At 37.2% G+C, this 144,179-nt stretch overlaps 1 protein-coding gene and 3 pseudogenes across 1 annotated transcript; 2 read left to right on the forward strand and 2 right to left on the reverse strand.

Moving 5' to 3' along the window:
• LOC107512621 overlaps positions 1 to 1,242 on the forward strand; it is a 2,476-nt pseudogene extending 1,234 nt beyond the window's left edge.
• Positions 1,243 to 6,640: 5,398 nt separating this feature from the next.
• On the reverse strand, positions 6,641 to 120,931 carry LGR5 (leucine rich repeat containing G protein-coupled receptor 5). Its single transcript, XM_016148380.2, has 18 exons — positions 120,436 to 120,931; positions 68,365 to 68,436; positions 55,580 to 55,651; positions 47,306 to 47,377; positions 34,764 to 34,979; positions 32,893 to 32,964; positions 30,031 to 30,099; positions 28,598 to 28,669; positions 25,310 to 25,381; positions 25,093 to 25,161; positions 24,877 to 24,948; positions 21,485 to 21,550; positions 20,457 to 20,528; positions 14,206 to 14,277; positions 13,273 to 13,398; positions 12,120 to 12,265; positions 10,336 to 10,419; positions 6,641 to 9,313 (listed from the first exon to the last, which is right to left on the reverse strand). Exons 1-18 carry the CDS (start codon positions 120,645 to 120,647, stop codon positions 8,226 to 8,228), a joined length of 2,724 nt encoding a protein of 907 aa, XP_016003866.2. The 5' UTR covers positions 120,648 to 120,931; the 3' UTR covers positions 6,641 to 8,225.
• Positions 54,398 to 54,516, forward strand: LOC118614616 (annotated as a pseudogene).
• Positions 120,932 to 143,068: 22,137 nt separating the features above from the next.
• LOC118614663 lies at positions 143,069 to 143,187 on the reverse strand (annotated as a pseudogene).
• Between the last annotated feature and the right edge of the window lie 992 nt (positions 143,188 to 144,179).

Below are 144,179 nucleotides of genomic sequence, written 5' to 3' on the forward strand. Positions count from 1 at the left end.
ACATGGAGCGACCAGAGGGTACTCCCGTCTGTGGCTCTTGGAAACGAGAAGATTAAGTCATACGCTTCCTCTGAGCTCCAAAGTGGTGTCCCTGGGAACACCTGTGCCATAGGATTTCCCAAAATGACCATCTCCACCCAGATGGCATTCACCAGATTTTATAACAAAAGTTGGCAGTAATGATATGTGCCATTTGCACAACACCAAAGAAAGGGCATTGTCATGACACCTCAAAGTAACTTGTAGTTGAAGTGGCTGAGCAGAGACCATGCCCTGCACTCAGTCACAGGATTATAGCTTGCACTAACCAAAGTCAGCCTAGTTTCACTCAATTTGATCTGAGGCTTCTCAATATAATCATTGTGGAACCCATAATCTTTGCTGACTCCTGAGTGCACACACCTCAGTGTAAATCATACCTTATCAGAAGCTAAATGAAAAAATTTAACATTTAAAAGTTATCACTCATCGTAGAACCATCTTTTATTTAAATTTGAAGCATCCTAGGCTTAGAATCTTGTGTTTCAAGATGGCAGTTTTCACAATGACTCTTTAATTATGCCCCAAAAGACCATCTAATTCAAGTCATGTACAATTTAAGATGCCTGGATTCTCTGCCCTTTTAACTCAGCCTACCCCGAGAATAAATTATTTCATAAAGTTAATCTCACAAGGTGTCCCAGTTGCCTAGAAAGGATCAAACAGAACATTTGACACATGTATTGAAAAAAACGGTAACTGAACAAATGGTTTAGACTCTCATCTCTACTAGATTTTTAGAAAATCAAATTTTGGATTGTTCCACACTGGAGATTCCACGTTAAGTTTATATAACTATACTTTTGAATAATGACTGTCTATGCATTAAAAAAACTGTCTAATATTAAGATGCTAATTTGTACGCACAGGCTTTCAGTATACTGAAAGTGTTTTTTCCCATTAAATTTATTTTCCAAAGGAAAAAAGGGAAGGGGGGAATTAATTAAGAGCATACAACAAGCAACATCATGGTTATCTAAAAGCAGGACAAAAAGCACGACCAGGCCATCTAGGAAATAGAACTTTCCAGAAAATCCTTCTTTCATGGTGTCACTGGCCACCTCTTCTATTCCTTTCTACTTGTTACACCAGTCTTTTGTTTCTCTGCAGAGTGGCTGTTTTCACTTCCCAAAACTTAAATGTACATGTAATCCTGGCTTCTCGTCGTGTGAGTGCTAGCCAAAATTCTGTTTGATCTTTCAGTTCAAGTACCCATCCCATCATCATTTGACTTAGTTAGACTTAGTGTCTGAATTCCAAATTCTTTGGGAAGAGTATCTGATTGATCTGGCTTGAGTTAAGGAGAATTTAATAGGGGTTGTGGCTGGGAAGCAATTGCAAATATGAGGCATGCCTAGGCTAGACAAGCACCTCCAATCTATCTTCTGTAGTAAGAAAAATCAAAATTAGTCACATGTATAGCACAGGACAATCAAGAGCTCCCCAAACCCCAAACTTTTCTATCCCTTGCCCATGGTTACCTGCACAGGGAGGTGATCCTGGCTGGTTCCTTAAGGTTTTGACCGTGTGATCCTGACTTCCTCCTATCACCACCATCACTAAGTAGAACAGAAGGGGTCATGAGACTTAGAGGTAGCCTATCCATTGTCTGGGCAGTGACTGCTGAGATGGCCAAACCCCTAAAGATCTGCCCTACAGGGACAATGATCAATCAAATCCTTTCCCTTATTGAGTAGGAGTGGAAGCTACAGAAAGAGGCAAGGCAATAGCAGTAAGTGAGGGTTCTAAAGTGAAACTTTGGGGGTAGGGGGGGTTCCGTTGTGGGCATAGTAGGCTGAAGTCATGGATAATACCAAGTTACAAATAAAACAAAGCTATGATTTAGAGAAGTGTTACAGAACACAGATGGTTAGTTGGTAGCAACAGAAGTGGTTGAAGAAAAAACAAATTAAAACTGGGTGACTCTAATTGTGAGAGATCCATACATTTAAAGAGTAACAAGAATGTTCTATTCTTAGAGACAGGTTGAAAATTTCTGGTTCTCCAACACCACACTAAGGTCCTGAAGCCTAGTTTTATTTCCCTTGTATTCCCATGAGGCTCCTATTTTTTTTTCTTTTTTCTTTTCTTTTTTTTATTGCCACCTGTGTCCTTCCACATACTCTTCACTCTCCATTATTTATGATCAGGGGAGCCTAAGGAACCACAGTTGTTGAGTATGTCTCCTCAATATTCTAATGTGTATAGCTTGGGATTGGAAAGAGGAGGAAGAAAGGCAAAAGACAAACACTGGAGTGAAAGACAGATTGAAAGGACTTGAAACAGCTAAGGAGAAAAATTGACAGATGGCATGTCAACTTGGCTATTCATGCTCTTTGGGCTGGTACATTCTATGACTTTGTGCTGTGACTCTTCAGCTTCCTCGGCCTGTCCATCTCACTACCTGGGGAGAGAAAGCAACAGAAAGAACAGATTTCGAACCTACTATAACTTTAGAGAATTGATATTGTTTCATTAGTGGCTTGAGGGAAGAATCAGAAAGAGTCGAGAGCTGGAGAAATTAAGGGACTTGTCTAGTATTCCACAGCAAGTCTCTAAGAAAAGGGGTTTAAGTCTCGAGTTTTTATTTTTCATCATCACTGAATGAACTGACTGAATGGCAATCACTCATGACACACAGCTAATCACTCTAGTTTTCGGATATTGAGTTAAGGTTCTATTGCCTTCCCCAGCAATTTGCTAAATCTCTAAAATTTCTTCTACAATTCTGAAATCAGTTCTGATGTATGGGTCCCCCCATCACCTCTTCAGATGTCAGTCTCAAGTCCCGGGTTTTTGCCGGTGCTTCTGACAAACTGGCCATAGACGGGATGTTCCAAAGAACTCCTCCTTGGGTTTAATTAATTTGCTAGAGTGGCTCGCAGAACTCAGAGAAACATTTTACTTACTAGATTAGTGGTTTACTATAAAAGGACATAATTCAGAAACAACCAGATGGAAGAGATGCATAAGGCAAGATATGGGGAAAGGGCATGAAGCTTCCATGCCCTACCCAGACATGTCATTGTCTTCAAATTTCCATATATTCACCAACCTGGAAGCTCTCTGAACTTGGTCTTTGGCTTTTCATGGAAGCTTCCTTATACAGGCATGAAAGACTAAATCATTGACCGTTGGCGATTGAACTCAATCTCCAGCTCCCCTCCCCTTCCCAGAGGTTGGGGGCAGGATTAAAAGTTCCAACCCTGTAATCACAGGGTTGTTTCCTCTGGCAACCAGCCTCCATCCATAGGTGACCTAAAGACCACTGAAAGTCACCTCATTACCATAACAAGAGACACCTTCATGGGTGTCATCACATAGGAAATTCCAAGTGTTTTAGGAGGAGCTCCATGCCATGAATGAGGACCCAGACCAAATATATATTTCTTATTATCAATCACAATATCATGCCTTCCAAGAAGACTACACAACAATTCTTCTGAAACATTGAGAACTGAGTAGTTAGCCATTATTTGGTCTAGTTTCTACTCACTATCATGGACTTTCTTTGGTTTCCAAGACATTTGATGAGTGAATCTTGCTTAGATTCATCATGGCCCTGTCTCCCTGAATCATTCACCAATTGGTTCTTACTGTCTGAAAGAGTAATTCAGCTTACTCTATGACTGCCTTTCGAGTGTTATTAAATAAAACCCAAGTTTTAATCCTAGTTCATCATCTTTGACCTAAGGAGTCACTTATCATTCTGACTCTCAGTTTCTTTATCTGTAAAATGGCAAGTCCTGCTTTGCTTGTGTCATAGGGTTGTTGAGAAAGGGGAAAAAACGGTAACTACTTATTAAATATTTACTATGTTACCATGCTGTAATGAGAACTTTATACTCACTGGTTATTAATATTCCCAGTCCCATGAGGCTGGTAGTATTAATCCTATATTACTGAAGAGAAAGTTGAGGCTGAGAAAAATTAAATATCTTGCCCAACTACTAGGCAGGTAGTAATAGAACTAAGACTTGAACTCAAGTCTGTCTGGCAGCAAACCTTTGGTTTAACCATTTGACTATTTGGCCAGCTATGCACTGGTACTTAAGAAAGCACTTAGTCAATTTCAATTATTTAAATATTTCAAATTTTTTCTTTCGACTTCTTATCTCCAGGTAAAACATTCTTAGTTTTTTCAATTATTCTTTGATGAGTTATCATTTCCCTATCTCATATCATTAGATTCGCTGTCCTCATGGAGTAGCATGTTTAAGGTCCCACTTAAACTGTAGTAACCAGAAAGGAAGTCATGGCCTAATGTGACTAGAGTTGGAAAACCCATTTTCCGCAATGCTTCTCTAGCTTATGATGTGTATTTTCTACCAGTTTCTGAATCCAGACAAGCTAAAGCTTTGTTATCATCTTACCCAAATGGCTTCATGGGGCAGACAGGCTGGAACTTGCGTTAGAGATGGATGAATCAGTGCAGAGTCAGAGTTCGACATCTTTAGAAATGTTCACAAAGGGGACATTGAAACGCGGGTGTGGTTACAGAGTCCATAAACACTTCACTTGCAAGGAAGCTCTACCATAACTTCACTGTATTTTGGGGCTTCTGTAGCCTGAGAGAGAAAATTGTCTCTCTCAGTGGCTCTCAGGGAAACAGCCTCTTTGACTGACATAATCGAACTATAAAATAAAATCTCCAAATTCTGAAGAGCATAGATAGAGCTTGCAGGATCACAGTGAGTCCCACCTAAGCTAATAGGCCCCCAAGCTAAATGTAATGATAAGATTAACAAAAAAAATGCAAGTCATTGTTAACTTTTTCAGATAGAGCTTTTCTGGTTCTAAATGAACAAGGTATTGCTAATTTTATCACCTTTTGCTACCTTACTTTTCTATTTTTGGCTGAAACAAAATGAAAAGATGTTTTCTTCAGTAACAGTTGTGAGAAAAAGTTATGTGTAATAACAGTCACCTAATATATTTTTATATTAAAATGTCATTCAAAACAGTTTGTTGTGACATATGAGTAGAGGAACTTAAAATGATGAGTTTTATTGATGAAACTGGTTGAATGCTAAAGCAAGGTAGCTCCTTTTCTAATAAGATCTTAATTTAGAAGGTGCCTTTCCAGAGAGATCTTTCCTGAGCTATGCATCTAAAGTAAAATGACCGTCACCCTGTCATGCTATTCAGTTTCATTTCCTTCATGCTTCTGTCAGGTATTTCCTTATTCATATTCGCTTATTGTTTACCTCTCCTTCACTGGAATGCAAATTTAAGACCTGGTCTTGTTCTGGTGCATAGGACACTGCATACAGTAGGCACACAAATTTGTTAAATGAACGAATCTATTTTTAAAAACATAAAATCATTAACCACTTTCTCTAGGCTAGCCCACCAGTTTATGTTCTTTTGATTTTTTTTTTCTGTTTCTTCGTCTGTCAACCGGTTATTATTATATCTTTTCTTCTCACTGTAGATTTATTTATTTGTGGATGTAATTTCAGTAATTCTGATTTACTATATTATAATAGAGAGCATTTAGTAAACACTTAATTATAGAACAGTGTTTGGTGTTAGGTGTATTATAACTAGGTTTTGCTAGTAAAGGAGTAGAATTTGGAGATTTTTAAAGAAGTAAATTTGAATGAATTTGTTTTCCTTCCTTTAAAAAATTACATCATTGACTTGGATTTTCTTGAGTGGGAGAGAAAGGGGTGGGCTTCCAGGACTCGTTCCTGACCTTGGGCACCCAAAAGCAAGTATATCGAGAAGGAAAACTGAGATTCATTCCTCTGGAGGCAGCTTCTGTATCTGCTGCCTGGGCCAAGAGGAGTGAGATTAAGAGGAGTGGGACTGTGTCACAGTCTTGTTTCAGCTGAAGACAAACCATGGTCTGTACAGTAGGATTCCATCAAATGCTTGTTAACTAGGTTAGGTTAGAGCACATGGTTATATCTGATGCCTTGGAGGGAATGGACGATACCTTGGATATGCTCAGTAAATACTGGTTGACCTTAGCAACAATGCTGGGCCTCTAACCAATACTTGATGGTTTCATTTTATAACCTTTATTGGGAGATCAGGAGTCACTACCGAGTGTCTGACCAAAGACACTTAGAAAAATCATTTCATTTCTTATGTTTTGGATGAAAGAAATTGAAGAGGGACAGTATATTTTTTTGTGCCCGGTCAATAACATGTTCTTATGTTTTGGCCTTGACACAGTTGTGAAATATGTTTTCTTTAAAAGGGAAATTAATAGAAAAGTCATGTTCATGTTAGATAATCTTAAGATTGGTACGTTAGTTATGCACTTACTTTTAATTGTTTTTTTCTCCTTCTTTTTACACTGCACAAGAAACAGGTGCTGGCTATGAAATCCAAACCATCACAGAGGACAATAAAGTTCGCCAAGTCATTGATCAAGACAAAGTGGCATACTACTCATAGTTAAAACAATTTAGGATTTGATAAAGATGTTTCGTTTTGTTCTTGTGAAAGTTTTACTTCTTTAAGTAAGTCCAAAATACCTAATAGATTGAAGTGTAAATACTTAGACAGCAAATGTACTTATACATCAAAAATCAAAAACATTTCAGAGATCATATATTTGCTTATGGGCTCAATAAAAGACTTGAAAATATTTTGTTTTATAGTCACACATTTTATTACAAATTTTTTTACTTTGTACTCAATAGAAAAGCAAGTTTGGTATCTATTTACAAGTACTATACATTTACATATATTATATACAGTTAATGAATTTCAAGAAAATGGGCAGAGAAACAATATATATGGAAGAATATGCCACTGTACAAGGTTTGTTATCATGGTCCTTTGTGTTATTGAATCTTTACTGTAGTAATAAATACAGTTCTCTATTTACACATCTTATAAAACATCTCATAAATGTATTTTTTTCAATTCCAAGTTAAAACATCTGATTAAAATAAACATGCTTATATAAAAATAAATCTACCTAACAGTTTTTTGGTTTGAATGTGTTGAAGCTAATGTAGTATAATAAAGTTACAAATTAATCCTTTGACCTTTAGTATTTGATCATTTTACCTCTTAAAATACCTAGCACATGTATTAAATATGGAATAGCGGAGAGGTCATGTTCCTGACATCAAGTGGGCTGATCCAAAGACAACACAAGCAAAACCAAGCTAAATAAACTGGATAATATGTTGCCAAGTCTCTGTTGAGTCCAAAGTGATTTTAGACATTGTTGTTAGAACTACTAGAGACACACCTGTGAGAAGTTATGGCAATGGATTTACGTTGTGTGCATTTGATCATTAACTTAAGATGCACATCAGTTTGAATCAACTGGTAAAACCTCTGGTAAAAAGTGTGCACTCGGTCAGGGGGAAAAAAAAATCCCAGGTGCCTACCATCTTTACTAGGTATGTCCATTGTCAACAATGGACTTTTCTTCTGAGTTCTGTGCACTAAGCAGTTAAAAAATGAATTAGACAAGGCAAACCTCACCTGGACAGGATTGCTTTCATAGCAATTTAAGAATTTAAGTTCGTTTTCCTTTCAAAATATTTGGAAACAGTTTTATTCCACTGAGAATGGAATCATCTAGTGCTGATATATAAAATCTGGTATCACTAAAAATGATGTGAATGTGAGTAAATTAATGCCTTACATTATCCATTCATGGGGGGATTTCTGACCTGGAAGGATCCTTTCTGAGGAAAGGCAAAGGAGTACTAAAATATCTCCACATGGTCATTAAAATCAAATCCTATTGGTAACAACCTTTACTTAGTGCTGTAGGCCATTTAAAACCCCTTTTTTCCTAATACTTCCAACCATCTTTTAAGGAGTTTGGGGGTTTAAGAGCCCTTTTTAAAGCAAGTAGAGCTCCCCCACCCCTCCAAGTCATTAGATTGGTGAGTTTAAAAAGAATACAACTGAAATCACGGAGAATCTTTTTTGAACATTTCAATCTGCTTTTTAAAAAAAAAAAAAATCTGGCCTTATTTACCTAGTGTGACTGATCTCTCTCTTAGCTGAATGAATTATACAAGCAGCATTTAGACCTATTTTTTTACTCTCCAGTATCAAAAGGTTTTCAGTTTTTCACTCTGAGAGATTAAAAAAAAAAAAATCAAGTTTCAACTCAGCTCTTTTTGTTACTGCTCTGAATTATTGTATTCAATCTCACATTTTTGGGTTTTCAATTTTTGAAAACTATTTCCCTCATGTATTAATTAGAGACATGGGACAAATGCCACAGATGAAAGATGACAGTTTTCAGTCATTGGATAAGCTGGCGGTGACCCGGGATTGGAAGGCAGGTCGTAGGCTATGCTGGCACTGGTGAATGTCACCAAGGCTTGGGTTGAGTCACAGGACTGCTTCTCGATATCATCAGAGTTAATAGACATCAGGCTTGGGTGTTTCGACCTTGTCCAGAAGTGGGCTTGCTTTCCCAGGCTTCCCAGATCCTCTTTAAAATGGGGATTGAAGAGGATGTAGAGAAGGGGATTGAGACATGCAGGAAGTGGGACAATCACCAGGAGGATAAACTTAATGACTTCAGGACTGACGAATGTGAGGTTCAGTAAAGAGGAGAAGGATAAGAAAGCCACAGGGCAGTAAAGAATACAGTTGGTGAAGAGCAGGAGAGCAATGTGCTTCACCATAGAACAGTCCCAAATGTTCTCCAGATCTCCCTTTTCCAGGTTGCAGTAGAGCTTAGTATAGGCAACGGTCATCACGAGGAAGCAAAGAGAGTTGAGCAAGACGAGAGCGACCATGTAGCCCGTGGTGCTGGGCTCTCCAAAGGGCAGCGGCAGGCAGAGCGGGGAGGCGCTGTACTCGCTGCCGCCCAGCAGGGGCACCGTGGCGATGGTCAGGGCCAGCACAGCGCAGAGGAAAATGATTGCTTTCAGACTGGAGAACGGAGTTTTCGTTTCAAATTTTGCAGAGCATTTCACCGAGAACCCACGCTCCAGCGCTGCCAGAGTCAGCAGGAAAACAGATGATTCCGAAGCAAAAATGGACAAAAACCCAACGACTTGGCAACCTACCCCCTGCTCCCACCACGCACCGTGCTGTGCAAAGCTCCCAAAAGTGAATGCGTCCACGCCAGCCAGCACAGCACTGGAGACCCCCATGAGCATGTTCGCCGCTGCTATTAAGCCAATTAGCAGTTTTATGGAGGAAATATATAGAGGGGCTCGGAACACTGTCGAAGTCACCAAGGCATTACAAGTAAGGGCCAAAACCGCTATTGTCCACACTCCAATTCTGATCAGCCAGCTGCCCAACAGGTATTCGCAGAGTTTGAAGGGACCTAGAAGTCCAAGGAAGGAAAAAACTGGGTATCAAATTAGGGTTTACAACTTTTGTGAAATTACCTTTTTGTTTCTCTTCTAAGGACACCAAGGAGGGGGGCCAATAACAGTCACAGAAACACACAGTTCCCTTGTGGCACACATCACTTTCTTAAAGCACTGTCATTACTGCCTCAGATTTTCTGCTGCACTGATAGGGTGAGTACACCAGATGCTCAAAGGTCTACACAAAGAAATGGAGATGGGGAATTTAAATCATTGGGTAAGGTTTCCCAAATACAGCAGTGTTGGGGCCAGGTAAAAAGCCAGATCTCTAGGGATTTTCATTATATATATATTTCAGAATGTCTCAGAAAGGTTCTGTAAGCAGGGGAGAATCTTAGGAAGTACTCCATAGCATTAGAAGAGGAAGTATGGGTAGTATGGAGATGCATTTCATGAAAATCCCATTAGATGTTTGGGAGCAAGGGACAATCTCGTTGTTGAAAATAAAATATCAGTCCTCCTAGCTGTCTTTTTATTAGCTGGCCCATCCTGTTTCTGGAAATGGGACAATTTTTGAAGTTGACATATATAGATTCTGTATAAACTATTATTTATTTTAATCAAATAGCCATTTAGGGATTAGCTTTAAAAAATCAGTGATTATACAAGACTGCTGCATACCAGTTTAGGCTAAATTGCTAATATCATTTAAAAAATTACATATGCTTCTAACTACATGATCGATTCTTTAGTTTCCATGAATCTGAATCAATAGTCTCCCACAAAAATCCTATTTATGAATGGAAACTAACATTTGTATTTATAAAATATATTTGTATTTTATATTATATTTTATATTACATTTATATATTTATATTATAAAATGCATTTGTATTTTAAAGGTTTCCGTGGGGAGAGATACCGATGAGCTACAAAGGTGGCACATATTTTGCTTTGATGGGTAGCCAAATGTCATCGATGGCCTCGGAATCAATGGTGGGGACTGCTGCTGAGGCAGTTCTGATGCCTTTCTCACCTGGGGCAGGTGAGCACTGCACAGAGTGAAGGGCTTTCAGGTCTTCCTCAAAGTCAAACAGGAAGTCTTCAAGATCACGCTCATCTGCAGGAGTGAGAAGTCCTGGAATGATTAATGCCGTTTCTCTTTCTGGGGGATCAGTCCCAGAGAGGAAGGTCCTGACTTGCCCTCGGGACACAAAGTGTCACAAATGGAACCAAAGGTGAGATGTCCCATTCCTTCTTGGCCTCAGGCTTTCTTGCAAGTCTATTATAAAGTTGTCTTTGGATGTTTTACTCAAGCTACTATATGACATCATATTCCAGTAGAATTGGGGGAAAGGGACAGTAACCCCCGACTCCTTGTCAGAATATCTAAGCTCTCTGATTCTGTTCTTGTTCCCTGGAGCTCATGATGGCCCCAAGTTGCACTGTCTATGCAATTAGAGAGAGGAGAGGCTGTGGGCCTCTCTATTCAATGGAAGAACCACTTTATCCAGTTTCCTAATACTTAGATAGCTATAGTGCAAATGTTCTGAGCTGTGTTCTCTGAGCACAAGAGGGAGAATCAGATAAAGTAAGTGTCAGTCTTTTCTGGGGAACTCAGCTTAACAGAGGGCGAATTGTGTAACTGCTTGGTGCTTGGTTTAGTTATTTATGAAATAGGAGTTTTGTGATCTAATACACTTTCTCAAAGATGCTGATTTTATTGGTCTGTTACGGAGCTTGGGCATTAGTATTTCTTAAATCCTTCTGTGTGATTCCAATATATGGCTCAGGGTTGAGAAGCACTGTCCTTGAAAATAAACTTCATGAAGAACCTTGTCTCTACTGTTCATGTTGTACCTCTAGGGGCTAGAACAGTGACTGGCACATAGTGGGCACTCTAACTGTTGTTCTGGAGCAAAAACTAAAGCAAGAACAAGAGCAAGACACATGCTATAGCCTGAAACAAAGAAGTCAAGGATCAAAATATGAGCTGCTTAAACTGATGTGTGTGCAGGAAGAAATTTGTTAAGGTAATGTGAAGACAGACTGACTGAATCATACTTGCTTGGGGATCAACAAATCATTAAGGCCCAAAGGAAGACAAGCCAGTCTGTTTAGACTCTGTGCGAACATGCAAGGTTGGCAGGGAAAGGAAAATAGGGACTGCCCAGAGCACCTCCTCATTACCACAGGTGTGGTTTGAAGTACATTGCTGTCCATTTAAGTAAGGCCTTACTTCACGAAAAGCCAAGTGCTTTGCAGACATTATCTCATTCCACCTTCCTGACATATAACCCTGTGGGGGGTAGGAGGGGAGAATATTTTGGAATTAGTTGGATAAGTGGTTAGATTCTTAAGCCCTCCTGGTGAAATATGGAGCCATCTAAAATGCCTATATCCTCCACATAAGAATAAAAAAGGACTTTTTATCTTCTGAAGAAAGAAGATAAGAACAAAAATGTATTTTGTCATCTGGAGAAAAGAGCTCAGAAACATGTTTGAAAAAAGTATGTACAGAGATGAGGCCCTTTAAAAATTTTATGGAAATATGGATATTAATATTACTAATTACTCCTAGAGACAATATATACTAATTATATATATAAGTATTAAAAATCCACTTACAGAAAAGATGAAGTTTTAGAATAAATCCCAAAGGAACTTTCTCTTTCACTGGAAATCCTTAAAAAGTGAGATAGATTCCCAGTTTTTGGGGATGGTTTAACAGGGGCTTGTCCAGAGTTCAGATGATTTGTTTGGTAACTTTTCGAGACTCTTCCAGATACAACTTCATCACTGTGACATAGCTGGTCTTACCTTGAACTTGAAATATTCCAGCATCTTTCTTATAAAGGTCATCTGTACTGCTGTTGTCCCCTTTATTCCATTGATTAGAAATTTTATACACATTCTCGCACACTCCAAACGCACAGCATTGGTAAGCGTAAGGCATTTCTATGACTCTTTAAATGAAGAAAACCAAAGAAAAAAATGTACACTTAAAGAAGTTGGCTGTTAAATAGAGTGTTCATCTTCTTTCAACCAATAATTCTGCCTTTGGAGTTTAGCCTTAATAAATAATTTGAAATATTAACTATGTACATAAAGATGTTCATTATAGTGCTATTTATAATAGCAGAGTTATTAAAATTATCGCTATGAAATGTTGACAATTGCTAAGTTTGAATGATGAGTGTATTATTTTCTCTACTTTTGTGTTTGAAAATTTCTATAATAAAAAGTTTTAAAAAATGACGGCCAGGAAAATTGTAGCACCATTCAAAAATGCTTATGGTATGACATAATGTTAAGTGACAAAAACATGATGAAAGTTTGTATACATACTATGAATCTGACAATTAAAAATTCATTGGAAACAAGGTATGAAAGGAAATAACATAATAAGTTGTTTAGGGGATATTTTTAGGTTTTTTTAAAATTCTCTGCTTTCCAAACTCTCGTTTGTGGTTACATTTTTAAAAGTATGTAAAAAGTACTTTGATTTAAAAAAATATATATGTACTCTTTCAAGGGACTTCTTTACTGATAATAAGCATAGCATGTTTTATAGAGCATTACTTCCTCAAACAAATATTAATTTAGTACATCTCATTAGAACATATACACAAGCTAGATTAATTTAAAAATGTAAACAGGACTACGATAATGTTATAATGTTATTTAATTACATGTTCTAGTTTACATCCCATGGATCAATGGTTTTCAAACTCTTTCCATGAACTCAATGATTCCGGGAGGCATCCTTGAGAAAGAAAGGAAGTGTGGTCAGGAAGACCCGTTCCCCCACTTCAGGGCTTGTCCTAACAGAGCCCCAAGGGTGGGAGACTTGAGGGTATGAAATGCAATTCAAAAGAGTCCCATGACCTCATAAATTTTGAAAACCACTCTAACACGTCTATTATTTCACATGACCACAAATGTATCTTATTAGTTTTAATGACAAACTCACTTGAGTTCTGGAAAGTTTTCAGATGATATCAAGCTCTGTAAGGCATGATTTCCTGTTAATTTTAAGTGAGTTAAACCATGTAACCCAGTTACAGGAAAAGACGACAGGCGGTTGGACGACAGGTCCCTGCAAAACATCAAACGACGATTGGCTTTTAGTCTGTGTTAGCATAAAACATTTATGTTAAAAAAGCAACCAAAAGATTATTAACTTTTCCATAAAAACTTCTAAGCAGGGTCCTCACTCTTAGTGATAAAAGTAACCATTTTGGTTTTAGTTCCTGATGCTTATTTCTATTTACAATCAAGATCGCAGGGGTAAAAATGTTTTAATTGAATCCAAGTTGTATTTTTTATAGTCAGCTTAATTTTTCCAGGTGGGGATATCTAAAATCAAGTGACAGGTGCTATGTCTAATTTGAAAAGTGACACTCACTGAATTAAATTGGGGGCTGAAGAGGAAACGTCGGGAGTTTATTCCTTCCCTTCTCCCCTTAACTACTGTCTGACCAATTCCTTCTTCATTAGACGAGGGAGATAGATGGGGAGAGAAAGGAGCAAAAGGCAGAAAGGAAGGAAATAAAAACAGATAGAAGGTTTTTTATTAATCAAGATGGCCAACTATAAAATGAAAGCTCTTTAGAACTGAATTGGCTTCTTATTCCAGTCCACCTGATTGCTCAGCAAAAATGGAAAATTTCACCTCAATAACAAGAACCAGCTGTCACCCAGCTTGTCAACTATCCACAAAGGGCCCTATGGCCTTGGAGGGACAGTGGGATTCCTTTCTGGTCTGATACAGCTCTAGGGTGGAGAACGCTGAGGGCTGGCCAATCTGTGCACTGAGCTTCTTCAGGAAAATCAACATTTTTGATTACTTAGATGGTCCCTAATTATTAAAAGACATGCCATAAATAACTAACAAAATACTCACAGCTTTTTCAGAGATGGCAAAGTAGAAAATGCTTTGGGATGTATAATGGCAATTTTGTTCCAAGCTAAATTCCTATTTAAAAAAAAAAGGCAAATGAGAGAATTATGTAAAAAAAGAAGACCATGTGAAGTTTTACCATATATATTCATTCTTCCAACAAAATTCAATTTCCATTCGGGAAAGGAACAATTAACTTATCAAATCATCCTTCATATAAAGATATTAATAGTATAAAATTATTATGGAGAGAACTTTAAAGTAACCATGTTTAAATCTACCAAGAAAAATTATTCAGGTGGATATTTTAGTTTTTACTCTCTTACTAAGAAGTTGACTTTAATTTGGTTGTAAAATTTTATTAAGACATTTCTAAGATAAGTGGAGAGAGACAGGAACTTCTGAGCCTCTTTCTCTGACAAACAAGTACTTTTTATGTTATAAAATGTCCTTGGATAAGTAATGAAATTCTGCAAGAATTTGTCTACATTACCCATGTATGTCAGGCCTTAAGAAAAACAAATATTTAAAAAAAAATTCCAGTAAAGAAGATAGACATTTAAATTCTTAACTGGGAAGTGAATAAAAGAAGGGCTAGCATATGTTGGAAATAAGATCCTTTGATAACAAAGGAAATCTATAATTTATGGAGAAATAAAATTTCCTCACCCCTCCCCTCCACAGACACACACACACACACACACACACACACACACAAATAATGAAGTGCAGATACTTTCACAGGAGTAGGAATTTCCACATTTTAAAAAAGGAGCAATGAACTTAAAATTTGTATTTTTCAAATGTCCAACTAATGAGGGTAACTAAAGTGTAGATGTCTGAGTAAATTGAAAATGATCGCAACCAACTTTTCTCTAGCACAGATAAGTGATTTATTTATGATATCTGCGTCCCTTGAGTTACCTTGGAAAAATGGTATTCACACGATATTTATTTTCTCATTTGAGAGGGTTCCTTAAAGTGGGGGAAACTAGAAGCCTTTTTATTTTGCCCTTTTCCATCCAGACCAGAAGAAAATTCCAGCTACAAAGGAGAAGAAATGGCATGGAAGGAGTGGGAAACTACAGATGGCAGTTGGAATGAGGTGAAGAGACTGTCTTCCACCAAGCTGCTCATACAAATGCATCCAGTGAGGGAGGCAAGTCATACCATCTGTCAAAGTCTCCCTGGCAGCTTTAAGTAGAACATTGGTGCCCTGGTGAGCTTCCCAGAGCAGAATATCAGGAACATAGGCCAAGTTCTGCCTTACAGAGATGTGACTGGGTTTTAATGTAAATATGGGAGAATATATGTGTTCAAAGGACTGTAATTCTATTCTTATTGGTGAGTCCATGTGCTGGATCCTCCCAGCGTGCCTGTAGGAGCTCCGCTCTCTGGCCCTGTTCTGTGCTTGGGGCTGGCCCTGTAGACTGCATCTGCAGCCTGCCTTGCTGTTTCCTGTTGGAGTCCCAGAGGAAGCCCCTGGGGAAGAGAGAATGTGGGAACTTGCGGTGTTCTCCCTCTCTGTTTTGGAATCTTGTCTCTGGCAGCACTGCACACTTTCTCAACCACGCAGCCCCTCTCCGTGCCTCAGCTCTTCATGGGTTTTGGAAAGGTCTTTTTTTTCTCTGTGTTTCTGCAACCCAGTCTTGGTCATGCTTTTGGGTTCCGCACACTCATCCCTTGCTTGCTCTCTGCCAATGCCTATGTAAGTGTCTCTTAATTTGAACTATCTGGGGTGAATTCTGTCTCCTGCCAGGACCTCATGGATATACTCTAAAAGGATATATACTCATTCTAATGAGAATAACAACAACAACAGCCACAGTAATAATACTGTTGCATATTTACTATGCATTGGGTATGGTTATTAGGTCTTTTATTTACATGTATTAAATCATAAATCTCAAAACAACCTTAAGAGGTAGGAATTATCATTAGTTCCATTTTATTGGTGAGGAACGAAGCACAGAGTATAAGTGACTTACTCAAAGTCACAGAGTAAACTCAGGAGCTGGGGTTCGAACCCAAGCAGACTGACTCGAGAGTCCTTGATCTTTTGCTCAGAACATGTTTGGAATTCTTAATAAGAGAGCCACTACACTAGATCCTGGGGATAAGAAGATGAAAAAGTTCTTGTTGTTTTCAAGTACAGCAGTGGCGTGTATTGAAACCTGCAGCAGAGAATGTGCAAAGCACCTCAGAGCCGAGTGGGCTCAAAGACAGGTGATCATGTTCTCATGGGATGGAGCAGGGCAAGTGTAGAGTGGGGAGGAATCCATGGGGCTGCAAGGCCAGGAGAAACAGCATCTGTGTATCAGGGACTGGGAACATATGGATGAGAGTGCGTTCCAGGAGATTGGGATCAGATTTTAAAGGGCAGCGCTAGGAAGTTTGGTCTTGATCTTGAAGACAATAGCAGAATAATAAGGCTTTTTTTTTTTTTTTTTAAGCAGAAAAGTAACATGATTTGATTTCTACTCAAGCAAGAATCCCTCGGGAGAAAAAAAAATGGCGTAGGTGATAGAGGCTCTGTTCCTCCCTCTGGTGACCAAATCAAAGTTGTGACAGAAACAAGTGGCAAGGAAAAATCGCCTGAGATCTAGAGGAACAAGCCATACACCTAGGGAAAAGTCCAAGAAAACACCCTGTAACAGCAGAAGGTGGGACAGGGTGAGGATGCGGGATGGTGGGTCTCAAGCGGCTGAGTGAGACGGAGACTGAGGCAGCGGTGGATGCCTCTTATAGGGACTGTGGATCTTCGTGGTGACAGACCTGCTCGCTCTGAGCGCCAGTGCTGATTTGGCTGCGTGCAAGGGGCACCAGGGATTTACAGGGAGACACTGTCACAGTGAGGGCTTAGGGAAGACTAACTGGGTACAGAAGTGCCGGCAGTATCTATTGTTCCCTGTTTAGTCCTCCCGTACTACCAGTGTGCTGGACACTGCATTGCCATAGCCGTGATGCCATCAAACTGGATAACAGAGGTTGGTCCACCCAGAGGATTCCCTAAAACCCCCTTCCCCCCCATTCAGACCTCACCCAAGCCACTTCCAGGTGTATCCTCAGCGAGTCTGATGCTCCTTGCTGAAACTCACACTGGTGGAGGCAGCTGGCCTCGGTTTCTGGTGTGGCCTTTTGAGGCAACTATAAGCACAATGTCTGTGGATCACTTGCTGAATCTTAACAGGTGGCCCCGGAGGGGCAGAGGCTTGGGCTAAGTTTGGCCTGGAGCTGAACCCCTCTCAGGATTGTGCCAATGGACAGACACCTACTTCATAAATCCACACTAATAGGACTGGGGGACTTAGGGATTTTGCTTAGTACATAGAAACAGACACAGAAAGGTAGCCAAAATGGGAAGACAAAGAAGCAGAAACCATACAAGAGAAGAGAACAGAGATCCAGAAATAAAGGAGTCAAGTAATCTAACAGATGCAGAGTTCAAAACATTGGTTATAAAGAAGCTCAATGAACTTTTGTAAAGTGTAGATAAATTCAGTGAGAACTTCAACGAAGAGATAAAAAACATAAAAATGGAAATGGAAATTATAAAAGAAAACCAGTCTGAAATGAAGAACACATTACCTGAGATAAGAAGTATATTAAATGGAATAAACAAAATAATAAACAAAGTGAATGAAGAAGAGGATCACATGCCCTATCTAGAGGACAGGAAAGCCAATCAGGGTACTCAATCAGAATGGCAAGAAAAAAGATGCCAAGACTATAAAAATAATTTAAGGAGGATATGGGACACTATTAAGGATCCAAATATTCATCTGATGGGCATAAGTGAAGAAAACATTGAAAAGCTGTTTGAAGAAATAATGATGGAAAACTTCCCTTACCTGGTGAAGGAAATGGATATAAAACCCAGGAAGCTAAGAGAACTCCAAAAATCAGGGATCCAAAGAGGCCCACACCAAGACACATCATAATTAAAATGCCAAAGTTTAAATACAAAGAAAGAATATTAAAAGCAGCAAGAGAAAAACAAATAATTACCTATAAGGGAATACTCATAAGACTGGCAGCTGATTTCTCAAAAGAAACAATGCAGGGCAGAAGGGCTTGGCAAAAAATATTCAACAGGATGAAGACCCAGGATATACAACCACAAGTAATTTATCCAGCAAACCTATCATTTAGAGTTGAAGGACGGATAAAGAGATTCCTAGACAAAAATAAGCTGAAAGAATTTATCACCACCAAGCCAGTATTACAGGAAATGTTGGAGGGACTTCTTTAAGAAGAAAAAGCATGTATCGAAAACAGGAATAAAGAATCGTAACAACTACATTCCTATTAATAAGTACCTTAAATGAAAAAGAATTAAGTGCTTCAACCAAGAGAGAGTAGCTGAAAGGATAAGAAAACAAGACTTTTAAATATGAAAAGGGAGGGGATGGAAAAAGATGTTTCTTTGATGGACCTAGAAGGTATTTAAGTCAGACAGATTTCACTTATATGCGGAATCTAAGGATTAAAAAGAACAAACTAATCAAAAACAGACTTACAAATATAGTGGACAATTTGGTGTCAGACAGACGGGAGGGGGATTTGAGGGGCTGGGAGAATAGTGTTAAGGGGTAAAGAAGTACAAATTAGTTGTTGATGGATGGTCAGGGGGATGGGGAGCACGGCATAGGGAATGCAGTTAGCATTAATATGTTGGCTAGGTGGAAGGTCAGGAGAGGGAGGGTGCAATTGGGGAGATTGTTTTATGAACTATGTAGATGTCTAACCAATGTACTGTATACTCGAAGCTAAATAAAAAAAAATAATTTAAAAAAAGAAAAAGAAAGAAAGAATCTCTTTAGAGAATGAGGCAATGGTTAGTGACTGATGGTGGAAAGACTGGCGAGGATGATATGGTAATCCACGGGAATGATTCCATGTGCCTGTGGAAGAAGAGTGGATGAAACAGAGTTCGCAGAGTTTGGTGAGTGACGGGCTGTGAGCTCTAAGGGGGAGGGGAATTCGGGGGACTCAGACCTGTAGTCTTCAGAATCTATGTAACATTCTTTTGGTATCTGTAAAGGTCAGTCTCTTGTTTCTTTTGTATTTGTGTATATAAATATATATATTTATTTATAAAAGTATATTTTTTTGTGAGAATATTTGAGTTCTACTCTTTTAGCAAATTTCGATGTTATAAAAAATATTATCAACTTATCTTTTTAAAAAGAACTGACTTTTGGAAACAGACAGAACTTCAGCCTGGCGAATAAGGTAGGTAATAAAAATAGGTAAGATATTTTTGTTTTACATTTATTTTAAAAAGTAAAAGAACTTCATAAGCTTATTTAGCCCAAAAGTATGGAAAGGGCAACACAATTAAATTCAGAACAATATGGTTTTCAAAGTAAATTTTTGGGAGAAGGTGATTCTTAAAGGTGAATTTAAAATGTTTTGAGAAATGGTATCAGTGAAGGTATAGTCTCTTAAGTATTAAGAAAAACTTTAGGAAAGAAAAGGTTTTTAATAATATACATTACATATTGTCATCATTTATCAAATTTACATTGCAATCCAGTTTCAGGATGGAAAAGTTTTAACTATTACTCACTTCCCAAAATCTGTTACTGTTTTTTTTTTTTTTTAATTTATGGTTAATATATATATGAATTTTTTTCGAACATAAAATGGAATTAAATGTTCACAAATCTTAGCCATCTGAGCAACAGAAGCATTTTTCAAAGACAATTATGCTCAAACCTTAATGTGCTTGTTAAAATGCAGATTCTCACACCCCACTCCAGAGATTCATACTCTTGAGGCAGGTTAAGGCCTGGAATCTGCATTTGTATAGTCACCCTTGCCCCACGCAGGTTCTTAAACACTTTTAGACACATGTTGAAAAACTGTCTAGCTGTGGGGGAGGAGGGCGGAAAACAAACAAACAAAAAAACCAGGCAGAAAGAATTGTGTGGTCATCTCATTTGTATGCAGAATGATCCCTGACAAGTCCAGGCAACTAACAGAAACACATTTTGTGGGCCAACAGTGTGGCCTCTTTCCTCTTTATCAAAGTTTCATGTCTGCTGACTGGCAGAGAGCAGATTACAAATTTACCACTTTTGAATTTATTTCTGGAAAGGATCACGAGCAAAATACTTGCCTTTTCATTACGAATATATTCACAAAGGCCCAACAATACACATACACAGTGAGAAGAAAATATCAGGTGAAAACCCAAAAGAGAAAGAAATTGCTCTGTGGTGGGGAAGGTGCTGGGAGGCAGTACTTACAGAGATCGGAGGCTGAGCAACTGCTGGAAAGTATCAACTTTAATTTCATAGATTTCATTGTGTCGCAGGTCTCTGAAATGACAGATTTCCAAAGATTTTTTATTTCAGTCACTGGTTTCAAAGATTAGTCTTCAGAGAATTTTTACAGAGGGATTACCTGCCCTCAATCAAAGGAACACATAAAGTGTGACTATCAAGTGATTGTTTAAAAAAATCTTTTTGTTTATAAAAGAACATTACAATGTATATGACTTAAGTATTGTCTCTCTTTCAAAGCAGCTAATTCCTTTGGGTGAATATAAAACTATATTCCAAATGCCATCATCATTCAAACACCTTGAGGATACCTCTCCTGTTTCTGCTACTGAGTCTTTCTTGTATTCTTTAAGGGTCTTCAGGACTTTCAAATCTTTAACTTTCAGAGATGGATTGTTTTCCTCCCTTGATTGCCCAATGGCATTCAGAGAAGAATTAAGTGGGAAAGGGTAGATGTTTAATATTGTTTTGACCCAAACCAAAGTATGACCATAGGGCAATTAAGGCTGATGTTTTATGGAGGAGGCAATTCTAGGAGAGGAATTCTAAAATGTTTCATGGGTAAGTAGCATCAGTGGCACCTCAAAAATGGCCAGTTCGGCACCTCTTCTAAAGACGACTATTGTGAAACAAACATACCAACAAATTCAAGTCCTCCATATGAAAAAATAACACGACTCACTAGATACGTAAGTTCAGAAAAATTCCAAAGCTCAAACAAATCTAGTTCATTATTATACCAAGTTTAGGAGGAAAAAACCCCAAGTATATAATAAATGCTTTACTTATAGTCCAATGCATGGTAAAATAATATTATGTGTATTTTCCCAAATTTATAGCTATTGTATACAGTCACATCTTGTGTATGTGAGAAGGGAATTCATCAAATTTGTCCCCAGTGAACCAGAGGGTGAGCAAACCAATGACCCTGGAAATGTGAATTGGGGCTCTTGGTTTTTGCTAAGGTGACTGAGAGAATCTTATAGACGTACATTTTCTGAAGCTTTTGGCAGACTGAAAAACTGGGTAAATCTTCTAGCAGGTTGTAAGATAGATCTCTGAAAAACAGAAGGTACAAAAGGGAAAATCTGTTACCTATTAATGGTTAGGAAACATGCTTTGCTCTCTTTTCTCCTCCAAGATGATATATCCCCCAAAGGCAGATCTGAATGTTTTCCCAGCCCTGACATGGAGCAGGTAGTCACTGGCATTATTCGATTAAGCGACAGATTCGAATGTTTACTGAAATGTAACTGTTATACTTCTTTAATTTATTTAAATAATTTACTTATGAATTTATTTATATTTTGTTAGTGATGAGCTACAGTCTTCTAGCTATTATCTTACTGAAATGAGTACAAATTAAATTAAATAATTGTGCCTCTGTTTCTAAGTGCTGCTGTATCTCTACAGCTAAAAGAATCATTGTTGGTTCTTTTCTAATCAACTAAAATAAAAGCTCAACGACAATTCAAAACATCTCACTAACTTTGAAATCGATTACTACAAGGGGGAAATATCTAAGAAAGTCTTCAGCCAAAACTCAACAAATTACAGAATAACAAAAACATCTGGATATATTTAGAGTATAATATAACTAATTTAAAATGAGCCAGGGTAATTTGCAGAAAGCTTAAAAAAAAGAAAGCTGGTAGATAATATAATATATATGTGTTTTAGAAGTTATCAGCTAATCAACCAACATTTTCATGCCTGAATCTAATTCTTAAAACTAGAACACCAGTATGCAACTGAAAAATCAATACTTTTTTCTAAGAGTGTTTTAAATTATTTTATTCTTATAATTGATCACCTTATCCTACTTGTATCGGATAAATGGAATTTATATAGAAGTACAGTTTATTTACTACACATAAATAGTTCAGAAGCTCTTTTTAAACACAAATTTATACTTTATACTAGATGTTTGAAAGACCAAACCAAACCAAAACCAAAAAAAAACAAAGCCATACTTCACACCTATATACAAATATACTTGGTTAACGATATGGTATATAGTTTTGAAAAGTAGTGAATGAAATAAAATGGACATATATTATCAAAGCTGATAATAATTAGGTTCACTTATCTCCACAGACTTCAAGGAGACAAATCCTTCCAATGTATCTCTTAGCAGAGGGTACATAAAACCTACATAAAAACACAATATAACCTTCTACCTAACTTCCACATAATAACTTTCATGGTTAATGTTGATCAAACACTTCTTATATATAGACACCATGTTTACAGCTTTACCTGAACTATTTCATTTAATCCTTATGGTCACCTTATAAAGGAGACACCTGTGATTATCTTTGTACAATGTGAAATGACTTGCCTAACATCACCAGCTGGTCACTGGCCACACACAGCCAAGTAATCTCCATGGAAGTGAAGCAACCTGGGATGCGAGGGGCAAAACCACTCACATACAGTGAAATTCCCTCATGTCACAAGTACCCAGTAGACGATTCAGCCTAAGAGGGGAGCCCTGAGACTTACATTTCTAGAATATAAAATAGATTGTAGTAGAAGTCCTTCTCTCAATTTTAACTAATTCTACTTGGTTGATATGCTGGCTAAAGCATTGATGTCTTTCTCAGTTCTCTCCTTAAATGAGAAAATATCTGCTTTGCTGATCTTACAGGTTCGTTGTGAAGAACAAATCAATATTATAGTTTTAAGTGCTTTGAAAATGGCAAGATATTGCCATTAATGTATTTGTGATTTTTCAGGACTTTCTAGTTTCAACTTGAGGAAAGAATAATGGTGTAAAGGAAGTGAGAAATAATATGTCAAGTGCTAACACTGCCTCAGAGTTGTCAATGTTTCAGGTGCACGTAGTAACTCATTTAATCCTCGTGATGATTTGCTGATGGAAGTGGCCACATTCCTATTTTATAATTGGGAAATGGAACCCAGAAAAGGATAAATAACTTGCTCAAGACACTGTATTGCTGTTTAGGGAGACTGGACATGAACCAGAAAAATAGACCCCAGAGCCTTTGCTCATAACCAATTTGCCAGTCAGTCGCCTCCATTTATGCAGTTCTAGACCTGGATGGTTTATTATTCACTCTATGATATAGTGGAGACAGATGTGATTTATTTATTTATTTTTTTCAGATATGATTTAAATACTGGCTCTCTACTTATTAATTACAGTATTGTGAAATCCTAGTCATGGAACTGAACCAGGTTCCTCAAGAAATGAGAATAATTATACCAATTCTGGGTGTGGTAGATAGAATTCTAAGATGGGCCCAAGATTTCCATCACCTGGTACATGTACATTTTTTCTGAGTTATTCGTTCACATGGCCTGTATTTGAATTTGGACTCTCCTACTTTCTTGCAGTGTGACTTTGAGAAATGTACTTGACTTCCCTAATTCTCAGTTTTCTTATCTGTGCCTACATCTGGGGCGATGTGGGGTGAAGAAGAGGAGACTTGCTCTGTATTCCATTCCTTCAAACATGAATGCCCTATTCCAAGGCTATCATGTGGTGTTATTGCACCTCCACATCACTGAGCAGCTGAGGTCTGAAGTGATGTAGCAGGCTGGGGACAGGGGAAGCAGACATCCCCATTCTTCCACTTAAAATTTGTAGTGCTGCTTGTAGCTCTGCTGCTAGGTAAAGCCTGTTGTGGAATTACAGGCATTTGACTGCCTGGATGTCTATTATGTGAGAACAAAGCCATGGGAAAAGATAAAGTGTCCGTTTGTTAAGTCCCAACAATGATTGAGAGGACAATAATAGGGTTAAGTGGGAGTTGAGGGAGAGGGCTGAAAATGGAAGGCCTGAACAAGGCTCTTCAAATTCCTGTAAACTGATTTTTGTCAAACATGGGAAAGGCAGAGAAATAAAGCTCCACGTCAACAGAAACAACATATGCAAACTGTTAAACCATTAGATGAAACATCAGAACATGGCACCCGCAACTACCCCGGAAGAATGTTTGGTCACCTTTATTAAGGTTTGTGTGGATCTGATAACTTAATTTTTTATTTTGGCATCCATATTGGGCTTTTAATCTATTATGTTACATTTTTTTTTCTGTCCTGTAAAGCCTTCAGAAGGGGAAATGAAGTTATTTTGGCTTGTTCATACCTACTTTCTGAAAGGAAACATGTACTAATTGAAATTCTAACGGGAGATCGTTTGGGATTCGGAAACAAAGGGTACACTGCCGGCATTACCAAGGTCGTGGCAGAGAGCCATTTTCCTGGCCCAGTGAGGGCAAAGGAGGCCTGACCTCCTGGAGACCTGCAGGGAAAAGACTTTCTCTTCTTTTAAAGCACTATCGAAATAATGTCTGCCACTTCACCCCAGAATGGAAGTTGCCTGTTTACACAACGTTATAGCCTTACTGATACGCACAGCACTTGGAGATTAGGTAACTGATCACACACGGCTTGAGGAAGAGATGAGATCTGTGCCCCAGTTAAGGTCCTGTTGAAACACAAACCAGACGTGATTCCTATATTCAGGCATCACACATATTTTGACATATTTTGATTCACTGACGTTAAGACTAGTTAGGCTTTCAGGCCGTGCCTGTTCGGGGCAAAGTCAAGAGCCTACTCATGTACTCACAGACTCTCCAGGCTCGCAGTTCCCGTTAAATCAGGAAATTCAGTTATTTGTGAGGCACCGTTCAAGGTCCTAGAAGGAAGGGTACATGAGTATTATTGGGGGAAGATTCTAGAAAGGGGAAACTTTTATGTTCATTTTCAAAGCACTTCAACTTATATTTATTTGGTTTTTACAGCAACCCTACAAGGGGAAAGTGATTTGTATGAGGAAAACTTACAATGTTCTTAGTTCAGGCAAATGTTGAAAAGTGGATCTTCCGACAAGCTGTATGGGGTTGTCATAGAAATGTCTGAAAAAATGCGAACACCAATGTCATTATAAGACTTGAATGGCAAATGAAGACCTGTTCAGAATTTCCATACTACATTAAAAGTATTTATGTAATTTTGCTGATACTGTATTACACAACATTCCTGATTACTTGGTTTCAGACAAATCTCAAAAGTGTTCTAACTCACGTTATAAGACTTATGGTAAGAAATTCATGCTACATAAAATTGAAAATTTCTGACAGCAATGGAGATATGAGTGATAGTTACTAAGGAGAAAAGTAAGTGAACTGATTGTAGTTATTACTTAAAAACCTTCTTCTGCCTCCAACAGCTGTGGGCTATTCATTTAGTGCCAAAAAGGTAATTCAAGGTGCTGGCAAATGTATCATTAAAGAAAGATGAAGCTCTACACATCTACATGAATATTATATCCCTTGGTCAAATCTTATCATAACACACACAAGGGACTCCTCAAATTATTTGAGAGGAAATGAATTATTTTGGGTGTTTTTGCAATGTTAGAATTGTTTTCAATTAACTATTGCTCTAAAAGGTGAGACAAAACTCAAAAATATTATGTTATACAGGTTTTTTTCAATGTGTTAGTATTTGCATTGCCTGGTCAATGGGGCCCCATAAATAGTTCTGAGCTGAGACATCTTTCTCATTCAATGGAATTCAACAAATACTTATTGGTGTCTCCTATGCAGGTATTGAGAGACTGATCCAGTAAGGAAGGTGCCATTGGGTTTCTAACATGTGCCTGGCATTCTGCTAGATGTTGGGGGTTTGAAGAATGACAAAATGTCCCTGTCCTACAGAAGCTTGGAATCAGTTGGGATAAGACAAATAAGATTCTATCACTTTCTAGTTGACAAAGCATTTTCATATAGATAGCTCAACTGACCCACCCAACAACTTAAAGATTCATAGCACAGATACTTAGATACTATTTTCTTATTTTTGGAGGAAGAAACTTAGGCTCAGATACTCTGGCAGGTTTATTACCTCCCAGATCTTCAAATTTCTAATTTGTTAAGTTGAGATAATATTACTTAGTTGTAGTGTTTGTGTATGCATTGAAAGAGCTAATGCATGTGCAACACCTGTCACAGTGCCTGGGATATAGTTGTCACCCAACAACTTAAGTCTGCTGCACTCCTATGTTCTGACCTCTTCTTTTTCCTTGGATTAAACAATTGGTAAGAGAAAGAGCTAGAGCTGGAATATAGTTTTTAAGATTTAAAAAATGAAATTTTCCTCATAATATTGCATTATTCCTGATCTACCTATATGCTTATATGTCCATATGTATGTATACTGGGTAGATATGATACATGTTTGCATCATAAGGTAGAAATATCACAAATACAAATATCATGAATACAAATATCACAAATATCAATTAGGAGCTATAGAGTTTTCAGAAGAGAGTTCTCTCGTGAGGTCAGGTTTCATGAAATGTCATTTGAAATGGATCCTGGAACACAGAATTTTAACAAGTATAGTGAGGGGATGAAATTATAGGAGCAAAGGAAATAAAGAGTTTTGCTCTATGAATTTAGCTTAGTCGGTCTGGATTATGACATAGGATAATTGAGGAGAGCTTTGGCGAACTGGTCAGATGATTGGCTTGGGCCACGGTGGAAGGCTGTGAATGTCAGGATAAAGAGTTCGCATTTAGTATACATAGACAAACCTGAATCTCTGTATGTTTCACAGCAATATGGATGCAATGCTTTAAGAGAGATGACTGGTGGTGGTGGAGGCAGGGAGAAGAGTCTTAGACTGGTAAAAATCTAGAGGCAATGGCTAACAGACAGGCTGGTGGCAGCGGGGATGAGAAGTTGTGCATAGGATGGGGACTACAGAGATAGAAATGAGGCCAGGGTAGCCAGTGGGACACAGGGCACATTCACAAAACCCGGGAACCAGGGGGCCATGGACGAGGGTGGCAGTGACAAAAGATGGACACGGAGGCAGAAGCCAGGAGGCGAGAATTGCAGGAAGAAAAGAGTCAATATCAAATAGTGGACAGAAGCTCCAATAAAGCTGTGGGGCTGTTACTTCTCCTTGAGCAGTATTAGCATATCAAAAGAGTGATGAAAAAAACCAGTCCTGTGGCTGCTAGGAAAAAGAAGCAAAGGCAATGCAATTTGCCAACCTCTTACTATGTAAATACTCTCTAATGAGGACTAATGTTTATTGGCAATAAACTTTAATACCCTTAGTTTGCCAACATACTGTCAGAACATTTCAGAAAAGATGAATGGTATTTTTTTTTTTTCAGTCGGCAGGGGTAATTAGGACTCCAGCTCATTTGTGACAAATGCTACACAGTTCTAGAAAGCCTCTCAATCAAGTTGGCACAGGACAAATATCTGCCAAGAAGTGCCCCTAAGGTCATGTTCAACAGTTGTCTTTACTCTCCTCCTCTATAATCCAGACCCCTCACCCATGACCTCAGGCCAATACTATGTCCCAAATGTGCCAGGTGTCTTTTAACTAAGAGCCAGTCTACTACTAATATATTTTTACCTTCCTATATATCTACATATGATCAATCTTATGTCTGTGCTAAATGTGAAACATAGAATTAATTAAACATTGTTGTTGTAAGTCTATTTTATGCTTTTGTGGTACTTAAATCCTCATATACACTTTTCTATAACATGAACATTTCTAGAATTATGACCTAGCTTGTAATTATATAAATGTGACTCAGTGCTTGGGCTTGACAATGAATGGAACTGGTTATAGAGACTTAGCGTAAAACAATATCCTCCCTTCCCATTCCCCACTGCTAATTTAGTCTGGAGTCTATTGCTGTAAAGGACTCCTATTTGTATATAATAATTTATATTTCTAGTATACCTGGATTCAAGTTCTGATGACTAGGCAACCTTGACATTGATGCTTTAAAAATCAGTTTTATTCTTTAGAAAATAGAAGCCAAAAATATTTCACAAGATTATTGTGAAGTGAGACAAAGCATCTGAAGATACGAAACATAATGCAATGCATATTGTAGGCCCTAGAAAAAAACTCTTAATATAATTTGAGCATGCAGCTAAAACCTGGCAGAACATCTTTCTATACACTTTTCAGGATAGAGTCTTACATCAACTAAGACAAAAAACATGAAATACAGAACGTTCATTGTATTATATTTAAAAGTGCAGTACATGCTACATTTCAGGATGAAGAAATCAAAAAGAACTATGGCCACTTACATTGTAATAAGAGACGGGTTGCCTACAAATGCTTTCTCAGGTATTGACTTGATATTGTTGCTATGAAATCCTCTAGAAAGAGAGGAAAAAATGCTTTATAGAAAATAATGTGTGGGATAAAATTATTTAATAGCCTTTCTCCCAACCCTCTGGACAATAACCAATATATTTAGTAACTAGAGGATAAGGATAAATTCCTGCATTTTGAAACTTTCGTGCCCTCACTCTCTAACAGAAAAAGAAATCACAATCTGTCACCTTGAATGAGGAATAAAAAATCTAAAAACAAGAATTGTGTTTTATAGAAACATACAATCCAAGGTTATAAAAAGAAAACCCATCTGTGAATATCCGATGGATGAGCACTGCTGTCTAACAACCTGAGACAGAGGGGACTGTCTTGGGAGAGAGGATTATGATCACTCCTCCTGACCCCATTTGAAGCCAGGAAAAGAGAATATTGACTCAAGTTGCAGTGAGACAGAGATTTAAGTAATCTCCTTATGAGGACAAAATTTCCTGAGCTGAAGGAAGGTGCTCAGTGAATCTGTCATATCGAATTGATTCTCATCTGTTGAAGCTAATGTCTACATGGCAGAGGGGCAGAGTCCAAGATTGTTGGGTCCTTGTGGGCCCGTGGATGGGTGAGATGAGTGGCAGTCTTTGGTTTGCCTGACTGCAGGCAACGATGACTTCCCAATGAGGACACAAGAGGGTTTTCCTTAGGCAGAACCTTCTTCTAAAGATTTTTTTCTTATAAATGAGCCCCGCCATCTTTCTCCTTTAGTTGGCTGTCTTATTTCTCTCTGCCAATAGAATAGGCTCTGTTTATTTTCCTTTCCCAGTATTAGAACATTCCTTACATAGTTTATTTTTAGGTACAATGAAAGGTTAATTAAATTATAGTATATAAAAGACAGTATATGCAACCTACTAGCTAAAAGTTACCTTTACTTTAGTAAAATTGTGTTTTATTTTTAATTATATAAGATTTTTGAAGCATTTAAAGAATATGAAATAGTGTATGTGAAAGCATCTAGCACTGCACTAGACACATACATTTTGTTCTACGTTGCATAGACTTTTGCAACCTAGAAAAGTTCGTTTTTCGAAATGCTCAGCAAATAACAAGTTTATTACAATTCTCTACAAATCTAAAAGGTCTATAAATATCGGGAGAACATGGCCTAGAGAAATATGTATATTTTTTCTACTCTACATATATTAGATAAATCCATTATAAATTTAAAAAAAGATTATCTGATGTTTGCTGATGATAGAATCAATGAAAACATTTTAAGTGTAATTAACTGTCATTTATATGAATTAAAAATTTTTTCTAGTAAGTTACATTATGCATAATAATCAAACATATTTTGAAATGAATTCACAAGGAACAGAGATCTCCCATTAAATTTGCCCTAAATACTTACAGTTCTTTAAGGTTGGAGAGTGTCCTGATTGCAGTGGGGAATTCATCAAGATTATTATAATTTAAATCTCTGAAAGTAAGTACAAAATATTTTTAGTTTTTCATTTAAAAATCCACATATACTACATTTACAAGGAAAGTTAACATGTTATTTCAATGGACGAGTATCATTGGTGAAAATTCTCTTTTCTTCTCTTTCTGGAGAAAGATTTGTTTGGCTTGCTGAACACCATCATTCCACAAATATCTGCACTAAAATGGTCATTAGAGTGATCATGACAAATTTCAAAAAGGCTCGATTGAACAGGGGAATGTAAAAAAAGGGAGGGAACATACAGTAGTGTTAATGTCCAAGTAGAAGGGACACGTGGCCAGATATCGGTGGCTTGCTAATATAGCTCTTCACCTAAACCTAGTGCACACACTAAGCTGCCAGCTTATACGTTCCTCCGTAAGCTCCTGAATCACATGCCCTTTCTTGTTCCCTCTGGCACCCTCTTTTTCTTCCGCATTTAGAGTCTGGCCTGAGAGGGCATCTTGGAGAGCTGCTTTGTCCTTGACTCCTGGAGAGAACTTGTATCCCTCAGAGCCTGAGGTCCAGGATAACAACCTGCTTCTGCAGAGGTTTATATGGCAGACGATACTCTCAGGAAGGACAGAACATTAGGTCTAGAATTTTCTCAGGGTCACAAATAATGATTCAGAAGTATGGTGTTTTGCTTGGTCTGTGAGGCAAAGTCCTCATGCACAGAGATGGAATAGCTAAACAACCTCGAATCAGTAATTTCTCTATTTGTTATGACACAAATGGCTTTTCAATTCCATTACTCATGAGAGCTTTATAGATTTACTCCACCTTATATCCACATCTTCATATGAAAAAGTAATTGCCTCCTGGTCTCTGGGAATGGCAGATTTCCCAGATGACACAGAAAAATCTTTTGGTCAGGCAATCAGATGTGGTTAGGTCTTCCTCTGTGGAGAAGGATTGCTATTTAATTTTAAGAGAGAGATAATTTGACTGAGTCAAACGTGAATCAAGATTCCTACTTGTCTGGAACAAACCATCCGTAAGCTATATTGCAGGCAGGAAACTCCTGTCTTTTGTGCACATAAATTTTTTTCCTGTTTGTAAATCTCTCCAGATGCTCTGTTTTGATTAAACAAAATCGAGCCCTTATAAATTACTTGAATTTTCAGCGAGGGAAAGGAAGAGGTTGGGAGTAACAAATTTACTGATCCTCTGTAGCTCTGGGCAAGGGGAGGGGAGGGGGGACGATAAGACTCATATGAATTTGTCCTCTGTGGTGTTTATATTTGATCCTGGGTCCTCATCTCAAATATGGGGGGAGGGGGTGGAAAGGCTGTTTATGGAAATAAAAGCCTGTCCTGTTTTTTGTTCCCGTTGAGTTGAAAAGGACTGGAAGGTGCTTTCCATTGCTAAGATCCCCAATCCAGCCCTGTGTAGATAAGGCAGAAGTTCTAATTTTTCATAGCAGCTGATGGGAACTACTTGCCTATGCCATTAAGTTGACATCAAAGTCCTGCCTGGACAAATTCATCTTTGGCATCTCTTCAGAAGAGATGATCCCTCCCTTCTAACAGGAAACAGAGTGACTTAAGTAACCCTGGAAAGAGGGCTGTTAGTGTCGGTTGGCCTCAAGGAGACCACCAACAATAGATGGTCCTGCAGGAAATTAGCGGACCCAGATCTGGTTAGAAGCTAAATTGACCACGTATACATTGCTAAGCTCTGCATGTAAATGAATAATGGGCTCCAAGGCCACAGGAGAGGTGGTCTTTGGTCATCTCATTCAGTAGTCCCAGTAGAGCCAGCATGGTAGAGTCAGTGGCCCTGTGTGATTTATTGCACTTGAATATTAAGAAAAATGAGGATTAGGCTGGGGCACAGCTGGAATCACCTTCTTCTTAAAGCACACTCAGAAGCCGCACTTCCTGTCACCCCACCCTCATTATGTCTCTCCCCTCGACAGGGTAATGAAGTGCTGCTCCTTGCCTGGGAAAAGGCTTAGCCTGGGTGTGGTCCATAAGAACCTTCTTGCAGTGGCTCTGGGAGACACTCTAAGATACTGTCAGCTGGCTGGGCTCTATTTTATTACAGGTAACAACTCAGAACTGAACTTTTGACCTAGTCTTGGAAGTAGACTATAGAAGTAAACATGGGTTTCAGAGGCAAAATAGAGAAGGAAGCAAATCCCAGTTATGCTCTTGACTAGCTATGTACTGTTGATAAAATAACAACTTTGCTAAACCTTATAGTGGGAGAGTAATGGCTTCTCTCATAGGATGGTTGCAGGAATAATTGGAACAAAATATGCTAAATACTCAGTGCAATATTTGACTATAGATATTCTCAATACATGGTAGCCACCATTACTTTTTAATCTTTAGAATTTCTTTAAGAATGAACCTTAGCTGTTTCCTAATGAGATACCTATTCATCTCAGTTTGGAGCCTCTGGCATTTGCTTGGTCTATATTCTCTCATTCAGTGAAGAAGACTAAACTCATGAATAGTGAGCCTGAGTGACAATATAGAATTGATCCTTGACAGGGAATACACATTCGTAAGTAGTCACTGCTTAGTGGAAAGCATCTCATTTACCTTATAATGATTCTAACTAATTTATCACTCTTGTTAGATTAAAATAAAATCTCCGTTTTATTGTTTAGCTTTGTGAGGTGTGTGTTTGTGTGTAAGATAAAGCCATTGTAAATATTTGTTTAAAGCTCAGGCAATTAACCAAATCAAACAGCAAGCTTGACTTTAAGGCCATTTTGATTCCTTCAGAATACTCATGAAAACACTGAAAAAAAGGGAAACAAATAAAAGGTCAACTCACAAAGTCTCTAGGCTGTGGAGCCCATCAAAGCATTTCTTTCCCAGGGAGTGGATTCTATTGTTATGGAGATGCCTGCAGGAGAACATTACAGACAGTCTTGAAGGCACACCGCACTTAGAAATTTAGGCACAACATTTTGATTGTTTAAATCCAAAGAACCTTATACTAAAGAACACACCGATTATATGTAAAAAAGGCTTTAACATGTTTTTAAAAAATGTTATATGCCCCATACACTCTTACTGACAGATGATTCTATATCATAGAATTTAACAGGCAGTCACAGTTTGACCTTTTGGGTTTGAGATATCCGGGAATGTTTCATAATATGAGCAACATGATTGATAAAGTAAATCCAAGTTGTTCTGTTTGGTTGTTTGGCATATTTTCCAGCATGGGTTATTTGGCATGGCTTTGGAATGTAGAGTGATAAGCAGAGACCCTGACCATCATTAATACAAATGGAAGATGGAGGAAGGGACCTAGGTTTACTAAACACTTTTATATTAAAGCTGATGGCTTATAATGGCTATAGTCCCATGGTGGCACCATAGGTTAACAGAAAACTACAATTTCAACAGAAGAAAACAGTGATCAGATTTTTTGGCTTCCCAAGGGTATTAGTTATCTTGACACAGTATTAATGTGTATAATTATCACCTTTGGCTCCATGGTAAGTTAGTTAGGTCAAAGCCAGTGAGAGCAGCTGTGTGCACAACCGAAAACTGGACCCAGTCCCAAAGGGATTTTTGGAAAATGGGCTTAAGGAAGACAGAGTAAAACAGAATGACTGGATCTCTGTAAATCCATTCCCTCTAGCTGAAGAAAACTTAAATCACCTGCCCAGCTTTTCTGGTGGGTCTGTAGCATCATCTTTGTATGAGAAATGAAGTATAGAAATTTGTTAATATCACCAAAGGTTTCTTATTCTTTCAGACTAGGGTTACTATTCATATAAATGTATTTTGGTTTCATGTGAGATCTATGTGACATTTATAGTGAATCTTCTTCATGTATTACATGGGAAAAGTGGGTTCGAAGGGAACCTAAAAAATTGGGTAAGATGCTTGCTGGCTCTCAAAGTAGTACATAGGACAGTGAGAGAGATAGACATTTAATCAAGTAAAGTGGAATGTTTTAAGGCAGCAGTGGACCGGTAGGCGGGCGTGCAGCAAAAGGACAAATAGTGTAGAAAGGCCTTTCTCAAAGTGACTTCATAAATTGACCCCACAGCCTTGCAAGCAGTTGCCATTTTCCTATATCAGCATTGATTGACCATTTTATTAACATGCATGAGACATATCGTTACACTCTTAAAGAAGACTGATTATTTTTCAAACTATTACTTGAGAATCATTCTAATTTACTGAAATAACGAAACCTAGACCTTGTATGGAAAAAAGCCATACACATACATAGCTCATTATTGGATTCGTTCTTGCTTCTCTTTCCTTGGGAGGAGTTCAAGAAGTACTTACTAAATAATAAGGTCATATTTCATTTTGACCTGAATTATACATTATTATCAGAAAGAAAGCATTTTTATTACTTTCAGCCACTGTACTAATTGTACAGTGTAGTGATTACTTCTGTAACATATAACGGGTTTCCCTAAGGAAGAGGTCAGATTTTATTATCTTTGAATACCCAGCAGTGCTTGGCACTTACCAGGTGTTTGAAAAATGCCGTTTTGTTTTTTTTTTTATACAATTAGAACACTTATGAGTTATTTTGGGGAAGAGTTAAGGAGGTTTCCCCACCCTTAAAATGTCCCAGTTCAAGGTTTGAAGGTCCAGCACTTTAAAGCCAAGGTCTTACAGTGAATTTAGAAACTGTTAAAAGGGAGAGAGAAAATAATCAATAGAACTTACAGAACTACCAAGCTGGAGAGGTTTCCAAAGGCGTAGTCTGGTATGTAGTGTATTTTGTTCAGGGCCAAGGTCATGGCCTGCAGTGCTGGTAAACTTCTAAAAGCCTGGACTGGGATTTCTGTCAAAGCGTTGTCATCCAGCCACAGGTGCCTCAGGGAATGCAGGCCACTGAAACAGCTTGGGGGGACATAGCTGATGTGGTTGGCATCCAGACGCCTGGGGGAACAAAGCAAGCAAGAATGAAAAAGAGGCAGAGCCCTGGCAGACGGTGGGCCCTGAAAGAAAACCTTCAATATGCTGATTAACAAGAGTGAAACAGGGCCTGGGCCTTCACAGTCCCCTGATGTCTGGAGCATTTTGCTCTCCTGGAAGGCCCTCCTTCTTATGTGAGTAGAACCATTGCTTCTTAGGTTTCCTTGGCTATAAAATTCCAGGCTTGTGGGTATCATGCTGTCATGTATGGAAGTGGCCTCCCCTGTGCGAGGATCTTTTAGCTTTGCTTTCTTATCCTTTCCCTTCCCTCTCATTCTAAGCCAGATACATGCCTTTGAGCTCCCTCGACTGTTTGAACACGCTAATCTACTAGTTTGTTCAGTAAGGCTCTGGAAAAAGATTATTTCAGTGTTTGAAAGATACTGAGAAAAATTTAAAGGCTGGTAGAGATACACCTCAGAGAGAAGAAAGGGGACCCTCTCCCTTTTTCTTAGTACAGTGCCAAAAAGCCTAAAAACTGCAGGCTTTCTTGCTCATCCTAACCACTTGCAATGGGCAGATGTTTGTTTTAATTGACATTTTAAATAAATAATAAAATTAAGTGTTCCCACCTTTTGCTTCTTTTTTCCACACACTATTTTTTCTTTTTTCTTTTTTTTTTAATGGGGACTGTAGTTCTGGTTAATGAGCTGTTGCAGGTTCAGAGCCAGCAGAGGGAGTGCAATACATTTATTTCTCCCTCATCCAAAACAAACAGTGGCTATAATTATGATGCCTTAACTTTTCTTAATGGAGTGACCAAACAGAAGCAAATTAAAATTGTCTGTAAGGTGCATGAACAGTAGAATCACCACCACTCTGCTATGCTTCCAACAGCCCTCATTCTTTCCAATCTGTTCTTAAAGCTTGCACATTTGTTTGCATTTTCCAAAGCTAGGATTAAAAAGAGAGGAAGAGTTGCATTTTAAGCAGTCCATGTATTAGGAAGGATTAAATAATCACGAGTGGATTTTGAAAAATATTTTGGGAAGCATTTAAGACTAAACAGATGTAGGAAGCACACCAGGATCATGAAATAATCCCCTGCACACCAAATTTAAACAACTTTGAATTCTCTGTGGTAGTGAGCTAATCTCTATGGAAAGCAGCTTCCTCACTTTTGGTCACAAATGTCCCTTCATTTGTTGTCTGGCTCCTACTTTCTACTGAGTGAATGGGAACAAGTGATGCCTGTAAGGCCGTAGGCCAAGTTTTGATAATAATAGAGATAAGATCACTTGGAACAAATTAAGAGTCTGGTGTCATAGCCCACTCACAATTAAATTTCCAGTACATCAACTACCATTGTAAGCGGCAGAAGCAGCTTCCAAACATATCAAGGTTCTGTCAACAAATGGAGCTGGAATTGTTTAGGAAAACTCAACACTGTCTCTTTCCCTTTCTCCGGCAACAACATGCTCAGCCCATGTTCAAATAAGGTGTAATTTCATCAGGGGATGAGGTGGTGATAGTTTTTGTTCGACTAGAGGTAAAGCACATATGTAAACTCTCCTTAATGATTGTACTTATGAAAGAATGAAGACTTTATTTCAATATGAACTTCCGTGTTTTAGTTGATTATTGCCAGTTGCTTATGCATTGAAACTCCAAGTGTCTTCTAAGCGTCCTGGAAATGACAACCCTTAAAGTTCAGAGCAAACATTGCGATACGTTTACAGAAAAGTCTCTTTCAGCATTAAGTCATGGGCTTGTTTTCTTTGATATTGAAGTTACTCTAAAAGTTTCTGCTGGATCTTGAAGTGACCCTTGAAGTTTCCAATGTTGATAAGTCCATTTCTCTGGATCAATGTCTTTTATGAATCACTTTTTTTCCTCCCAAGAAAATAGGATATAATCAAGCCTCTTCACTGTAATGTTAGAGCAATTTCCCACTTGAAATAAATGAGTAAGACAAGGCAATGCTTCACAGTGCTAATCCAAGTACTAATACTCCCAGGCCCAATACTCAAGTATTCTGAGTGCAAGACTAAAATGTTTCTCTGCCTGAACAGTTTCTTCATACAAGAATCTCTCCCCAAATGATACCCCTTCTAAATGCAGTGTTTTGAAGTCCATGTCCATCTGGCCTCAGTGGTCCAAACCCAATCCAGAGAGTGGCATATTGTTCACGCTCAGAGGCATTATCTGATATAATCTTAACAGATCTCCAGGTTAAACCGAAATATTGAATTAATTATCCTGCCACTTATACATACAGGTGGTTCTTACAGAGCAAGGTTAAGATCGAGGACAAAGCAGCTGGCAGGGCACAAGTTGTGCCTATTCAGTGAGTAAACAAAGAGCTCATGTTATATCAACCTGGTCTCTTTTGGGCAGCTGGACATTTTCTATTCATATGCTTGGAAAATGCAATATTTAAGCAGTAGGATATAAGGAAAACATCATTACACAGAATATGAGAACATATAAAAATGTGGTTCTATAATATCAAGAACAATAAAAATAACATTATATAGCTCTACTTTGTAAGCGTTTCTTTGTTATTTCTATTTCATAGAAGTCACAAAGGTTTATTTTTGTATGTGTGTGCGTATGTGTGTATGTGTGTGAGTCTGTGTGAAAGCAGTTCAGAATCTGTGAATTAGTGCAGAGATTTGGAATGAGAAAACTTGGGTTCAAGTCAGTATAGTAGCGTGTGTTACCATAGCCAAGTTAATAGACCTCAACTTTTATATCTATAAAATGGGGATGACACCTCTCTATTTAATAGGGTTGTTTTATGATTAAAGGAAATAATATAATGAAGCTTTGTAAACTATTAAACACCCGAATGATTTTAAATTATTATTACTTGAAGCTGGTTAATGGTTTGTGTTTTTATCTTTTGACCATCAAAACCATTCAGAAACAGAGATAAACTCAAATTTTGCCTTAGTCAAAAGTTAGTTAAAATTAATTTTAGTCTGTCAGTGAATTTCAGTTCTGAGAAATGCAGCCTACTTCTTTCAATCCTCCATAATGGAAATGGTTAAGAGGTGTCTGCAATTAGACTCAAGAGAAGTTCCCCCTATTTTTCAGCCTTTAGTATCATCATTATGTGTGTGTATCTCAATATTACGAAGGGCAAAAAGTTTTGTTCCTGCTGCATTAATGAACATGCCATCTTTTATCTAAAGGCTAGAGGTGGAGTCAAGGAAGCTATGGCAATTCAGTGTTCCATCCTGGGCAACTGGGCAGATGGAGACCTTGTAAGAGCAAGGATGAATGTTACCCAGTGTTGTGTAAACTAAGAATAAAACAGAGCCGAATGTCTACTGTGAATGCGGTTTTGTAATATCAATATGTCTCATGTGATGAAGAGCTAGATGGTAATAGTCAAAAAAATCAATCTTTTATGTCAGGCAATTGACAAAAAAGCAACTTTTTTTATTTTCTGTGTCAAGTTTTTTTTCCATAATATTTTCAGGTATAAAAGGTTAATTGTGTAAGTTTTTTTTTTTAAAAGAAATATTTTGTCAATCTGCTCCACATCTCTGAAAGGAATTTTTGATTTATAAACAGCTTTATTGTAGGGATTAGAGAATCTATGAAAGTATTCTAGCTATTGTTCCAGAAAATGGTCCTTTACATATATCTTTTATATGATAGCTTGCCAATGTATCACACAAATTTATATCTTTGTTTGAGAATGTCTTTGATGAGCCATTGACTACAAGGAAGAAGGCATTAATCAAAAGATAAGCTGTTGATCTTGGCTAATTTCATATCTGAGATGACTGTAATAATGTCAATTATTAACATGGCTAACTTGAGAAAAAAAAAAGCCAAAGGTGTGAAGAATGTTGCAGCTGCAGGTACAATAGCTTATCAGAGTTCTTTCAATAAAAAGAATTATGAAGCATTGCGTTTTCATGACTAATTGCTATTTTATATTTGGATGAGCATTTTGCTTCATAAATTTTACGGAAATGACCAACGTTTTTGTACATGCATTTGTACATTTTGTAAGATAAATTTGAATGAGTCATCATTAAAAGACCACAGTGATTTAGTTCACTTATAAAATCTTAAGAGATAAAAACCCTTTTAATTATTATCTTACCTTTGCTATGAAATGAAATCATATAATTCCAAGCTTATGTATAGTAAAATTTGACAAGGTGTCTTAAGTCTTTGTTATGGTGAAATTTTATTGCTTAGAAATTTGATTGCATTGGCACCAATGGATCATTAGAGTTTAATTTGTTAGGAGATCATTATAAGAATATTCTTAGGATAGAATCTTATCTATATGAACTCTTATAGATTGAATTCATGTTGATTTGTATGAGTTCTTCATAATAGAGTCACTTTTGTTGTTAGTATTTTTAAAAAAATATTTATGGAATAAATACACGTGAAATTGTAATAAAATTTCCCATCCTTTATCCTAGGAAGATATTAAGCATGTGAAAAAATATGTGTATATAAACATCATGATTATTTAATTGGGAATTTCTGCTTTTATTTTTCTAGTATTCTACATCTTATTTATTGGTAAACTTAATGTAAACCAAGAAGAAAAATTATTGCTTTAGACTTAGTCCTCTGAAAAAGTAAAGAAGTTTTTTTTCCATTTCTCTAGCTTCAGGAGAAAGTCTGCAGGTTCATTGAAGTGCAGTAGTAATTTTGAGGGTAGTCTGCCGGCTTGACTAGCAGCCAGATGAAGTGCCAACAGAACTGAACCTCTGTCTCTCTGACATCCGTGAGGAGCGTAAGACTTCAGTGAGAAATATATTGTAAAGTCAATTTACATTAAGTTGCTCCATTTCTCAGAGGTCACCACTGTTGTGAATTTTCTAACAGGAAGATAATCTACAGCCAAAGTAACTTGAGGATTCACTTGTTTGGTTTCATTTTTCTCCATAGAAAACAAAGACCTTCTTTTTGTCAGGGGCACCATTAGTCTCCCAGGTACCATCAGGCTTTGAAATCTGGGGGTTATTTTTGAATCTCCCATTGCCTTCCAGCCAATCACTCACCAAGTTCTCTCCATTTATCTTCATCTCTGAGACTCTCCATTTCCACTATCTAGTTCAGTCTCTTATCTCTTCACACCTGCATTACTGCAACAGCCTCTGAGCTGGTCCTTTTGTCTTTGATCTCTTATCTCTTCAATTAATCCTATAGGCTGCTGCCAGATTAATCTCCCTAAAATTGTGCTCTAGGTCATTGCCCAACTCTTCCACATTACCATTCCTTTCAAACCCAAATTTGCCATTCTGATATTCAAAGATCTCCAGCCTCCTTATCTAGCCAAACTTTCCTCTTATTTCTCTGTCCCACTCAAGTCCTTCCCACAATACTTCTAGGCACTGTATTCATGAACGTCCCCTCCCTCCTGCCTATCCAAATCTCATCAGGCTTCTAAGACTTAATATTATGGTTCTTCCCTGAACCCTACCTACTCTTGAAGTGGGAAGTCCTCAGCTAAGACAATGGGAAAGCTAATTCTTGTAGACAGATCAACTCCAAACTCTTTGAAGGAACCACTAGGGTCCAAACCTCAGCTCAGAAAGGGCAAGTAGGAAAAGCCAGGGTACAGAGACAAGAGTTTGGAGGCTGTGAATGCAAGCTTCAGTCAAACTGAGGGAGATTAGCTGACCCTGAGCAGCAGTTTAGAACATCACTTAGATGTTCAACAAGAATTTCTTGAGTGCTTTCTTTGCCCAGGTAGTACACCTAGCGCTGGAGATCAAGCAGTAAACCAGGCAAGCACAGTTCTGACCTTTATGAACGATGTTTTCAACAGGGTAGTCAGATAAATCGTTACAATGCAGTGGTAGGTGAAGGGAAATGCATGGTAGGAGGACTTAACTCAGATTTCATTTTTCTTTGAGATCCAGATCTGGATTTCAAGCTGTCTATGTGGCATCTCTACTCAAACACATGTGTTCAAGACCAGCTCATTTTCTCCCACCCCAACTCTTCCCAAATGTAGTCTTCTACAATGTTTCTAAACTTAGCAATGGGTTTCATTAAGCACATGGTTATATAAACCAGACACTTAGGAATCATTCTTGATACTCTTCTTCCTTTATTCTTTATAACTAACTCATTACCAAATACTGGTAATTTCATCTCAATATTTCTCAAATCTATCTCCTGTTTTACATCTCCACTGCCCCTGTCCTGACAAAGTTCTCTTTTCTCTCCTAGACAATTTCAATAACCCAGATCTGATCATGCCCTTTCCTGCCTAAAATCCTCCAGTGGATTCCCATTGCTTTTACAATAAATACTAAAATCCTCGACATGTTTTAAATGGATTTCAAGAGGTCTGGACCCCACCTGTCTCTCTAGGCTCTTTTTACACCTCTTGCCACCTCATTCTTCCTTCTTCAGCCACACTTTCCATGTGTTTCTCAATGTACCAGCTTTCCACATTCCCCTCCACCCCCGAACCCCAACCCCACTACAAAGTTTTGCACATGAAGTTCTCTCTGTGTAGCATGCGTGTCCCTCTTGTCTTTGCGATAGGAACAAGATACCCTTTTCTCATCTATAGTTTCCTCATCAGGAAACTGGAGATAAGTTCTGCTTCACAGATTATGAAGGATCGGACAACCAAATGCAAAGGGAAACACTAAAAAAGGACAATTGACCCACATTGTAATAAATATTGTTGCTTTTTCTTCTTCCATATATTTATTTGTCTTGCAGCATTACAAGCTTTCTTTCTTTTTGTAAACCTTCACAAACATATGTCTAAAGGGGTATGTGTTTCTGTCAAACTCCTTTTCCTGGCATTAGTGCATTCTGTTGCGTGCCCGTTCTCTGCCAGGGTTCTCTGAGGAAGGCAAGATAGCATGGTGGAAAAATGGGCAGATTTTGAAGCCAGGAAGATCAGAGTTCTTATCCCAGACTCACGTTTAGTATGTTAGTTAACCTCTTATCCCAGTTCTTATCCCAGACTCACATTTAGCATAGTCAGTTAACCTCTTCGAGCTATTTGCTTCCTCATCACTAAGGAAGGAGTAATCTCAGCTCCTACCTCGTGAGTTTGCTGCAGGACTGAAGTGGGACGATGCGGTAAAAGTACTTAATAAATACTGGTGGTTGCCGCTCTTATAACCATAGGTGTTTAATCAGTTCCACATTCTGGCTTTGTTCTTGCAATGTTCTACTGCTTCTTGATTTACCTTTTTACAGTTCATCACAGTCCTCTGAGAAGGGGGAAAACTTTGCCCCATTCACAATGTGCCTTCCCATAGCTGTCATCCCTTTAGCTTCTCCAAAGAATTTAACCTACTTTCCAAAGTAACTTTAATTTTTTATCACAAGGCTAAAAATGTTTATTTTACTCCTCATTCCACAACTTCCATGTTCTTTTATAGATATTTGTTTATCTGATGTAACTGTCATGTAGATGATTTATCACAGTGCTAGCAGATAACTTGATGTAAGGATCTTTTATGCATGAGGTCTTGCAAAAGCATTCACATTTCTTTTCATACATGATTCCTAGGACAGTGTTCTAATTGGAGCTCTCTTTTCTTATAAACATTGTGTAGAAAGGGCTTTGCCCCTGAAAATAATTTTCTTCTAATGTTCTAAATAGGGAGGGCAAGGCAAAACCTCTCATCATAACAATTCATTGGGTGCTGGTTTGTACATGGTTCCACAAAATGAACTTTCAGTATACAAGACAAAAACCCTTGGCCTCTAGAACTTCTAAGCCCACCTCCATCCCAAAACCTATCTAATATGCTGACATTTCTGTGAAAAAACAAACCAGACCAAAACTACAGTGTATTTTTATTATGTAGGCTTATAATTTCTCCTTCTGGAGACTGTCTTAGTGGAAGGAATAATGCCACTAATACAAAAACTATTGTTTTTTTTTTTTAACCCCTTTGATCTTTTAATCTTATCCTCTTGGCTGCCTCACCTTGCTTTCTTTTTGTCTGCTCACACCTCTTTGTCTTCTATTACTTCCTTCCCATTCTTTATCCTGAGTCTGAAATTCAATAGGCTCCTGGATATTAATAGGAGAAAACTGCTGTTGGTTCTAGGCCCCACCTTTTCTGCCTCACGTACTTCTCTTGCTTAGTCTCTTTTTGAACTATTATCCGCAAAACCCTACTATAAAGAGTCTGGGTGCAGTTATGACATTACCCAGGAACGGATAAGGTCTGTAGCCTTGAAGCTGATATCACAATAAGAGGCATGGGAAGATCATGGTCCAGGCAGAAATTATACATTCCTCTTAGATTTTAAAATATAGTTTGGTACTCTGAAGATGAATATTAGCTATTGGAGAAGAGAGACAATTCTTAAGATATGTCAAATTCACTTTTCATTTTCTATTTACCAACCGGTTATTTTTATGATTCCACAAATTCCACAATTAGCTTTGGTAGTATAGACTTGTAATAAAAACCAACATGTATTCAATAATACTGAACAAACATGAATATGTCATTCTCTTTGGTCATCTTGAACTTCACTAATGATAGTGAGATACTTGAATGTCATGAACAAATGGAGGTTTTCATAGATAGTTATTTTAACTGTTAATACAAAGGTGTGAGGGTATGGGAGGGTTAAGCTCTGAGCTTCCATCAAATCACTGTAATCTGACTCTAGCCCTGGGATGACTAGAATGCTAAAAGTTTCTTGGTGAAATACAACTCACTGTGAATTCTGATTACATTTCCTATTCCCTTCCAAAAAACAGAAAGGAAATTCAGTTATATTTGATTATGTTACAAAAAAATCCAGTTGGTGTCTGGGCAGTTATGACCATGTCAGAAGTCAAACGTGCACACTGTACAGGGGCTGGCTCTGGGCTGCTGTGCTCGGGCCCCTGGCTGCCCTCTTAAACTTTAGCCTTGCCCTCTTACTCCAAGTATCAGGAGTGAGTTAAAAGAAAGAACACAAATGTACCTCTGTGTGTTTTTATTACGAACAAAGCAAATATTTTGTTTATGTGGAATAGATGGAAAATTACATCCCTTGAAACATGAGCACAATTTGTTTCTTCCTCACAGCAGAGTAACCAGTTTTAGTATATCAAGTTTCTTAAAGTTTTCTCAATGAAACCAAGTCTATATGGGTGAAGCAAAGTATTCTAACGATCTATTTCAGTACTTCTCAACCAGTTTTGGTTTGTAGACCACTTTGTTAGTGTCAAAGAACACGAAAAATTTTGATTACTCAAATGCATTGGCCATACAAATCACCTAAGGATTTTGTTAAAACAAAGCTTCCAGTTAAGAGGGCCAGAGAAGAGGCTCAAGGTTCTGCACATCTCAGCTAGTGCTGATGCTGCTGATCTGTAGACAGGGTAACACCAAGTATGGCTTCCTAAAGAAATCTGTCCCAGGTCATCAGTAAAATTAATAGTTCGATGTGAGCTATTTTGACTAAACACAAATGAGGCAATCCCCGACTTTTATATCATATTCTAAGTGTATTATGGAATGCAAAGTATGGATTTTGTTGTTATTTCATGCTACAGAGTTCAGGGGAATATTTGGAGATTAGCTGAAAGAATGCTGCAGGACACTAGTTTTCCCAATCTTCATTTAAAAAGCACTCAACTGTGTAATTAAATCAGTTAGCGAGCACTGATGCTTGGCTTCCATCCTCAGATATTCTGATTTTAATAGGTCTGGGGCGTAGCCGAGGTTTTGGGACTCTCTAGATAATTCTTCTTTGGAGCCAGGGCTGAGAAGCCCCCCTTTAGAAGTTATAAGACCAGGCAAGTATATAGGGGTGATGTACTCACTGACCTGTGGAGGGTGGAGTGCTTCTTAGAGAGTATGTGTATAAAACAAGGAAAATAATAATGTGAAGAAAAATAGAGTGAATTCAAGAGAGAGAGAAAAGAGGACCCATTAGAAAAAGGGCTAAGCAAAGGTCTAGGTTTGCTGTAGTCTGAGAAGAGCTGGAGGCCTCCCAGGTGTTGGCAGCATGAATGAGACAGGTCTCACCCTCTTCCTTACTTATATTAATAAGGAAGTAGCATGAAGGCTTAAGCATAGCATGGAAAATGAATGGAGGATGGAGAAGGAATGCATGTTTGTAATGACCATTGGATTCAAAGCTAATGTTTTTTATTTTGGAACTGCTTAAAGGAAGCAGGAGAAATACTATTAAACACCTTGACTCTGGGAAAACAGTAAAACTTTAAAGGCGCTTACCATGACCCAAACATCTAAACGGGATTGGCAGCTCCTTCAGTTGGATGATATGGCGTCTGTGTGGTTGGTGGTTAAATCTACGTTTATAATGCTTTTTTTTTTTTTTTTTAAATCGAAGCTTAATTCTCATATCGAAACAGCATAACAAATGTAAGTGAGGAAAAGTGTCACAGTAGTACAGATTGCCAACATTCAATAACTCGCATGGGTCCATCTGTGTGCTGGGTAAAGGGACCCCTGACAAACATTACATAACCAGTTAATACAACCCAGCGTGCACTGGGGGACCGAATGTCTATCTAGATGCCTCAGTTTGGATGTGATGGGCATCATACTAGAAAGTTAACCCTTGGCTTTTTCACAGGGCACATGAACTTATAAAGTTTCAAATATAATTGTTTTTGTGAACCAGAAACCAAATGCAAGAGACACCTGGTGAATAGTAAATATCTAGACGGTAAGAAACTAAATCTGAACACCTTTATCAGAGAGGCACCACCCAGTTCGAGTGAACAAAAGATTCATGGTCTTCTTTTTCTCAAAGAGTTCACTTCTGTGTGTGTTCTGTTTGTGATCTTCTTTCAGCTGATAGTGGCTTTTGGTTACAAACTCTTATCCTTCTATCTTCTGCCTGCCTCACAGCTGTTTAAAGTTCCTATTGGCTACTGCTATTATCTTGCTTTCAATTCAGCCACTAGACCCCGTGCCCTTACACAGACAACCCCACTGGAGAGTGTATTGCTTCTCTGGCTGCTCCTTCCCTTTAGGAAAAGGCCTGTGCAACAAAGGAGTGATACTGTGATGTCATGAAGGAGCTCCTGAAAACGCCACAAACCTATCCCAGGCCACAAAGGGGCCCTTGTGGGCTTGTTTATCTATAGGCTGGTGAAAACCTAGGAAGTCACTTTGTTTGGCTGCAGTGAAAAGCTTAAAATGGTCTCAAGCACAGGTTTGCTTTCATTAAAAGAAAAAAAGATCAAAGGAGGAAAGTATCATCTTCGAATCTCATGTTTCTCCCGCTCTCATGTCACCTCAGTAAAAGGTATTCAGCAAACTATATGTGATTATTCACTGGTGGGTTTTTTACAGTGATTTTCGACTAGAGTCTGCAATATTTATTTGTCTTTTTTAATGAATTCATTACCATCATCATTTTAGACCAGAAGCCAGTGTTTTGTTTGACAGAAGACCTCCAATGTGAGTAAGATGAGAGCATGTATTACACACATGCATATTGGAAATCATGCAATATATTGTAAACACTTTCACATGCTGATTTGATGAAGGTTTATTGACCAGTACTCACGGCAGAGTCTTGCCAAATAATCACTGTAAACAATTGCTCACAACTCAAGCTTCCAAACAGCTGATTAACTAATTTTCATTTATTCAGAGGTTTTAAATCAGTGGAAGGTGGAAATTCCTGATAAAAAGTTGTGAATTCTGAGTAGGGAACACCAACATTGCTGCTGTGTATGTTTGTGTGCCTGTATGTGTCTATGTGTGGTGTGTGTGTTTGAGGTATGCTGTGTGTACCTGTAGGATTGTTTGCATGTCTGTGTGTGGTGATGGGGAAACTCTTGGTTTGTAGACCTGTACAGTAAAGCTCTAAGATATATGATTAGATCTTAGCTAATTGATTTGAGGACATCTGATCTACATACAGAACTTAAAAAATTAAGTCTTTACTTCACTCGACAAATTTTATCTCAAGGCAGCTCAGATGATCTAAAACCAGAATACATTGAAGATGCCAAGATGTCTAGGTTGTGACATCCTAGATAAAAGGAGTTTTTCTAGATAAAAGGAGAAAGTATTCAGGAGCTAAACATTACAAGGGCATGTAGGACAAGATCCTGAAAGTATGTGTTTTGTCTGGAGATATCAGCATGTAGAAGAGGCTTCGACTGCAGGTGTTATGATTAAGTGTCTGCCCTGAAATCCCAAACTTCAACACTGGTCCTTCCCACACATACTGTTTAAGGAGAATGCGAAGAACTCTTGCTCTAATGGAATCTCTCATTCACAACTTATTTAGGTAGGGCCCCCAACCAAGGAATTTACTAAAATGGTCATTTGGACATTTCAGTGCTTCTTCCCAAACTGATTCTGAGAACATTTTGCAACTTCAACAATACTTACAGAGACTGAAGACTTCGCAAATTCTGTAGAGCTTCCATGGGTACCTGCCTCAGGTGATTATTCTGCAGCATTCTGTACATTAAAACAAACAAAAACATTAAAGAAAGTTAACAATAATTAACAATAACTGGCCATCGTGGTGCCGGGCACTGCTACAGGTGTAAGGAAACAACAGAGCATCAGACAAAACCTTGGCCTTTGGGGAGTGACAGATAATTAAAATTAATGAATGAGTATATAATATGAGACAAGTGATAGGTACTACAAATGAAAAAACAAAACATGGATTTAGGATAGATGACGACAAGGAGAGAGATTTTTATTTTAGATGTGGTCATGGACGGTCTCTCTGGGGAGGTGATATTTGAGTAGACACCAGAATGGAATCAGGGAGCAAATCATGTGAGTATCCGGGAGGAGTTACTGAGGAAGTGGGAAGAGCAAGCACCAAGGCCCTGAGGCAGGAGCTTGCCTGACTTGTTAAAGGAGCAGCAAAGAATCAATTGTGACTGAGGAGGAATGAGTGAGAGCAAGAGGTAGGGAGAGGGAGCCTGAGGCCATCTCATGGAGGACTCGCATGCAGGTCACGGATAAGGCTTCCTTTTAAGTGTGATGAGAAACTCTTGTTGAAGGGTCGAAGGGGGAAATAATGGGATCTTATTTATGTTTTTAAAGGATCACTCTGGAGACTACATAGGTTAGACAAAATGGAAATAAGGATAACAATAGGAGGCTATTAAAGATTTTTTCTCTCTTTGTGCATGGTCATATTTTGATGTAAATTAAAGTCTTTTTGTGAGGTATTGCATTTTTGCTTGCCTAGGTTCCACTGTCCTTTTCAGAACATGGGAACTACAGAATGGAAACACCTGGCAACAATACAATAAATATAGATCATTGTTAGTGGGGAAATAGCATGGGAAAAATTCCCACTAGATTTCCTATATTTCGCTACCTTATTCATAAAATAACAATAATTTTACTGTTCTTCATCCCCCAATCCCAGTATTTCATGGTCCACATAAGCCAGAAGCAGAAGACAATTTTGGAAAAGCAGACATTTTAAAGAACTATTTCTACTTATTAGGTCACGAATTTATATTTGGATTTCAGAAACAATTTGACTTGTTCTCTCATATCCACAATTGAAGTTTCTTGTTGTTAGATGACTAGCTGAGATTCAACCCTAGATATGTCTAACTCCAAAGTTTGATGTACTTTCCATGTTATCTGGCAGATTCCCTCGAGGAATATTTGCTGAATCTACAAATTCTTAGATTGTATGATGTATTGTATGATTAAGATCTGGTGAAGGGCATGGGTTCTTGAATCTAAATACCTCTTCCCTGTAGCCTGAGGGAAATTACCCAATCTCCCCAAGTCTCAGTTACTAGTAATTTATGCCCTCCACTCCCCGCCCCAGGGCTTGTTGTGACTGTCTCATGAGTGAAAGTACATAGAATGCTACTTGTTGCATGGCAAGCATTCAATAAAATTTGGCCTTTTAAAAGATGAATTGATGAACCCCTTTTCAAAACTAGTGAGATCGTACTAGATGTGACATTTTAATTGAGAAATAAAATTAGCAGCAGCAGCGGCAGCCTCAGCAGCAACAAACCTATGCCAGTGGTCCTCAAATTTTAATGCTCATTAGAATCCACTGGAAGGATAGTTAAGTCACAGTTTGCTGGGCCCCACCCTCAAAGTTTCTAATTCAAGTCTGAGTAGGGGCCAGAGAATTTTTATTTCTACAAATCCCCAGGTGATGTTGGTTTTGCTGAGCAAGACATCACACACTGAGAACCACCCTATGCTGAGCTAAGTATCTCTAATAGAATATTTGAACCTGAACTAGAGGCTACACTGAGCTGAGAGATAAGTCCTGAGTTTTAAGCCTAGGTGAGCAAATCACTTAACCTCCTTGATCCTTGGTCTTTTATCTGTATAATGGGAATAGAATAGTATTATCTGATTGATAAGTTGTTTGAGAGTTAAAACTTAAGGGTGTTTATAATACTGTCATATGCGCAATTCCAGGCTCATATACAAATAGATGTGAAAAAAATTTTAGAGATCATAAAATTTATGTTTTTCTCACTATAGCTGAGATTCTGTTTTCCAAGAAATATAATTCTGTCACTTGTATTACAATGGTTTTACTCCAGTAATTTCATTATGTTAAACTTGAATTCAACTAACATTTCATAAATTAAGAATCTCAAAATGTGTTGATTCCTTATGAACAAAGTCAAGTATTAGGGAGATCTCACACTTCACTTATCAGTTAGGGAACTGAGAAAATTGTTGCTCAAATTCCATATTTTGCAAAATTTACATGAATATTGAGTACATTTCTATGTTATTTCAGGTAGTTTTAATATAGTAAATAATTTTAACTTTAAAGAAATGTTTTCTAAGTCATTCGTTGAATGATAAATTTAAATAAGATACAGGTAATGGATTTAATTGATGTATAAACTTCATAAGTAATATATTACTGTACAAAGCATATTGAATTGTCCTTTAGGCTTTGCTAATCAAACAGTGGAACTATTAAAATGTGGTCTTCCTAAAATATAGGAAAGGTGGAGTAGAAAATAAGAGATTTATAGATGGTTTTCCTTATATAGTTGCAAGTGTTCTCAGTAGCTTTATATATCTAGCCTCGGAAAATGGAACTTAAATGATTTTTGTTAATAACTTTTAAAGCTACTCCTGACCTATGTCCCAGCAGTTTAATTTTTCAGCTACTTTAAAAAAGTCACTAAGTCCTGATCTCTCCCTAAAGAACTTTTGTTTAATTACTTTCAAATGACAAAATAAGAGCAAATTGTCTCCATTATATTCTTACAAGTCTCCAGTGAGTTAATTAGAAAATTCTGTTTTTGTTTAAGATATTCCAGTGGGAGACAAAACAATTAAAGGGTTTATAGCACTGTGGAGTACAATTAAAACAGAAGCATTCCCAACATGGCTCTGATTTCTTTTGCAAAACTTTTTTATTCACTACATTGACTATAAACAGAATGTACATGAACTGAATATGAGTTTAGCCACTTTTAACTTCAACTTCATTTTTTTCATTCACGTATGGAGAAGAAATGAAAATGAAACACTTTCTAAAGAAAGATAAAAGATGACTTGATAGTGTTTTAATTTCTTTCCCCAAAGAATTTTAAAACATTCACTATTTCATACAGCATCCCTGTGCTACTCTAACAGTACAATTTTTTTTGTTGTTATCTTTTTTACCAGTAGGACTAAATAAGAGTATGTATAGTGAAGCAGAGGGAGATGAGATAATATGTCAAAAGGGGACTTTGTAACAACAGATAGCTTGATCATTAGATATTTCGTGTGCCTAATTGTCCTATGTTTATGTATCAAATAACTATCAAGGTTCTATCTAGAACCTGTGTGGGAATGTGAGAATTTTGGCTAATTGTGACCTTTCCTTTCTATGGTTAGCTCTACCCATCACCTCCATGCGGCTTTCTGGTAGCGGATGGCAGGAAGATAAGCCATTCCTTGACTGAATGCAAGAAAATGAAACTTTGTTGAGGACAGTGTGGTTCGGCATCTCCCTGGACTATGTATTTTGGAATTTATGATCTTCTAGAGAGCACAGTAATAAGCTTTCTGTTATAAAACAGTCCTAGCCAAGGATAGCTGTTGCTATCTTCATTTGTCCATCTTAATGGATTGTGCTACTATTATCTTTTTCTTCTGCTGCTGTATGCCCTCCTTACTCTCCTTATATTGGTCAGTGCCCCAGGCAAATATTACTTTTATATTATCTTTTTCACCATGCTAGAATATAATCAGTTATTTCTTTCTTCCAATGACTTCTGGACTTTATAATATATTTGAGAGTTTCCATGAGGGTAAGGACAAACCTGTCTTGTTCAGCATTTTACCTCTAGCACTGTGGTTTTCAATACTATTGGACTCAACTCTCCCTTTAATCATAAATATTTTGCAGTGCCTCATCTTTACACTTAGATATGATTCATAAAATATAGTCTATCTACATATATCATTTCAAAGAAAAAGTCAATATAATGTACTGCTCTGTGTTATATAGGAGAAATAAAAGTAGTTTTAAACAAAGTGATATATATATTATTTAATACATGATGCTCAGATACATGTGACTACCTTAGGAGACATTTTGATGAATTAGTCAGATGTTGCCTTAACTTTTAATGAATAAGGTAGGGCGTAACAGAAATAACATCATCAGAAGTTATTCTGTGCAAGACAAGGGAATGAGAGTAGTGGTCTGGATGGGTACTAGAACTAGAGTTAAAATATATAACAGAAGACACTTATTATGCATTAAAATAAAGATAATATGCCAAGACAAATTATAGATATTGTGATGGAGAAAATAAGAAAGCGTGACATTCTTACAAATGAACATGAATGCTCTTACAAATGAGTGTTTCTTATAGAAAAGAGTAATGTTAAAATAATTATCTATCTTTCAAGACAAGGGAAGGTTGAAATATCTCAGAGAATATTTATCCTATCTCAAAATTCCATCACATGCTGAGGCCAACACTTCCAGAGGACCGGAGAACACATCCCACCACAGGCAAGGGGGCATCAAGGCTGAATTGGAAAAAGAAATAGTCATGAAATCACCCTCACAGAGTTGGATACTAGAAGAGTAAGGCTAAAAAAGTGACAGGCTGCTCCCAAATAAGTAAATCATTATATAATCATCATAAAATACATTTTGCTCCAAAAATTTTAAAAGACCATAATATGAAAGATTTATAAAGCCACCTTTGTTAATAAAATTCAGTGAGAGCTCCTTATTTCCTGCTAACTTAATGATAATTATTTTAAAGAAGTTTTACATCTCCAAGGTTATATATCTTTAATTTGTTTTGTGGTATTTTGGGTATTTGTTCTACTGCACTAACACCATTTTCAACTACATACGAGGTTAGAAATCACAATACCTGGAAGAGACAAAATGCAAAGCTGAATTAAATATTCAACAATTTTGAGGAGATTTATTTATTCCATTTAATTTTTCCTCTATAAATTATTAGGCTTATGCATAATTTCTTGTAAAGCCTTTCAGTATTATTAAGTATGAAATATTTTGCGTGGTGGGACAGTCAGAAGTCAAGTACTAGGTGGTAGAATTCTTTATGCTGGGCTATACAGAACATCACAGGAAAGATTATTACATGTCAATCATCTGGAAAACCAAAGATGCTCTCGTAAATTTCCAATACTCTCTGTGGCAGGTAGAATCACCATGGTTAAGAACTATTGTTCTAAAACTGAAATACTTTCAAAATATTTGGTAATTGAATTTGCTCCTTGAATATTAATATTTAAGTCAGAAAAGTAAAGAGAAGAGTGAACACAGTTCCTGGCAGGGGTCTTGCTCCTCTTGAATCCTCCTCACATTGACAATGATTTAGCTAAACTACAAAGTCTGAACATGCCATTCCCTTGCTTAGATCTCTTCCTTGGCTCCTCATCACGCCTAGAACATAATAATGATTTTTTGACACGACAATACAGGATTCCTGCGACCAGGGCTCTTCTATTTCTCCAAGCTCTTCTCCAGATAATCTCCACTTTCTAAATGCTTGAGTACCAACCTGCTTGGAGCTGCCTGTTCATCCTGGGTACTTCCTGCCACTGTATCTATATGCACATTTGCTCCCTCAGTCTGTCACCTTATATGTCTGGCTAATTCCCAGTTGCGCTCCAAGATTCAGCTCTTATGTAATTTCTTTGGGAGAAATATCTCTCTTAGGAATCTGGATCTGAACTATCAGACTGGACTAAATGCTTCCCAACTTTTGTAGTTCCACAGTGCCTAGCACATATCTCTAGATACACTTCCTGGAAGAATTGGAGATAATCTATTTGTCTATTTTGGTCTCACTATTTTGATCCCACAGTCTACCACTAGATTATAAGCTCTTTAGGCTGTGAATGGTATTTATTGATCATAGTATTTCCAACAGTGATTTGTTCAATACCATTTTGAGTATCACACTCAACAAGCTTTGCTGAACCCCTGACTGTAGAAGACAAGAAATATTGATTAGTTAGAAGAGGATAACTAGATCTAACTGAATACCACACTTAATTCTTTTTTTTTTTTCTGGTGGAAAAGGTACATAGAAATGATAAGTTTGAGAAATAACCTATAATTTTCATTTTCGAATAAGATTAGTCTAATGCTCTCTGGATAGTTTGGGCAAAATGCACCCTAGGAAGAAGCAAAGTCTGTGCAGAAGCATTCTGGGAAAATAAATCCTGCCTGCAGGTAGAAGCCCACGTCAGATCTGGAGCAACAACTTATTCTTTAGAATACAACAGATAAACATATAACATTAGGTCTATATTACACAAAATGAAGAAAAAGTTGAAAAGCTTAGAATATCCTTATTCTCTCTGTATCATCAATCTGGATCATTCATTTGACAAATATATTAAGTGTCTACTATAATTCAGGCACTGTTCTAGGAGCTTGGGATAGACCAGTGGCCAAGACAGACAACATCTCTGATTTTATGGACCTTTAGTGTAATATGATACAATTAGAAATATATAATGGTATAATTAGAAAATTTAAAAATGTTACCATGGAAAAAATCCATCAAATTTGAGTAATTTAAATGTAAAGATGCAAAAATTCAAAATTATAATTTTACATAATTATAATAGCTAGCTGATATCTAATTAATAGACATCCATATAATATAATTTATATGTATTCATATATGTTCACAATTCATAAATAAGTATGATGGCTGGAAAGACATTTTACGTGCAGACATAGACACATATATATACTCTAGCTTAGTTTATCCAATTTACATTTTTTTGAGTGAATTAAAATAATAGATTCCAATATAATTAACAAGTATCCAAAATACTTAGTGGTACATGATTCGACACAGGAAAGACATTGTCTTAGTTGTCTTTTTAAAATGTGACTTATGTGATGAATTTTGAATAGTTCTAAATATTTTGCTGCATTTATGGAGACAAAAGTGTATTGGAGTTGGTGTTACAACTCAGAATTCTACCACATAATACATTAACATTGACCTCTATGGCCATGCCACCCTGAACATGCCTGATCCCTTCTGATCTTGGAAGCTAAGCAGGGTCAGGCCTGGTTAGTACTTGAATGGGAGACCACCTAGGAAGACCAGGTACTGTAGGCATTAAAAAACAAACAAAAAAATAAATTAACATTGGGATTTTGCAATATGACAACTTAGAGATATTTCTGCCTAATAGCAAAAATAATTCAAAGGTTGGGGGGGAGTGCCAAACCCAATCACTAAGCTGACCAAAAATGGTTCTGCTGTTGAATTTAACCTTTATCAAAATATTAAGTTTGAATAAAATGACTTTTTAATTAGCCTATGAATCTCTCAGGTCAATGAAATGTAATTTCCACTGTGCGGAAATATATCAAATGCTTTTTAGAGTTTACAACATTTATCTCGAAGAAAGGAAATAAAATCAGAATATTTTCTCTGAGATAAAATAGTGTGGTATGACTTTCAACTTGTGTTGTCTATTTTTTCTACCGACATACCTCTTTCTTCCTACAGAGAATAAACTGAAAGAAAATTAACCAATGCATACTAGAAGACGGAGGTAGTTCATAATAATGAATTTTCTGATAAACAAACTGGGAAGTTAGACGTTAAATAATAAGAACGCCTACTTTTACAAGTCTCAATCAATTAACATTTCTCAATTAAGCAACTACTCAGTGTATCTATGATCATTAGCTTTTCTACATCTTTTCTCAAGTGGAACGTAAACTTGGGATTTTTCAGCTGATCCTTATTTAGTGAATCGTAAGGAAATAAACTTCCCAAGTGGTTTGAAGATGTGATCTCATTATGTTAGCATCATAGTGATTTATTTACTTGGTGATCAAAATGATTCAAGAAACTCTCTCCAACTTCATAACACCAAAAGAAAGAGAAATTCTCTTTTAAAAGTTCGAATTGATAATTTGGCAATTAGAGGCAAAGAATTTTAGATATTAAAGTTAGAAAAGGAGCAATGAATTTTTTTCACACACACACACACACACACACACACTCAGGTATAATATGGCTCTTTGGTATCAATGAAAGTAGACTTGAATTTAGATAAATTATCCTATGGCTCCAAATATATTACTAGAGGAACTCAATCTTTACAAGTTAATTAGCATCCACTTGCCACTCTAGTCAGAAATATAGCAAATAACACCAGTTTACTTACAGAACTTTAAGACTGTAAAGGCCAGCAAATGCTCCCTTGGGAATGTACGTCAAAGCGTTTCCGGCAAGACGTCTGTGGGTTTCAAAGGAGAGGAGGGAGAGAGTGAGCATGGTTCTCTTCATGTGGAATTCATTTAGTTGTTAAAAAATACAATACAATTAAGTTCAAACCACAAATCCCCAAAACAACTGTAAAATACCTTCTTTTGTGAAAAATTTCTGTAAATTTCTAATCAAAAAGCTGGCAAAAAAAGTGCCTAAGAAGAAATAAAATAAATTATCTATTTTACAATAAATCCTCTAATAGCTTATACACTATATATATCACTCTCCTTTATTATTTTTTTAAATACAAAATCTGGGCAAGGGGATAGGGAGAAATGGGCAGTGGTCGTGAGGCTGATGCGCTATTGTTTCAGATAAGATGGTAAGAGAAACTTCTGCCGAGAAGGCATTTCAGCAAAGGTCTGAGCCAAGCAAGTATCAATGTGAAGGGAACAGTACTGCAAAGCCTTGAGGTGGGCATGTGCCTGGTGTGGTTCAGAAATTGCAGGGAGGCCAGTATGGCTGGAGTGGAATGACCAAGTGGGAGAAAGGCAGGAGGGGAGGTTGGTGGGGGGGCGGGGTGGGGAGGGGGGGCGGTGTCTGGGGCCATTCCACCCAGGGTTTTGGAGGCCACAATGAGGACTTTGGAAAAGGGAGTGATGTGATCAGATCTATGTTTCAAATAGGTTCTTCTGAGGGGACTTTTTAGAGGGGAGAATAGAGGCGAGAATGGAAGGATGCAAAAGACTAGGGCAGTTCAAATGGGAGAAGCTAGTGCAGTGCAGCCATGGTGGACGTGGTGAGAAGTGGTGGGATTTGGTGTAGAAGAAAGAAAAATCCAATCTGACAAATGACCAGGGTCACGGTTAAATGTAGGCTGCCAGGAAAGAGTAACATTTTATATTTATGGTTGTATTGTAGATAATCCACATGCTTTTGATTAGCTATCCAAAGTACTATACATAATACTGAAGTAAATGAATTGTGTATGACAATGATATGAGAGTTGCTTATTGAATTAAAACAGACTCAGGCTTGGTTGATGATCACAGATGGCTTAACTGATCAGACAAAACTGGCCAGTAACTGTTATTTCGGTCAAAATGTCCTTAACTGTTGTGTTCACAGGCACAACTTCAACACTACATTTTTGAGTTTTAGAACACAGCCTTGAAATGGGAACTTAACTCTTAAAGCTGCTATGGTATTGAGCAGCTTGATGGTTTCTGAGACATTGACTTTGGAAATGAAAAGGAGAGAGTAAAATTTATTTATTTATTTTATTAGTTTAAATTATTGTTAAGTATTGTTAAATACTTTTCTGTTACATTTCCTGAAATGTAACTCGCTTCACATGAATTGTTTTTCTTTTCTGACCCCTTGAGTTTGTATTCAGAACTAATCTGTGGAACCGTTGACCTGTGTTATCAGGAGAGTTTGTCTTAAAGCAAAGGGATTTATGATGTGTTCTTAGCTATTTGCTGGGCTGGTGGAAGATCTATCTATCTCATTGACAAAAACAGATTAAGGAAACCATTGCCTCCTTCCTTTCTTATTTCTTTACCATGAGGGATGGCTTTAGTAATTTTAAAATTAAATACATATAAACTATATGGAAAAAACTTTCAAATGAGTACACAATAGTGAGAACTGCACACAAATCCTTCCCATGTTGAACTGAACTAACAAATCTCGGGGCAACTTTGTTCCAACCCTAGAGAATACAGTTGGCTGAAAAGTATTACCTTTTTTTTTTCTCTTTCTAAAATTATTTCACAGGGATACCTATTTTATGATCATCTTTCCAAAATAAAATACATCAAAGGTAAACTTTTGTATCTTTTCATATGGTATAAAAAAGTTTTAATCCTTAAAGATACTACTCCATATTTAGAGCCCATATTGTCCCACCATTGTTAGTTTTACTGACTTAACTGCCATAAAAAGGAAAAAAAGTCATTAGGTTACAGTAGACACATTTCTCTTCAAATAAAGAAGTAGATGCTTTGGTGTTGTAACAACTAAAACATTTTTGAGAATGTATGCGTCTTTGAATCTTTATAATAATTTACTCCAAAGCAATCCGAAGGTTTTTTTTTTTTTTTTTTTTTTACTTCATTTTGTAAAATGGACAGACAAAATTGGACAATCTGATGTGGGCCCTGATTCCTCATTTCTGGACATTGGCTTGGAAAGAGAGAAGTGTATGGATAAAATGGGCCGAGCACTGAGAGAGGAAGGGGGTGCCTGACCTTGCTTGAGACCCTTGGGAAAATTACTGTATAAGGAACATGGTCCAACAAGGGTCCCCTCAGACAAATTCCAAAGGCAGAGTAGCATTTTCAGAGCTAAGTGAGAGGGTCTGGCAAATTCTATCAGCCCTCCCAGGTCAGTTCTTGTGAGAACTCCTTTGACTTCAAACTCTTCATTTTTTTTTTCTTCCCCTTTTTGGTTTTCTTTCTTCTCACCATTAATTTGCTGTGAGATTTAACACAAGTCACATTACCTCCCTGGACCTCATTTCACTTACTTAAAAAAAAAATGATTGTTTTTTTCCACTAAGGTCTTTTTCTTCTCTAAAATTGTTTTTATATTACCTGTGCATTTCCTGCTTACCCTCATTCTTTTCTCTCTTTCTCCCTCTACCTCCCTTTTCCTTCTTGTTTATTGTAAGATTTCTTTACTGCATATCACTAACATTTAAAAAGCACTTTCCCATGTTATATAGGAGGTAGAGCAGAGATTATTATTTGTAATTTTAAAGATAAAGATACCAAAGCTCAAAAGATTTTATGTAAAACAAAAAACACTGTTACTTTCCGATTTCATTTCAATGTAATCTGGTCTATTATGGAGCATGGAAGCTATGTAACAAGAGTGCTACTCAAATAATCAGAGCAGAATGAATTTGAATATGATAATCTTTATGATTTTTTAAAAGAAGACATTTCAGATGACTTAGCAGATTCATGCTGGCTCCTAGGACTTACTGCTTTATTTTCCAACTTTTACAAGGTACATGAGATCTACAGGGCACACATTCTAAATATGCTAACTTAATTTGTTCTAGAAATTTAGTGAGGGCTAACATTAGGGTTAATAGTAGTAGTTTTCTCCCTTTTCCCATTCTGATGATCTGGATGATATTTGCTTATTTTCAGTTTTCTAGTACATTTTCCTGCTCTGTGATTTTCCAATATTAATTTCAGTGGTTCCGTTACTATTTCTGAATTTCATTTCACTCTTAGTTATAATTCACCAAATAATTGTAAACTATTGCTTAAACATAAATTTTCTGAAGTCTCTTGTTCTCTTCTGGTGTCAAAATATTCTCACTTGAAAAAAATTATCCTAAAATAAAGTTAGCACAACCCGTAATAATATTGTAATTTGTGACTTTCAAAAGACAACAACATGAAAAAGATGAATATAGTAGTAAATTAAGATTGACTATTCATGATTCTAAGTGGTCTTGTTGCTTTTGGGGCTATCACATTTACAGGTTTGGCTTTGAGTTCATTTATATAGGAGTCAAGTGTCGGAGTCATCAAAGAGTTAGACACAAGTAGGATGAAACTCAAAGTCAGATGTAATCTATTAATCTTGACTCTGATGACAGTGATACATTATCGTTGTAATTGAAGGAGCTTGCCATGGTAGGTTTTCTTTTATAAGATGCCCATGCTGGCTGGAAGGGCCCAGATGACTTAGAGTTTGATCCCCTGGAGTTCATCTTTGGTAAGGTTTGCTGAAGCCTACTTGGCAGCCTCAGATACAAGATTTAACATTCCATCAACTATTTTCCTTCTCATTGGAGAAAAAAGTGTCTTTCCTTATATGCTTCAAGAAATTATAGTTTTCAAAAACTGGTATCTACTCCCCTCCCCAAGTAAATTAAGCATATTTAGCTGATCAAATCCAGCCAAAAATCTTCCTTTTTTAAACAGTGCATTTCTGAGCTATCATTTTGTTTGCATTATTAGATAGGACATAAAACAATTCAAATTTCAAGATTCAAGGTCTAAGGGAGATCCTTTAGTGGGCATATAGCCTTATAGTGTCTTTAACCACAGACTAATGAAGTTCAGTTTTCAACTCCTTTGTGAAGTCTTCCCTAATTAACAGTCAGCCTTCCTATCTGAGACATTCTATACAATGCTGTCTATAAAGGTTAATTTTCTACTCTTTTGTATGTAGTCTAACTGATTCGATTGTAGGTTCCTAAGGTCAAGAAAATTACTGCCTGCCCAGAGCAAGAAGCCAAATCAATATTTATTGATTGATTATTTGATGTCGTTTCCAAAGACATTTGGTCATAGTGCTACAGTTGCTTCAGGTCTGGCATAAGGATTCCAAGATGGTTCCCAGTTCATTACATAATTAGATCAGAAATAGGAGAAGAATATTCCTTTTTCATTATGTATTGATTTTAAATTTACAATTTCTTTCAGCACTTTCAATATGTCAGGTACAGTGCTTTTTGGAATATAAATAGTACCTACTATATATATATATTTAATTTTATGGTGACATTGGTTAATGAAATCTGATAAGTTTCAGCTGTACATTTTAACAGTAAGGCATATATATACCTACATCATGTGTTCACCTCCCATAGTTAGATTTCTTTCTGTCACCACGTATTTGACCCCTATTACCCTTGTAACTCCCTGTTCCCCCTCCCCGCTCTCTTCTGGTAATGACTAGTCTATTGTCCATGTCCATGAAGTACTTACTTTTTGTTAAACAATTTATAAGTGCTAGGCACAATGTTAATACATTGTGATATTTAATTATTGTAAAAATCATATTAAACAAGTGACACAATTATTCCCCTTTTACAAATGGGAAAGTGAGCCTAAAGGCAGTTATTTGCTCATGCTTAGATAGAAAAGTTTACACAAGAGAATTTGGTTCAGCATAGCATTTTGGCTTCCAATTTTGGATTTGTAACCATTACTTTAGTCAAATTAAAACTTTGGTTTAAGCATAATTTTGGTTAAAATTAGAGTGGTCTGGAACTTAAGTTGGTCTAAAACAGGAAAAGCACAAGGATAGAAATGGTTGCATCACTGAAGTTATCAGCAATAACATAGCCGTTGTCCACTGATTCTTATTCAAAGCCCTCCCATTGCCTTCCAGATCCCACACAATCTTTCTGCTCTCTCCACTATGACTGGTCTTCTGTCTTTCTTCTTCTTAGCCTCTTTTTTAATTCAAATCTTCCAAACATGAATGTTCCTCAAGTTTCTGTCCTCACGCCTTTTCTCTTTTTCCTCTAGTGATGCTCAAACTTCAGCGTGCATTGCTATGGCATAGGAGCCATACAGAATTCAGGACCCCAGGCCCCAACCCAAATTTAGTGAATTAGAGTTTCTTGGGGGAAGGACTGAGGAAATTGCATTTTTAATAAGCAGCCCGGGTGATTTTAATACAGATAGAGAACCATGCTGGGAGACACAGAGCCTATACCATCTCTCAAGGTCCTTATTTGTCCCAGTACCTTCCACAATCACCTATTTGTAAAAAACCCTCCATCATTCTCTCTAGAACAGGCTCATCATGCTCCAGGACTGACATTCTGACTGTGTTACTGACATTTCCAGTTGGAGGTCTTACAGGCTCCTGATGTTCCGTACACTCAGAATCAGACATCCTCTTGCCTTCAAGAGATCAGTTAATCCCCTTGAATTTTTCCTTTCTATTGACTGTGCCTCATTGGTCACCTGGTATCTAATTTCAAAACCTTACTCAGAGTCATCTCTCACTTTCAGACCTCCCGTTCAGTGTCTACAGTCAATCAATTGATGAGTCCCTGACTGTCTTCCTCTGCTGTGATTTCTCATATATTCCAGTGGATCTCAGACCTGGTGAAGAGCTGAAAAAAATAATAAGTCTGAGTCCCCACTGAGACCCGTTAAATCAGAATCTCTGGGAATAAGCCCTGGTAATTAGTAGTTTTAAAATTGCTCCAGGCGATTCTAATGCATATTCAAGGTGGGAAACTCTGAAATAGTTCTCACAGTCTAATATCACCTAGAGACCTTCACGGTCTTCATCCCCAGAGACAATGCTTCATTCATTAATTGTTGTGAGAATTAGGAGAGGTGATTAGTTAATGGATTTTAACAGTTATCCACAAGAGATGATAAGAACCTGAACTAGGTAGTGATAAAATAGAGTGAACAACTGGGAAAGGACTTGGAAATTAGCTGACACAGAGGGTGAGAAAGAATGACAGACACAGAAAGGAGCGATAGACACAGTAATTACAAATTTGGATAATCAGAATGGCGATGACAAGCGGGAAAGGCAGGAGAAAAAAATTTGAGGGGAAGGCATCAATGAATTTGGTTTTGCTTTAAAGTATTGGTGGGTTAGGTGGAATTGTCGCTTAGATAGCTGATGATTGCTAGAATGTGGTCCTTAGACTAGGAGAATCAGCATCGCTTGAGAATTAGTTACAAAAGCAAACTCTTGACATCCTTTGCTTCCATCCCCAGCCTGCCAAAAAACCCTCTGGTGGGGCCCAGCAACGTGTGGTTAATAAGCCCTCCAGGTAAGTCTGAGAACCACTTAGAATTCAAGAACTACTGTCTAAGAGTAGTGTTCCTTAAATTTTATCATGAATCAAAATCATTAAAGACAGTCTCCTGGGCCCGATCCCCAGGTTTTTTGATTCACTAGATTAGGGTGGGGCACAGAATTTGCATTTCTAATAAACTCACAGGTAGTGCCAAGGCTGCTGGCCCAGGGGCCACACTTTGAGAAACACTAGTCTAGCAATCAAAGGCAAAAGAGATCTGAACTAGAAATGTTGATTTGGGGGTAAGCTATATAACAAAAGTAGTTCAAATCTTGGGTTTCTAGCCCAGACAACTGCAGTAGTCTCCTAACTGGTCTATAGCCTACTAATGGTTTTCTCTGCTTCCATAATTCCCCAACCTATTTAGCATGTACATAAATCAGAGAAATCTTTTAAAATCACAAATCCTATTGTTTCAATAAGCTGCATACAACCATCCAATGGCTTCTCATTGCTCTTATTTAAATTCTGTACATTGCCTGATGGGTCTGGATTAATCTGCCTTCTTCTCCAACCCATCCCCACCCCTGACTCTGCTCCAGTTACAAACAGTCACATTCCTTCTTATCTCAGGGACTCTGCTCACTTTATTCCTCGCCAGAATCACTCCACCCAGCTCTTGGGACCACCGGCTCCTCATCCTTCTGATATTAGTTTAAATGGCATCTTCTTAGAGAGACTTTCTTTTCTTGTTATTCCTCGTTAATTATTTTCTACCTAACTGTGTTTGTGTTCCTCATCACTCTTATCGCAATCATCAAATATCATAAATGTTTGTTTCCTTGCTTATTATCTATCTCCCCCACTAGACTGTAAGCTCCCTTAGGGTGGGGATTTGTTGAATGAATGAACGAACCTTAGAAAGTCCTATTCACTCTTATTAAATACATGTTGAATGAATGAATCAAAAAGAACTGAGAAAAAAGACAATAAAATAAATGGCAGAAATTTGGGGGAGTATCTACATTGTACAGGAGTTGGGGGTGGAGAAGAAAGACATGTTAAAAGGAAAAAAAACATGAGGGAGAAACGTAGGGCAGTTTTAAAATAGTACCCTAATTGTCATGACAAAAGATGTATATATATTAAAAAAACATATGTACATACACACATATACATATATACACACATTCATGTGCACACATACAAATACACACACACACAAACACACACACACATATATATATACACACACACACATGCATACATAAGAACAGATATCTAAATGTTTATAGCTAGCTGTATGGATAGATATATGGAAGAGAAGCATAATAACCTCCACAAAATGACACTAGAGTAAGTTTCAAAGAGGCAGCATTTATCATCATTTGTCAAATCTATGAAGATGAGATTGAGCACTGTGAAAGGCCAAGAGGCAGAAAGATTATTCATGGACATGAAGGTGTTCTCCTTTTACTAACTCAACTCAATATTTTAATTTTAATTTACCAAAATCATCATCATTTTATTTGATCCTCAGGAAAAAAAATTCAAAAGACAGGCAGGACAGCTCTCACCATTTTCAGGAACATGATGAGGAAGTAGAAGTAACAAGCATAGATTGGGCTTTCAGGAAGTTTGGTGTATCTCTCATTACACATTTTATCTGCAGTAATAGATTTCTACTATTTGTACAGAGATTTTTTAAGGCCAAACATAATATGAGTAAACAGGGCCAGGGAACAATAGTAACTTAAAACAGACCTCCCTAGAGCTTCTCATGTTCTCTTTCTAAATTGAGTACTTGATTCCAATAGCATTAGAATCTGGGAAGATTTTAAATTTACTTGGAAGTAAAGAATTTAGATTGTTTAAAATGGTAACAATTCATTTTCCCCTTGTTTAATCAGGCTATCAATCTAAGTTTAATGGCATTTGGAGATATCAGCATTAGGCGCTATCTACCAATAGCTCCTAACATCTGAACCAAACTTCGATGGACCAAGCGTAGGATTTTTTATGTGTCCAAATAGTAAACATTAACATGAAGTCCCCAGTAGAATGAATAATGAGAACTAGAGGAAATACTGTAGAACAGAAATGCAATTATTGCTGAGGATGTTAAAATTTGGTAAAGAACTATCTACATTGGTTATCTATATCTATTAAAACTTATAGCTGGAAACAGCTTGTCTTTCGCAAGTCCTGGATACCTGGAATTACTGCAAAATCAAGCTTATGAAATAAGAAAGAAGGGATTTAGAAGTTTTTTGAAAGTGTTTTCATTTTACTAATACAGCTTGATATGTAAATTATAGTTTACCAAAGTTCCTTCATCATTATTTCATTTGAATAACTGAAACATCTCAAAACACAGGCAAGACAGCTCTCCATTATCTTCTGAGGCCCAGAGAGGTCAAGAGAAGGATTGACTAGTAAGTGGCAGTGCCAGGACAGGAGCCATGGCCATCTGCATCTAGGTACTAGATACTGCTCTCTTCTCTCTGCACAGTACAGCCTTACCACACTCAGGTCAGATACAGTTTGGTTTTGTTTTGCCTTTTTTTTTTTCTTTTTTCTTTTTTTGAGAAAGAAAAAAAAGATATTCTGTGCTGTCGCATTGTAACAGAAGGATATTTGGCTTGTCTGGTCACCTTGTAGATTTATAAAAAATAAGTAAATAACAAAAGAGATCTGAATATACGAAAACAGTGACCCAGGTAGTTAGTGTTCCAGAATGTCAGGAGAGGGAAAAAGAGACCATTAACTTCTATTCTTCTTCTTAGATATTTGCTCCAGATAGTCACTTTCTCCAGGGTTACAATATATATTTTTTAAGCATTAAGTCAGTGAATACTTTTAGGGCTTTATTGATTCTTAGAGGGTTTTGAACTATGGCACTATTGTTAAACTTGGGTGATGAATGAGAGATGAACTATGGCTGTCCACAGGCTTTACAACATAGTTAAATGGATTAAACTAGAGAAATGATATAGTGGGTAATTAGAGCTAAGGGGAAGAGTGGTAACTTGGATTTATTAATAGTGATTTTTAAAAATTGAGTTTTGTGATGAGAGTTTGGTTAGAATTACTAACTATTGGTAGTAGTTTCCTACTTAATAGATAAAGAGGTAAAACAGGCATGAGCTGAATAAATCGAATGAAAGAATACTTGCAGAACAATGCCTTAATTGTCATAAAAAAAGACACATACACAATGACAAATATTGAAATATCTATATCTAGCTGTGTGGTTGATCATTTGTTAGTTCAGGCAGAATGCTATATAAAACATGTTGCTTAAGTATCTGTATGTATACAGAAAAACATTAAAGTTTTATACTCATTAAGTAATGCTAAATTGGTGAAATTCTGCACTTAAGAACTCTGAAGATACTTTTTTCTTAGCCAATAGATGATGACAATGAACGAATAATCTGGTATGCAGTCACTTCCTGCTGGGGAGACAGTTTTCTTGCTTTCTTTCTCATTCCCTCTTTTTCATTCCCTCACATGTACATATACACAGATGAACATATACACACATCATTATGAAATTCAGTTCAAACAATGCTTTAAGTGTTCACCTTTGTAAACCACTTTACGAGGTACTGTTGGGGAAAAGAAATGCATAGATGAATCACAAAAAATTCCTGGCCCTTTCTCTACTTGCTGAGTCTGGCTTTGAAAGCGAGTTTGAATCTTAGCTCTGACACTTTTTGACTCCATTATCTGGATAAGTTTCTTATTTTCTCCGTACTTGGGTTTTCTTTTCTTTTTTATTTTTTACATCTGTGTACTGGAAATAATAATATCTATTTTTATGGGGTTGTTAAGAGGATTCAGTAGGATAATATGAGTAAGCTATTGTTGTTATTATAATTATATTATTTCAAAGGTCTTACACTCTAGAAGAGATTATTGACTTAAATATAGTTAAGTCTAATAGAAATAATTAGCAACATAATAAAGGCATAATCAAAATGCTGCTTAAATGAGTTTTAAGAAACAAAACAAAACATTACCCTATAAATTTACCTTAGGAAACAAAGGAATAAACCAAGAGAGCCGATCATTTTTCCAGGTTCTATAAATACTATCCCCTTTTGCCACTAAATGAATAACGATGTCTTCAAAACATCAGTTAAGATGCCACACAGAGTTACATATGGGAAAGTGGTCTCACTTTTAAATTCAGCAAGTCAGCGGCTCAGCAGAGGGAATTCAAGAACAGAATGAGAAAACAGAATGAATAGTCTTTAAAAGGTGTTTTCTATTTCTGAAATTCTGTGATTCCATGGTCAACATACTTGATGGAATTTCCAGAAATATAAAAATAAGACAACTCAGAAAAATAGCATTTTCAAATGGTAGTTCCTTTTCTGTTTCTTTTTTTTTCCTGAATTTTTCTCAATTATCCTTTGAAAAACTGGCCTTAGAACAGAATTAACATTCACCTCATGAAGAAAAGGGAGTTTTTTGAATAAGTTGGGGTCACTAAGGAGGAACTCTATTTAAAAAAAGGCCTTGGGGAAAGTGAATTATTTATTGATTTAGTTTGTAGTATAAAGTTGAGGTGTGTGTTGAGGGAGAATGAAAAAGCCTTTTGCCATCACATCTTATAAGGAAATAAAAGAGAAAAAAATAGGAAATGCAAGCTTTAGAAATATGGGGGTAAACAGGACTAAGTATTACATGTTAATTATGGTGTGGGAGAGAGGCTGAGAAGGATATAAATGAGAACATAACCTTGATGTCTGAAATTTACTAAAAATAACCTTTAAAAATATTGGCTAATGTCAATTAAATCTGTTATTTTTTTTCTAAGGTAGCTGACTTGTGTCTTTTACACATGCTGCTTTCTCATTAGTTCATTCATTCATCAAAAATTTATTATGTATTATGTACCAGCCATGACGAAGACAGACATATTCCCAACCCTAACGAAGGTTAAATTCTAGTCACAAAAATGACCAGAGAGAAAAGAGAAGAAAGAAAAAAAAAAAAAAGGCTCCTGGATAACCCAGAGTGAAAATCTGTTCCTTGAATAATAAAATCTCGATGTATAGTCTAGTAATCTAAGCTTCCCCAGCGTAACTGTGATAACAATCTGGGCATATTTAGCTGATTTCAGTATTAAAATAATAGCATTTGTTAATGATATAGTGCCATCAAAAATAAATACAGATAAAACTCTAAAGGGGAGGAATTTGAGAATACTATCCTCTTGAAAAAAAAGATCGACGTAGTGTAATTTGGTTGCGATGGAATGTTCTTTCCACCTCCCATGGTGGATTGTGTGGTGCATCAACAATTTAAATTATTCCTCAAATTGGACCCTGACTTTAGGACTTATAAAGGAAATATTTTCAAAAGAGGTCATTGCTTAAACAATTCCTTTAATCAACAGTCAGAGGATTTACTCAACTAATGGTGCCAAACTTTCTTCATGAAGACTATGATGGTGCATAATTTCCTTAGTCCCCATCACTCAAAAGGGTAAGAGGATCAAACAAACTTTTAAATGTAGTTTTTTGGCTTATACAGATCTTTTTCATCTTCTGGAAAGTGATTACTAGACTTAATTAAGATTCCTCTGTGTATCATTAACTAATTTTAGTTTCCTCCTTTTTAATTTTATTATTTTTTTTACAGTGAGTTTGGGAGGGCCCAGTTTTAAGTCTTCTGTGGATCTTATTTTTTTCTGTGCAAGCCTTGAGGGAAGCTCAATTTAAAAGTAGGAAAAGAGTAATTAAAAGTGGACAGGACAAGAAGCTTTGGTGCTATGAAATGTGGACTCGATTCTCCCTGTCACAGCCGAACCAAGTAGCAGTTTTTGGTTTTGATTATAGCTTCACTTGCTATTTTAATAAACATGAACCAGTATTCGAACTTTTAATATCCTGCTGTTTAACTATTTCCAAAGAGCCATCTAGCTCTTTTAAACAAGGTTTGTTTTAAAATTTTAATTTATTTGGCTCAGTCTCACCTTAGAATGCTGTAGCTTCATGGTAAACTCTATTATAACTTGATTTCCAGAATCATAAGCAATTTCCCCCCCCCGCTCCCCCAGTAAGTGCTTCCTCATGTGCCAAATTGTTGGTGCTGACAGCTTTTCTGCCTCGTTTTATCTGGTTCCCACAGTAAGTATGAGAAACAAACACAAGAATGTGTCCAGTGCTAACTGGACGCATCATGACTGCAGTGATACTTACAGCTCCTCTAGGAAGCGGAGGCTGTACAGAGGACTCGGGGACAGTTGACTGATGTTGTTCATACTGAGGTCTCTGGAGAGGAGGAAAACAGACAGTGAGTGAGAAGCGGCGTATGCCGCCACAAGGAAATCCAGCTGTTCAATTCACACATTTTTAAGCAATAGAGCCAAACGAACCCATTCTTTTGCTTGACAGATGAATCACTATTTTGTGTCTTAAATATATTCATTTTCTTCTACCCCTCCCTTCCAGCCATCATGGGCTCTCTATCCAATTTGGGACCCTAGAAGGAGCTTATAAGAATTCAAAATGATTTAGACCATTCATGGTCATGGTTGTAATTCTTCACGTTTAAAATTATGTGAGCAGGACAACGAAGGAAAGACATAACTCAACTTTGTGTCTTGCTTTAAATTTTGTGACAAAGAAAAATGCCTTCACCAGGCAACTCTGGAAGTCCTGTTCCTCTGGGACTATAAGCACCTTGTAAAAACAAATGTTTTGATTCAAAGAAACTTAAAACAAAACAAAACAAAACAAAACAAGACAAAAAGCCTATTCCCTCTTTCTAACATGTTCCTTTTGCAGGTTCTCGGATTGCATTAAATAAGTGAAATGAACCATTAAACAAGGGTGTAATGGGATCCTGCTCTGTAGCACACTTCCTGCCGGGCCTGCACAGTAGTTCCTGGCACGGGAAACAACGAGCCACTTTGGGCAGAACTCAATCAATTTTTGTTTTAAGCGAAACTCCGTGTAATTAGATTTTATTCTGTTTTTACTTTTCTGTTTCTTTATTGTCTCCCACATAATCTTACAGCATCATTGGTATATGCCATCTGTATCTCAGAGCCCAAAAACCAACTGCTAGACAGATTCTAATCAACACCAACTAAGACTTTACATAACCATCGCTGAAGACTGACTTAAAAAAGATTTGTTGCTGAAACCTGGAGATTCAGAACTAATGCCATTATAGTCTGAGACGGGGTCTACATACTTCAAATTTATCTGGAGATAACACAATGAGCTTCTTATTTATTTTTTATTGATTTAAGTAACATATAACACTGTATTTGTTTTAGATTTACAACATAATTATTTGATATATGTATATATTTTGAAATAATTACCGCAATAAATTTAGTTAGCATCCATCATGACACATAGTTTCAAAAAGTTTTCTTCTTGTGATGAGAACTCGTAAGATGTTCTCATAGCAACTTTTAAATACACAATACAGAATAATTAGCTATAGCCCATACTGTACATTCCATCCTCAGAACTTATTTATCTTACAACTGGAAGTTTGTACCTTTCGACCACCTTCATGCATTTCATGCATGAGCTTTGTAAAACATCTAGGTTATTCCTGTTATTGACATGGCCACTTTCGTTGCATCTAACCAGCTGATTTCAGTATCAAAACTTGGTTCCTTTATCAAACATTGACTTTTGATCAGTGATGCTAAGACTTGTGGAATAGTTCACTTTCTGCCTTTAGAAAATCATTACATGTACAAGGAGGTAAAGTATTTTACTAAATGTTTTAGAGTATGGTAGAAAAGCAGTGTTATTAACTTTAATGTTAGTGTACAATGGTATAGCTGAGTTAAATGCTACATTCTCAAGCTAAAACTAAACAATGCCAAAATTACAGACATAAAAAATATAGAAAATATTTTTAAATCTAGATTTCTCTTATTTATTTATTTATTTATAGTTTAAAAATTAAATTTATTGGGGTAGCATTGGTTAATAAAATTATATGTTTCAAGTGTATAATTCAATAATACATCATTTGTATATTGCCTTATACGTTCGCCACTCAAAGTCAAAACTCCTTCTGTCACCATATAAATTTGGATTTTTTCTGGCATTGTCTAGATAAGAGAGCCAAATAATTGATTAGCAATTTCAATTTTTGTGTGTGTGCAGATAATTCTCTGAAGTAGAAAAGTTGTTTAGTTCACTGAATGAACATATATTTAACTAATATATGCAATTTCTGGATTCTTCACAGGGACTATATAATCTCTGCAAAGGCTTGATATTTCTCAGGGATATTTTTTAAATTGATATCCTACTTATTTCCTGAAAGAATCAAGTTGGTTTGCTTTTGGAGTATGTTTATTGGTAACCTACATCAAACAGTCTCAACATTATGACAGCTAGTGCGAAGAGCACTGACTTTCCTCTCCTCTGATAGTTTTCTGTGTGTGATGTGCAAATCAGTTCTGGACAAACAGTAATCTTGTCTATGTGCAGAAATCTCTAAATAGAGCACGGAAATTTACATATTAAGGAGAGTCACAAGCACTCCACTTTATTTTAATATTTATCAACCTTTTTCAGGCACCTAGAAGTGATGCTTATATAACTATCCATTCTCAGGATTCCCACTGGAGCACTTTTTATGGTGGAGCAGCAGAGAGAGGGCAGGTGTTGTTAGGGTATGGCGTCTCAGGTTTGAATTCAGGCCTCCCCATTCACTAGCTGCATGATCTTGGAAAATTAACCTCTCCGTGCAGGCTTTCTCATATTTAAACAAGGGTGTCTCTACTTTAATAGCTTGAAACTGTGTGATTAGTTGTTTCAAATCAGAAGGGAGCAACTTAATTTTCTTCTTAAAAAGGAGAGTACCTCTCTTACCCAATAGGAATTAGTAACTTCTCCATGTTACCTGACATTGCGGTTCATCTTAGAAAATGATCTAGTCCTGGTAAGCCAAAGCTTTATCACCTGTTTTCTAGTAGAGGCTATTTTCTTTTAAAGAGCTTCCAGTTATACATATAAGCCTATAGCTGAAAATAAGTTTTAGTAACAGTAATCTAAGCTAAAATAAAATAGGCTGCTAAAATATAAATTCAAAGTGGATAAGGTAAAAATTAACTTGTTTGCATTCACTTTTTTCTTTCTGTGTGCACCTTTTGCATTGATGCTCAAACGTGGTAGAGGTCCTCCAGCTCAGTGCTTCCCAAAGTATCCATGGTGAAAGACCAATTTTAAAAAATGCCTAATTTGCTATGGGCTTATATTTTTGTAAAACATAACTATAATTATAGAAAAGTGAAATAAAAAGACAAAGATATGCAAAATAGAAACCTCAGCATTTTATGTGATTCAACGGAGATTATTCAATTACTACAAAAGTTTCTAAACCTTTACTCTCAAATTCTTAACTGCTGTGGATCAGTAAAAAAACAGCCATGGCTGGGATTGGTCCTCGGACCACTCTTTGGTTAGCAATGTTTTTCTTGCCTTCATGTCAAGAAGGGCGAAGCTTAAATTACCTGAGTAATTTAACTCAACTTTGATTTTAAAATGATAGAAAGAGAAGAATCTTCTTAATCTGTACAAACGTATTCTCATTCTGACTCTTAAATTATTTTTAAACTTTTTCTTTAATTTTTCTATAGTATTTGATGTTTCTGACACCTGCAACACATATAACTTTAGCAGCAAATGAGGGCATCTTAAAATAATTTCTAAGCCTGTACGTTACTTTTTAAGCTGTTATTTTTCAAAATAGCCCTATTTTATACCACATTTTGTTCATGATTCGGTTTTCTAAAAGTCAGTAAAAAGATGTGGTGGATCTCTTAAATATTTTATCTTTTGCCAACATGTTAGAATTAATTATGAAGAACTGGTCACTAGGTAAAAATACCTCATAAAAAATGGATGATTCATTGTGCCAAGGTGGTCAAAAATGTGAAACCATTCTGCCTTGTCTCACCCTGCTCTTGTCTATGCTGCATTAATGACTATCCAGTAATCTAGAACAGGGGTAGCAAAGCTCCACGGGAAATGTTGAGTATATATTGGAATCACCTCAGGAGCTTTAAATAAAGTAATGCCCAGGTACCACCCCCAGAATTTCCGAGTTAATTTGTCCAGCAGGGGCCCTGGGATTTTAACAAGATTCTTAGGTAATCTGAATGTTTAGCCGAGCCTGAGAACCCTGTGCAGGAGCAAATCTAAATTTCTAGATGAGTGCTTTGAGTGCTACAACTCACTCAAAATTTAGGAGGCTTAAGATAATTGAAGGTACTGTTTTCTGTGAGTAGAGAGTTCCATCTAAGCAGACAGTATCTTTCTTTTCTTGAAAATGTTTTTGTTGCTTGCAGCTCTTACTTTTTCTTCACTTGACAACAATTAATTAAGCATTCACTGTGGGCAGGTCTGGGAACACAGTGGAGAATGAATTCAAGTCATCTTCAACTTTTCCCTTTCCCACCATCCCTATGGCCATAAGATACCCAGTGTCAATTATAGTACAGAACTTGCTTCTGGATCTGGCCTCTCTTCTTTCTTCTTGGCTGCTACCTTTGGTCAGGTCCTTCTTTTGTAGTTAACTGTTCTGCTCTCCGTGCTTACTGTGTCTCATTCTAGGTCACCTTCTTCACCATAGCCAAAGAGATTGGTTGCTCTGAAAAGTCCATCTGATCATCACTCCACCCAGAATTACTGCTAGCCAATAGGAAAGGGGTTGAGGGGTGGTCAATTGCAGAAAGGATCTTTTTTCTCCCATTGAAGCAGCCACAGAGTAGGCATTAGATTCACATAGGAGCACCGGTCCCTGGTACCAAAAAGGTCGGGGAATGCTGTCTTAGAGGAACTACTACCCAAACATCTTAGGTTCTTCACAATATGGCCTAAAGTATGTTTCCACCTTGATTTTATGCCATTTTTCTCTATGCAATGTGTGCTCCAGTTCTACTGAAATTCTTGCTGTTTCCCTCTGCTTCTGTCTTTACACATGAGTCCCTTTTTTTATCTAGTCTTTTTTAGCCTATTTCTAAATTACTGCTGTATTCTCCTCTCCCCATTCAAGATCTAGCTTAACAGACCCTTGTGTTTCTGACACAACCTCTTATCTCTCCAGCTTAGTCATTCTCTATTTCAAAGTCTAGCCCTTTGATACTTCTAGTATCAAAGCCTTGTTTTAGCCTAAGAACCTGGCTTAGATCATGTATCGATTAACTGGATCAATATCTCACCAACCCTTTCAACTCCCCAGCCTCCTTTCTTCCATGTCACTCTCTTGGCAAGAACTTGGCTCTGGGAAAACACCATAATTCATCTTTTCTATTACTATCCCAGGGTACTGAGTGATACTTGAAAATAAAAACTCAGAAATGTGCAGATTAGTCACTATAAATTCATGGTCTTTGTGGGTTCTCAACACTGCTGTACAATCCTATTATTTGTTATTGCTCAATTTACTCCCACAGGGACTGTAGCCAACCTTTACCACTTGCCTCAAACCTCTTAATCAACAACTGCTCCCATTATGGGGCACCCTCCCCCTTACTTCATGGGAATAGCTGGAATTCTTTAGACCACCAGACATGAAATAGGCCAAATTCTTGTTCTCTTTTGTTCTCTGCTTACTATACCCATACTGTTCTCCTCGCTCAGTCTTGTTACTTGTGTCTCATCCCCTCTAGGATGCTACAGCTCATTATTCCAAATAATTCCTTCTATTTCTTGTATTTTTAAAAATCTTCTCTTTTTCCCTTTCATTGTATAAACATAGTCAATTTTTTTCCACTACTAAAACAAAAGGAAAACAAGATCTTTCGGTCTCATGTCTTCCTTCACCTGCTACCCAGTCTCTCTCATTCCCTGTGGTTGTTTATAGCCTACAATTGTAGTCTCCACCCTCTATTCCCTTTCCAGCCACAATACACAGGCTTTCGTCTCTACACTCCAATGAAACTGCTCTTGCTAAAGAAACAACGACCACCATACTGTCAAATCTAATGAACGCATGGCTCACTGGACTTCTCTCCTGCATTAGACATGCTCTTTCTAGAAACTCCATATTGTTTCCAAGTCATTATTCTCTTAGGATTCTTTCCATACTTTTTTTCAACCTTTCTACTTTATAGACTCCTTTGTGGATTTTTCTTCTATTCACCCCTTAAATGTCAGTGTTCTCTGGAGTTAGACTCTTGGCCTAGTGTTCTTCCATCTTTACCCTTTCCTCTTGAAGGCTATTATTTACTCTCATGGATTTAAGTATTAGTTGGATGCTTGCAACCATCCAAATCTCTCTCCTAAATTTCAAAATCATATATCTAATTTCCTTCTGGATATGTCCACTTAGCAATCTTACAGGAATGCACCATGTCTAAAATGGAAATAATTGTTTCTATTCCAACCTGTTTCTTTTTCTGTAGAGCCAGTTTCTAGTTAATGCCACAACCATCTTCCTGTCAAATACTATCTAAGCCTTCTTTGCTTTTTTCATCACCTTAACCTATCCCCTTTTCTTTCTTCTTACTCTGCCATGTGGCAGGCCCTCACCACCTTTGACCTGGTCACCTGAAATTACCTCCCAACTCGGTGGCTGCATGCTACCAGTCTTATCCTTTCAGGCTGACTAGGCTTCAGAAATGAAGAATCAGCCAAATCACTACCCTACTTAACACCTTTCAATTACTCTCCAAATGAAATCTACATTTGTTAGTATTACACATAATCTCCATTGTGTAGCATACCAGCCCTTTACCACACTGGGATATTGATTCTAATTCATCTTTCAAGACTCAGATAGGGTGTCATGTTCTCCATACTCCAAGGTTAGTGTAAATGATTTGTCCTATGTCCTCTTGTATCACCCTATACATTGAATTTAAAACATCATATTGAAATGACATGTTTATGTCTCTGTCTCCCACAGTAGGCTGTAACTTCTCATGATCAGTGGCCATTTTTTTCATCATAGTACTTGTAGTGTCTAGCCGAGTCTTGCCATATGTAGAAGATACTCAGTGAATGTGAAATTGAACACCCTTTTACTGCCTCCTTCCTATGAGTGACTAGCAGATGATTTTACTCAATCCAAAAAAAAAAAAAAAAAAATCATGTGTCTCATGAAATGGCTACACTGCTCCTAAGTGTGAGGTATATAACCCTTCTGGTATAAAACAGTTTTGGGAACAAAACCTGCTTTGTGTTGTGCCCACCTTCCACAATGATTTTTACTCATAATTAGGGTTGTGGTTTCTCTTTTCAGTCGATCCTATTTATTTTCTGTTCTAGGGAATCCTCAAAGATTCCTGTCCATTGAAAGTTCCCCTTCTACTCCTTTTCTCAAGCACCTCCACACTGCTGAGGCTGCTTCTCTTCCCTTCCCTCTCCTCTGTGCCTCCCTTTTCTCTTCCTCATCCTTCTTTTACTTCTTCCTCCTCTACTCTTCCACTTTTTCTTTCTTCCTCCTTTTCCTGCTAAAATACCTTTCTCATGATTGCTACAGATTTGTTGTGGGGGGGATGAGGGCAGTAGAGATTTAGTCTGTCATCTTAAAATCCAGCTATATTCGAGGCTTTGTTAATCAGTGAACAAAGAGACCATTTTTTATAGCGTGACTATTAAATAAATGAAGAAAACAACTACAACAAAAATGGTTCTTTAATCTCTGCCACAGTTGAAGACAAATATTTTCTTCTTTAGCAGCACAGTGCAATTCCTGTTTCTTCTAAGTACAATCTTTTAAAATTTGTCTTGGGAAATCCAGTAGCATTTAGCTTTCTGCCAGATAACTTTGTTCACAATGGATCCAAGCTGGAGCCATTCCGGTATTTTTGAATTGATCACTTTTCAAATATACTTCTAGAGATAAGTTATGAACTTCAAAAGGAAAAGCGTAGGCTTGAGTAGCATTTTATGACAGTATGAATAATGTTATTTCTAGGTACATTTCTAATATTATTGTTTTTAACTCCAAAACAATGTATCTTTGAAAAATAGTTTTTTACTGAAGTATAACTATGTGGGGAAATAAATAAATCCTAATTGTCCAGCCTAATGAATTATTTCTCAGTGTGAACACATCCTCATAAATCACCACAAATCAAGAAATATCGTCATCACCTCAGAAACTCCATGTTCCCTTCCACTCACTATTTCCTGCAAAAAGAACCAGTCTGCTCACTTCTAATACTTTCTTTACATTAGTTTCACTTGGTTTTGTTCTTTCCATAAATGAAATCATTTAATGCAACTTTTTTTTTTAAGATTTTATTTTTTGAGTAGTTTTAGGTTCACAGCAAAATTGAGAGGAAGCTGCAGATTTCCCATATGCTCCCTTCCCCCACACATATGTCTCCTCCCCCATTATCAACATTGCCCTTCCAGAGTAATTTGTTGCAACTGATGAACCTATTAACACATCATAACCACCCGAAGTCTGTAGTTTACATTAAGGTTCACTCTTGGTGTTGTACATTCTGTAGGTTTGTAAAAATGTATAATGACATGTATCCACTTTTACAGTATCATACAGAGTATTTGCACTACCCTAAAAATCCTCTGTGCTCTACCTAGTCATCCACTACCCTCTCTTTATCCTTTCCCAGAGAATAACTGAACTTTTTACTATCTCCAGAGTTTTGCCTTTTTTAGAATGTCATATATTTGGAATCATACAGTATGTAGCCTTTTCAGATTGGCTTCTTTCACTTAGTAATACAGAGCACAGTTTTTTTTATTTTATTTTTTTGTAACTCGTTTTGTTTATGAGATTTATTCATTTGTTACACATAGCAATAGTTTTTTTCCACTTAATACAATATAGTATTTCATTTTATTATTATAACACAATTTATTTATCCAATCAGCTATTGGGTTGAACATTTAGGTTCTTTTCCGTTTGTGGCTATTATGAATAGTGCTACTATAAATATTCTTAAATATGTTTTGTTGAACATATATATGTATAAATTTCTGTTGGGTATATATCTAGGTTGGATATATATCTAGATTGCTGGGTCTTGGTGCATATAGGTTAAGCTTTACTATTAGAATTCTGTCAAATAGTTTTCTAAGCTGCTTATATTGATTTATACTCCCACTGGCAGTATATGAGAATTCCAATCGTTTCAAATCCAATTGTTTCCATTTGTTCTCTCAAAAATTGGTATTATTTTTCTTTTAAATTTTAGTCATTTTGATTAAATGTACAATGGTATCTCATTGTGGTTTTAATTTGCATTTCCCTCATGGCAAAGAGAATTGTGTATCTTTTTATATGGCTTTTGGACATTAGAATGCCCTTTCTTACAAAGTGCCAGAGGAATATTTTATCTTATTTGATGACCTTCTAATTTACAGCAAAATTTACCTGTTGTAACAAGTGAAACTATACATCGACATATAATGAACAAGCTAATAATCTCATTCTTCTCATATTATTTTTCTTGAGGTTTCAAAGGTATTCTCCAAAACAGCTAATAGGGTAAGAGTTAAGACCATGTAGTCTGGAGCTGTTCAGCCTTATTTTGAGTACTGGCTTGGTTATTTCTGAATTGAAAACTCTCAGCAAGTTATTTAACATCTCTATTCCACAGTTGCCTAAACTGTGAAATGATGATGACAATAATAGTGTCTGCTTTATAGAATTGTTGCAAGAAATAATTTAACATATGTATTATATATTATATATGTCATATGTAATATACAATATGTATATATTATATATAATATATATATAATACTTAAAATAGTACCTGGCACACTATAAGCAAGCCCTACATTTTTTGCTACCATCAGTATTATAATAGACTCTTCTAATGTTTTTACAAATTAAAACTCTTACCTGTACAGACACAGTAATATTAGCTTATTGATTTTTTATGGTTATTTAGAAAATTACAGAATAATTAAAACAATCTTTAGAGACAGTTGGACTATGTTCTATTGGTCCCTTTGCTTTACTAATATGAATTTTTGAATGGAAGTTTGAAAAGACAGAGCCTCAGAGCAAAGCTCATTTGAAAAAATGTACATTGTCATTGTAATCTCCTAGATGGAAATAGTTAATGTGACTGGTCATTCATCTGGCTTATTTATATTATGTCGATAACAAGAGAAGAGATATTTGTGGGGAGATCGCATACCTAAAAACCTCATGTACTTAGAACACATCCCAAAGCAGTAAACAAAACAAAACAAAACAAAAACAAACACAAAGAAAAAACTTACTACAGCAAACCCAAACCCTTTGAACAATCAGAATCAGAAGCCCACAGAGTCACGAATGTTTATACACTTTTCTCAGAGGAATAGGTCCCAATCGGAAGGGAAGTATTCTTTACTTGGGCAATCTTGGTGGGTTTTTTGTTTTGTTTTGTTTTCAAATCTATAGCAGCAAGTTACCAGTGGGAGGCAGACTCAACAAGGCTGGCAAAGATGTAGAAAAGCAGATTTAAAAGTAATAATAATAATAATAATAATAATAATAATAATAATAATATTTTTTAGCCTTGAATTTGCACCTGTACTACAGATCTGTATTTCTAGCAGCTTTTTGTTTTTAAACTTCTTCATGTGGTTAATTGACCAGTCACTTAAAATGCAACGCATTTCAAATTGTACTCATCGTTTTCTCTTTTCCTCAAACCAGCTTTTCCTTTTGTGCTTCCTCATCTTAACTAATACACCAGCATTTCCTTAGGCAGCTAAGCTAGAAACTTCAGGTTTACTTTATTATTATTATTATTATTATTATTATTATTATTATTATTATTCATTTCCACACTCCTCTAAATGGTCATTAGCCTGATTGATTATATCTCTATAATGTTCTGGAGTAATAATAACTAACATTTATCTGATACACATATGCACATACACACATAATCTAATGAATCTTCAAATAATAACCTATTTTATAGATGGAGAAAGAAAGGCATGTAGAATTTCAGCTTTTCCAGGGTGACACTAGCAGTAAGTCACAAAGACAGGGTCTGAAGCAGGTCCATCTGACTTTAAAGTTTATGGGATCGGTCTCTTTGCTGCCATACTGCATACTGGAATCCATGTTCTAATTGCCTTTTTTTTTTTTTTTTTTGCTGCCATAGCTTAAATTTAGGTCTTAATATTTGCTTGAACTTTTTCACTCCTGAGAAATGCCATGCATATAAGGAGGTGCTGAGGGCAAATCTTTCTACTTTTTAAAACCCGTTCACACCTTTGTGGCATTTCTGGCTGCTCTCATCTCTTGGAGTGACCCTATTCAGACAACCTCTCTGGACCATTGACTCTACTTCCTTTGTACGTCATCCTTTGGGTCTTGCTTGGCTCCATGGTCTGCAACTGCAGGCCCATCTCTCCCCAGGCCCATGTTCCAGAATTCTAGTAGAAATCCTGGGCTTCCCACTTATTTGGGAGGGGAGGTCAACTAGTTGCAATGGAGTCTTAATGGTCCTCTCCGCCTCATTCTTTCCCTCTTCCTGGTCCAACTGGAGTTATCTTAATTTTTGTTTTCCTAAATGATAAAAGAGCTAATATTTTATATTGTGCTTTTTTTTCTTCTTATAACAATAACTTATGTTTTTTGGTCTAGAACTTTACAGTTTATAATACAGGCCCACAAATTCTTTCTAATATGTCTTAGGGGTACAGAAATAAGAATATAATTTGCATTATATTTCCCGAAAGTTGCTTTGAAACTTAGTGAAAGACAATTTTTTCTTTGTGTGAGATATCTGAACATAGATATTTACACAGTCTTAACTAAGACTTTGCTATAATTCACAATACTAATGTTCACTTGAGTAATAAATTCCGTTTTCATTATTTATTTTTTTAAAAAAGCAAACAACTGGCTTTGGAACCAGATCAGGGTTTCTCAACCTTGAACCTATTGGCATTTTGGGCTTGATGATCTTTTGTTGTTGGGGGCTGTACTGTGCATTGCAGAGTATTGAGCAGCATTCCTAGTCTTTCCCAGTGTATGACAGTAGCATCTTCCCCCAACTAGCTGTGACAACCAAGAACTTCCCGACATTGTTATGAGCCAAATTATATCCCCACTCCCACTGACAAAAAAAGTTTTATGTTGAAGTCCTAGCCCTCAGTAATTCAGAATGTGATTATATTTGGAGATAGGGTCTTTAAGATGTAGTTAAGTTAAAATGAGTTGATTAGGGTGGGCCCTATTCTGATATGATGGGTGTGCTTATAAGAAGAGGAAATTTGCACATAGAGAGGGACAGAGGGAAGAAGGCAACCATCTACACACCTAGGAGAGAGGCTTCAAAAAACCCCAGCCCTGGTGAAACCTTGGTCTTGGATGGCTAGCTTGCAGAACAGTGATAAATTGCTGTTATTTAAGCTACCCAATCTGTGGTGCTTTGTTATGGCAGCCCTAGGAAAATAATGCACAGACATTGCCAAATAAATGTCCCTTAGGGTCAAATTGCCCCTGGTTGAGAATCACTGAACTAATAGTACTCATGGATTAGACAAAGGAAACTATTAATTTTGTCTTTTGCAATGTCAGAGAACTTATTCCAATGATTTCTTTTTTTTCAAAAGAGGGAATTTAAAAAGACCTTTCCTTCCCACTCCTCCTTCACACTGTAAATACCTTTTAGCAGATAATTTCATTACTTTATTATTGGACAATGAAAATATAAAAATAGAAAGCAGAGCAAAAGATTGTAAGTTATGCTTATATAACCCAGGGAGTGACTCTGGGGCTGTGTCATTGAGTCTCTTAAAAAATTTCGGGCCTGTGGTTGCAATCGGTGGTTCCATAATAATTACACAGAAAAGACCTCCGAGGCAATATTTAAAAAAAAAAAAATCTTCCAAAAGCTTTCATTAAAGAAAGAAAACCTATTTTATTTCACCTGGCAGAAATTCCTATTGTTTTTCCTGCCCTATAAGATAAACGAGATGCTGAAATATCTTGCAGTTAACGTAGTGTGACTGTGCGATCCTTTCATGCCAACAGGACGAAATCTTTCTCTCCCATGTTCCATCTAATATTCCAAAGCACACACAAAGGCTCTGAGATATTATTAAAAAAAAGTGGATCTAATCCATCACCTTACCCTATTCCATGGGCTCAAAAGGCCTTTGCTGCTTGCCCATTATCTGCAGAATGGAGACTAGGTATTGTAATCTAGCTGGGCATGAGGAAAAGAAAATGGGTTATAGGTTTAGAAAAGAGGCCAGAATCTCAAATGATGGTTCTGTCACCATGCCTCTGTTAGACTTTTTCACTTTTATGCTTTTGAGGCCTTAACTTCCTAAGGTTCTATTGTAACATCTATGTCATGGTGCCATGTGAAGATTAAATGAGATAATGTAGGTGCACATCCTTAGCTCCGTGTCTGGCACTGACAAGGGCTTCGCTGGTTGTTAGCTGAAGTCTCATCATCTGGTCTCAATCCGCTGCATTAGGTTTACCTCCCTTTAAACTTTTCCAAATAGGTTATATTCCAATCACATCAAACTGCCTTTTATTTTCCCAGCGTATCCTGAGGTTTTGCCTTTTCGATTGACATGAGAAGTATATTTCTAGTGAACTTTCTCTTCAAGGGAAGGGATTTGGAGGAAGCTTGTCCTGTGGTTTCCTGCTCCCAGGCTTTGTAAGAGCTATGCAGACTAGAGAAACTGCATGTCAAGTGCCTGGCACAAGGCCTTGTCTAGAGGAAGCAGTCGTCATCTCCTCTTAGTCACATCTGCCTGCCTAGATCCCACTCATTCCTCATTTCTAAGTGCTCTCCCATTTCCTGCTTTCACTCCTGGCCCCCTCCATAGAAGCTCCACATGGCAGCCAAACTTAGCTTTTCAAAACAAAACTAGATAATTCTCTAGCACTACCTGAAATCCTCCAATGGATTCCCGTTTGCTTTAAGATTAAATCCAAATGCCTTGGCGTGGCTGACAAGGCCTCGAATGATCTGGCTCCTGCCTGAATCTCCATCCTTATCCTTATTCACTCCCCTGGCTCATTCCACTTAGGTGATACCTGCTGCCACGCAGTTCCTCCTACACCCCAAGTGCTTTTCCTTCTCAGGCCTTTCCGTGCTTTTACCTATGCCCACAAGGCCCCTTGGCACTTTGCCCTCCCTTCCAAGGGCTGGCTCCTCTTCGTTCTTAAATATCACTTTTTCACATAAGTTCTCTTGAACTTCCAATCCAGAATAGGTTCTTTCCCACCTTTCCCTGCTCTTCTTCTCACCTCCCCCACCCGCTTCCTCCCACACTTTCCTCCCAAACCTCCCACCACCATTCTTTTCCCTTAGAATATTTTGTGGTCACATTTTTATTTACTTCCCTGTCTTCCTGTCTTGAATGCCACGAGGGCAGGGATGTGTTAAATCACCAGCTTTCAGCACAGATTCTGGCACATGGTTGACAATCAATAAACACTGTTGTTGAGTGACTGACCAGCTGAATGAATACCGCATTCTCTGGCATTATTCCTTTCCTTTCTTATTTCTAGGAGGATTATTTTTACTCGGTATGTTTCTGTGGGTCTCGGAGGATAGTATAGCAAATGGATTAAGGAATACTGTGTCTTCCTTGTATTTCCTTTAAACAGTTGGCTAAAATGTACTTTTTAAAATAACTCTACTATAAGTGCTAATTTATCAAAAAGATATTCATGAACAATGGACAGGAAAAAATTCAAAGAACCCAATAAATCTCACTGACTCATTTTTGATTTAGTTTCTAGTTGAATAAAGGAAGATATAGAAACATGATTATATTTCAAACTCAAATGGGGCATAAATTCTATTCCTATTTTGCTTTTGAATAACATGTGAACCTGCATAGTTACATAATTTTCTCCCTAAATCGACTTTTTTTCTCCCATTAAATAGAAGACTCTTTTCTGTTCTTACCCCCGCAATCTGGGAAATATAAATGCACTATTTATAAAACATATTCTGAAATCCTTTGAAGTGCCTACAGTATACATACTTAATGAGCTCTTGTTATTTTTACAATGATTTTAAGCCTTCTAAACTCAAAAAAAATAATAGAAACAGAAATGTAATTATCCTAAAGAACGAAGTGTAATTATCCAAGTGAACGAAGTGAATTCAACTACCCAAGAGTTTAATTTAAATACTTTTTTCTTTAAATTAAAATAATCCTATGGCTTGCATTAGGAAGATGAGAGACAAAAAATTTCTCCATGTTGCAGTGGCACTTTTCAATTATTCTATGGAAATAATTTTCCAGCATAATGTTTGTGTTCATTTCAGTCTAGAGCTGATAGACCACCTCCAAAGAGACACTATTCAGTTTCAGATAGTTTTTCCATTCAATTTAACCAATATTCCAGTAGAGGGAGCAGAGTCAACAATTAAAGAGAGATTTAAAAAAACTTAGACACTCAACAGCAAAAAGACCAAATGTTAAATTAATTTGAGAAATACATAATTTTAGCCACCAATAATATGGTTTATCTATTTATATTCCCAGGTATTGATATCATAAAGGCAATTGTCTGCCTTTCCTTAACATCTGCTATGAAACATTCATTTATATGATTATAAGTGCCTCAAGAGTCAATAAGTCACTGATGAACTTTCAAAAACAACTAAAGGAGTAATCACTCATTGTTATTGGTTAATGAGTTACAAAGTTTAAGAAAATGTAGAAATAAGTATAACATCTAGAGTCTTTTAGATGAAGTCTGACTACATATATATATATATTTTTTTGAATTTCAGATTTTATATATATATGTATATATATAAAGTCTGAAATTCAAAATGTCAGTGAAGCTACATCAAATGTCAGTGTAAGCTACATCAAATGCATAATCATTAACTGAGAAAAAATGGAAGAGTAAAAACTGTGCAAACCTTAAAAAAGGGAAAACCCGTGCTTATATCTTTACAATAAATCTTGTTAAAGGAACTGAATCACATGTGGGAACTCAACAAGTCCTTATTGATGATTAAGCTAAAAGAGTAACAAAGGCAAGGAATTGTACCAGCCGGGAGGAAGTGAGTTTACAAATCTTACTACAAATTAAACAGTAAGAAATAGAGCTCTAACACTCATGGAAACTTACCATTAGTTGTCACATTGCCAATTCCAGCTGCCCTGGAATGGCTTATGCCCAGCTCGTATGGTTGTGTGTGGCAGTCCTATTTACTATGTCCTTGAAGTTCAGTGACATGAATGGAGGCCATTATAAAAAAAAAAAAAAAATCCCAGGGCAGCTCGTGGTATAAATTATCAGTGACAAGTTAAGGATTTTATCCATTAATACGCTACTGCATAGTTTTAAATGTGTTTTCATAAATATGAAACTTTATTATTTGAATTTACTTTCTACAATTAAAAATAAATTTTATTTTAGGTCAAAGTGATTATATGTATGTGTGTGTATACATATACACAGATATTTGTACCTATATACCTATATATTATAATATAATACAATATCTAATATGACTTAAACAACTATAAACTTTATAATGAAGAAACAAATACAAAAACAAAAACTAAGCCACCAGGCCCCTCTCCCACTCCTTCCATCCCTGATTCATACTTCCCAGTGACAACCATTTGTACCTCATGTCCAGAGTCTCTCAAGGGTCATTCTCCTTAGACTGTAACTTTCTAGCCTTCTATGAGGGTGTTTGTGGTGGGAGTTTGGGTGGTGAGAAGATGGTCGTCTGGCTGTGTAAGCTAACGAGATGTTTCACTGCTTATTACTAAGACTTTCAATAATGCTTAAACCTTCAAAAATACCCTTTTCTAGGATTTTGCATAAGAATCGCCTTGCTTCTTGACATATCCTATACTGTATCTTTGCTAAGTCATTTCACAAATTTGTTAACAAATCCTGTCCATTATAATTGTCTCTTCTGTTCTTTTTGTCTTTGTAGGTTTCTGCTTTTTAAATGATTTTTTCTGCCACTTGAGATAAACATGTGTTTAATCTGCTATGTGTTTCTGACATTTTTCTTAAGCCAAAACCACATACCAATTATTCAGAATATCTACTTGTTTTAGGTATGAGGTTTTATTTTTCTGATTCATACCAGTCTGATTAAAAATAGCCACAATATATTATTTATATGGCTTTGTTCCTAGTTACACTTTGGGACTTTAGTTCTCAATAAATTTTTCTCCTAAATTATTCTGGAAGCTGGGACGACTCATCTGTATGCCAAGAACTTGTTCTTTTGGCCACACTATGTATCTACTGTTGACCCCTCCTCCTTCTGCCCTGCCTTGCTGTGGTGATGCTATTAGTGATCAGCCAATGGTGCCCTAGATGATCAACCTAGGCATTTTCCACCTGAGGCTAAAATGTATCCAGGGCTCTATTGGTACCGCCATCACCAGTGCTACCACCATTGCCAATGCCGCTGCTCTCGATCCCAATTTTTACGGCTGGGCACAATTTCTTTTAGATAATTCCTAGGAGGATTCTGGGTCCTCTGTGTAAATAAACCCTTTCTGCTTGAATCCCAGAATAGAGACAGCAGACAGCCTGGCACAAGTTAAGTAATTTACCCGGAGTGATCCTGCTTGTAAGTCTGTATGCTTCCAAAGAACATGTCTTTAAATGCTACATGTCCAGAAAGATGTCAACACATTTCCCATTAGTTGGGGAGGGCATCTTGAAGGAGATGAGATTCTAATAGCTTTTTTTTTATTGTCAAAAGAAAAACAGTAAGGTAAGCTGGGTATTCAGAGGAAGTGTTTGGTGTTCCATCTGCTGGGTTGGGTAACTTTTTGTTGTCCACCTACTTATCTGGCTGACTGGAGTGCCCTATCCTTCTCATGTTAATAATGAGTCCCCTCTGACCTTCTGCTCAAAAAGAACAACCTTTCTAAATAGAAGAATCCTGTGTTTCAATGACATATTGATGATTTTTCGATCTTATTAGCATCTCCACACTAACTCTCAAGGTCCCAAGGTGGGAGTAAAATGACCAAGGAGAAAATGAGATGTACAGAATACTAGAAGTTTCTTAGTCCTATGATATCTAATATAAGTCCAATCTCCCCTTAAAATCCATCCTAGATCTTAGCTGGTTAGGAATTAATTTCTTCTTCCACCAAACTCTCAAAGAACATTCTTTTTACTTACAATAAACAGTTAGTCATAATGTTCTTACTATTACTGTGTTCTAAGAGGCAGCTAACACTTAAACTGAGTCTTAGAGGGATGTGTCAGTTTAGATAAAGGGAGGGTTGAGAGAAGGAAGAGCATTTCTGGTAGAAGAACAGCATGCACCAAAGTGTCAGGGCATAAGAGAGCAGGCTGTTCTCCAGAAACTACAAATAGGTTGGCTTAATTGAATGGGAAGTGCTTCTGTTGCAACTAGACCCAACATAAGGCCGGAAGAACATCAAGGGCCAGAACCAGACCAAGCTGGCCTCATATGTCGTGTTGAGAAGCTAAGACTATCCGGGAGCCTCTGAGAACCACTGCAGGATTTTAAGCAGAGATATGACATCATCTTTGGGTTTAGTAGATCTCTTGGGTGTTAGTTCTTTTTCTTTTATTTAAAGACTTAAAGAGGGAGTGATGTATTAGTTTTGGATATTGCATGGTATATATTAGTTTATTTTCTCTCTTTCTTGATAGCGAGCATTAAATTTTGGTCATTTTTGTGCATATTCCATATCAATTTTGAATTAGACACACTAAGAGGCTTAAATTAGAACAATTCTTCACACGTTCTTTCTTTTGTGGTCAAGCAATCTTCCTAGATGCATTCTTAGGAGACTTATACGTCTGCTAGCCTCAGACCGGCTGTAAGAAACTTCTTGAACCCTTCTTGCAATTCCAATTAGTCATAGATCAAAACAATAATGTGGACAGATTAAAGCAGAAGCCCTCATGCTTTATTTCTTAATATCATCTGTCTTTGCTTTGAAAAGCACACCAACGGAATCTTCTGCATCTGTACACCCCAAAGGCAATTTAATCTCCCTTGGCCAACATTAAAGCTTTAAAGTAACTCTATGCTATGATGTATTTTTCCTCCTTTTCCAAGTTCAAGCATTATATAATTCAGTTTTTATCAGCCTTATTTGTGTAGATGGTCAGTTGCCACATTGTTTAGTTTTTAACATCATGTAAAAGAAACCTTAGATGCTTAAAGTTAAGTAAAATGATTTTTCCACAAAATGTCATTTGAAACTGGATATAAACAAGGACATAATCTAGAGTCTTGTAACATATGTTGCTTTGTAATATTTTTACAAATCTAGTATTTTGAAAGATTTTGGAAGTAAATCTCTCATTTGCAAATCTTAAATGCAAAAAACAACTTCTCAGCACTTACTGGATCAATTTTAGAATGAATATCCCATAAATGTGATTTTCCGCCTAAATTCAGTCTTATCTTTAAAATGCCTACTATTATACTAAATCGCAAATATTAATTTATAAGCAAAAAAGAGTAGAATTGCTTTTGTTTGTTGAATAGTAACTGTTTAATTCTTTAAGTATACATAAGAAACACTTGTAAGCAAATAGATTATTAATTTTAATGATTAAACCATTTGCATTGCCAGTAAAAAAATAAAATGCCTAAATTTTTTCAATGTTAAAATTTCATACAGAAGTCTTTAAATATTTGTATTCTATACTTTAATACCTTCTTAAAAAGAATTTAAAATGTTCTTGGTTGTTCGTGGTTGCCATTATAAAAACATCAGTACCTGTGCTGGATGACCTTTTGAAACTATTGAGTGAGGTCTGGTAGGGTTCCTTATCTGCACATCAAATGAAAGCAGATAGATTTGTTTTATTTTGGGGGTCTAATTTGGGAATTCTTTCTCCTTTACAATGATTGGATTATTAGTTCATAAATCCTGCAGTCATCAATGAAAAGCGAAAGACTTCTTGGTGAGTAGCTTTTATATAATTGTAACATAATCAATATGCACTCAGAAGCTAAATAATCAAGTTTATCAAGATTATATGTAAAAAAAAACAACAACAAATAGAATGTGAAAGAGAGTCAAAGCCTTCTTTTTAAAGAGGCTTTAGTGTGTGGGATTTGTACCGTAATATTTGACACTGAGAGTCCTATTACATTTCTTGGCTCTGTTTTAAGAGGCTGAAGTTTAGAAGACTGACTCTGGCGAAAGTGAGTTACTCATCTCCAGGTATGACACAGACTCTTTAATGGTTGCAAAGGAACACAAGTTATATCACTTTAGGGTCTGAAGATATATGTAACTGTTTTAGAATTTCATTGGTTTCATATAATAGAATAACATGAGTAATCTGTTAAATTGGATAATCATATTCTGAAAATTAAGAATGACTCAGGTTATCACCCCCAATTTACCCTTCTTTTTAAATTAAATCTTAAAAACATTTTTAAACAAATTAAACAGATATGACAGTGGAAACTAATAAAAACTTTATTTTTCAGTCTCCCTTTGGAAACTCAGCTTGTCATATTAATTCATTTAAAATCAATTCATTCATCATTCAAAAATTAATAATGAACATTTGTAAAAGTGTTGAATAAATGTTAATTTACAAACATGTTATGTAATTTCCCTTCAAGTCATAATTCACTCACTGATATACTCATTTATTGATGTGACCAACATTTATTGAGAATCATCTATGTGCCAGACCCATGAAAAATGCCGGGAATGCAAAATCCAATAAGACATGGACACTGTTGAAATCGTTCAGACTAGATTGTAACCTCTTTGATGGCAGAGATTTAGCGAGAATTAAAAACAAATATCATTATGCTCATATATGAATTATTTATAATATAGTACATGAAGCTTCAACCAATAGATTCATTGAATACTCTCGGAGAGAAAGAATTTAACCTAAATCATGATGTTTGCTCTCAAATGTTCCAAGTGAATTCTGCTAGCCCCTTAGGATTAGTTTTGCATTGTCCTTTTTGATCATAGGATGTGCCTTGTACAATCAACTTGTGCTGTGGTATGTGTATGCCATGTGTAACACATTTTTTGCTACTGACTACAATGATTAAAGTCAGATGTTATAAACACTCGTTTAGCCAGTTATTCTTGATAGTGTCATAATGCTGGTGTTGAGAGACGAGGATCTCACCCTTGTGGCACGGACCCCCCAGGTCTATACTTTCTCAGGTTGTATTTGTTTAACAGCATTCTTGAGACCTAGGCTGTGCCTAGTTTTCCACTTCAAAAGAATATTTCTTATTGTAAAATCTCAGACAAGACAGGAGGGCCTGTTGTGAAAGTCTGATGTAGGAGATGTGTTTAAATAAGGAAAGCAATGTGGAGCCCATCATGTCCATTCAGGCAGATCTCTTTCTGGGCTATCACCTTATTTGCTGGGTATGTATATATGGGCACAGTTGCACATGGAGAGCCTGGTGTACTGGCAAGGCACTGACCTGGGGGTCAGATGCCTTCCATTCTGCCACTTTTAAGGCATGGCATCTTGACCGAGTTACCCTTTCTGTGTATCTTTTTCTTTGTCTATAAACTGGAGATAATAGTAGTAATCTCATAGGGCTGTTCTGAGGATTAAATTGCAACATGATGTGTGTATGCATGAATTTTATTATAAATTTCCTATAGTATAAAGAGGATGGCATATTAACCAAGATTAGATATGTGAAAGAACTTAGATAGTTAATATTATAAGTATACTAAATGTCATTTTTTTCCTCATGATTCAGAATACATAGTCTTTTAGCAATAATGATAGCTAATATTTTTGGAGTGTTATGTCACAGGCATTGTGCTAGGCATATTCAGTCTTCGTGATGGTCTCTTGTGGTGTGCACTGCTATTACGCCTGTTTTACAGAAGAGAAACTGAGTCATAGAGGAGCTAAATATACTGTCCATGATCACTTGCTGGCAAATTGTGGATGATTCAAAGCCAGGTAATCTGACTTAGAGCCTTCTCTCTTAAAAAAAAAAGTTATTGAAATATAATTCACATACCATACAATTCACCCATTTAAAGTATACAATTCAAAATTTTTGATATAGTGACAGAATTGTGCGACAATCACCAAAATCTAATTTTAAAACATTTCATCACCGGAAAAAGAAACCCTATGCCCACTAGTCACTAACTAACAGCCTCCAACCACCTTAACCTTAGGTAACTACTGATCTACTTTCCGTCTCTATAGATTTGACTATTCTGGACCTTTCATATACTAGGTTTATTTGTGTTGTATTATGTATCAGCACTCCATTCCATTTCATTACTAAATAACATTTCATTGTGTGGATATATCACATTGTATTTATTCATCCATCAGTTTATAGCCATTTGTGTTGTTTTCATATTTTGATAGAGCCCTCAGTCTTACCAATTAAGCTAGACTGCATTATTTCTATATAATATACTGCACTATTATTAAGGTTTTGGTTATTAATTATCCTGCCTTGTTTGCCTTCCAGATAAAAAGAATGTGCTAATTCATTAAATATTTATTGAGCAAATACTATATTCCACACAGGTATGTCAGAGATCTAAACAAAAACCCCATCTTCATGGGGTTTACAGAAGAGGAAGAGATATATAATTTAAGAGGTACAGAAGAGGTAAGTACTCTCATAAAGATATAACCAAGATATCGTGAAAACTCAATGGTGGGGGAACCCTAATTCAGCCAAGGAGAGTATGGAAAGATGGGTAAAATAATGGGATAGAAAGGTTTCCTTGAGGGGTGGCCTAGTGCTGAAACTTGAGGGATAAATCAGAATGCTAGAGATGGAGAAGACTGAGGAAGACAACCTAGGCAGTAGAAACAAAACATGCTCTGCAAGGGAGCCCAGCTTGTACTATGCATGGCTCGTTATGATTTGCCATGAGGTGTACATGAAATAGTGGAGGAAGCTGAACCTGCCTGGAGATAGGAGTGGGAGAAAGATTATAGTGGGATTTATAGGCCAGGCAAGGAGTTTGGATTTTATTTCAAAACTCTGTTTCCCAAATCATTCACTCATTATTTTGCCATAGAAGGGCAGTAACTGAACTATTCTTTTATATTCTTTTGTATATTTGTATATATGCTTATGTGTACCTATATAGATGTACCTAGAGATTTATAATAATTGGTTCAGATTACCTATGTAAGTTCAATAAAAATGAAAAAGTTCTATAACTACCTATAAGTTGAAAACCAGTACCACCAGTCATAAATAGAAGGAAACTGCTAAAGCATTCTAGCTGGATTCCAAGTCAAACTGAGCCTGAGGCTTGTCTTCCTTTTGATGGGAAGACAGTTCAGTGGTGAGAAGAGGAGTATTAAAGGAAAACTAGCCCTAACTGGGACTTTCTCATTGATGAAGCCAGAAGGTTGAAAGGGGCTTGAAAAGGGAGTAACTTGCCCACTATGTGATGAGATGTTTCAGATTATGTAACCAAGTACCGATGCTCAGCTACTGCTGGTGGTATGGGTCCCCCAGGAGTCACTGAAGGGTTTTTAGCAGAAACATGTGTGGGATTAGGATGATATTTATAGACAGATCACCCTGGTGGTAACCTGTGGGATGAACTGGAGGACAGAGTGGAGAGGAGACCGTTCCGATAATCCAGGTGAGAAAAGAGGAACAGAAGTGGGTCATCTTTGCTGGTACGTGTGTCGTGCAATGTTAATGTGGTTATAGGCGAGCCTTCGTTAGGCTCTAACTTTTAAAAGAAAGAGCAGGAAAATGACTACTAGGCTTTTGAGCTGCTGCTGAGAGGGATTTGATGCTCATGTGTCCAAACCCTTCCTTCATGGCGCTGGGCCTTTAATTGTTATCAAGGCAGTTAAGTGGCAGCATTTCTTCCTTGGTTTGGAGGAGGTGTGGCTGACTGAAGTGAGCCAAGAAACCAGCTCTAAGCCTTCATGTGTTTATCCTCTCAGCTTCCACTTCACTGGATTTTCTCAGTTTCTCCGCTCTGACCTCACCCACATCTCCTGCCCCTCTCAGCTGCTTTGTGTCAGTGTCGCTTTCTGTCAGATCACTGTCAGCAACCCAGGGAAATGGGCAAACAAGGCCAGAGCAGGCGGCTCCTGAGCCCGCCGGCACCCAGGGCAGCAACAGGGCAACTAGGGTCTGACAGGCCTCGCCCAGCACAGAGTGACTCATCCAGCTCCCTGGGGATCAGTCAAGAAGACAGGAGGAGTCATCCCGTTTATGAAATCACCTCAAGATTTCACTGAAGTGAGTAGAAGAAGGATGAGAAAGTATAAAGTGGAGCCAATTCTAATCCCCATTGCGACTGGGTAATATTTTAAAATTGTGTTCAGATTTTTACCCTATGAAGAAATGTTTTGAATATAATCTTTTTGGAAACGTGTTGCTCTTCGAGCTGAATAAAATTTACCTGGGCCAAAAACCCATGGCATAGTGCACAGAAAAATGAATGTGGAAGGAAAATGATGCCCATATTCATGAAAATCTGATTTAGAAGGTATACGTAGCTGTGACCCTCTAGTAGTCTAACATAGTCTATACATTGACATAAAAACTAAAACAAAAAATACACCTTTAAAAATACACCTTTAAAAATACACCTTTAAAAAGCATTAATTGCATATTTGAATGATGCTACACCAAACTTTCAATATTGGGGGATTATTTATAGCTCCTATATAAATAGAAAGGTAATTGAGAAAGATGCTCTATATGCAGAATTGTCTGGCAAAGAGCTGGTTTAATTCTCATTGACAAAAGTATGGGTACCTTCTGAACATAGACATCTATTGGAGGAAGGCTTATGGTGTTTTCCTGATCCACATGTTTTAGGAATTCAGTGAAGATATGGGGGGGGAGGGGAGGCAGAAAAAGGTAGGAAAGAGAAAACTCAACAACATGTCTATACACCTAAAAACCAGAGGCTACCACAGCGATCCTTCAAAATCACCTTCTTTAGAGGGAAGATTTCCTTTCAGTCCTTTTCAAAAGCATATGGCTGGCTTTGAAAGCTTAAGTGGCATTTGTCGACCATCAGTAAATCTTTAAAATTGTTTCTGCAAATAGGCCAACTCAGTTTCAGCTTCTCCCATTAATCTTTAGGGAGGACCACTGAAGACTTTCAGAGCCTAGAGAATGCCTTGATTAAAAGGCTCATTCAAGAGCAAAGGCTTTAGCATTCACCTTGGGTACATAGTCATTTCTCCAGGGTATTCACAGGCTGTTATTTCAACTCTGCAATTGTGCCCCAAACAAGACGTTTTTGCCACAAAGCTTTGAGTAGAGACATTCTTTAGTGAATTACTGAAATCTTGCCCTTCTATTTGTCACAGCTTGTTATTTTTTATCAAGTGTAATCAGTTCAAATAGGAGCCTTCGACTGACAACTTCATAATTGTTACTATTTAAAACAGACATTTTATTTTATTTTTCCAAGTGTACCAGTAGTCCTGCTCAAACTACATGTACCTGTCTTAGGTACTGTCTTGCTTCCCAGTTCGTCATTTACAGCATAGCTTCTGGCAATTAAACATAGAAGCCAATTAAAATAGATGAAGGCTAAAGCATTAAAAATATATGATTGCCATTTTTAACTTTCACAGTGTGTAATGAAATTAATCTACTTATCTCACATTAATATTATATAATTAATGTTCCTTGGTCTATATAATATTTTTAAAAGCATTTATTTCACCTTTATAGAAATACTGTGAGAATTCATAAGAACTCAGATAAGGCTCTGGAAAATCTTTGGAAGTAGCGATGCTATACAAATTTAAACAATAAAATACTTCTTTGGATTTTCATGAGGTTAAAGTCGACCTACTTAGGGATTTTACCTGAGGTTCATCAAATGACAACCAGACCTAGATACCCAAGAATGCCTTTAAAAATTTTAGCATTTTCATGGAAATGACATGAACAAGATAAGTAGTTTCCAGGCACAATATTCAGAATTATAGCAACAAAAATTACGGTCCGTGGTGTTCTCATGCAACATACCAAATTCGTGTCAATTATTCTAGTCTTTCAGGTTCAATGGAAAATCTCAGCTTTGATCTCTACCATCATCCCAAGATATTTTTTGTTGTTACTAATTATCACTGAAGTTACACGCAAATTTCTCTCTCCTTAGGAAGGAACATTATTAACTGGCAAACAATCAAAAAAGCAAAACCGCTTGATTACCCCAAGAGAGATCATGGTAATCAGAGACACAGTTAAAATGACAGCCAGCTTTTCCGGATGCAGATGTTAAAAATGACAGTAAATGAGGACTGTCCAATATCTTCAGCACTGAGTCCCTTGACATTTATTGTGCCCCCAGTTCTTTAGGCCACATTCACGACAAAGGTACTTCCACATCAGATAAGTTTTGAACAATTCTTTCTCAGTTATACAATTACTTTCACCACCTTTTAAAGTAACTTTTTATTAATTAAAGCTTCATCTTTCTGAAAGCAAGTTAAAATAGTCACCACAGCTGATATTAAGGCAAAGTTCACATTTGGAAATTCTTCTTAAAGTGCTGGGGAAAACATAGGCTTTGGAATCAGGCAGACTTCTTTTCAGATCCCTTCTCTCTATTTTTATTAGGTTTATGACCTTGGACAATCCCTTAACTTCTCTGATGTTCTTTATTTATAGAATAGAAATAACAAATCTCACTGGTTTGATATCAGGAGTAAATAAGATAACATACGGGAAATCTGGCACATCATAAATGGGGGCTATTTTTGTTAAAAAAAAAAAAAGACAACAACAAAATCTGGTCTCCATTATTTTCCTTTTTGCCTTCCTCATTCTCCAAGTATTCATACCCTGCCCCAAATAACTATTTTGGTAACTCTCATTATCACTCCAGGTTCACTGCAATGTTAGAATCGATTCATTCTCCTTATTTTCAAGGAGGACGTGTTGCCAATTTCACTAAATAATAGCTCCCCAAAGAGCCACAGTTATGTTCCTATCTCCTCAGTTTCCTTAAATTTGGAAAATCTGAAAATGACAACCAGACCTAGATACCCAAGAAAGCCTTTAAAAATTTCAATTCCATATAACTTGCCAGATCTTCCTTAGATCCTATTAGTAAAAGGCCAGAGCAGAGAGGAAATTATTAATCACATGTAGCATCCATTTTGGGATTTTTGGCAGGTAACCCAAATGCAAAATAGTATCATTGTGAATCATAGATATAGAACATTTTTTGTATTATTCTCCTTTTATCCCCAAAATAAATAGATTATTTTTATTTAATCCACTACATTCACTTTCTATTTCTTCATTACCTTTTCATTCAGTTTAAAGGAGTCAACGCAAGATGATTTCTCTCTTCATGATATCCTCATTTTCATACCATCTAATATTTTACTAAGTAAGAAGTCTTGAATTACTGGAAGCTTAGTAAGAGCACCTCAATTTTTTTAAAAAAATTATTTAATAAAATAAAATCTTTGCTAAAATGAAATGAAGGAATGTTAAGTCCTTTCAGGGTTGATGATACAGAAGTAACATAATTTCATAATCCTCCTTGCTCCTTCAATTCTCCTCTTGATTCATAAAGAAGGATTAAACCAGTATATTTTGTCTTCATTAAAAAAATACAAACAAAACACTGTTCTATTCAATGGATAATCCGTATAGCAGTCTGTCTAGATGCTTTAATTCATGACTTTCTACTTCTACATAAAGGCACAGGAATCACTCAAGTACACCAGCCATCTAGTTGGTGGCAGCCTGCCAGTCTTCCCAGGTGCAGGGTTGGATAAAAAATTATCTCATTCTATTGAGTTCTAACAGTGTGCTAGACATTGTGCAATGGAAAGGAGCACAGAACAGGTGCAGTTACTGCCTTTCAGGAGTTCATAGCTGAAGACCAACAAAACATCTTTGCTGCTGTTGTTTCACTGAATTATTTTTATTTAGATTTTTTGAATGGTTAGGAAGTGGCCATTTGATAACCTCTGTGCTGTGGATTACCAGAGACTGCTTGTTTTCTTATTTCCAGTTAATCAGTTTATGTTACCTGAAAAGGGAGTTTTGAGGTAAGTTTCTAACAGAGGAACTGAGAAACATACTTCTGCCAGGTGTTCAATGGCAGGAGATTTACCCAACGGATACAGAAGAGAGGAAGTTTATGCAGCTGGTTAGGAGATGAACTTGAGCTAGTATGGTAGTATTCTGAGGTTCTTCTGTAACTCCTTAAGAAATCCTAGGAGACAGAGTTTTATTTAAAAGACAGAGGAGGAAAGCCAAAGAGCATAAACATTTTTGAGGATAGTCGAAATGCACAACATATATACGTATGACTAAGACGGGAAAGGAACTGGCTAGAAAGTTAGGAACCTATGGAACAGAAGATAAAGAAAATGGAGGAGGAGAAGGATTCAAGTCGGAAATAATTTTCAATATCCTATCGAGGGCTGGTCATCCTCAGAGCAGCACTGCCTCATTGTGGTAAGTCAACTCTGATGACTTTTCTAAGAAACGTGGAGTCTTCCCAGTTCTTCCCTCTTCCAGACTAAATTGTAAAGGATATTATGGTATGCTGCCATGACGCCCTAGTTCAGCACTGAATCGCTCATTCCCACAGTTAGTTAGGGCTCTATATGAGTTGCCTTGCCGAACAATTAAATTGAGCCTCCCTGCTCAGGTCACACTGTTGGGGGAGGGGGTGAGGTGGAAAGGAAGACCTACGTCCAATAACTGGTCAGCGTGAGGTATGAAGGGCCATCTTCTCCCCTTGCACAGTCCTGTGTCCTTTACTTCTCTTTCTCTACAGGTATGATCTGGAGGGCACACGCTACGAAACTTTCTGTACAGTAGCGCCCTCTTATTTGTGGTTTCATTTTCTGTGGTCTCGGTTACCCGTGTCAGTTATGGTTCAAAACTATTAAATGGAAAATGCCAGAAATGAAAATTTCATAAGTTTTAAATTGTGCATCGTTCTGAATAGTCTGATGAAATCTCTCACCGTCCTGCATCATCCCATCCGGGATGCGAATCATCCCATTGTCTAACATCTCCACTCTGTATATGCTCCCCATCCTTAGTCACTTACTAGCCATCTCTTATCATATCCACTGTTGTGGTATTGCAGTGCTCGTGTTTAAGTAACTTTTACTTTACTTAATAATGGTTCCAGCGCCCAAGAGTAATGGTCCTGGCAATTTGGATATGCCAAAGAAGACGTAAGATGCTTCCTTTAGTGAAAAAGTGAAAGTTCTTGACTTACGGAAAGAAAAATTGTATGCTGAGATTACTACGATCTATGGTAAAAACAAATCTTCTATCTTCAAAATTGCCTAATTTATAAATTCGACTTTATCATAAGTATGTATGTATAGGAAAAAGGTTTTCTGGGAAAAAGGCTCGGAGTTGGAGATTTGAGTACAGTTTCCCTTACCCACAGAGGATACATTCCAAGACCCCCAGTGAATGCCTGAAACCGTGGATATTACCGAACTCTATAGATAAAAAGGCCTCCAAACACTTTTGACATACAAGCAAGACATGGTCAAGACATTTTATATGGTCACTTGATGTACTGAAGATCACACACACATACACACATGCACATATATACACGTATATTACACATACAAAATATTATAACTCGTATATGCTAAAATTTATTCTAATAACCTATAGTGAAATAAGAAATGCAAGAGAAATGTTAATCTTTACAAGTAGAGTGAACACTTAACTTGTGTTACCATTTCCTTCCATATTATATAAATTGGTCTTGAAGCTACTTGGTCGATTAGAGATTTGAAGAGAGGAATTTATTGACATTTATTGATTACTTGCTATGTGTTAAGTGCCATCTTGAGTACTTTATAGACTCAATCAAATTCATTCTTCTATTTTACAGATGTGTAAACTAAGGTTTAGAGAGAGAAAGTAATTTGCTCAAAGTCACACATCTACTAAGTGACAAAGCCAAGGTCCTTACCCAAATGTTTGTGATACTCAATTCTAGGTAAAACTCTTGCTCGAGGCTAAGAGAGTATGCAATCGAAATCAGACTTAAGTGGCTGTCTACACCTATGCAACTGTGCACGACACAATTCTTAGAGTTATCTGATCTGGCAGTCCCTATCACCTGTGGCATTGTTCAAAAACAGATGCCCAGGTTTATTTCCAGATCTACCAAATCAGCATCTCTGGGATGATATCTAGGAATGTGAACTTTAAAAAAATCTCTGTGAGTGATTCTGATTTTTGCTCCAGTTATGAACTATTAGAGTATAAATGCATCCAAATATTTATGGAATTTTAATCTTTGGAATTTTAATCTAATCTATTGTTAAGTGCCTAAATGTGCTACAACCATAACACCGTAACCAGTGTTTTGGTTTTAATAAAATACATAACAGTTGAAATTTTTTAAAGTATGATTTTGCTTATTTGATGATTTTATACTAACTTGTAAATGCGCTACCCTAGTCCATGACATAATCAATATTAAAATTCAAGCCAAAAAAAAAAAAAATTGAGGCCCTTACAGCCTCCATGTATGATATGACCTCAACTACATTAGCTTAAGTTTGCCTTGAGGAGTGGTTTACAGGTGAGAGAACTAAAGTTATCCGAAACTATTTTAGTGACGTGTTTTCAAGCCCCGGGTAAAGATGTCGTATTTGAGGCGTGGGACAATGTTAAGGCACGATGGATCTTTAAGAAAAGGGTGGCACAGCCAAAGCTGGCAAGAGGAAGACAGACTTGGCCAAAGTACAAGGTAAGCCAGTGGGGCAGGGGAAAGGGTGAGGAGAAAATTTCAGTGATCTAAATGAGACTTACACAACTTGGATACATCATAAAAGAGGATGGTTGGTATCCACTGGGTGGAACAATTACTCCTGGCAATGGAAGAGGAGATGGTAATTGAGAAGAGCCTGAGGAAGGATTTGTGCACATGGAGATGGGAAAGTGGGACTGGTAAGAGTAGAGGTACAGAGGTAGGAGAGCAAGGAGCCAGTTTCGGAAATGGGATCTAGTCAAATTCGCTTGAATAGGAAACGCGAAGGGAAAGTGTGAACAAATAAGGCCAAAGATAAAATCACAGAATTTTAGAGCCTAGAGGAGCTTTAGCTTTAAAGTAATCTAATCTTATCAGTTTGCTCGTGATGACACTAAAGGTAAAGGAATATTAAATGACAACTGGTCAGAGGCCTGCTGACACCAGGGAAGGAACGCGCTGCAGATTCTCAGGCCTGCAGGCTTCCTCACGCGATTGCGGCAAAGCTGCGCAGGATCTGAGCTGAGCGTGGAGACCTCACGTGCAGGGCAACAGATCTGGAGCTTCCCAGTCCCTGGGTGTTGCCGCAGCTTTCTGAACCGGGAGATGACGCGATCGTTATGAAGTTTAGACAGATTAATTTGGCAGCGATGCGTGCGAGATGAGAGCAAAGTAAGGAGGGCAATTAGAAGATTGACCGTGTTTGTGCCAGACGTAGATAATAGGCTTTATTAGCCCCATTTCATAGATAAGGAAACTGAGCTTTGGACTGCGGCCAAACCCAGGGCTGGCGGATTCCAAACGTGCGGTTTGAGGCTGGAACTCTGGAGCACTCACTCGATTAGAGTGGAAGGAGGGGTGGCCTGCCGAGTCTCATGCTGCAAAGTGGTCAGGGGTGACTGAGGGCTGAGAAAAGGCCATTTGGATTTGGCAGCAGGAGGTCATTGGTGGTGTTTGAGTGAGAGTGATTTCAGTTGAATGGTGGGGGTGGCAGGCTGATTTCAAAAGGAATGAAGGAGTGTGAATGCGTGGTAATGAAATGGTGGCAATGAACACAGCCTCCTCTTTCAAGAATTTTGGCAGTGAGAGGAAGGAGAAAAAAGGGAAAAGAGTTTGAGGAAATTGCAGAACAGAGAGCGGAATCCCTTGTTCTATCCATAGAAAACATTTATACAACACTTGCATTTGCCAGGTACTGTGCTAGGTAGCGGGGAACATAATGATAAATAGACTAAACAGGGAAAAATCGAGGATGCTGTGGGAAGAATTATCTTTAATTGGAAATCTTTTAGCCAGGTAATGTGCCACATTCCAAATTTAATATAGTATGGAATGATACCAACCTTTTAAATTTCAAACTTCTCAAAGAAAATGATCTATTGTCTTCATCTTTGTGTCTTCCCATATTACCTTGCATAGCACACTCTCACTAAAAGTTTGCTCAATGAATAAACCATGGGTCCTGAGAGATAAAAGGGAAATCCCAGCTGGGGATAGCTTTGGAAAAGAGGCAGGACATGTCCCTTCTGAGAAGTGAGGAAAAAGTTTGGGTGGGGAGGACTCACAAGTCATCAGAAGCCTGGTGGCCTAGATAAAGCTAAAGTGTGGATTGCAGCTGCAGTGCTTACGACCAGAAAAAGTGCAAGAGTTGAGATTATGGGAGAGGCTCTGGCAATGAGAATGGATTAAGAGCAATTCTTGGGCAAGATCTGTCATAATTTCAGCAGAGACAGTGATTGCTGAAGGTCCTCAGAGGTGGGATTGAGTTACAAGATACAGCAGAAACCATCCAGAAACTATTTATTCATTTATTACTCTTTTGGGGGATGAGAAAGGACGTGGAGAAAGAAGAAAATTAACCCTGTTTTACTACTGGAAATGGAAGTGGCGTCTAAGCCAGGTTGAAATGGAAGCCACTATGTAAGAGAGGAGGAAGAATGAGAGCTGGACGACTCCTAAGAAAAGAAGCTGGTTATGGAGGAAGCCCCTAGTCTGATTCCACTTCCACTTTCTCACTGGTCTACGGACATGCAATGCCTCTGCATTAAACACTGCTGGGGGCATTAACTTGAAAGTATAGCATTCCTTGCCTTATACAAAGTAATCCAGGGTGATATTTGCACTAAATTGAACATTGGTTAAAATATTTAATTTAGCAGATTACAAAACAGATCAGAAAGGGTAAATGGTGTCCTGGAGTGATGAAGTTAATCAATTGCCAGGCAAGATTAAAACCCTGGGCCCCAGAGGCATGGTCCATTGTGGAGGGCCCAGTCATTGGAAGGAAAATCTGAATAAAGCTCCGAGATTTGGCAGGCATCAGTCATGATTCGAATTGCATTTTAGCAAGTTTCTCCACACCAAACTCAGTCTTTTTTCATGAGTTATTGTGGCCATTTGGATGCTTTCTGTATTCTCTTCCTTTATAGCTCTCTCATTTTGTCACTGTTGCCCCATGTTCACCAAATCTGAACATTTCCTTCCCCGTCCTTTCACATTCCCTTGTCTCTGCTGATGTGGTGGGTGGTTCCTACATTCTGAAGCATGTGCTTCAACCGTGTGGAGAAATCCTTCCCATCCCTTAAGAGCAGGGCAAACATGACCCTCTCTGAGAAGTACTTTCAACTCCACCTGAAGAGAATGGTTACATTCTCTATACTTCCATAAAATTTTATGCCCACATCTATTAATAGGAACTAACCTTACCTGCCAGGCACTATTCTAAGTGCCCTGCAAATAATAATCCTCATGAACAACCTTGTGAGGAATGTTCTGTTTTACAGATGAGGAAACTAAAGCCATAGAGGAGATAAATTATTTGCTCTAGGTAATAAGTTGCAGTGACAGGATTCCAACAGAGTGTCTGACCCTAGAATGAGGCTCTTAATTTGGTTTACTTGCTGTTCTCTTCCTCAATTAAATTGTGAACATCAGAAACCAGTGGCTATTCCTTGATTCATCTTTGTTTTTTGAGCTTAGTCTAGAACTTGTCTCACAGTAAGTGCTGAGTAAATGTTAGGTGAATAATGGAAAGGATGAATAAATACGCACCCTTAGGTCTGACCAGCTCACCCTTCTGAACAGAAATTGGATGAGTTTACTGTGAACGAGAGGAAGGAGGGAAAATCTTAGCTCCCTGTGTAATCCAGGGAAAATATACAGGTCCATTTAACACAGTTACCACCTCCTCTTTTTAGGTTATTACTAGAGGTGCAAATAAATAGTTCATAATTATGTTTCAGAAGGACCGAAAATGAATTTGGTATGCCCAGTAAAACTAAAAGCTAGTAAAGCAGAAGATACACTTATAAGACCAGAACACAATTGCAAAGCCATACAGAGATCTTGGAGAGGGTTTCTAGTAATGACAGGTCAGATCTCAAAGGAGGATCCTGCCCCCTGAGGGTAACCATGTGAAGATCCCCTGTAGAACAGGTACTTAAGGGTCCTCAGAATCATGCTGTGTGTTACAGTCGTAGAATGCATATGGGAGAATTCAACCAGAGCTCAGACTTAAGTGGGAAATTCCATCTAGAATCCTCTTTCCTTCTCCTTCTGGCCAATTCCAGCTGTCCCCCAAGTTTCAGATTAAGTGTCACTTCCTAAAGGAAGTATTCTCTGATCGCCAAGACCAGGCAGGTTTTCTTTTAGCGCACTCCCATTCTCAATTGGAGCCCTTTGATTATCTTAATAACATAAAAAAGGCATTTGCTTAATGTCTGCAAAGGCAGGGATTGTGTCCTTTCTGAACACTGTTACACTTTCGGGATCTAGCACAAAGTAGGCCATCGATAAACATTAATTGTGTAAATGAATGAATGAATATGCAGGAATATGATGTTGACACTATTAAAGATCTCCTCTATAGCAATAGACTGATTTCTTATTCCTAATAGCTGCCATCATTTCTAGACCTTATGATAGTTAGCAACAAAGTAAAAACAGCTTATTTACATTTTTAAACACTGCTATTACCAAGAACTTTTCAAACAATGACGAGAGTTAAAATATTTGTTGACTGCAGTTTTCCAAAAAGAGAAGAAAAACATGTGGAAGGTAAATAAAATTATTTTACATAATTTTAAAATTCAGGTAGAATACTGGTCTTAAACTCTTATTTTCTAGTTTCCTTTGAAATTATTCTAACAATAATAATTTCTATATAATCTTGAAACTCAGTGAGCTCCAAGCTCACAGAGAGATCCTTTCAAAAGATCCACTTGTTTTATAAGGCACATTGAGTCTGACATGAAATGTACACTTTGGTATCGAAGAACCCTAGCAAAGGAGATTAGTAGCCAAAAAAGCAATTAAGTTTACAGAAGGTTACAGATACCATATCTAGTACAACAGCTTGGAAAAGAAAGTAACGCAAAGGTCATATCAACAAGAAAAAAAGTTAACACTAAATAGTAGATTTTTTTGAAGAAACAAAATCCTATATTCCCAATCTTTCCTTCTCATCTAATAACTACATGTGTTTGACCGTTTAGAAAAAAAGCAAGAGAGAAGGACGTGGTGTTATTGAAGTTGGTGACTGGCACAAAAGCCAGTGAACCAGGCTGTCAAATCTAAGCATCTGTGGAGTCAGGTTCCTGATTCGTTTTTTCAGTTTGATCTCACATCCCACTGTAGTAGATCCAGGGTTGTAGAATTCCAAGACGGCTGTGTCTGTGTGAGTCAGGGGAGCAGTGGCTGAGGGTTCCAGTAAACACTGAGGGTTCCAGTAAACACATCCGACTACTCCAACTACTTAAATATAATAACTGACGTGCTTCTGGAAAAACCAAGTGTTCTAGAACTGGGCAGTAATCGTACCTTTTCACATGAAAGTAAAGGTGTCCCCATAAAAAAACAGGTCTATGTGACAGACACCGATTATAAATCACCCTCTGGTAATTTTGTTTAGGTACATGGCATTGCGGACCTTAGGACTGACAATGATTGTGCAGCCCATGAAACTATCTTTAACCAGAGTTCCTCGTCTGTGTCAGTATCCTATTTTGAACTAACAATGCTCTCAGATGAGCCGAAAAGATGTATTTAACTCTCACCATTACGATTTCTGATCCTCTTTACTTTAACTCTTTTGAAATAACATGAAAGCTTTGGCTTGCTAATTACTTTTATCCAGCCCATAGAAAAATTAGTTTATCTTCTGATCAAAGCAAATTAGGCAGATCATGGCTGATTAGAATGCAACAGTAAAATCGCCATACTTTCTCCTCCGTCCCCTTTCTCTCAGAAATAGGGCCTGTGTCAAATATGTAGGTATTTCCCACGGCCAGGCCAGACTCTCTGTTTCCAACAGGGACTGTGGCTTGGACAATGGTTCTTACACAGACACTAAAGTTCTTTAGTTCAGTCATTGTGTTCGAAAAGAACTAGTAACCCCTTAGCTAGCATTTGATGAAACATCTAGATTTACATATTTCCTTAATTGCATTTTTGAATGTGAGTGAGATTTATCTGACCAGAGTTAAATGCCTCCTTTATTCCCCTACCCAAGGCAAAATTCAACTCCATGCTCTTAAAAAAAAAAAGCGAGGTAGGAGTGTATGGAATCTTACTCAATTCCCATCTGAACAAATTTTAGGGTTTCAATAAAGTGGGATGAGGGAGTCCCATTACCAAAGACAGGAAAGATATACCTTTACTTTTCAAAGTGGAAATGTCCATTTCTAAAGCGTTGGCTTACTCAGGTTTTTCAAAAAGGCTATTTTGATTTTAATAATGAATGCGATTCCTTATTGCCAAATTCCCCATTTCAGCTGCTTGAAGAGCTCTAAAATTATTGTCCCTAATAATTTCTCGCTAAAATTTCTGTTACGTGACTGTAAAACCTTAAGAGTTAAGTTTTATTTTCTTCATATATTTACTATAAATTAACAGTAAATCTTGTATTTAGCTCCATTTAAACCTCCCTCTGCAGCTGCCCATTTGAAAAATAAAATGGTTGCCTTCTTTCACTTCAGTGGGCACAATACAAAACACCCATTGAGCGTTCCCTTTATTGCAGCTGCCAGTGCCCAGCCGACTTTTAACAAACCAACCAAGCGGAATCACAACGCAGCTGCAACATTTTATGGTATTTCTGTTGGTTCTCTTTTGAGACTGAAGGTGTTAATTAGGAATCAAAGAACACAACCCTGCCAGCTTTCTTTCACAAACCATACCCTGGTCACTGCAGTTTTCAGAAGAAAAATAAATCTAATAAAGGGATAAAAATGTTGTTTGTCACACCAGTAAAGTGTACTTAAGACCCTTTGATCAAAAGCTTTTTATGTAGTCTTGTCAGATGGGCTGGAAATATTGTATTTTTTCCTTTTCTCTCTCTTCTTCATGCAGACTTCGCTGAATTTTGAATTTAATTTAAGACTGTCTGGAAGAAAAAAGTACAAGCATAGTCATATGTAGAATTCTTTATAGGTGATAACTGGTCTCATAGAGCAGAATCATTTTCCTTCCCAGAAAATTATTCCTATCCAACGGTCCATCACGTTCCAGTTTCACACAAAATTGGGCCTTCTATTAGCATATGTACCACAGATTCTCATGCTTACACTTTACATAGGCATCTGTCAATACTCTATTTAGTGTAATGACTATTACATATGTCTTTCAGTGTTTTAGAGGATCCCTTTTTTATGTATACATGGAACTGAGTATTTTCATAAGTGTAAAATCACATATATATACATACACGAACATGTATAATGTTAATTTATCAAATTGTCGTTTTTATAAAGTTTTTTTTATACATCTTGAGTACGATGCATTCAATTGTAACAGCATGAAGTTATTACCTTTAATCTTCAGTCAAAGTTAAAAGCTTAAAGTAAGTTTATGAAGTTACCACTGCTGGGAATTAGTCAAGCCTGCTAACTTTCTCAGCACGACTTTTTGCTGCTAGATGCACAAATCATGCCAAAATCCATTAATCCTGGTCGAAAGAGGCAGAGAGAAGTTCTGCTTGTTGATTTAATGTTAATGAAATGAATGGGCTCCTGAGGCTACCTACAGAGGCCCTCTAAACTGTAAAACAAATAAAGTCATTTTAAGTAATGCTCACTGCAGGAGAGTAAACAATGCTCCCAGATTTGCTGCACAAAATGCTGTGGGTGTGTAGAAACCTCCTTTTCTATAATCCTGCTACACCTGCCCTGTTAAAGTACTCACAAATGTCAAGCTGATAGATTCGTAGAACGAATGAATTAGAAGAGACCTCTGAGCATGTGTTTACCTTTTATTTTACAGATGTGAAAATTGAGGCAGGGAGGTTATGCATCTAGCCAGAGATTCTACGGTGGATTAGTGGAGTAGCTAGATCTAGCTCAGTAGTCCTCAAAACTTACTTGCACATTGAATTTCCTTAGAAAGTGAAAAATTATTTGGATGCCTACCTTATTCCGCCAGATTATGATTTAGTTGGTTCGGTGTGTGATCAGGCCTTGAGATGGTTAACATTAGGTCTCAGTTGGTGTTAATGTGCAGATGAGTTTGAGAATCATGGATAAAGAAGCACCTCTCCTCTGAATGTGTGATTTTTGTTTGTTTGTTTGTTTTCTTGCACCCTGGTGTTCATTATTTCCCAGTTCCTAGGAGTGTCAGTTGCCTTAACATCCCATGGGTAGAGTAAGTAGCGTGCGTGCATGTGTGTGCATGCGTGTGCATGCGTGTGTGTGTGTGTGTGTGTGTGTGTGTGTGTGTAGACTCCCTGAAGATGTGAATTCTACCTACTGGATGAGCCAAATCGACAGCAGAGAAGTAGCCAAGGGCTTGTCCTCTTGCCTCACTCTTCCTTCTCTCTATCCTGCAGTTCACCTCATCTGTGAATCTCTCTTGACACTTTCTAATTCTTTTCTTATTTGCCGTAGTCTCTTCTGCATTGTTGCTTTCCCGTTACCCCCTCTCCACCTGGAGAATTCACTTTGCCTGAGAAGAGACCTTTCTGACCCTTCATTTGAAATTGTTCAGCTTTTGCTGCCTCCTGATCCTTCTTGGTATAGTGATTGTTTAAACTGCTTAATAAAGCCGGGCTGACAGATCCCACTTCTCCAATCTGTGCTGCTGGATAACACATAATAAATGTCTGCCTGACAGTTCCTTCAGTTTTGGCTTTAGGGCTGTAAAATAAATTAGCTTCCTACTTTAGAAATTCAGTAGGCACTTGAGAATTCCAGGATCATCTTTTCACATCTAGTAAGACATAAAAGTGTTGCTCCAGGGGAGCATTCCCTTGTTCTTTTCAGACCTGCTTTCTCGATTCCATTGGTGATGGGTGATGCAGATGGCCTCTGCTATAGAGGGGTGTAAAGAATCTGTGGCAATGGTGACACAGGGCTCATCCAGCAGGGTTAAAAGACTGTATGATCTCAGAACCGTCCATCCATCTCTCCTCTCTGCTGGGGATCACTGGGCCTAATTCCAGAGGCTCCTGCTCAAATACAAGACCAAGCAGTACTTTGACCTCCTATGTAACTTTGAATCCCAGCACCCTCACAGGTTTAAGTTACTGGTACCGATCATCCCCCAGGAAATAAGTTTAGCCTTGTTGTCATCAGTGACTGGCAAGATTCTTCCTATAATTGCATTGAACCAACTGCTTCTTTATCAAAGAAAGCTACAAAGAAATCCTTCGTGAAAATTCAACTCTTTTGAATGTATTTTTGATAAACATAAGCTTATTCTTTAAATGTTTTTCCCCTCTGGGAGAATTATTTTTTCAGTTGTTAATATAAGAAAATAAGCAAACACATCGTGTGTGTGTGTGTATGTGTGTGTGTGTATACGCGTGCACGCTGAAAACTTGTTTTTTCTTGAGTGCATCTTTGGCTCTGAGGAAAGGTTAGATTCCCTGTCTCCTCTCAGTCCCCCTAAACAATCTTGCTTGCTGCTGTAGCAAGTCAGCTGCTGAGACCGGAGCTTCAAGGGGCCCAAAAATTAGCAACCTGAATTTTCCTTTCATACTCAGGAAAAACCATGGGGATGGATGAGATAAAAAAATGAGAGGATAAAAACAGTTCAAGCCCAGGACCACAAATTGTGGGCCATTCATTAAATTGTGTTTAAAGAGTGGACCCCTAACGCTGGGCCACTGGCCCACAATCTGTGACAAAGCGTTCACTCAGGAGTCAGCCACCCTGGAGATTTGTGTAGTATCTACACAATGCTCTGCACACAGATGAAAATATAAAACTTCATTTAAGATATAGAATATTTTATCTATTTGATACTAAGAAGCAGAGATGAGAGAGTATTTTTACTTAGACAGATGTTGGGTGATACCCTACTCATTTGGGGCTACCTCTTTTTGCTTCCCCTATATTTTACCCGGTAGGCACCTCTCTGCTGTCCTCTACCTGTTTTTAATGTTAAAAGAAATCTTGTTTAATGAAAATTATGTTTTTACACTTGTAAAATTTCAGGGCAATTAAATAGATATTTTGGGGACTAACGATAAGAGGCAACGCTGTTTATTTGAAAAGTATGGGTTTAGTGTAAAAGTAACTGAACGTCAGGACCAACAAACAATAGTGCCTAACGTTTAACACAAGCTCCACATGTGAGGTCTTGTATAAAGTGCTTTACCTGCATTATCTTACCAACTTTCACAACAACCAGTGAGCTACATGTCATTATTATTGCCATTTTACAGGTGAGAAAAAAGGGGGCACCAGAATATCTGCCAAGGTCACTCAAGATAAGGCTGTGATCTTTGTCAAGAAATGTTCTCATTCCCAAAGTCGGGATGGTAATAACTATTTTACTATTTATTATGAAGGTCAAAGGAGAAACTGGGGGGTAGAAGTGTTAAAAGCACTGCTTGAATTTTTTTTCTTTCTGTCATGGGAATTTACAAACAATACAGTCTGCCAAGTTTAGAGGGAAGAACCTCTTTATCACCATATTATAAGATTATAACAGAGATTATATCAGCTCATCTTCTCTGTTACACATTTGGTGGCCAAAAAATTGGCACCTTACATGTTAGGTGTGGACAGAGTGAGAATCTTATGTAGAGTTTAAGGAATCAGAAAAGTGCCTCTTAAAGAAAGAAAATGGTTCTCATTCTCCTTCAAGTGTGCCCTGGTCATATCCTCTTCTCAAATTGCCCAAGCTCAGGTATGCATAGGCACAGAGTACTTTATTTAAAATGTTGGTTTTAAAATTATTCAGGTATGGTATGGCAAATAAATCAGGAGGCAATTGCTATTGAAAAGATAGTTACAGTTCTCAAGAGTATAAGAGGCATGTCATGTCAATATGGGGAAGCATCTGGGTCAATCGGGAGACAGAAAACGGGGAGGAAAGCATGGGCCTTTACTGTGGTCTCCATGGGAAGAAATGGACAGGGTAAGCAGGCTTGGAATTGGTTAGTTAGAATAATTTCTGCAGTCTGTAGAGTGAAGGGGTTGTCCTGAGTTGTCTGTTACCTGGCTCTAACGGGATTAGGACAGAGAATATTTACATAGAGTGTAAGAGCCCTGCCATAGGCTGATAAAAAAGGTGGTTGGAGGTGTGGACTTTGGTTGGTTGGTTTGCTCGAGAAAGGCATGGTTCCAGAGGAGTTGTTGCTGTCTCTAAAAATTAGCTGGCTCCGGGAGGGGCATTCTCTCCTAGGTCAGCAAGACCCCAAGATAGCAAAAGCATTATAAAGTACAAAAAAATGAAAAACATGATTAATACACAGAGATTCTGTGTTATGACCCAAAACCCAAGGGGACTCCTTTCTTCTTTGGTCCAAGAAAATCTACAATTCAAGGGATATATAGACAAGTAGTAAAAACAGAGGAGTAGATCAAGTTTGGTGACCCAGCATGGTGAGTGCTTTGACAGGGAAGTTCAACATCATGTAAGACCATCAAAGACAGGTTTCTAAAATAGTGGGTCACAGAAAGCTCTCCAGAGGAGGTGATGTTTGAACTGAGTATAGGAAAACTCACCAAGGTTAGCAAGATGAAAAAGAAGAAAGGCATTTCAAGCAGAGACCAACACATGTGAATACCTTGAGGTATGAAACATGGAAATTATAGGGGATAGTTTGATGTAGTTTGAGAGAAGAAAACGTGGGGTACTAGGAAGGAGGAACTGGCCACAGGGTATGTAGGTAAGAGATGAGGCAAGAGACGTTGGCTTTGTGGGTTAAACTGAGGAGTTAAACTGTATCATGAAAGCCACAGGAAACTATTGAAGGATTGAAGAGAGATATGACCAGAGTTGTATTTTGAACAGACTAGTGGGGTGGTAGGGAGTGTGTGTGTCTTGGGGGTCATGCAGACTGAGGCAGAAGACTGCCACTGTTATCCAGGTGAAAGGTGAGAGCCTGAACTAATACAATTTCAGTGCTAGAGGAGTAAGGGAACAGATACAACAGACATTAATGTGACCTGAAGCTTGCCAAATTAAGGTCACAAAAAAAATCTAAATTACGATATGGTGTGTTTAACTACAATGAACAAAAACTTGGGAAATTATTTATTCTTCAAACTTAATTCGATTGTTCCTTTCTATCCTACAGCTTTTTAGGCGATTCGGAATATACTTTATCTGTATCTATGATGGGTCAAAAAAGATGATGAGGTTAAAATTCAGGCACATACTTAGATATGAATATATATACAAAGGAAACAAGATACTTAGAAACATCTAGAAAAGTAACTGGGAGTTTTGGAATTCATTTACATATCTGACATTGGAGTAAAAAGTTGACAGGAAGGAGCACTCGACAGGAGTTTTTGGGACACCTGGGTTCCAATTCCATTTTTGCCAGCTATGTGATTTTGGGAATGCCATTTACCTCTTATGAGCATGATTTCCATCACCTGTGAAGGTGTTGGATTGGGTGACTTCCAAGATCCTTTCCACTATAAATCCCATGTGTAGACATAGCTTTGACTTATCAAAAACCTTTGCAACGCATCTAAGTGATTTTAATTCTGTTTATTTGGGCAATTAGGGCAATTCTCTAGCAATCATGATTAAATTTCCGTCTTACATTGTGTAATGTGACCTTAGGTATACAGCTTAGTCATTCTGGTAATTTGTGGATAAAAGATTATCCTTTGAGTTCTTTATAGTAAAACTTACTCTAAATGTAGTTGTCTATTAGCTCAAGCTCTGAATTGATTTTACTATAATTAACATAAATCTACCAAAATTAGTCTTTCCATCCCAATATATAATTAACTATGTTGTGAGGAGTTTCTACAGCTAAGGCGAAGGGAGCTTCAAATTACCATGTAATAGTTATTTGGGACTGGACCACATCCACCCGACACTTTTTACAATTATAAGAGCCTGGGGAAGTAGACCTTATGCTGGAAGGCTGGCAGCTGTAAGGTGGAAGGTGGATACTTGCTTTCAGCTAATCATGTTGCTAAAACTTTTGAGATCTTCAAATGAGATAAGCTTACACCCTGGGAGAATCTGGTTTAACTGGGATTTCCTTTTGCTACCCGAGCTTGAAGACTCAATGAAAAAAGATCTTGAACTTCCTTCTCTACTCTGTTGCACTGAGCCCCAGAGAACAACAGCTGCTGGGGAAGTGGGGGCTGTGGTGAGGTAAGGCTTCCCACCGCAAGGATAGTAATGTGGCTTCCCCAAGTTAAAATAAAAAACCCCAATTTCAGTGCACTTAGAGTTGATACTTTAATCCTAAAGACTCTTCTTTCTAAACTTCCCTTCGCCTTGTCCTTTGCAGGCCAAGGAGAAAGTGTCTGAGATAAGGAAAATGCATGCTTCCAGTTCTCCTCTGATTCTATCCAGAAGGGAGAGATGAAGAAGGATAAAGAGAGACACAAGAGAAGTGAACCATCTGGGGTCCGGGTGTCTATCGGAAGTCTCACAGTCTCTCCATGCTGCCTGCATTGTTCCTGCTGTAGCGGATTCCTTCTGCCTTATCACCTCTCTTGCCATTTCTTCCTCTAGGTTTTACTCTATTGGGCAGTGGACAGTAAAACAATAATAAAGTAGATCTACTCTATGCAGGTACGTCTGTCTGTCCCATCAGAACAGGAAGAATGAAGAGAAAATAAAGAGGAAGATTTCTTATTCAGCCTTTTCTAGAAGACTCCAAACTCATTCTGTAGATTCATTCAAAATACATTGTGAAATCAATGTTTATTGTAGAAGTCTCAATCTATACCTAAAATAGATGGTTAAAGAATGTAATTCCTTCCATGGAAATTTTTATTTGGTTTTTATAAAGAAGTAATTCTCACTGTACATGCATACAAAAAGTGAAAGCTTATTTTCGTGCTGACAGATTTACAGACCAATTGATTATGTAACAGAGTTCCTTCAAGTAAGTGCTTCACAAGAAAATTTATAACCTAAAAACTTCAAGTGCCATGTAGTGTTTTGTGTGTTGAATCTATAAACTCATTAAAATAACACTGGGTAAAACCAAACACAACACAATGAAAGTTCTAACACAGCCCACATTAACCAAACAAGATTAAAATAATATCTTTGTTATGTACTAGGTTAAAAATTCAGCAAATTCTTTATATTTTTTCCACTTGAGATCATGTGTGGTTTTCCACTTTCCTGAGAACTACACTTTTGTGGCTTTTTTGATCAAAGGAAGGTTATTTTTGCAAATAGACATCTTTTGTAGAGGTCCTTGTTCTACTTAATCAAGGTTTCAAGAAAAAAAAGAAGCACAAAAATATTTACTAGTTTTTCAGTAAAACATAAAAATTCTTAGGGTCTTAGTGTGGACTTTGGGAAGGAAGGTATGCACGTAAGGTCAGCCATCACAGTTTGTGTGTGTGTGTGTGTGTGTGTGTGTGTGTGTGTGTGTATGTGTGTGTGTGTGTGTGAGAGAGAGAGAGACAGAGAGAGAGAGATAGAGAGACAGAGAGACAGAAAGAGAGAAGGAGGTGGAAGGAGGAAATAAAGGAATTTGGCTGCAAAATTGAGTAACAGTTTGAAACACTTGGCTTCCAGTTGTGAAAGATGAGCAACACTGGGGAAAAGGCTGTGCTAACAAGGGACCACTTGAGGGAAGCTTAATCTCAGCTGGCAGGCTGACTAGGAAGGTCAGCTCAGTGCACACGTTCTCAGCTGGAGTTGGGCTCCCTTTGCCAGGACAATTGTCTTCTGCATTTCAGCTTCTGAACCAAACTGAAGGTGCCTTCACACGGCCAGCTCAATCTCTCCCCTCAAAAGGGTCGGCTCTCCACTGTCAAGCCATGTCAATGTTATGTATCATTTCCACTGAGCAAATGGCACAAAGAAAATTGTTTCTTACTGGGGTGTTGGTGTGTGTATTAGTACATGCATGAGATCGCTTTCTTCCTCCTTGACCACCACAGTCCTTATTAGAAGATGAAACAAAACTCCTTCTGAAAGCAAGAAGGATAAAATGAATATGAAAATAATGTGCATATATTAAAAAATGAGACACTTGAAAATTAGGGGTTGCTGAACAATTTTGAATTATTAATGTTAATAGAAAACAAAGTCGAGAGTACTGTTTTAAGAAATTTTAGCGATGATATTTCAATGTCTCCTAAATTTTCTAAACATCAGTTCTAAATTGATGAGGGGCTCTTTACACTGAATATTATTTATAATTAAATGGTAACTTTCTCATATAATAAATAATTATCATGTTAGGTTTACAGAGCAAATGAATTGAAAGACTAAAGAAATTAAATGAATAGTTCGAAAAAGTTTCTTCTCTGACTTATCTAGATTTCTAATTTACAAGGAAATCTGTATCACTGCCATAAATGTTAAACTATGCATTATGTGTGTGTTTCTGTGTGTGTATGTATAAAATTTTCAAGTAATTCTCCATTCTGAATCAAATAAATTACAGTATGAATACCTTTATGACATCATTTCATCTTGTCAGTTATAAAAGTGAATAAAAACTCAAATAACATTGGTCTGTTAAGAAAGTTCATGTCTCTCTGAATTGAGAAATAATTCCAAAGAATGCATCTACTTTACTTGACACATAGATCTGGTCATAGAATAAAAGTAGTTTTATTCTTGACTTGGAAGTTATCAGTTAATTGATTGCTCTTTATAATACTCAGGGCAGCTACCACAATTTATCTTTGATATAGAGATTAAAAAAAATGTTTCTGTAGCATTAAGAAAATAGATATACAAAAGGTATTATTAAACTTAGAATCTTGGCCCTAAGCTATATATTTTTCATTTTATTGAAAATTAAAAACTTGATTTCCCAGGATTCCCTGAGGAAATATTTCTGGTATTAGAGCTTTATAAATTGTGTTCCTGAAAATAAAAATGTCTTGAAATATTTTAGCACCAATTACAATTACGTTGAGGCATAACTATACTGCAGAAGGGTGTATTGGTTTTCTTGTATTTCTGGTCAATTTCTGGCCCTGAAGATAACTTCAAAGAGGCCTGAAAATATTTTGAGCAATGGATACATCATTGGAATAAGTTCATGGGCCCACAAGTTAGGAAAGATAATAGTACCTGTGTCACAGGTTATTGTGGGACATGTGATTGAGTGACGTACTTAGCATAATTAATGCCTGGCGTTCAAGAAGTACAATATGTTAGCTGTTGTTGTTATTAAAATAATAAAGTAATTTACATATGCAAATTCTGCTGTATTTATTAAAATAAACAACTCATTGCATCATTTAAGCTGAACACATTTTAATTGTATTTCAAATGGGACCGGGCCATAATTGCAGGATACCAGTAGCCCTGTGTTGTTCTGTTACTTTCAGATAAATAGTTTTCAATCTATCTTTCTCTGACCTCTTTTAGTCACTGGGATTTCAGCAGCTGGTTCAGCCAGTTCTATTCAATTCCTCATTACAAATATTTACTAAACATTCTTTAAGTGTCAGGCACTGGCGTGGGCACTGGGATATAAAGTGGAAATTTCCTACACTGGAAGAGCTAGTGAGGAAGATAAACCATGAAGGAAGAGATATCATGACATCTTGGAGTGTTATTCCATCTGACTTTAAGGAAGATGATTTCATGGACATGGGTTGGTTTCTTTGCATACTCTCAAAGTAAATTTTAGCTTCTCTAAGCCCAGACTTAAGCACTGAGAATAGGGGTAATAGATGAGGGTATGAGAAAGGACTCCTGCTCACAAAACATCTTTTAAACAGTTCCCCTACTAATGCTAACATCTTGTCAACAGGATGTTAGCATTGCCACTAAATAACATAATTCCATTTCTTGAAATTAAATGGCAAATGGTCTTCTACCACTTTCAAATAAGGCATATCCATAGGGTTCAATCAACATAACAAAAAATTAACTGGAAGAGGTGAGAGAAAATGCCAGGGATTTTAAGAAAGGGCCTGTTTCTTACCATGTAACCTATGCAGAACAAAAACAATTTTGAATTATGAAAATTTTAATTAAAAAATTCCACCCTATAGCCTGTGAAATGTCTCCTTTCCCCATAGATAAGTTCCACTGGTGATATTTAACATGTAGTTGAGATCTATAGTGATTGAATGAAAATGTGGGTTGAAGCTGACAGATCAGGGAATAAAAAAGTTGTAGTAGGTTTGAATTCAAGAGTAGGTCTAACAAATAAAATTTTACTAAGATATAGTTAGAATAGCAACAGTACTAGAATATCAGGTTGATTTCTTTGGTATGTAATATATCAGTGTGCTCTAAAGTCAGTCGGATTCATCTCTCTACTACAAAATGAGACTCTATAGGGGAAAACATTGCAACAGGAGTGAAGAGGTTGAATCGCTAAGGAAGGAATTTGTCTCTCATGAAGAAGTCAATTTACCAGAAATATCGACTTGTGGGGGTGTTTACAAAGAAATGTACTATTTAGCATTACTCCAAATTTATATAAATAGCTGAACCAAACCAAAAACGTTACTTCACAAAACTATTCAATGCAGAATTCACTACTGGTTTTCATTTCTATCTTATGGCATATGATTTGGATTAATTGGAAACATAGTTAAGTTTATAGCCAAAATGACTTAAATGCATGAATTTAATGGAAGAAATATAAAAATGTTTTACCAAGATAGGTAGATATTAGGTCTCAGTTAGAAAACTATAAATGTTCTGCAACGTCTTTAATTTTAAATGATAGCTTTATTGAATTTATTGCTTACTTAGATAACATTCCTATGCCTTTGACAGTTACATGTTTTGGAAATTCAAAACAATCAAATGGTTCACATAAAAAAATGTGAGAAATCATAGATAGATCAGTTTTGTGATTCGAAACTTTTTAAGTACATCCAAGAGGGAATGGTTCCATTATCAAAAAATAATTTTATTTAACTTAAAAGGTTATTTTGTGATTCCAATCTTCTAACTCATTTGTGATTGCTACCTTTTCTTTCTTATCAGAACTCCTTTACTTTGAAGAAAACACGTAAGGAGGAAAAAGATTGAAGATCTGATTGAAGATCATGTTTATTGTATGTGAAAATTCATTCTTGTCACACAAACTCTGCCATGAGTATGTTGAACATATTCAGTAAAATATTTGCTCTAAATATATGCCAAAAAATTGCTTGAATCAGAACCTCTCCTTAAAAAAAAATCACTTAGACTAATTTAGTCAATTGGTTTCAATAATTACCCCCATAACAACAATACTACTAAAAAAACCCCTGAGAGTTTTGGAGAAAAAGAAAGAACTTGATTAAAATGCAGAAAAGTCATTGGCATTATTACATTTTAAACAAATTTTAAAAGTAGATTGGTTGTAGGGCAAACTGTATAATTTTGTAATTGATCTAGAATTTAAGACTGTTATAACAGTTAAGGCTTTTGTAACCACTGCTAAAGTACAAACACTTTCCTTTATTTGAAATACTTTGCTCGAAAGAAAGCAGAAATATATGAAACCAATTTCAGAGAAGATTTAAAAAATGTTTTTAAATTTTGAAACTACATTTTAAATGCTTAAAACACATGTACAACACCATACTTACTTTAACTGAGATTTTTGATCAGTTCTAATTAATATCAAGTTTACTAATTTTGTGTAAAAGTAATTTTGTTCCAAAGTTACTTAATGAAAAGTAATCAAACTACAGTAAATTAAAAAAAAGTTTCTCCTAGTTCTTTTGGTTCACATGATATAAATTTGCTTGTGGATGAAATGTCCATGTCTTAAGCAATAGCAAGAAAAAACTCTCCGTTTTCATTTGAAAATAAAATGGCTGTCTAGATCAAAAAGAAAGTATGTTTATTATATTACGATGCTGATTTTAGTTTAGAATTTAGTTTTCTATATGAATGTCACATTAACTGTATGAAAGTCACATCAAGGTAGCACAGGGGAGCTTACTTTCAAGACTCTATTAGCAAAAAAGTTCACATTTGGTGCATTAAAATAATTTACTTATAATAAAATTAGATGCTAGAGCTACTTTATTTCTGACAGATTACTGGTAAATTGAGAAGTATTAAACATTGTCAACAATTATTGCCTGCTTTTATGTTTCAACGTTGGTGTTTTCCTTATTTTATTCTGAGTGAGCTTTATTAGTTCCTTTTGTAAAATCACAGCCCATAACTACTGGGGGAGAGAGTGAGAGGGAGAGAGGGAGGGAGAGAGAAAGAGAAAGGGAGAGAGGGAGGGACGAAGAGAGGGAGAGAGCAAAGATTAAGATTGGGATTTTTCCAGTGTTCCTACCATGTTCCATGGTCCAATTACAGAGCTACTGGGGAATGTAGTTCAGTAAGCAAAGAGAGTTAATATTAATGTTTGGACTGGCTTAGGATTTAGCTTTTCTGGGGAAGAAAGATTATAAAACTGCACATAAATAGCTCTAGCCTTCTATGAAGAGAGGAAACTTTCTTTACCTAAGAGTCTGACTAGCTGGCTCTCTGATTGTGGCAAATCTATTTGCCAAATGTCTACAGCTGGAACTTGCCATCATCAATCTGTTTGAAGAAAATAAAATGCTTGTTCTTTTGTGAGGAAGGGAGTAAGATTAAGAGATAACATTTTGACTCTAATAAATGGTGATAACCTACTACAAACAAAAAAAGATAGTTGTCTGGCCTTTACCCACATTAGTCTTTGCACACGGCAACTTTCTCATCAAAGCTTAATTACCACTGGGTCCCAGTGGAGTTGGATTGTAATTTAGTGTTTCCTTTCAAGAGAAAAGGGAAGTTATTTCTTAAAATAAGAAAACCAGAAAGATACATGCGTATTTATTTGAATATGGGTAAATAAAAATTCTTGTAGGTTATGAGTACACAAGTGAAGGTAGAAAAGGACAGATAATTTTAGGTGTAACCAAAAGAGGGCACCATCTACCCTTAATGTCTGCACAGACTTCCTGTGGTTGTAAAAACAAACAAACAAACAAAAAACCCCCAAAACTCCCAACCCCTCAACCCATAAGGGAAAGGCGTCCATCCCATGGTCCCTGGTATTTTGTACTCTATAAGAAGACCAAATTCTGAAATCACATCTTCCAAAGAACATCAGTTCGGTTGTTTACTTCAGGACTGATTTCTACAGGTTGCACTTATACTCCTTGAAATGTTAACCACTAGAAGCAAGTATTTAACGTTCACTGTGATACTTTTCACAGACATGCCGAGGTTAATATTTTATAGGGCACTGAGAAAATGTCTCTTTAGGCTAGTGTACAGTCATCAAATAGCATGAGAAAAAGATGACAATTAATTTCCTAATGGCATTTTAACTCCAAGGGGTTATCTATAACATAGATGGGGAACAGTGGCAGTAAGATCTCCTAAGCACACAGAAGATGCAGTTAAATGCATTTGAGATATGTGAGAAATGATTTGAATCAGCATTTCATACTAAATTTTAGTAACAGAAGCCTAACAATTTTCCTTCTTTCAAGTGAGAAAAAAAAGCATCCTACTACTAATAAATTTCTTTTCCGTATTCTTATATATGTTTTAAAATGAGTGTATGATTTTAATAGGTAAGTGGGGGGCTTGCACATTTCTCTCGTATATAGTCAGTTTCTTCAGGGAGATGGGGAAGGTAGTTCTAGGCTATGAAATTGCCACACTGCTCTCAGACATTCACTATGCTGGAGAACACGCGATTCTTGACACGTTGAGTTTAGCAGTTAAACCAGAGATTGTGGACGAGCATTTCACTCCATAGTACAAATAGCTGTTTAGGAGGAAGAAAGGTGAATTCTTGGAGAATTAATTAGGAGAGCAGATTTCTATCATTGTAAAAATATCACTGCCACAGGCAACCAGTGCAATTAAGGGGAAATCTGGTGGAGGAAGTAGAAATAATCCCTTTAGGTAAAGAAAGCAGTCAAAATCATTTTATGGCAGATGAAGAGACGACTGTCATCTACTAACCCCTAGCAGGATGGTCCCTCTATTTGCACAATATTAAAGCAAGTTAAAAAAAAAAATTTTTTTTTTCTTCCTCAGTCTGTCTCCAGAAAAAGAATCACTCACTATTTAGTGGAAAGCGTTGTGCAAGCCTTTTCATGTTTCTTCCCTCCAGAAAACAACTAAGCAGAAGAAAGAACGTGTTCACAAACAACTAGCTCCTGCCAAGGTACATCAGAGAAGCCGAAACAGAGATTGTGTGGGCTTGGGGTGGGCTCACTGCAGTGCTTCCAATTAAAACCTAAACGTGTCACCTTGTCACCAGTGCCCCCTTTCCTGAGTGGCCTCGACCCTGGTCTCTCTGCCAGAAGGAACTAAGCCCCAGATTCTCCTTACAGGGAAGGAGAGTTGTCTCCTCGGTCCTTCTTGAGTCACCTCATCCACCCAACCACCTGTTACCCCCCGGGCTTGGATTTTCCAGACAAAATTATGAAATGAGCCGCTGCCTCGTGTCCGCGATAAGGGTTTTGGAGGTTGTGATGCGGGGAGAAGGAGTGTGAGGATCCCCAAGGGATGACAGAAAGATTCGGGTCTCCTCTTTGGTGTTGGCGCCACTGTTTACTCGCCTCGCGGCTTACAGCCCACTTCCCTTTTCCTCCCGGGAGGAGGAGATGGTTAAAGATTACACTGCGGTGGCCGGCACTTCAAAGGGCGGCTCGGGCAGCCAAAGGTAAAGATAACGTTCTGGCAGCTCTAATCGGGGTTTGTGGTTGCCACATTTTAATCACTTCATTAAAAAAAGGGCGGGGGGATGAAAGAAAGAAAAGAAAAAGGTTACATTACGTGACCGTGTAAGGGATGCAGAGTAAGTTCCTTTGGAGCTGGGCAAGTTGGAGTTCTTTGGGGAAACTTTTTACAGCCCATCTCTTCGCGGAACGCGACAGGACGCGGAGGGGAGGCGAGATGGGGGCAGGGACCAACCAGGCAGCCAGCCTTTGGGTTCCAGGCTCGGAGCACAATTGGCCACACTTCAGGCAAATGCCTACACTCGGAGGAATTCGCCTTGCGACTTGCCTAGAGCCGGACCGGGAAGCTGAGGCTCACCAGCTCTTTCCCCGGATTGCACTTGAAGCGTTTCTCTGCGGATCTCCAAAGTGCGGTGCTACTACTCGCTAAGACACGTGCATTTTTCCCTGGGGCCCAAACACTTCGGGCCAAGATGCCCTTTGCAAACTTGTCCGCCCCCTCCAGGGCAGGTGGGAGCAGAGGAGTCCCCAGCCTGGCCTTGGACTACTAGCCTCCCTTCCCCTTTAGCCCCCTTCCGGAGTGGAGTGGGGGCGCACTTACAGGTAGGAGGTGAAGACGCTGAGGTTGGAGGGCAGCTCCGAGAGCCCCAGGTCCGAGCAGTCCACCCTGAGCAGCATCCTGCCGTCGGGCTCGCACTGACAGTGCGCGGGGCACCCCCGAAGCAGTGCGCCGGGCCTTGGCGAACCGCCCCCCGCCGCCAGCTGCAGTAGGACAGGCAAGGACAGGAGCACGCCGACCGAGGAGGTGTCCATGGTGCCCGGGCAGGGGGCCGCGAGCGGGACGCGGTCGCAAGGCAGCGCCCGGGTCGCTGCGGATGGTGGCGAGCCGGACGCGGCTCCGCGGGCTTCTGCAGCTCAGCGCGGTTCTGCAGAGCCGGGCACCGCGCTTCTGCCCCCCGGAGGGGGCGCGGGGGAGAAGGGCCGCGGGGCCGGAGGTGCCCGCTGCCGCCACGAGGACCTCCGGAGCCGCCCGGGCTGCAGCCGCTGCAGGGGCGGTGAGCGTTGCTGCTTCGGGCGGCTGCTCTGTGTGGAGCAGCATCTCCGCTCGCACGCTCGTTTTTTAAAGCGCTCCAGCCCGAATTGCGCGCCCAGTGACGTCAGCGCAGCCCCGCTTCCCAGGCACCCCCCACCCGGCCCCGCTTTCCCTCCGCCGGCCTCCTCCCTCCTTTCCCAAGTCCGGGGCTGGGAGGCTGCTGGCGGCGCGAGGAGCAGGCGCGTTCCCAGTGCTCCGGCTTTGCCTCCGGGGGACGCGTTCCCGCGCTCAGCACTGCGTGACGGGCAGGGGACCCCCACCCTCACTCCCTCCCGCGTCCTGGAGACTCAGATCAGAGAGCCGAAAGAGACCTGCTTCAGAGGGACACTGACAGACGCGCAGGGATCAAAGCATGCGACAAGCTTCTCCCAAGCTCACTTCAAATATTGGATAAAATAGACGGAGTGCTTAAAAAAAAAAAAACAAAAAAAACAAAAAAAAAAAAAACAAAAACTAAACTGCAGTCCAGAAAAATAGTTACGTTATTAGAGTACGGAGTCAGGCGTCACCATGCGGATGATGGGTGGTCGTTTTCGTCCTTACCTCACGCCTCACTGTCTGGCTCGCTTCTGCCCCAAAATCAAAGTGTTGGGTTAATGGCTACGTAAACGCATCTCGTGAGCAAGCGCTCCATTGTTGCCTTCCTAACTTATCAGGGTAAGAAGTCGAAGTGTCTATTTTTTAACGTGTTTTCGGGTCCTCTAGAAATCACCTCTAGTAAAACAATGCGGGAAAGAGACAGATGGCTGTTCGTTTTTGTTCCGGGGGGATATGGGGAGGGCTTTTCATCCTGTGTCCCAGGGCTAGATTCTCTAAGTAAACGCAGTCCCACCCAGGTGAGAGGCCCTGGGCTCCTGAGAACCATTGCCGATCAGGACCAGTGCAAAATGCGTGTTCTTAACACACTTCAGTGTTCTATAGCGAACCTTCTGGAGAAAGATGGAAAAGAACTTAGGGCTTTCTGAGAGAAGAGGCCTCAGAGAGGAACAGTCAATGTCTCCAGACCTAAGTGAGTGACTGAAAGAGGTGATGACCCAAGCCTGCGACATCAACTCACAAATATGCACAATTTTCACTATGGTGGGACACAATGCTTTTCTGGTTCATGAACGACAGAGAACCCTTTTCGCTGTCAAGATCTCTCTTAATCTCCTTCCACTTATCCTGTCCTGCTGACTTTCCAGTATGAACTTATGAATTTTACAGTTAGAAAGATTTTCTTCCCCTTTCATGTGAGGTATATCTACCCTCCTTCATTTAAGAAGTGATCCTCAAACCTTGCTGATCACCTGTGTAAATTATAAAAATATAGAGTCCTGAATCTAAATTAGTATTCCAAATACGATCTTTTCTTGGGTAAATACCATAATTGGCAAGTTTGTGATTCTGTGGATTAGATGGAGGGAGAGAGTGCATAAGATATATAGACCTCATCCTCCTCATTTTGCAAATAAAGGAAGTGTCTGGCCAGAGATTTTGGAAGATTTGACAGTGGCTGCTGAAAACTGTGAGTTCACCCTAGTTTCTGGATATCAGTGCAGTGCTTAAATCCGGTCTGTTCCTTCACTCTCCCCTATGCACACCACATCCACTAGAATTTCTTTGCTTATACTCATATTATTCTTGCTTCTCCCAGCCATCCCTTCCACACTTATAGAACATCTACCAATTACCTATTTTCCTTCCTTTTTAAAATAATTACCTCCAGATTACTTATTCTGTAAGTGCAACTCAAGACTTACTCTTTCTGTGAAACCTCCCATGATCATAGTCTGCATTATTCATTGAGCAGCAAACATTTGTAGAACAACTGCAAGCATGCTGTGGCAGTGACCTTGAGAGGTAAGTTAGCTCTCCTCATGGAGCTTGCAGTCTAAAGGAGATGACAGGTTCTGAGCAGGAATCTCAAGGATGATGAATATCTGAAGGGTATGTTATAAATACCACATAGTTTAGTACTAAAGTTTTCCTGATTGCATATTTATTTTGTTTTGCGAACTTTATTGACAACTTTGGAGGCAGGGACTAAGCCACTTGTCTTTACCTGCAGGACTCACACTATGGGCTCATGGTAGTGGGAACATAACAAATATTTACCGATTGATTGATTTATCAACACAGGAATGGTTGTGTCCACCATCTACCTAACGATTTTTGGCAACACTTTCTTTGACTTCAGAGTTGCTAAAAAGAGCGTAACACTTTAGCAAGGAGAGAAGCAAAACCCTAAGGTCATCTTTTAAACAACTGGATCTATTCTACTCCATCACTTCCCAATTGAGTGAGCCAATCAGCTTTGTTTTGTTTTGCTGCTTGAGGTAGTGAGTGAGGATTTAGCTGTGGTCACTTGCAATCAAGAACGCTCAGTGACAACCTGAAAGCACAGGAAGCAGGAACACTTTAGAGTGACCTGATCAATGCTCAAGTTCTTGTAGGACCTTAAACCATAGAAAATCATCTGGGTCGAAAATGAGAACAGTTCAGCTAACGGTGATTTTATTACCTTAATGCACGTATGTTAATTACTTTATCTTAGAAAATAAAGAGGAAAACACAGCAAACCTAATTCTTTGCACATCAAAAAAAGAGAAAGTTCTAGTAAAGCCACTGAGTAGTGGTCTCTGTTTTATGGCATTTACAATTTAATTTATAAGATCAGGTTCTCAAATTGCATAAGGACCATCGGCATTGACTCAGCCCTTTACACATTCACATGCTCTCACTGGGTCCTCATAACGATCTTATGTGGTAGTATTATTCTTGCCCCAAATTTAAGGATAAGAAATACAAGTGGTTTCCTAATGGTGACCAGCAAGTCAATGATGGAATCAATATTCTAACCTGAGTATTCTGACTTTAAATTCTGTACCCTTTTTTAAATTCCTTGAGAATTCTAGCTGCATTCTAGCCAGACTTAAACTTGATAGGATCTTGGGCTTACTATTATTTTATTGAGAAAGAAATTCACATATTTTTGTAAAGAGAAGTATAGTTTTTTTTTTTTTAGACTACAGTGGAAACAGTTGGAGCAGAGAATGGTGGTTTTTTAAAATATGAACAATGAGGACAAGTATACATATTTTAAGCCTTCCCCCTAATTCTCTCTCTCTCTCTTTCTCTCTCTCTCTCGGCAATCAGCTACTGACACGAATATACACGGGTGAGATGTTAGAGAAAAACAGTGCCCTTATATGTGATAGTAAAGTTAATAGGCTAAAGTAGATTCATTTAGTATCTCATCTGGGTGAGGTGTTCTCATTTTGATTTTGGAAAGTATCTCAGTGTTGTGTAATGAAATATCTCATGCTAAGATTGAAATCACTTTTTACTTCTTACACTCTTAGATTGCAACTGCCTAAAATCAGTTCTGGCCAAGTGCAGTCTGGTACGTGTCTACTTTCTGGGCTTGCTAAATGGATGATTTCTTAATTCTTTAATCTTTGATAAAAGTCCAAATCTAAAAACATTTATGTATACCACAAGAATTACTAATAAGCTTAGTTGAAGCATGCCAGGATAATTTTAGTTAACAGGTAAGTCAATATTTCTTTTACAAGTATAGTGAAATAGTGTTTACACAACTGGTGGGCTATTATGGACTTATTTAACTTGTTTAAAAGAGTATAGAGCCCATTATTTGCCCTGCTCATTTTACATTCATGATATAATCAGGCTTACGCTGAATTTCTTAACTTCCTTTCACTAACAAAGTCTAATTAATTGAGAAGGGAGGAGGATTTAAGAATAAAGATCTATTTTCTTTCAGAATTATTTATTTTGCAAGAAAGCATTAGTTCAGCTAATTCATTACTTTGAAATAGCCTATTATAGAAAATCAATTGGATTTGTCTTTGATTTTATCCAACATAAAGGAAACCTTTAAATATATCCATATGTTCACAATATACTAAAAGGATAATGGTATATAATATTATCAATTCTTTAGCTCATTTTGATCCTTTTGTCTTATTTCATGTATGATAATGAACATGGTTCTACTAGTATGCAGCTTGCTTGCTGAGAATATGTGTCCAATCAGACTTACATGTAAGCCATGGGTAGGTCTTCTTTTCAAACTAGGAATAAAGTTAATGAATAAAAAATAAGAAAATATTTGAAATGAATGATCTTTCTACTTATTCACATGCTTTATATAATTCTGCCAAATATCGCCTTAGCATCCAGACAAACTCTTCCATAGGCCCGATGTGGTGGACCTTTCTCTGGTCTCTTTAGAAGTGTATTCTTAGAAATTTTAACCATGCACCATGTCCATGTCAGGGCTTAGACAGAGCAGACTCCTTGCTCCAAAATGACGAGGGGCCAACAGGTTCCTGGTTGCAGAGCTATTTCCCCCAGACCTGTCTCTAAAGTATATATATACAAATTCACAATCCTCAGAGCTCGAAAAAAGAAAGTTTTTTTGAAATAAATTTGATGGTACAATCAGAACTGAATGAACATGAGTCTGTTTATAGTTTTCCTCTCATTTCATGTTAATATTCACTCAATTTGCTGCAGAAATGTTGATGTGTTTGATTGTAAGTTACTTCCCCAGATTCCACTGTAGGTTTTATATAATATACATGATAGCATTCTCAGTACATCTGTACAGTTCTCCAAAATTCTGCTTTTTGAACATTTGCGACCTTAATGTTTTTGGCAAAGAGATCACAGACCTGTAAACATCAATAATCCTTGGAATATTTATCTCAAAAACAATATTTAGAAGAAAGAGAAAGAAAAAAAAAAGCATTCAAACTCATTGGATGAGGAAAGTGTAGAAGTACCAACAATGCAAGACCCAGACAGAGAAGGTCTGGGTCAGGTGAGTAAGTGGCCATCACTGGCCATGTTCTCCTTTCCAGAACACTGGGCAGAATTTCCTGTCTCTTACTCTGGGCATTTGTTTGTGAAATGGCTAGTAAAAAACATCCTATGTGTTAGAAGTTAGCTCTGTCAAACATTGGAGAATAAATAACAATTGATAAGCATATTTTGGAAAAGAAAAACCAGAGGTATTGAGAAGAAATAGTAAAAGTAAGGAGAAGGAATTGCACAGCTCACCTAGAAGAACAAAGTTATGAATTTTATTCTCCAGTTATACAGAATTTATAAAGTAAAATAAACAAATAGAGAACACACTATTTCCCAAAATGCTTTATTTTGGTAAGTCTGGTATATTTTACTCCAGTATGTATAGTAGCGTTTTACTTCAATTAGAATCTCGTAAATCAGGGCAAAATATATTGCACAAACATTGTGGCTTAAGTCAATGAGTCATAATAAAACATTGTCCAGATTGCTGCAATTAAAATTTACAGAACCCTTTTGTTGAGTGTTGTTAGGTCTGTGGATTAATAAAATGAGTCTGTTTGTTTTAATTTTTCTTTAACAAGGACTCACATTTTGATTTTAAGTTTCATAGATTTTTTTTTCCTTTTCCATAGATTTTAGATTCGTACTTGGCAAAAAGAAATCTCACTGCAGCTTCAAAAAATACATTCTTAATATATTTTGTAAGAGATAATCCTCTTCATTTCCTTACCAGCCTTCACTCTTCTTTCTTCACATTTCTCTCTCTTTTCCCCTCTCCCATCAGGAGTGCTGGGAGTGGGTGGAATAGTATGAGGGTTATTGGCTAGTTACCTATGAGAAGGGCAACATGGCAGAGCCGTACAATACAGACGGGTTCTCACAGAAAAGGGTTCAAATCTCTGCTCTGTCATTTACAAGCTGTGGGACTTGGACCAACTTCATCTCTGAGGCCTAGTTTCTTCATTTGCAAGGTGAGATAATTGTACGAAGTTTCAGAACTGTTAGTAGAATGAGAGCTAATAGGTTCCAGGGCTTTTGCTATAAGCACTTTTTTTTTTTTTGGTAGCAGAGATTTTCCATTCTTTTTAAAAGTTATTATTTTTTTTCCCCCATGAGAAAGTCTATTCAATGCTATAGAGATAGGAGAACTGAAACAGGCAATGTTTCACTTGTTTTTTGTTTGCTAATGATGTGGGTACTTTGAACATTTACTATAGTTTCACATGAAAGTATAAAGTGTCATAAAATTCTGAGATCACCTGGGTTGGGAACATTTGCAAATGAAACAGTCTGTTACATTTAGCAGGCCTCAGTTTCCAGTTTTAGCAAAGACTCAATTCTGAGTTTTAATTAGAATGTATTTATTCAAAGGCATCTATTGCACATCCCATAGATACCAACCGCTGGGAACGTAGTGATAAATATGTATTGTTTCTGAATTGAGGTCCAAATGTTCAGTAATTGGCAGCCGAAAGACAACTTTGAGATGATTTTATGAGAAGGAAATTTATTGCAAGCAAGCAAAGCAAAAAAACCAAATCTTTATTAGGGGAGATCATGCAATCACATAGAAGTAGACTTCATCATTGCATGTATAAGTCTCTGCCCATGGTCTGCAATACTACGTAGACGGTGATTATTTAACTGCAAGAAATTGCTACTCTTTTTGAGTCCTTATTTGTGCCAAGTACTGTGCTAGGGGACTTAAACACATCTTAAAAAAATTTTATTCCTCTCAACAACTTGTAGGGTAAATATAATTATCTTCTTTTCACAAATAAGAAAAATGAGACTCAAAGAAATTAAATAACTTTTCCGAAATCCACTTTTCTACTTATCGGCAAAGCTGACATTGAATATGTGGTCTACTAGACTTCAAAGCCATGCTTTTAAGCCCTGAAAAGGGAGCAGGCTTTGAAAAGAAGATAGTAAATTTAACTTTGGACATGTTGAATTTGCAGTTGAGAAGTTTCCAAAATCATGAAGGGTGCTGACTATAACATGTACCTTTGTAGCTTCAAATCTTTCTTGATGTGGAGTCTTTGATTTGAGCCAGACATGAATTCTTGATCCCAGGCTGGATGCAATGGCCCCTCTGTCTGTGTGGCTCTCTCCCAGTGGGAGACCAGGCTGAAGTGTTCTAACAACCCCACACCCACTCAGGAGCTATGTCAGCGTCCTAACCAATATTCAAGCAAACGTTTTTGGAAAGTAATTTCTAAAGTTCTATTTTCTCCTCGACACTTTTCCAGTCACATGATGGCTGAAATTTGATGTATTTTGAAGGTATCAATGTCTCTCTCCATTCTTTTTTTTTTTTTGATAGTACTGAGCTTCATGCATTTCCCTAGTAATTAAAAAAATTTTCTTTTATAAACTGTTTTTCTTAATACTTTTTGTATCATCGGTCCATAATATAGTTTCTGAAAGCATTCTATAAACATGTTTTATGAGTCAGTTACAAGAGGAATACAAGTCAGTTGTAGAAATATTGGAAAATAAACAAATATAGAATGAAACAAAAATCATGCACAAACCCACCACCTGAAGGTAAGAGCTGTTAACATTTTATCTGTTTCCTTTCAGTCTTTTTAGTGTGCATATATTTTTACCTAATTTTAATAATTTTCCACTCATGTTGAGAAAGATATTATTCCTCATCATTAAACATCTTTGTAAATACCAGTTTTTAAAAATATATTCATAATAGTTTATTCTATCCATCCTATAGATGAGGAAATTGAAGTTCAGAGAAATTGAAAAACTTCCCTAAATGTGTAACAAATTTGACTCTGTCCTATACCCTATGTAACCTCTCAATTAGGCAAGGAAGATTCAAAGTTTAAATAAATAACCAGATTAGAGTGTAGCATATGGGAAATTCTTTAGGAAAAGTTCAAAGGGCTGTAGGAGTTTGGAGGCGGATACAGGGGGAGAATATGTCTTGCTGGTGGAATCACAGAAGATTTTGTAGAGTAGGTTGCATCTGAGATGGATCTTAAAGGATAGGTAGTAATTTGACATTGGAAAAATACATCGAGGCACAGGGGACAGTATGCGCAAAGAGATGATGGCAGAAAAGCTGAGGAACTATTTGGGAAATTGTAATTAATTCACTTTGGTTGACTTTTGGACTTTTAAGATGTTCTTGTAAGGAGTAAACTAAAATTGAAGATTGGGAGAACATTGAATTAAAGTTCAGATGCTTTGTAGATGGATGCAAAGGAAAGGAACTATGCCTTAGGAAGCCTACTCTGGAAGCAGGACTGGGGCTGATTGAAGGGAAAAGGTGTAAGAATGACCACTGATTTGGATTTTACAAAATTGGGTCAAATTAAGCACATACCTAAAGGAATAGTTACAAATGTCTTATAATCATTATTTCAGTGGTTTGATGAGGAAATTTGTAATTCCAAAACCACTTCCCTCAAGACTATCCTCTTAATACAATTCAATAAGAATTTAGTAACCACTATTGTAGATTTAAGCTATGCTAGGTACAGAACACTATAAAAGGGGCATTTATTTACTTGTTGAATAAATATTTAGTGAGAACTTACTCTGGGCTTGGCACTGTGTTTGTCACTAAAGATGTAATGGTGAGTAAAATGAAAATGGCCCCCGACCTCCTGGAGCTTCTTGTCTAGTGGGAGTGACAGACTTTGATTAAAAACAGACACACAAATATGTTTTCTAAAAACTGATCTGAGTGCCATAAAAGTTCTTTTTGGGAAATAAGATTTACCAATGAGAGAAGAAAATAAAATGGCAAGTAGAAGTAAACTTCATTTCTTAGAAGGTTTTTAAATGCCATTAATTTGTTTAGCAATCTCTCTTTTCATAGGTGAAGTAAAAGCAATTCCAAACATTAATAAAATTATTATCCTTTTTAATCAGTGGTAGTACAATTTGAGTTTTCACCTGCTTTTTTCTTTAAGCATTTTCTCTCTCTTATTTTTCCTTTGCTTGCGAAGCTGTATAATTGTGATAGTGGCTTGTTGATTGCAGCTTTATTCTAGTGGCAAGCGAACAGAGGAAATGGAGCAACTAATCGTATTAATATATGAGGTCCTAACACCTCAATTTCAAGGCTGATTTGAGTGTTGTGAATGGTGTGTATGCAATCTCCATCATGGGGACAGGTGGATATATTAAGCAGCTGAGCGAGTTTCCTTTATAAAGATACTTATTAAGCTGAAATCTTTTAAGCGCAAGATCAATGTTTTCTACAGTGTTAAAAATCTCTTGAGTAACTATTCCAGCGCCAAGTCACTGTGGAAAGTCAAATTATTAATCACACTAATGCTGACTTCTAAGTTGGTTTGTACTGTGGGTTTGTCTATATATGAAACGTCAGAAGAGGTTGCATTTTTTCATGAAATTGAAAACATTTGACAACTTGCTTTTTATTTCATTTCCAAATGCTTTTCAGCCTTCTCACTGAGAGCCTGTACTCATAGTCCAGGACAGAACATGTGGCAAAAATCTGGCAAATCTTTTTCAGAGGAAAAGGTGTATTAGTTACAAAGAAAGAAAGAGAGAATGGCACAGACTTTAAAAATGGAGAAATATCTACAAGGAGAGACCATTTCGGAAAGTAAACGACTTAGTTTATTCTGAGGTGTAAATGGAAAAAACATATAATTTCTAAAATTTTTTTTTTCTTAGAAACTGTTAAAATAGGTAACTTTTCTCACTAAAAGTCATCTAAAATGTAAAATTTTTGTTTATTTTACAGGATGTGAGTAAGACAAAAGAAACAAAAAGAAGTCCAGAGGTCTATGCAGAAGAGTATTAAAATGAGTAATTGATTAGGTGGTAAATTTAGAATAGGAAAAGAAAACATTTATTCTAATAATAATATTTAGTTACCACCTCTGGCTAGTAGAGCATAGTTCTTATGCCAACTTACTGACCAGATCTACAAGATAACTTTTGGTAAGAATCAGAATTTCTTGAGGTACTAGAGGATAGTAAAAACAAAAACCAAACACTAAAACCTTCAAAAACTTTGGTTAATAAAAAAATTTTGACGGAATTTTACATGTCCTATAATTTATTTCCCTATTGGCTATTTTACCTAGGTTTTAAATTCAAGGGTGAAGAAATTGATTGCTTTCATTCTATTGACAACTCTTATGAAAGAAAGGAGCTGTCCCTTGATTTCTAATTTAAATTCTTATATATATTAATAATAACTCCAAAAAAAGTGCTGCTTTGCATAATGTATATCTCACATATCCCTAAAGAGAAGCAAGAATGGAGATCCTTGAAAGAAAAAGAGCAGTATATTACTGTGCTTTAAATTTCAGCTTGATGTATAAAGTAAACTTAGTGAGGCACTATAAAAGGAATGTGTTTGCTTAGTGGGTTATATATATTTATGTATGTATATGTATATATACACACAGAGTATTGGATGCTTAGGGACCAACTATTATGTACACTGTAATATATTTTGTTTCATAAGCAAGTTTTTAAAATTTAAAATTGATCTACTTAGGTGCCAAAAGCCTTAAGGCTTTAATTATATTTAGGAAGTTAATTAACATCTATTCTTGGCCTAGGAAAACTATCCCTTCATTATTTTCACTTAGTTATTGAGTGCCTGCTAGGGCAAGATGCTGTTCTTGGTTCTGGGACACAGCGAGCCGACAAAACAGACAAAAATTCTTTCCCTTTACATTCCAGAGAGAGTTTACGTTTTAGGGAAGCAGGCAATTAACAAATAGATAACTAAAATACATAGAATGTCATGTGGTAATTAGCTAAAGTAAAGCAGAGATGGGGAGGTGAGAAGTGTGAGGGCAGGGAGGGTGAATGAGGTTTTGAGTAGAATGGCCTGGGGAGGGTTCACTGAGAGGTGACAGTGAAGTGAAGACTGAGGAAAGTAGGAGTGGGGAGAAGAGCTTCCCAGGCAGAAGAAATAGCAAATGAAAGGCCCCCGAGAGGACAGGAGCAGGCCTCCCATGTTTGAGGGACAGAGAGGAGGAGGCTAGGGCACCTAGAGTGCACTAACAGAGCAGGAGGACTTTGGATTTTATTTTGAGTGAGATGAGGAAAAACTGGGAGGTTTGAGCAGAGGAGCAACTTTCATTTAAGAGAATGACTCTGTCTGCTAGGTGGGGAGGAGATGAATTATGAAGAGAGGTAGGTGAAAAGGCAAGGCTATTGTAATTTCAAGAGATGGCTTCCCAGGATGGTGGTAGTGGAAAGGGCTGACAAGTGGCTGGATTAGAGGTTGAATTCTAGATGTGTTCTGAAAATAGAGCTGACAGAATTTGCCATTGGATTGGATGTGGGGTTTGTTAGAAGGAGGAAGGAATAAAGAAAGAATTGAAGGTGTTGTTTTTTTTTTTTTTTAAGTTAAAGGGAAAGTTTATTTAAAAAGGGAGGGTGAAGCAAAGACTGGAAAAAGCAAAAACAAAAAGCCAAGACCGGAATTCAAGGTTTTTGACCTGAGTAAAACAGAAAGGATCCAAGTTGCTATTAACTAAGATGGGAAGACAAGGTTTAGGGGGAAAGAAAAGAGTTGGAATTGGAATTGGGCATGTTAATTTGGGGAGCATATTACATGTATGAATGGAAACACTGACTCTGTAGTCGAATATGTATGTCTGGTGCTCAGAGGAGAACTCCAATTATTGAAAACTTCAATAATTGTCAGAATGCAGGAGTTATTAAAAGCCATAAGACTTTATTTTTTAAAAATAAATTTGTTTGTTTGTTTATTTATTTATTTATTTATTGTAACTTTGGTTAATGAAATCCAATAAGGCATAAGATCATTAAGGAATAGAATGCAGACAGAAAAGAGATTCAAGGACTGAGCCTGAAATACTCTGAAGACTACCCTATAAATGTTTAACTGTAACAGATGGGACAACGAAACATTTGCAGCAAAGATTATTTAGGAAGGAGTGGCCAGAGAGGGAGGAGGAAAATCAGGAGAGAGTGGTGTTCTGGAAGCAATAGGCAGAAAACGTTTCACATGAGAAAGGGTGATCGACAGTAAAATATGTTCCTGAGAGACTTAAGATGAGGAAGGCGAAGTGTGCTTGGGTTTAGCATCATTCACGTCATTACTAAACAAGAACAATTTTGGTGGAGTGATGGGAACAGAGTATACTTTGAATGGATTCGATTATTCTGTTAGAAATAGAAACAGAAATAATCTAATCTGTTTGAAAATATCTGAGATAAAACACTCAAAAATATTCTCTATGTAAAGACTTAAAACATACTTTCTGATATTGAGACAAAAAGCAACAGACCTGTATTCAGCACCTGTTTGTGCCAGGCACTGTGCAAAAGTGTTTTACGTCCCTGATTTTATCTGACTTTCACAATAAATCAATGAATTAGATGCTATTATCTTCATTTTATAAGTGAGGAAATTGAAGTTTACAAAGTTTAAGAGGCTTTTCTAAAGTCATGTAGCAAGTAAGTGATAAAGATGGTGTTGGAAGTACTTTTGTCATACTCTTAAGCTGAGCAATTATTTTGTTTCCAAAGTATATAATTGTTCCTTTTGGAAATTAATAGCCTCATTTTTTAGAAAATAAGTATTATTCTTTCATTTTCTTCATTTCATTTATGTCATATGGGCCCAGAGAGTGTTTTTATTTTTTCAATATTTAGCACTTCTACAAAATGGAAAGTTTATAACTAGTTGCTTTAATAACTATTTGCTCTTTTTTTTTTTTGATGTAGAAAATTACCCCAAATCTTTCTTTCGTTGACTTAACACGGTTGATCATGGTAAAATGTTATTAAAGAGAATGTAATTTTCTAGAATGATTTCCATATTTTTCATAAAAATTTATTTTAAGAAATTTGATTAAAGTTTTGGAAGTACATTTTTAAAATAACAATATGGGAAGCCATTAAACATTGAACATGCTAATTTCATGTTCAAAATCTCTCTGAGGCGGATATCATTGTCATTTACATTTTACTCACAGGAAACCAGAGGTTTGGAGAAGTTGAGTAAATTGCCCAAAGTCACAGAGCTTGTAAGTGGTGGAGTAAAGATTGACCCTGCATCCTCTGAAATTACATTCCATGTTCTTTCCACTACAACATGCATAAAAATTTGGTTAATTCCAAAGCTTGGCTTGAAATATTATATCTTTCCTCATCTGTGTAAAATTGATTACCCTCATCTGATGCACCATTGTGACTCTAACAGCTGGTGGGGGCTTGCAACTTTAGGAAGCATATATACGTTTTTTAATTAGACATGTTTTCTCTGGGAAACATGTCAGTGGGTTGATTTTTTTTTTTCTCTCTTAAGTTGGGCTCTGCATAACCCCCGAGAGGGAAAAGCAGCATTACTATTTACTTGGCTATGCTTTTTATAGTTGTTGCTCCTTTTTGAGGATGTAGCTCTAGGATTGTTGTTTGTAGAGGACTGGAGTGAACATAGATTCTGCCATGAAATGGGCCCAGAGAGTGTACTGTTGTCGTGCAGCAGAGAGGCTGAGATATGGTAAGTACATCAGTGTGGGTTTGTTTTAAAGAGATGAATATTTGTATCAATTTTTCGATCCTTTTTGTAGGAATAAGTGAGGATAAAACTCAATTATCTTTTATTTTCTCTAAAGAAATATTGTTTTTCTGAAGATACTCTTTTCTGAAGATAGATACTCTTTCCGTCCTCACAGGAGGTATGACTAGGAATAGAGAGTGGGTAAAGCTGTCGTTTGAGCTCCCTCTGCTGGTGGTGAGTGATACTTTTAGTGGAAGCCAGAGGAAGAGAGTGCAAGTATTGCTGAAAGTCAGGGCTGAAACAAACACGTTCACCATTGCTGCCACACTCCCTGAGGTAAAAGGTAGGAAGCACACATGCGCTTTCTTAAAAACTTTAAACAGCCATACGGAGGTATAATTTACATGCCATTAAGTTTGCCTATTTAAAGTTTATAGTTCAGTCGGTTTTAGTATATTTATGGAGTTGCCGTAATCTAATTTCATAATCTAATTTCGGAGCATTTCCATCACAGCCTCCCCCCACCCCCAACACACACACAAGCCTTCCATCTATTAGCTATTACTCCTCATTCCTCACTCCACTCTCCCTTGCTCCTAGCCCCTGGCAACCACTAATCTTGCCTCTATGGATTTACCTATTTTGAACATTTTGTATAAATGGGATCCTGCAACATGTGGTCAATATGTGACTACCTTATTTCATGTCACCTACTGTGTTTGAGCTTCCCCCATATTGTACCAATTTGTCATGACTTTTTACCGCTGAGTAATATTCCATTTTTTATAGACACAACGCATCTCGTTTATCTATTCATTAGTTGATGGACATTTGGGTTGTTGTTTCTACTTTTTTGGCATTATGAATAATGCTGCTACGAATGTTAGTGTATAAGTTTTTATGTGGACACGTGTTTTCAGTTCTCTTGGGTATATACTTAAGGGTGGAATTGCTGGATCATATCTATGTTTAATATTTTGAGGAACTGCCAAATTGTCTTCCAAAGTGGGTGTACCATTTTACATTCTTACACACATGTTCTTTTGGATAGATTTAAAATGTAGTACTTAAGGGAAAAGGAACTTAAATTTAATAAATGTCCTTATCAATTATTCTTCTATTTTTTAAAAGTACTTTAACATTGCCTCCTTTTGCTTTTTTATTGTTGCTTGATCTATCACTTCTCCAGTACTACTGTGAAATCTCTCTAGTTTTTGCCATGTAAAGAAGAATGATAGGATGATGTTCCCACTCGGTTCAAGAATATTAGTTCAGATTAAAAAAAAAAATCAAAGTACTATTTTAATCTCGAACTTTTTCCATGTAGAATTGCTGTAAAATTCTTTCTGGGGAAGTTTATCACATTGATTCAGAGTGCCGATTCCAGAGTCCGACTATCTGGGTTTAGATCCTTGGTCTACCATTTTTATTGCAAACCCTTGGGCAAGGACTTAATTTTATAAGTCTCATGTATAAAATGGGAATAATAATAGTAATAATCTAATTAGATTGTTATGAAGACTGAATGAGAAAAAGTGCTTCACACAGTACATATATAGGGAGCTCTCAGTCAATATTGGACATCATTAGGAGTCTACATTATAATAGCTCTCTGAACTTGACAGTGGAACTATGAATAGGTCTGTAGGTATGGAGAGAGCTCCTGGAAGAGGATGGGTACTTTGTTAAATAGGGGCTCCTTTATAAAGCAGGATGTAGAAAAGAATAGACAATCAAGATGACTGCTATTGTATTGATGTCTATATATCAGAATCTTCTGTCTATCTCTCTTATGTCTCTATCTTCAGATGCAAAGTTCTCGACCTTGAAAAAATTTTTTGGTATTAAAGGGCTGAAAAATAGACTAAAAAACCTTGAATTTCTTATTCATTTAATTCCTCTAAAACTTTTTTGGGAACCATTTATCCTATTTAAAATTTTAAGATGGGGTAAATGGGGTCAAATATGTGGTGACAGAAAGAAATCTAACTATAGGAGGTGAACACACAGTGCAATAGATATATTCCTTACTGTTAAGTTGTACACTTGAAACTCATTGGATTTCGTTAACCAATATCACCATAAAAAAATAAATAAAGATAAAAAAAGATAAAAAAAGAAAGATAAAATAAGAAGAATGGATTCCCCAAAGGCCTTGTAAATAAAGGTATTTTACCAAACTGCAATCAACAACAAAAATAAATAAATAAAATGAAATCTTACAAAAAGCTATGGGCCCTGTCTACATGAAATGTTTATATGTGTATATACCCAAAATTTGCATAAACTTCCAGGGTACTCATGCATCGAGGGCCATAGGAGTCCATGTGAACAAGTGCTGAATTGGATACAAAAGATTATTTATTTACGTAGTTCCCCTTTAGGCATTTTAAAATTCTTCATTTTTATTTAAAAATTTTTTATTCTTATTCTTCTCAGAAAACTCGGGAGAATGCACATTAATCACCGTGTTTGAACCATTAACATGGCCAATTCATTTTTCCCTTTGATAGTTTAATAAATATAGATTATACTCATGGAATTTAGGGAGAGATAGCATGAGTCTTAAGTTTTTGGCAGAGCAGACACAAAAAAGAAAATAGTGACACTCAGAGAGCAATGCATGGCCCCTGTGTGTAAAGATTCTTGAGCTCAACTGTGAGGATGCTAGGCCTGTGTTTATGAAAGCCTGGAGCATTTTGTACATGGAGGCTAGGAGAATAGAATGGAGATGGGATGGCATTTTTCCCTATTCTGGAATGGATGCAGGAGGCAACACTGAGGGAGGACTGTGGTCCCTTCTGAGGTTTCCAGAGCTTCAAGGTCTACGAATATTCCAAAATCTTTTAGTAGATTTTGGATCTCTGTGTGACAGATTCTCTTAGACAATGAAGACAGAGGAGGTGGATAGTATCTAGGGCTTTGAGGTTCATTCCTTGTTGGCTGAGAAATTCCTGCTTTATCTCTAGAACTTGATAGCATTGATATCAGATATGGAAAAAAGGCACTTCTTAATTTTTATATAGACATTCACAGATGAGGACGATACCTCCAGATTCCCCCTCTGTTCCACCCTTCTCTCCAACTAGCATTCTATTATCTGTTTAATTCCTCTCTTTTCACTTCCTACGTTCCCACATATCCAGCCCTGTGTGTAGGATGCGAGACTTAGAGTTTCTGTACCTAGGAGCTCTGTTTGAAGGCACATCTAGTGTTCTCCAAGTTTTAGCTCTTTACTCTTTTACCCATAAATTTAAAATGAAACTCTGAATTCAAAATCAAGGAGTTGAATCTCCAATATGTATGGGAGCTGAATGAAAAAGTTATATAGTCATTTATAAATTGAGACTTATTTTTTACGACTAAATATGTTGTATTTACTCAGGAAATTGAAAGTTATAAACTGCAACTTTAATCTGCTACTGTGAATAAGGTAACAACCAAAGATTTTATTTTATTTTTTCATGAGGGCTCTTTGGACCTGTAATGCAAGCGGCATTTCAAAGTTTGGATCACCCTTAAAAAGAAAATGCCGAGTATGTTAAATTGTGCACTTAGTTTTCAGTGTGGAGGAACGAATCCCAGATTCAATGAACTAACACAATTCTTCAGAGCGCTGAAGTGTATTTGCAACCAAGACACCGTACTCGCTGTGCACTGGCTGATTCTTTCTCCTGGAAAGCTTTGTTTCTCTGTGAAACCAAAAATCCTGCCATTGATCTGTACTCACAAAACCCTGTTGATTTAAACAGGACTCCCAGAGGTGGAACAACAGCAAAACCAAGAGACTCAATTTACTGAGCTTGGGTTACAGGAAACATATTTAATACCAGACGGTTCCTGTTTTCATTGTTTTCCATCTAAGTTCCTACAAAATCAGATTGTCTTTAAATAGATGCTGCTGCCATTGGGACAAGGTTTAGTTTCACATCCCTAAAGAAATAAAGAGTTTTGTAAAAATCCACTCCACCTTGCCCTCACATATAATGGGCCTAAGTCAAGCCAGAAGGATCAAGATGGATATCATGCTAAAACAGTGATAGAATAACAACACCAACGATGTGAGAAACACACTCTTTTAGACTCTTTAGCCCTCAGTAACCAAGGAATAATTGCTTGTGGATGAAAGTGAAAAGGGATTTTGTTTGAGAGCAGTCTCATTTTGTCTGTTTGGAAGCATAATACAGGTTAGCCTTAAAGATTTCTGAGGTAGGAAAGGAGGGGAAGTAGTTTGAGAAAACTACCACCTATAATTGATCTCATTGTTTAGAAGGATCTCAGGTGTGGCAGGATTCCTGAAGTTTTGCCTTGAATGAGATCAAGCTGACCAAACAGTAATAATACTAATACTAAAAATGACGATGGCTAATGTTTATTGAGCACGTAATATGCATTACAGATCTTATGCTAAATATTTTCTCTATATATGATCTCATTTAATGTAACAGTTCATAATGTTTGGGTTAATGGATGGCTGAAAAGTATGATGGTTAAAGGAAAGTATAGGTAGGGTTTTAATTCTTCTGCCACTAATTAAGTGACCTCAAGTAAATGACCTCTAAGTCTTGGTTGCTAAATCTGTATGATGGCATAATATGGACTCATTAGTTTTCATGATGATTAAAGAATACAGGCCATTAGCAGAGACAGACAAACCACCCTGCTGTTTGAACACAGTGAGATCCACAAGGTGTGGATGGAGGGCATGGAGAGAAGCTTGCAGGAGGGTTTTCTGCTCTCTGAGGACTTTAGGGACTTACAACATTTTGGAGGAGCCGTCCTCTAAGTGTAGACCTGGGGTATGGATGGGAACAACAAGTCAAAGTAGGAGGAGGGTGTGCTACCTTGAAGGATCAGCGTGTTCTCGGGGATTTGCGTGTTGCTGCACACCTGCAAAGGCAGGGAGGGGGGATGTCGAGAGACAAACTGGAGAAGTAAGCAAGCCTGGCTCCTAAAGGGATCTGGATGGCATTTGAGGAAGTCTGAACTTTCTCCTTAGGTCGAAGGGGAGCCATTGAAGAGTTTTAAGATGGAGAGTGACATAATTAGATTTGCTTTTGTGACATTCACTCTCTGAGATTAAAGATACTGTCTGTAAATAAGTGACTTTTTCTTGACCCCACATTTGAGCAAAGCCATGACCTTCACCTCTTTGGTTTGGGGATTGTCATCAAGTGAGCTAACAGGCATTTGACTCCTGCTGCTCTGATTTATGTTATAGCCTGTTATTGCTCTGAACTGTTTCCTTATCTGGGATAAGTGGGGTAGTTCAGAGGGTGGAAAAGAGCATCTCCCTTCATAGACACGGCTGTACGCTATGGTGTGGGCCACATGAATACATCTTTTTTTCCTTGAGTTGCCTATTGTTCGTTTGTGGATTATATACTTAATGTATTAAATGTAGCTAAAATTAAGTCTTGGGTTGACTTTCAACTGCTTTCTTTTAGGGTGCAACCATTTACTGAGAATTGGTTAAGCAAAGAGAACCATCTTCCAATGTTAAACTAAGCAAAACAATAGTAAAGAACATTTGTGGACATCCTGTCTTTTTTTTTAACCCTCAACCCAGCTTCTCGTTATTTGACTAAAACACACAATGAATTCCAATTGCATAAGCGATTTTGTTTTAGAGGGGAGGGTTATTAGTGCTTCTGTTCACTTTGAATAGGAAATTGACTATTTTATGATCACAATCTTATCTTCCCTGTTGAGTCCAAGAAAATAATGTGTTTCTAGGTCATATTTTATGAAATAATTAGCAATTACTACTTTATAAAATATTTATTAGAATATCAACACCTGCATAGTTACAGGATTAAAGTTAGAGATGAGATAAAGAAAAAGTCACATTGGACTGTTTGTATTTCTGGTGAAGCCTGGATTTAATATATTGAAATCAGGCGAATACTTATTAGAACTCCATATGTTCCGGTGTTATTGTAAAATTAGAAAGTTGTTACTATGTCCACAAATGTAATATACATATATTATATGTATATAATATATGTATATTATATATTATAGGGTAAATAATTATAATTTAATTATAGGGTAAATAATTATAATTTAATTTTAAGAGAAATTAAATGTCAGAGGATTGTGATACAACTTTTATTGGAAAATTTTAGAATTTTTTAAGAAAGAAAAATATGTACAATGAAAATTAAATATATTTGCTTTGAGCTGTTCGTGAAGTGACTTAGCACTCTTGGAGCATTTTATGTTTTACTAAAGCTGTTAAATCCCATCTGGTGTTTGTAAAGTCTTTTACTATCCCCTGCTGGGACAGGCAGACATTGGTTTGCATGACTGTGTGTTCCCAAAATATTTTCTAAAAGTATCTAGTGGATTTATACCAACTGTAGCAGGAAGATAGAAGACCACATTTCCATTATAATGTCTTTAGGAATGGAGACAAATGTCATCAGGTCACAAAAAGATCCATCAGTTTTACACTGTGTGACATTTGGGGAAGAATGTGAGTGATTAGTGGTTTTCAAAAGTTGTTTGGAATTCAACATCCTGTGCAGATATTACTTGAAAAATATTTATAGGTTCTGAGTCAGTGAGATGCAATTTATTCCTCCATGGAATTCATTCTAGAATGTGTGGAATATTTTGAACCTTAGTCGCTCCAATATATTTCCTGGAAGTATCATTATTGTCAATATACAGGTTGTTCTGCTTCATTGAGTGATTTTTATTGTATTATGACCGCCCTATATCTCTGGAAATCAACAAGATCTTTGTATGGAGAGAAATAATTTAATTTAGCAAGAGTTTGTTGAAGAACTTCTATATTTAAGGCAGTCCAATAGGCACTGGGAGAAACAGAAAAAAATTAGACATGATCCCTATCTTCAGACAACTTAGAGTCTAGGTGGAAAGTCAGATAAAAAACAAGGTAAGCTAAGTTTCAAAAATGAAATATAAAGATGTTATACTAATACTGAGAAAAAGAGTAATTAAACTTGATTAGGGATAAAAAAGTACCATGGGGAAAGTAAAACAGGCCTTGAAAGATAAATTCAATTTTAATTTAAAGGAGATGGTAGATAGAGATCAGTGGATGCAGTAAGTAGTAACTTATTAAAATCATTATATTCCAAGTTAAACTCATGTAGAAGTCAGAATGTAATAAAAAATTTGTGGATGGACATCTGAATTTTAATATTGGCCCTGGAACTAACAGTGTACATTTAGGCAATGCTCAACTAGCATGTATTGAGGATTTATAATGTCTCAGGCTCTGCTTTTGGTGTTAAAGTTACAATTCTAAATATGACAGGCAGGGTATCTAATAGAATTTTAGGGGGTAGAGCATGGAAAGAAGTAAACAGAAAAATGAATGAAAAAAAGGAAATAGCAGGTAGTAATTAGTACTGTCATAAAATGAAACTGGATAGTGTAATAATGGAGATGACAGTGGGCTGCTTTTGGTTGTCATAAGAAAAGACCCACCGGAAGAGGCGAAATTCCAACTGCAACATGAATGACAATGAACTTTTCATGTGAAGATCTGTGTGAAGATATTTTCAGAACAAGAACTTTAAAGTAGAAACAAACTTGGAGGGTTCCAGGAATAGAAATAGATTCTCATGGTTGGAGAGAGAGGAGAGAAGAACTTGAAGTTAGAGTTCTTGGCAGATCATTCAGGGTAAAATAACTTTGATTATATTTTAAGTATGATGGGAGTGATTGAGGGATTCAAGCCAGTTTGTTTTATCATTTATGCTTTACAAAGATCACTTTGGCTACTGGGTTGGTTTATGGAGTGAGCAAGTATGGAAACGGAGATGAGTTAGGAGGCTCTTGCAGTAGTCTGTGTAAAAAATGATGTTTTTTTGGCTAGTAGAAGTAGTGGCGATAAAGACGTGTAAACTTTAAGGATGACACATAGGTTTTTGTTTGTTTGTTTGTTTGTTTGTTTGTTTGATCAGCTGGGGAGTGGGGGAGGCAGCCATGGTGACATTTGTTGAGATTAGGAAGACTGGGAGATATGGAGACTTGGAGGAAGGGGCTCTTGATATCTCTAAGCCTGTTTTCCCAGTTATAAAATGTTGGGTATAATATCTAGCTTACTGGGTTGTTGCTGTTGTAAGAATTAAGTGAAGGAACAAGTATCTGGTACAAGTAATTACCAGTTACTTTTTTTCTACATCAAGTAACAACTTTAAACAGTTCCAAAAAAGGAGAAGTGGGAATAAATTATCACATTTTTTCATTACTCCCAAATTCAATATGTAGTGTTTAAAATAATTCTCATTTCATATGTTTTACACAGAACTGATTCTGAATATGATTCTTTTATGCTTTGTGTTGAATGTGATTGCAGCCAGGAAATGTTCCGTTGAGGTAGTGATTCCTGGAAGGAAATGTAAGTGGAGCCATGAGTGTTGCATGTAAGATTCTACATTATGGAACCCAACAGTGTGGAGGGTGGGTTGTTTTCTGTGATCCTGCAAGGATAGTCCCATTTGAAGACATGCTTTTGATGGCTGGACTGAGCATTTTTTAATGCCCATGGAAAACCCTAAATTACAGTAGGACACTCATGCTACTCTATTAGATGGTTCTGGGGCTTGGATCTGCAATATAATTCATTTCTTCAGTATCTTTTGTGTGCAATACTTACCAGCAGATAGATAGCTAGACAAGCTGATCAGTGTTGACAACTCGGAGGGTCATCCATCTTCTGGCATCATAGCTACATTTCTCGAAAGCAAATGGTTTTACCTAGTACCTCCAATAGTTCTCTCCATTCTTACCCCATAAGGTGATCTCAGGTTTGGTGACTGTAAGCTGTGAGGGCGGAAATAATTTTTTTTTTAATGCCTACAGCACCTGGTATTTCGAGGTGGTCTCCCATCCAAGTACTAACCAGGCCCGACTCTGCTTAGTTTCTGAGGTCAGATGAGATTGGGCTTATTCAGGGTGGCATGGCCGTAGACAATGAAATAATTTTATATAGGTTTGCTATGGAATTTCAGGCATTGTGGCACATTGGAGATGGCTGAGAGGCAGTTTCCATCATTAGACCAATTTAATATTCAGCAATTGAATTATAATGTCTTATAGCCTTTGAAGTGAAAGTAGAACTACAAATCGTGATGAGGTATCTAAGAACAGTTAATTAGTGAGTGAATTATATTCCCAAACTGGAAAACACTGGGAATCACACAAAACTTAAGATGTAAAATGTGGAGGCACTAATTTATTTCTTTAACTAATATTTATTGACTACCTAGTATGTGCTAAGTACTAGAGCTGGGGAAACAATAAACAAAACAAAGTTTTTGCCATCATAAACCTTATATTTTACTGTAAGAGACGAAAGGTAAAAAAAGTTAACAAATAAATTTGTAATACAATGTAAGGTAATAATAAATGCTTTGAGAAAAAAATGAAATAGTATAAGAAGATAGAATAATAGGGATTCTATTTTAGATAAAATAAGGAACGCTTCTCTGACAGGTGACATCTGAGCTATGTGAGTGAGAGAACCACCCATTGGAATACTTGGAGGAACAGAGGAAATTGCATAGGAAAAGTCCTAAGCTTAGAGCAAGTGTGGCTAATAATTTTCAAGTAGCAGCAAGGCAGCCAGTATAGAGTGAGAAAACAAGGAAATGAGTTTGGAGATAAAGCCAAAGGCCATATTATGAAGAGCACGTAAACCAAGATAAGGTATGGAATTTTATTTTGCATGTGATAAAAAGCCACTGGAGAGTTTAAATGTGGAAATGACATGATCTGCATGTTTTTGGCTGTAACAGACTGGAGCAGAAGCGGAGTATTGGTTATAAGGCAGTTTTAGTAGTTAGCGAGATGGCAGTTTATGAAAGTTTAGGTAAAGAGTGGTAGCTGTGGACTTGGTGAGAAGTAATGGAATATATTCTTAAGGTAAGCCTAATTTAATTTGCTAGTGGTTTGAATATGGGAT

The sequence above is a fragment of the Rousettus aegyptiacus genome, unplaced genomic scaffold (assembly GCF_014176215.1).
Source record: "Rousettus aegyptiacus isolate mRouAeg1 unplaced genomic scaffold, mRouAeg1.p scaffold_m13_p_2, whole genome shotgun sequence".
NCBI classification, from domain to species: domain Eukaryota; kingdom Metazoa; phylum Chordata; class Mammalia; order Chiroptera; family Pteropodidae; genus Rousettus; species Rousettus aegyptiacus.

What these genes read in the sequence shown, in the direction of transcription:
- LGR5 (XM_016148380.2), bottom strand. Translation starts at nt 120,647, where the DNA reads ATGGACACCTCCTCGGTCGGCGTGCTCCTGTCCTTGCCTGTCCTACTG. An exon ending in CTCCGCTTCCTAGAGGAGCT is followed by an intron (nt 55,652 to 68,364) that starts GTAAGTATCACT and finishes TGAAACCCACAG; the next exon opens with ACGTCTTGCCGGAAACGCTT. An exon ending in TTGCGAAGTCTTCAGTCTCT is followed by an intron (nt 34,980 to 47,305) that starts GTAAGTATTGTT and finishes TTGTTCCCCCAG; the next exon opens with GCGTCTGGATGCCAACCACA.